Here is a 130,180-nt window from a genome sequence, read left to right as displayed (position 1 = left end):
TCCAAGACCAGCACCCCTTAGCCTGCACGGAGAGCTGCCCTTCCTAGGGTCACGCAGCAATCGGCAGGATAAGCCCTGATGTGAGCTTGCTTTTTAGGTTCAGGAGCTCCCCAGGCCTTAGTCATTTCTGTGCCCAGGATTTCCAATGGGAATGAGCCCTATGACTCCATGGGGAAGTGGCCAGTGACTCATTCTCTATGTGGTTCACCCAATCCCCAGAGCAAAGCAGAACAGAGTAGGAAGGAGATGGGCCAGTGAGGCATGTCCTTGGGAAGTCATTGAGCTACCTGGGTTCCTGTGGGGGACAAGAGGGCACCAGAAGCATCTTCCCTGACCTCCCTCCCCCACATGTTAGAGAGCTGAGTCAGTGGCAGGCACTACAGAGTACTATTGAAGGACGCCCTTCTGTTCCCAGATATTTGTACAGAACTTAGCAGGCAGGAGGGGGAAAGGAGAGAGAAAGATGAGGCTCTGGCCCAAGGGCAGATGGAACAATCTGAGGATGGAAAGGGGAGGGGGAGCAGACAGACACAGGCCTTTCATTCTGACCCTTGTGAGGCATGAACTGCCTGATTGTGCCTGTGTCCAGCGGGTTCAGTGGGGCCTGGAGGGAGAAGGGGGAGCCTGCTGCATCCCCCAGGCCCATCAAGAACAAGATCCCCACACATTCTGTTGCAGTCTGGCCAGGCTCAGACAGAAAGGGCCTCTTAGAGACAGTGGGCTGGGGCATGGCCCCAGGGCCTGCTCCCCCCAACTTCTTGCCCTGTTTCAGGGCCTGGAGGTTTATCCGTGTAGGAATTCTGGACTCTGGCATGGGGCAGAGGCAAGGAAGGAGGGTGTATGAGAGGATGTGTGTGATTATCCCTTAGCCTACAGCTGGGATACCCTCCTACCCTAGACAATTCCACATCAGCTCCCAACTGCTCCCTCTGCAGATGCCAAGTTGGGAAGTTCTTCTTGGTATCTAGCCTCTGTTTCCTCTTTCTTTCTTCCTTCCTTCCTTTCTTCCTTCCTTCCTTCCTTCCTTCCTTCCTCACAGCAACCTCAAATTCCTGGGTTCCAGTGATCCTCTTACCTCAGCCTCCTGAGTATCTGGGACTATAGGCACCTGTTACAACATCCAGCTATTTTTAGAGACATGGTCTCGCTCTTGCTCAGGCTGATCTCGAACTCCTGAGCTCAAGCAATCCACCCACCTCAGCCTCTCAGAGTGCTGGGATTACAGATGTGAGCCACTGGGCCCGGCCAGCCTCCGTTCTTTCTACTGCCACTTCAGTGCAATTACTGTCTGTTCTGCTATCTGGAGGTGATGGGCAGGAGGATTGGTGGGGCAGTATTAGGGATCCTCATGTCCTAGCCTCATGGTCTGATGTGGGAGCCTGAAGGCCTGGTCTACCTCTCCTGTCCATTCCCTGTCCACACAGACAGAGTGTGTGTGTGGTCTCTAAGAAAACTGATACCTTCCTGTGGCATCCCCACCACCCACCAGCAACAGGGACTTAGGCAGCTTAAAGGGCCTCCAAACAGACACAACAGATGCCATCAAGCCACACACCAAAGTGCAGACATTTCATAGGAGGGGGCCCTCTGCTCCTCACAATTCCTCCCATCTAGGTCAGCAGTTCACAGGCTCCTTTTGGGACTTTTTGTACACTTGGGACTTTTTTGTCCAGAGGATATCATGCAGAAACAGAGGAAAACAAACAAGAGAACAGCCAAGCTGCTATGACCCAAGAACAGCCAAACTGCTGTGGCAATCTTGGCAGGTGGGGGCAGGGAGACCTGCCTGCTCTGCTCCTCCTGCCTCCTGACACCATACCCTGGAGACTTTCGAGAGGTCCCTCAGGACTCCCAGTGCTTGGCGGGGACACAGAAAAACACAGATCTGTACCATCTAGTCTAGTTTCTTAAGTCCTGAAGTTGTCAATCAAAGGGAATGGGGTCTAATCGAGATAGGAGTATGACAGTCCCATGAGTACCAACTCAATGACAAGGGAAGAAGAGGTAGAATGATGCTGGAGAGACATGCAAATCTGAAGGCTCAGCTGGCTGGGGCCATTCTCTTTGCAGGAGACCTCCATCACTCCTCTAGAATCTTTTGGGGCTATACTGAATTACAGCACATGCTCAGAGTGGGGACTTGGGGTTTCAAGGGAAGGTCATGCTTGGTGGAAAGAAATCAGGTGAGAAGGCCAGGTCCAGTAGCTCATGCTTATAGTTGCAGCAATTCAGGAGGCCAAGGCAGGGGCATAGCTTGAGGCCAAGGCAGGGGGAATAGTAAGAGTCCAACCTGGGCAACAGAGCGAAACCCTTCTCTCCAAAAAAAATAGAAAAATTAGCCAGATGTGGTGGCACGCACCTGTAGCCCTGGATACTTGGGAGGCTGAGGTGGGCTTGATCTTGTCACTGCACTCCACCCTGGGGGACAGAGCAAGATCCCCATCTCTTTAAAATAAAACATCAGATGAGAAATTTGAGGAAGGCTGCCTTTCACAATGGTTAAAATACAAAAATGTAGAACAACATGGGTCCTCAAAGGTAAATCCTTAGTTCACTAAGTATGTTCATACACCCAGAGGGCTCATAGCCTTAAGGTCTTAAACAATGGTTCTTAACTGGGTTGATTTTGCCCCACCACCCATATTTGGCAATGTCTAGGGACATTTTGGTTGCCACAACTCAGGGCTTGTTATTGGCATCTAATGGGTAGAGCCCAGGGATGCAGGCAAACATCATATAGTGCTCTGGAAACCCCTCATAATAAAGAATAACCTGGTGCAAAGTATTAATACTGCTGAGGTTGAGAAAGCCTGGTCTAGATTCTAGACAATACTGGAGACTTTATTTCCCCCACTAGAGCGTATATTGCTAGAATTTAGAAATAATGAGTCTCCTACTTGTCTACTGCATCTGCCTCAGCACCTTTTCTGAATAGGTGCTTACAAGTATTTGTCAGATGAATGTCTGAATTAAGGACTCAACTTTAACACAGTAGGGAGTACTTCCCTCCCTATCCAGAGCCAAGTTTGCCTTGGGGGAGGCACATGCTACTTCTCAAGTTTAGTTAGTAAGCCCTGCAAGGGATCCTGACCCTGGACAACCCTGAGAGAAAGCTGGGGAGGGCTTGCCCAAAAGTGCCTGAGCTGTTGACTCAAAAATAGCAGATGCTCATTCCAGTGCAATTTACATCTCATTTGCATACTGCTTTGCATATGATTTGCATATTGCTCCTTTAAAGTCAAAAGGCACAGATCTCCTGGCCCTTGTCTTGCTTTTTCCACTTCTGTAGGTGCCTCTGTCTGTCCCTACACCTCCTTCTTTGCTCATGCTCTAGGGATACCCACCTGTTGGGCCCACATTGGCATAGATTCTTATGGCCTGGTACAAAAAACTTAGCAAACCCATTAATGGTGAGATGCACAAGGCAGGTAGGCCCCTTGAATTCCATCTTCCCCTTGTGGTTGAGATCATGGCTTTTGGTGCTGACGTTCCTGAGTTTTAATCCCCCTTTGCTGTTCCCCAAACTGTATGATCTTGAGCAAGCGATTTAATCTCTCTGTCCCTCAGCACCCTCATCTGTGAATTGGGGATAATGATAATTACTTTATGGAGTTACTATAATGATTCAACAAGGAAATCTGCTGAAGTGCCAAGCATTTGGTAGGCACTGAAGCAATGGTAACTGTTGTGCTTATTATTAAGTCTGGTTTCTCTGAAGTCACTATCACCGGGAGGAATTGTTCAGAACAATTCCTTTAACTAATCCCTCTTTCCTTCTCAAAACTCTCTTTTTTCTTGGTGTTGGCTGCCACCCTTTTCTGGATTTCTCTCATCTTGCTGGCCATGTCTTCTCAGTCTCCTTTACTGGTTCTTTCTCTTGTGAATTACCTCTAAATTTTGAGGGGGGTCCTAGAAGTTGGACCCAGGATCCTTCATCATTTTTCTCTAGCTGTTTATGCTTTAAACCCGAGCGCCATGCCAAGGATTCCAGTTTTTCTGGAGACTCATACCTTTTTTTTTTTTTTAATTGAGGCAGAGTCTTACTCTGTTGCCCAAGCTAGAGTGTCATGGGGTCAGCCTAGCTAACAGCAACCTCAAACTTGTGGGCTCAAGTGATTTTCCTGCTTCAGCCTCTCAAGTAGTTAGTACTACAGGTGCCCGCCAAAACAAGAGGCTAATTTTTCTATTATTTGTAAAGGGGGGGTCTCACTCTTGCTCAGGATGGTCTTAAACTCCTGAGCTCAAGCAATCCACCCACCTTGGCCTCCCAGAGCTCTAGGATTATAGGCATGAGCCATCATGCCCGGTCACTAATAGTTTGTTGATATCGCCACTTGGATGTCTAAAAGGTACCTTAGGCTTGGTGCCTGTAGCTCAGCAGCTAGGGCACCAGCCACATACACCAGAGCTGGTGGGTTCGAATCCAGCCTGGGGCTGCCAAACAACAATGACAACTATAACCAAAAAATAGCTGGGCATAGCCGGTTCCAGCTAATTGGGAGGCTGAGGCAAGAGAATCACTTAAGCCCAGGAGTTTGAGGTTGCTGTGAGCTGTGACACCACGGCACTCTACCCAGGGTGACAGCTTGAGACTCTGACTCAAAAAAAAACAAAAACAAAATAAACCCCTCAAAATCAATGTGGCCAAGGCTCGGTGCCTGTGGCTCAAGTGGCTAAGGTGCCAGCCATATACACCAGAGCTGGCGGGTTCGGATCCAGCCCAGGCCCGCCAAACAATGACAACTACAACCAAAAAATAGCCGGGCATTGTGGCAGGCACCTGTAGTCCCAGCTACTTGGGAGGCTGAGGCAAGAGATTCCCTTGAGTCCAGGGGTTGGAGGTTGCTGTGAGCTGTGATGCCACAGCACTCTACCCAGGATGACAGCTTGAGGCTATGTCTCTAAAAAAAATCAATGTGGCCAAATGGTATTGTGATTTCTTTTCTAACCCTTTTCCTCTCCCAGACTCCCCTACTTTAGTAAATGGTACTGTCATCTACCCAGTTGCTCAAGCACAAAAATCCAGGATAAGTCTCCTTCATCCTCTGTATTAGTTATTTTTTGCTGTATAACATATTGGCCCCCAGACTTAGCAGCTTAACGTAATAAACATTTATCATCTCATATAAAAAATGTTTCTTTGAGTCAGGATCAAGAAGTGACTTAGCTGGGCTCAGGGTCTCTGTGAATTTGCAGTCACTGTGTCAATTGGTGTGCAGTAATTTAGAAGCTTGCCTGGGCTGGAGGATCTGCTTTCAGGGGCCTCTCTCACAGGCTTGTTAAGTTAGTGCCACGAATCTCAGTTTCTTGCCGTGTGGACCTCTCCACAGACTGCTTAAGGGTCCTTATGATGTGGCGCTGGTTTCCCCAAAAATGAGTGATCTGAGAGAGAGAGAGCAAAGTGGAGCCGTGATCCCTTTTTTGACTTTGTCTTGAAAGTCACACAGCATTATTTCCACATATTCCATTGTATTCTATTTGTCAGAAATGAATCACTACATTCAGACACATTCAAGATGAAGTTCCATCCCTTGAAGGGAGGCATATCAAAGAATTTGTGGATGTACTTTAACTCCTCCCATTCAGTCCATCAGCAAATTCTTCAGGCTCCATTGTCTAACTCTGTCTAGAATTAGGTACTTCTCTCCGTCTCCCCTGCTCCCATCCCAATCCTGGCCACCCTCGTCACTCAACCTCATAACTGGCTTTCTTGCTTCTCTTCTTGCCTGTTTACAATCCATTCTCTATAAAGCAGCCAGAATGCCACTGGTCAATGTAAATCAGATGTGGGGCCTTCTAGTTAATGATGATGAATTGCACATACCTTTATCCCACTCCCTTTTAAAATCATATTAAAATGCTAATAAAGACCCATCGATCCACGAATGGATTAATAAATTGTGGTACATGTACACCATGGAATATTATGCAGCCTTAAAGAAAGATGGAGACTTTACCTCTTTCATGTTTACATGGATGGAGCTGGAACATATTCTTCTTAGTAAAGTATCTCAAGAATGGAAGAAAAAGTACCCAATGTACTCAGCCCTACTATGAAACTAATTTAGGGTTTTCACATGAAAGCTATAACCCAGTTACAACCTAAGAATAGGGGGAAGAGGGAAAGGGAGGGGAGGGCAGGGAGAGGTGGGTAGAGGGAAGGGGATTGGTGGGATTACACCAGCGGTGCATCTTACAAGGGTATATGTGAAACTTGGTAAACGGTCTGTGAAGCTAGTGAATGATGCCCATGATTATATCAATGTACACAGCTATGATTTAATAATAAATAAATAAATAAAAATAAAAATAAAATGCTAGTAAAGGGCAGCACCTGTGGCTCAATGGGTAGGGCACCAGCCCCATATACCGAAGGTGGCAGGTTCGAACCTGACCCCAGCCAAACTGCAATAAAAAAATTGCCAGGCATAGCCGGGCATTGTGGCGGGTGCCTATAGTCCCAGCTGCTTGGGAGGCTGAGGCAAGAGAATTGCTTAAGCCCAGGAGTTGGAGGTTGCTATGAGCTGTGTGATGCCATGGAACTCTACCAAGGGCCATAAAGTGAAACTCTATCTCTACAAAAAAAAAAAAAAAAAAAAATTGCCAGTCATTGTGGAGGGCGCCTGTGGTCCCAGGTACTCAGGAGGCTGAGGCAGGAGAATTGCCTAAGCCCAGGAGTTGGAGTTTGCTGTGAGCTGTGACGCCAGCACTCTACAGAGGGCGATCAAGTAAGACTCTGTCTCTTAAATAAATAAATAAATAAATAAATAAATAAATAAAATTGTAGTAAAGAAAGAAGGAAGGGGGCAGTGCCTGTGGCTCAAAGTGGTAGGGCGCCAGCCCCATATGCCGGAGGTGGCAGGTTCAAACCCAGCCCCGGCCAAAAACTGAAAAAAAAAAAAAAAAGAAAGAAGGAAGGTATAAATCCACAAAGACAAATAAAATGATATCTCAGCAGATAAAGGATTTCCTCAGTGTTTTGGAAGATCACAAGTGGATCAAGGAAGAGCTATAGACGTATTATCCTAAGTCTAAATCTAAGGATAGAGGGAGACAGACCATGAGAAGGGAAAGGGGATTTGGGGGCATCAGACTGGACAGAGGGGCAGGAGTGAGCAAAGGGTGGAAGAATAGTCAACCCCCTCCACCACTGCCCTGTTCAGAAAGGCAGAAACAACAATGTTCCTGCCTCCGGAGGAAGAGCAGAGTTTTCTCATCTGGAGGAACTGAAAGGCTCCAAAGAAAAATTCCATGTACCGACATTTGGAGAGTTCCCAATGAAATAGCTGGCTTTTTAACGCAATCACTAAAGAGCAAAATCCATCAGTAAAAAAAGCCTCCCTCATGCCTGCAGAACTTCCAATCTGCTTTTTAATGCTTTCCCCTTAAATAAAAATGGCTAACCAAGGATCACAAATGACAATTCCTGTGTCAGTTTGAGCACGCTGGCAAACAGATACCACACAGAGTTAGAAGTGCAAGAAATTTATTGGAGGTAATGCTCATGAGAAGTACAGAAAGGAGGGCGGAGGAGGAGGCAGACGAGAAGGTGCAGGACTGTGTGTGTATGAAAGAAGAGGAAGAAGGAAGGAGTGGGCGGGAAAAGTCTCAAACTATGGTTCTCAGAGAGTCCTAGGCAGAGCTGCAGAGCAGAGACTGCCCACCAGAAGAGACCCCACTGGGCAGAAATGTCCAGGCCAGAAGACCCCCCACTGTGCTTAGTAATTAATTGGCTGGAGTTGCCTGGGGAAAGTGTGTCCTCAGGTCAAATGCTGCACTTGATCCAGAAAGTGTTGCAGCTGGAGATTGTCAACTGACAGCACTCCTCATGGCAAATTCTCTCTTGAAGTGACATCTGGGTGGTGTAATTGTGTGGCTGCTGTACCCTGTATAAAAGAGGAAGACAAAGTAGAAAAGGAAAAAGAAAAGTTAAACAAACAGGAAAAAAAAAACCCTACAACTACTTACTACTTAAATACATTCCCCTGGGTAATAAATCTCCTCTAATAGTTATAAAAGAAAAGGATGTGAGAAAGGAGTCGTAAAGAATAAGACAGAGTTCCTGTAAATTAAATTAAATACACTATAGGAAGGTTGGAAATGAGGTAAAAATAAAAGGCCCCCTGAGAGTAGCGCAAGAAGACAGAGAAATGAAATTCCTTTAGTCATTTAAATATTTGTTGAGCACCATTTTATGCTAGGCACTGTCTAGTCCCTGAGGAGAAGCCAGCAGACAAACCTGATAAAGCCCTTTCCCTGAAGAGCCTTTGTAAAAGAGAAATAAGTGGAGGAAAGAGGCTAGAGACAGGTAGATCAGTCCAGGAGCTCCAATACGCGCTAATAGGAGTTTCTGAAAGAGAAGGCAGATGAGAGCAGGAAATTGACAATTAATACAAGAAAATCTTATAGAACTGAAGGGCATGAATCTCCAAAGGAAGGGCCTGAACTTCTGTTTCTAAGATGTAGTAACAGGGGATGGATTTATGCTCCCCCCTGAAACAACCAAAAAACCAAACAAAATATACAAAGCAAGAGGGGAGAATGGAGGAGGATTGGTGTGCTCTGACCCACCAGGCACAATGTGGGAGTACGTGGCACACCTGGGTGAAGGGCACAGCTACGGCTTGGACTCTACCTAACAAATGCAAACAATGTAACCTAATCACCTGCACCCTCATATTAACCTGAAATTAAAAAATATATATATACACACACACAAAACAAAGAAGTTCAGACAATGGCCATCAAGAAGCACAGGACTTTGGTCTCTGACAGATGAGAAACACAGCTATAGGTCCTACAACTGTCCACCGCTACTGCCTGAAGTGTTTTCAGTTACCGTACAGGAAGGGGTAACTAGGCAGAGCCTGACAATCCACCTGAGTTGAATAGATGGAGAAGGGAGAGACCCAGGAGTTCACAGGGACAGAGAAGGAGAATCCTGAAGATCTGCAGGGAATTCCCTGTGAGTCTTCAGCTGAGTTCCAATCGTTGCATGTGTGTGCGGAAACTACCTGGGGCCAGGTAAGGGCCTCCCCCAAAGAGGAGAGGGAACAATTTCCAGAGTTCACACGAGGCCAGGAATAGGTTGTATTCCCGCTAGCCAGAGGGGAAAAAATGATTGTGATTGGTAGGGCATCAGACAGCACTCAAAAGGGTATGGATTCAGTAGTAGGGCAAAATCAGCCCTAACGTCTACTCTGTTCTTGCCTACCAAAGCTTAAAAACAAGCCTCAAAGGGAATCAAACTATTGCAAAGTAACTTCATCACTGAACAAAGCTCAAGAATAGTTATTAGAAAATAAAACTATCTAGCATCTAACAGGGTAAAATTAATAATGTTTGGCATCCAATATAAAAGTAGCCAGCCTAGGGCGGTGCCTGTGGCTCAAAGGAGTAGAATGCCAGCCCCATATGCCGGAAGTGGTGGGTTCAAACCCAGCCCCGGCCTAAAAAAAAAAAAATGTAGCCAGCCTTAAAAAAAAAAAAAAAAAGGCAGGAAAATATGACCCATAATCAGGAAAATTAATCAAAGGAAATAGACTCACCTATGATGCAGATAATAGATTTAGTAGATAAGGAAATTAAAATGGTTATAACTAGGTCCCTATGTATTAAATCATGAAGAAGAATGCTTGAGCATGTTATGTAAAGATATGGAAGATATAAAGAAAAGACCCAAGATGAGTTTCTAAAGATGAAAATCACAATTTGTTTTCTTTCTTTTTTGAGACAGAATCTCACCCTGTTGCTCTGGGTAGAGTGCCGTGGCATCATCATAGTTCACAGCAACCTTAAACTCTTGGGCTCAAGAGCCTCAGCTTCCCAAGTAGCTGTGACTATAGTATACATCACCATGGCTGGCTATTTCTTCTATTTTTAGTAGAGATGGGGTCTCACTATTGCTCGGGGTGGTCTTGAACTCCTGAGCTCACCTCAGCCTCCCAGATTGCTAGAATTACAGGTGTAAGGAACTGAGCCTGCCCTAAAATCATAAGGTTTTAGATGAAAAAATACACTGCATGGATTTTTTTTTTTTTTTGAGACAGAGTGTCAAGCTGTCGCCCTGGGTAGTGTGCTGTGGTGTCACAGCTCACAGCAACCTCAAACTCTTGGGCTTAAGTGATTCTCTTGCCTCAGCCTCCCAAGTAGCTGGAACTACAGGTACCTGCCACAACGCCCGGCTATTTTTTGGTTGTAGTTGTCATTGTTGTTTGGCAGGCCCGGGCTGGATTCACACCCATCAGCTCTGGTGTATTTGGCTAGTGCCCTAGCTGCTTGAGCTACAGGCATCGAGTGCACTACATGGATTTTTTGTATTGGTTTTTTTTTTTTTTTTTTGTAGAGACAGAGTCTCACTGTACCGCCCTCGTTTTGTATTGGTTTTTATACCTGCATATGAATATTCAAAGAAATAATGGCTAAAACTTCTCTAAACTTTATGAAACTATAAATTTAAGAAAGCCCAAACATAAGAAACAATAAAAACTTTATCAACGTATAATTAAATTGCTCAAAGCCAGGGTAAATTCAGCAAATCTTAAAAGCAGTCATAGAAAAATTACACGTTACATGCTGAGGAAGTGTTAGATGACAGCAGACTTCCCACTGGATACAATGCAAGCCAGGCTAGAGTAGAACACTTTAAAGTATTGAAAGAAAGGAACTGTCAATTTAGAGTTTTATATACAGCAAAAATATCTTTCAAAAATGAAGGCAAAATAGTGTCAAGACTACAGAATGGGAAAAAGGCCAATCTCTTCAACAGATGGTGTTGGGAAAACTGGTTATCCATATACAAAAAAAATAAAGTTGAATTACAACTTTATACCATATACAAAAATCAACTCAGAATGGACTAAAGATCTAAATGTAAGGCCTAGGGTTGGACACAGTGGCTCATGCCTGTAATCCCAGCACTCTGGGAGGCTGAGGTGGGTAGACTGCTTGAGCTCAGGAGTTCGACATCAGTCTGAACAAGTTCAAGACCCCCATCTCTAAAAATAGCCAACCGTTGTGGTGGGTGCCCGTAGTCCCAGCTACTCCAGAGGCTGAGGCAAGAGGATCGTTTGAGCCTGAGAGTTTGAGGTTGCTGTAAGCTCTGATGCCACAGCACTCTAACCAGGGTGACAGAGTGAGAGTCTATCTTGAAAAGAGAGAGAAGGAAAGAAAAAAAGAAAGAAAAAAAGAGAGAAAGAAAGAGAGAGAGAAAGAGAGAGAAAGAAAGAAAGAAAAAAAAGAAAGGAAGGAAGGAAGGAAGGAAGGAAGGAAGGAAGGAAGGAAGGAAGGAAGGAAGGAAGGAAGGAAGGAAGGAAGGAAGGAAAGAAAGAAAGAAACTAAAATTTGCTTATTAGACTGGGGGAGAAGGGGAACTGGGAAATTACTGTGCAATGAATATAGAGTTTCAGTTTTGCAAGATGAAACAATTCTAGAAATCAGGTGCACAACAATGTATGTACAGTAACACTCTGTGCATGTGAAATGGTTAAGATGGTAGTTTTCTGTTATGTACTATTACCAATAAAAAAATGAAATTCTTCATTGGATCTGGAAACAGAAAAAGGACATTAAGGAAGAAACCGGTGAAATCACAATAATTTTTATTTATTTATTTATTTGTCTTTTTTAAAAGGCGGAAAAAGTGAAACAAAGAGAGCGGCGCCTGTGGTTCAGTCGGTAGGGCGCCGGCCCCATATACCGAGGGTGGCGGTTCAAACCCGGCCCCGGCCAAACTGCAACCAAAAAATAGCCGGGCGTTGTGGCGGACGCCTGTAGTCCCAGCTACTCCGGAGGCTGAGGCAAGAGAATCGCTTAAGCCCAGGAGTTGGAGGTTGCTGTGAGCTGTGTGAGGCCAGGAGTTGGAGGTTGCTGTGAGCTGTGTGAGGCCACGGCACTCTACTGAGGGCCATAAAGTGAGACTCTGTCTCTACAAAAAAAAAAATTAAAAAGTGGAACAAAGAACAGGTGAGAGAAATGAAAAATAGCAAGATGATAGATTTTTAAAAAACAGTTCAAATGATATTTAGTAAATTTATATAGTGGAATCATGATAATTTAAAACCCTATGTATCAGCTTGGCGCCTGTGGCTCAAGCGGCTAAGGTGCTAGCCACATACACCTGAGCTGGTGGGTTCAAATCCAGCCTGGGCTCGCCAAACAACAATGACGGCTGCAAGCAAAAAAAAAAAAAAAAATAGCCGGGCATTGTGGTGGGCGCCTGTAGTCCCAGCTACTTGGAGGTGGAAGCAGGAGAATCACTTGAGCCCAGGAGTTGGAGGTTGCTGTGAGCTGTGATGCCACAGCACTCTACCCAGGGTGACAGTTTGAGGCTCTGTCTCAAAAAAAAACAAAACCTATGTATCAATAATTACAATAGATATTCATAATCTAGACAACAAAATTTAAAAGCAGATGAAAAAGCAAGACATGCTGTCTACAAGAATCCCATTTTAGAAATAAAGACACAAGTAGGTAAAAAGTAGGGCCAGGCGAAGTGGCTCACACCTGTAATCCCAGCACACTGGAAGGCTGAGGCAGGTGTATCACTTGAGCTCAGGAGTTCAAGAGAAGCCTGAGGTAGAGTGAGACCCCTGTCTCTAAAAATAGCCTGGTGTTGTGGCTGGTGCTGATAGTCCCAGCTACTTGGGAGGCTGAGGCAAGAGGATCGCTTGAGCCCAGGACTTTGAAGCTGTTGTGAGCTATGATGCCATAGCACTCTATACAGGGAGACAAAGTGAGACTCTGTCTCAAAAAGAAAAAAAAATACATAAAAAAGTAAAAGAATATACCATTCTAACACTAATCAAAATAATGCTGGAGTAGCTATATTAATATTGGATATGCCATCTAACACCAATTAAAAGAACATATTAATAGACAAACTAGATTTCAGGGCAAAGATTTTTCCAAAGAATAAAGAAGGCCATTTCATAATAACAAAAGAGTTATTTCAACAAGAGCACTTAATTCTTTTTTTTTTTTGTAGAGACAGAGTCTCACTGTACCGCCCTCGGGTAGAGAGCCATGACATCACACGGCTCACAGCAACCTCTAACTCTTGGGCTTATGCGATTCTCTTGCCTCAGCCTCCCGAGCAGCTGGGACTACAGGTGCCCGCCCAATGCCCGGCTATTTTTTTGTTGCAGTTTGGCCAGGGCTGGGTTTGAACCTGCCACCCTCAGCATATGGGGCCGGCACCCTACTCACTGAGCCACAGGCGCCTCCGAAGAGCACTTAATTCTAAACATTTATTTACCTAATAAAAAAGCTTCAAAATATAAAGCAAAAATTATGATTTTCAAGAAGAATTAGACACTTTTACTAGTGTATTGAAATTTTTAATTAAAAAATTAATTTAATTTTTTAAATTAAAAATATAATTAAAAAATTTAATTGTCCATAATTGATAAAATGAGTAGAGAGAAAATAAGAGTATAGAAGGGTAAACAATTGTTTGAACAATACTATAATTTGACCTATATATACAATATCTATATATATTATATATTTTTTCTATTACTTAGTTATATTATCTGTTCACATATATTATCTGTGAATAATGATTATTTGTTTCTTTTTAATCCTTATAGCTTTTTAATCCTTATTTTTTGCTTTATTGCACTGACAAGAACTTCTAGTACAATGTCAAATAGTGTTGATGGGGGATATCTTTGTCTTGTTTTCTATCTTAGAAAAAAACTTTTTGACAATTTGGCATTTATTGGATTAAGAAAAATTTTCTTCCCTTCCTACTTTGCTGTGAGTTTTCTTATTAAAAAACTGTGATTATCAGTCAATATTTGCTGTAAGAAAAAGTAAAAAAAGAACAAAAAAAATCATGAATAGGTATTGAATTTTATCAAATTCTTCTTCTAAATCTATTGACATAATCACATGGATTTTGTACTTTATTCTGTTGAAGAGATGAATTACATTAATTTTCTAATTTTAAATCAAGTGTGTATTCCTGAATAAATCTGACTTGTAATTTTTAAAAAATATATTATTGCATTAATTTGCTACTATTTTGTTTAGATATTTTCCCCATTTCTTTTTTTTTTTTTTTGGCCAGAGCTGGGTTTGAACCCACCACCTCCGGCATATGGGACCGGCGCCCTACTCCTTGAGCCACAGGCGCCACCCTATTTTCCCCATTTCTTTTTGTTGTTGTCGTTGAGACAGAGTCTTGATCTGTCACCCTGACTAGAGTACAGTGGCGACATCAGAGTTCACTGCAACCTCAAGCTTCTGGGCTCAAGCCATTTGCTTCTTCAGCCTCCCAAATAGCTGGGACTATAGGCGTGTAACACTATGCCTGGTTAGTTTTTCTGTTTTTTTTTGTAGAGATGGGGGTCTTGCTCTTGGTCAGGCTGATCCCAAACTTCTGGCCTCAAGTGATTCCTCCCTACTTAACCTCTCAGAGTGCTGAGTAATTATAGGCATGAGCCATCATTCCCCGCCACTTTTTCTCATTTCTACTTATGAAAAAGAGACATGTAATTTATTTTCTTTGTAATGTCCTTATCTTCTCCTTATCTTGTTTGAATTTAAAGGTTATAATGGTCTCATAAATTGAGTTGGGAGGTGCTTCTTCTCTTTCTAATTTTCCATTTTGGGGGACTCACTCTGTTGTAATCACTCTGTTGATTACAGGATCTCACTCTGTTGCCCAGGCTGGAGTGCAGTGGTATGATTATAGCTTACTGTGTAGCCTCAAATTCTTGGGCTTAAGCAATCCTCTTGCCTGAGCCTCCCAAGTAGCTGGGACTATAGGTGCATGGCACCATGCCCAGTCAAGTTTTTTTTTTCTGAGACAGAGTCTCACTATGTTGCCCTCAGTAGAGTGCCTTAGTGTCACAGCTCACAGCTATCTTAAACTCTTGGGCTTACAATTTTTTACATTTTTTATGGAGAGGGGGTCTCACTATGTTGCCTAGGTCATTCCCAAACTTATGGTCTCCCATTTTCTTCTTTTTTTTTTTTTTTTTGAGACAGAGTCTCACTGAGTCGCCCTGGGTAGAGTTCTGTGGCATCACAGCTCAAAGCAACCTCAAACTCTTGAGCTCTAGTGATTCTCTTGTCTCAGGCTCACCAATAACTTAGACTACAGACGCCTGCCACAAGGCCCAGCTATTTTTTAGAGACAGGTCTCGCCCTTGCTCAGGCTGATCTTAAACTTAGCTCAGGCAATCCACCCACCTCGGCCTCCCAGAGTGTTAGGATTACAGGTGTGAGATTCTCCCATCTTCACCTCCCAAAGTGCTGGGATCAGAGCCTTGAGCCTGGACTCTTTCTAATCTTGAAAGAGTTTGTTGTATAAGTTTGATATCTCTTCCTTTAATATTTGGAAGAATTTACAGGTGAAGCCATTTGGGCCCAATGTTGTCTTTGTGACTGATTTATCTCCTTAATGAATATGGGACTAGTCAGACTTTCTATTTATTCTTGTGTCAATTTCGGTAAGTTTTGCTTTTTAAAGGATCAGCCTACATCTTCTAAATTTACAAATGTATTAGCATATAGTAATTCGTAATATCCTCTTGTCTTTTAAAAACTTTTTTATTGACCAGGCGCAGTGGTTCTCGCCTGTAACCCTAGCACTATGGGAGGCTGAGGCAGGAGGATCCCTGGAGCTCCAGAGTTGGAGACCAGCTCGCGCAAGAGCAAGACCTTGTCTCTACTAAAAATAGAAAAACTAGCTGGATGTAGTGGCAGGTGTCTATAGTCCCAGTTACTTGGGAGGCTGAGGCAAGTGGGGTCACTTCAGCCCAGGAGTTTGAGGTTGCTATGAGCTTTGACACCACAGCACTCTATCCAGGGTGACAGAGTGAGACTGTCCCAAAAATAAATTTAAAAAAATTTTTAAACCCTTTATATTAAGATATAACATGCTAAGTACACAAATCTTACATATGCAGGTTGATGGATTTTTCCACAGGTGCATGGTGTACCCATTCCAAGATCACGATCTACAACATTTCTGATCCTGAGAGTCTCCCCACCAAGCCTGTCTCCTCAAATAACAATATTTATGAGTTCTACCAGCATAGGGTTGTTTTGCTCATTTTTTTGTGGGGCGGCCTGTTATTTAGCTTCATAAAAATGGAATTATGTGGCCCATACTCTTACATCTGGTTTCTTTCACTCAATATTATGTCTGTGCCATTCATCTGTATTGTTGAATGTAGCTGTATTTCATTCATCTTCCTTGCCGTATAGAATGACTTTGTATTACTGTAACAGAATTTGTGTGTGCATGTGTGTGTGTTTTGGAAGTGGGTAGGATGTCTAACATAGTTTTTATCATATACACAATTGATTTAGCCATTGTTCTATTGGCAGACATTAGGTTTGTTTCAGTTTGGGGCTATATATATATATATATTTTTTTTTTTTTTTTTGCTAGAAATATATAGAAATATATTTCTTGTGTGTGTACCTTGGTGTGGAATTGCTAGATCATACGGTAGGGTTAGGTTTGCCTTTCATAGAAGCTGTCACACAGTTTCCATAATAATTATACCATTTTGGGCCAGGTGCAGTGGCTCACGCCTGCAGTCCTAGCACTCTGAGAGGCCGAGGTGGGTGGATTGCCTGAGATCAGGAGTTCAAGACCAGCCTGAGCAAGAGCGAGACCCTGTCTCTTCTAACAATAGAAAAAACAGCCTGGCATTGTGGTGGGTGCCTGTGGTACTTGGGAGGCTGAGGCAAGAGGATCTCTTCAGCCCAATAGTCTGAGGTTGCTGTTAGCTATGACGCCATGGCACTCTGTGAAGGGCAACAGAGTGAGACTGTCTCAAAAAAAAAAAAATTATTGGGTGGTGCCTATGGCTCAGTGAGAAGGGCGCCGGCCCCATATACCAATGTGGTGGGTTCGAACCCGGCCCTGGCCAAACTGCAACAACAACAGCAAAAAAATAAACAATAGAATTTCATTTAAAAAATTATTATTCTACTGTTTTATACTCCCATCACAAATTTTCAGTGTTTAGAATTTTAGCTGTACTTGTGGATGTGCAGTGGTATCTCATTGTGGCTGTAATTTGCATTTTTCTGATGCTTGATGATTTGAGCACTTTATATATATATGTATATATTTGTTGAAATTTGGACATCCTCTTTTGTAAAGTGTGTTCAAGTGTATTGCCTGTTTTTTCAAAAATCAGATTGCTTGAGTTTTTGTTTTTCATTTTTTTTTTGTAGAGACAGAGTCTCACTGTACCGCCCTCGGGTAGAGTGCCGTGGCGTCACACGGCTCACAGCAACCTCTAACTCTTGGGCTTACGTGATTCTCTTGCCTCAGCCTCCCAAGCAGCTGGGACTACAGGCGCCTGCCACAACGCCCGGCTATTTTTTTGTTGCAGTTTTGGCCGGGGCTGGGTTTGAACCCGCCACCCTCAGCATATGGGGCCGGCGCCCTACTCACTGAGCCACAGGCGCCGCCCGATTGCTTGAGTTTTTAAAATTAATTATTAGTTGTTTATGTATTCTGTGGTTTGCTTTTTCAACTTTCATTATGATGTCTTTTGATGAACAGAGGTTTTTTAATTTTAATGAAGTCAAATATATCAATCTTCTAATTTATAGTTAATGCTTCCTGCATCCTGATTAAGAAACCACTGTGATAAAAATGTGTCAAATGGTTTATGAAGTGAGTGTATGATGCCCCATAATCATATCATTGTATACAGTTATGATTTAATAAAAAAAAAAAAAAAAAAGAAATCTACCCCTAGGGCGGCGCCTGTGGCTCAGCGGGTAGGGCGCCGGTCCCATATGCCGGAGGTGGCGGGTTCAAACCCAGCCCCGGCCAAATTAAAAAAAAAAAAAATAAAGAAATCTACCCCAAGGCCATAAAAATATCCTTCTATAATTTCTTTTACAAGCTTTTTTTTTTTTATCTTTCACAATTAAGTCTATCATTCATCTAAAATTAATTTAGGCGTATATATGACCTAGGAGCCAAGACTCAGTATTTTTTCTGTGTGGATATTCAATTACTCTAGCACCGTTTATTGAAAAGAATATCATTTCCTCCACTGAATTTCAGTTGCATCTTTGTTGTAAATTAGGTGATGATTCTGTTTCTGTATTCTCTTCTGTATTTTGTACCAATGGCTTATTTGCCTATCCTGTGCAATGTCTCCTACTGTAATTATATACATGTATGTATATGTATATGAATTTTTTTCTTTTCTTTTCTCTATACATATACATGTGTTTATTTGGTTTCCACTTTTTGCCCTCACAAAATTAAAAAGGCTTAAAATTTAATAACAATAACAATATTTAAGATAAGGACTAGAAACAAAAACCTCGTAAAGAATGAACCAAGATAAATACATTCAGAAAAGAAATCAGACAATTGCTGCAATGAAATATTGAGTAATAATAATAATGCAAAAAAAGTAACATTCACATTGTCAGATAAGAGTATGTCTATCGGCCGTGAGGCCGACGGGCGCCATTGTGAGGCGTGCACGGGGACTTCACCCATTCCCGAGACAGACTGAGAGAGAGAAAAGTATGGCCTCCAGGCTTCCGACGACCTGGTCCTGTAACATCAGCTTTCCAAGCCAGATGTGGTATCTCAGTTAGAGGAAGCAGAAGAATTCTGGCCGTTGGAGAGAGGAATTACTCAAGATACCTTTCCAGAATATCTTGGGCCTCAGATCAAAATTCAACCGGATCCTCTTCCTGCTGAGAATCCCCTGATGAACATTGAGGTTTATGAGGTCCTTACACTGAACAGAGGTAGCTGGTGCCCTGAATGCCCAGATTCGCACTCTCTATGCTGAAGATGGGGTCCTGAGTCCTGACATTCTCAAGGAGCCAGTACAACAGCTGGGCAAGCATGCAGCTGATCCTCAGGCTGCTCGTCAGAAATTTTGGCAATTTCATTATGAGAATGTGGTAGGTCCCCGAGAAGCCCTCACCCAACTTCGTGAACTCTGTCAACAGTGGCTGGAGCCTGACATTCACTCCAAGGAGCAGATGCTGGAGCTGCTTGTGCTAGGGCAGTTCCTGGGTGTACTACCTGGGAAACTCCCGACGTGGGTGGAATCACAGCACCCAAAGGACTACCAAGAGGTGGCGGCCTTGGTGGAGGATGTGACTTGGATATCTGAGGAGGAAGAACCCTCCTGAGCAGACAACACATGTGACTTCACAGGAACCAGTGACTTTCCAGGATGTTGCTATGGACTTTACCCGGGAGGAGTGGGGGCAGCCGGGCCCAACACAAAGGACTGAGTACCATGATGTGATGCTGGAGACATTCGGGCACCTGGTCTCTGTGGGATGGGAGACTACACCAGAAAGTAAGCGGTTAACTCCAAATTCTGACATTCCTGAGGGAGAACCAGCCAAAGGCCTGAAAGTACAAGAATTCTCAAGGGATTGTGCCACATCTTCCATCTTGGGAGATGTCTTGCAGCATGTGGACCTAAACATCCCAGACCAAGTTCTGAAACAAGTGGGGTCTGCTCTGGAAAAAGTCCTCCCTCAGGTGGAGCCTTGTGAAAACCCCAAGTCCCAGGCAAACACTTGTCTTTTTTTTTTTTTGTAGAGACAGAGTCTCACTGTACTGCCCTCCGTAGAGTGCTGTGGCGTCACACGGCTCACAGCAACCTCTAACTCTTGGGCTTACGCAATTCTCTTGCCTCAGCCTCCCGAGCAGCTGGGACTACAGGCGCCCGCCACAACGCCCGGCTATTTTTTGTTGCAGTTTGGCCGGGGCTGGGTTTGAACCCGCCACCTTCGGCATATGGGGCCGGCGCCCTACTCACTGAGCCACAGGCGCCGCCCCAAACACTTGTCTTGACACAAGTCAGGTTTTGCTCCAGAAGGTGTCTCCTAAAAAATGTTTGCACGAACGTGGCTCACAGCTTAAGAACATCAAACATAATTCACATATAAAACATCAGAATCATTGTGGAAGACAAAAGGCCAAAGAAGGCAGTGGTTGTAGGAAAACCTTTAGCTGGAGTGCTAAGCAGATTACATTTATAAGAATTCACAAGGGGAGCCAAGTTTGCAGGTGCAGTGAATACGGTAAAATGTTTCGGAACCCAAGATACTTCTCTGTGCATAAGAAAATCTACACTGGGGAGAGCTGTATGTATGTGTGTCAGGACTGTGGGAAAGGATTTGTTCAGAGCTCTTCCCTTACACAGCATCAGAGAGTTCATTCTGGAGAGAGACCATTTGAATGTCAAGAGTGTGGGAGGATCTTCAATGATCACTCAGCCATCTCCCAGCACCTGAGAACTCACACTGGAGCTAAGCCCTACCCATGTCAGGACTGTGGAAAAGCCTTCCGCCAGAGCTCCCACCTCATTCGGCATCAGAGGACTCACACTGGGGAGTGCCCATATGTGTGCCACAAATGTGGAAAGGCAGTCACCTAGAGCTCACACCTTATTGGGCACCAGAAAACCCACAATAGGACAAAGTGGAAGATGAAATAGCCTACGTCATAGCTCTCAAGCCAGTTGAAGAGACAGTGCCATTTCAACTTGATTCTGCAATAGAACATGCACTTGGATGGTTGGGAATTGGAACTGAATGTGAAAGAAGCAGAGGGAGGACATTCCCCAAACCAAAGAACCACTGGGGACACCACCATTCTTTCAATTAGAGTAAAGAAAATGAGGAGTCGTCAATGTATTTGGGAAAAAAAGATTTAATTTTTCAATCAGTTGATGTGCTACTGTTTGCTCATTCATTTAGTCATTAAAAGTTATATTAGTGGCAAAAAAAAAAAAGAGTATGTCTATCATAGAATGCTTTGACTCTGAGGTTCAGTATGGGGTCATCAGTTAACTTCTTACTATTTTTTTTCCCAAAGTCTCAAAAAATAGACAACTAATATCTATAAATAAAAATAAAAGATAAGAGCAGTGCCTGTGGCTCAAGGAGTAGGGTGCTGGCCCCAAATGCTGGAGGTGGTGGGTTCAAACCCAGCCCCAGCCAAAAACGGCAACACACACAAAAAGAAACATAATAAAAAAAGAAATAAAAGGGCGGCGCCTGTGGCTCAGTCTGTAAGGCGCTGGCCCCATATACCGAGGGTGGCAGGTTCAAACCCGGCCCCAGCCAAACTGCAACCAAAAAATAGCCGGGTGTTGTGGCGGGCGCCTGTAGTCCCAGCTACTCGGGAGGCTGAGGCAAGAGAATCGCTTATGCCCAGGAGTTGGAGGTTGCTGTGAGCTGTGTGAGGCCACATCACTCTACTGAGGGCCATAAAGTGAGACTCTGTCTCTACAAAAAAAAAAAGAATTAAAAAAAAAAGAAAAGAAAAGATAATTTCAAAAAACAGATCATGCCAAATCTTATAGACAGCAGAAAAAGAAGAAATAGTTCAAAATCGTTCTACTTCATCTGGATACACCTGACATTAAAATTGGAAAAAATACATTATTATAAAGGGAAATTACAAACATATTTCACTTATAAATGAGGATGCAATATCCTAAACAACATATTAACAAGTTGAATTAAAAATTAATGTTCAGGGCGGCACCTGTGGCTCAATGGAGTAGGGCACCAGTCCCATATGCCGGAGGTGGTGGGTTCAAACACAGCCCTGGCCAAAAACCGCAAAAAAAAAAAAAAAAAATTAATGTTCAAGTAATGTACTTTGGTCAAAATTAAATCCAATTTATGTGAGAATTAGTCACTATTTTCTTTTCTTTGTTTTTCTTTTCCTTTCCCTCACCCCTCCCTCCTTCTCTCTCTGTCTGCTCTCCCCTTCCTCCATGCCCCAGAGTGTCATTAATTGTCATTAATTGTCCTCATATCAAAATTGAGTACATAGGATTCATGCTTCTCCATTCCTGTGATGCTTCACTAAGAATAATGTGTTCCACTTCCATCCAGGTTAATACAAATGCTGCAAAATCTCCATTTTTTTAAATGGCTGAATAGTATTACATGGTGTACATATACCACAGCTTGTTAATCCATTCCTGGGTTGAGGGACATTTAGGCTGTTTCCACATTTTAGCGATTGTACATTGAGCTGCGATAAACAGTCTGGTACAAGTGTCTTTATAATAAAAGGGTTTTTTTCCTTCTGGGTAGATGCCCAGTAATGGGATTGCAGGATCAAATGGGAGGTCTAGCTTGAGTGCTTTGAGGTTTCTCCATAATTCTTTCTAAAAAAGGTTGTATTAGTTTGCAGTCCCACCAGCAGTGTAAAAGTGTTCCTTTTTCTCCACATCCACGCCAGCATCTGTGGTTTTGAGATTTTGTGATATGGGCCATTCTCCCTGGGGTTAGATGGTGTCTCCTGGCAGTTTTAATTTGCATTTCTCTAACAAATGTTATTCACCGCATCAACAGAAGCAAAACCAAAGACCATATGATCCTCGTAATAGATGCAGAAAAAGCATTCAATAAAATTCAGCATCCTTTTCTAATTAGAACACTGAGGAGTGTGGGTATAGGTGGTACATTTCTTTTTTTTTTTTTTTGTAGAGACAGTCTCACTTTATGGCCCTCAGTAGCGTGCCGTGGCATCACACAGCTCACAGCAACCTCCAACTCCTGGGCTTAAGCGATTCTCTTGCCTCAGCCTCCCGAGTAGCTGGGACTACAGGCGCCCGCCACAACGCCCGGCTATTTTTTGGTTGCAGTTTGGCCGGGGCCGGGTTTGAACCCGCCACCCTCGGCACATGGGGCCAGCACCTTAACGACTGAGCCACAGGCACCGCCCGGTGGTACATTTCTTAAACTGATTGAAGCTATCTATGACAAACCCACAGCTAATATTTTACTGAATTGAGTAAAACTGAAAGCTTTTCCTCTTAGAACTGGAACCAGACAAGGTTGTCCTCTGTCCCCATTACTATTCAACGTAGTGCTGGAAGTTCTAGCCAATACAATTAGGCAAGACAAAAAAATAAAGGGCATCCAAATGGGAGCAGAGGAGGTCAAACTCTCCCTCTTTGCTGATGACATGATCTTATACTTAGAGAACCCTAAAGACTCAAATGTAAGACTCTTGGAAGTCATCAAACAATACGGTAATGCCTCAGGATATGAAATCAATGTCCACAAGTCAGTAGCCTTTGTATACGCCAACAATAGCCAAGATGAGAGGTTAATTAAAGACACAACTCCCTTCACCATAGCCCCAAAGAAAATGAAATACTTAGGAATATACCTAACAAAAGAGGTGAAGGACCTCTATAAAGAAAATTATGAAACCCTAAGAAAGGAAATAGCAGGGGACTTTAACAAATGGAAGAACATACCATGCTCGTGGCTGGGAAGAATCAACATTTTTTTTTTTTATTAAATCATAGCTGTGTACATTGATATGATCATGGGGCATCATACACTCGATTCATAGACCATTTGACACATTTTCATCACAATGGTTAACATAGCCTTCCTGGCATTATCTCAGCTACTGTGCCAAGACATTTACATTCTACATTAAAATGTCTATACTTCCCAGAGCAATTTAATAGGGATTCAACACCATCCCTGTTAAAATATCAACATCCTGGCGGCACCTGTGGCTCAGTGAGCAGGGCACCGGCCCCATATACCAAGGGTGGCGGGTTCAAACCCAGCCCTGGCCAAACTGCAACAAAAAAATAGCTGGGCGTTGTGGCGGGCGCCTGTAGTCCCTGCTACTCGGGAGGCTGAGGCAGGACAATTGCCTAAAGCCCAGGAGTTGGAGGTTGCTGTGAGCCGTGTGACGCCACGACACTCTACCAAGGGCAATAATGTGAAACTCTGTCTCTCCAAAAAAAAAAAAAAATCAACATCCTATTTTCAAGACTTGGAAAAAATGATTCTGTGTTTTGTATGGAACAAAAAAAAACCCCGTATAGCTAAGGCATTTTTTAGTAATAAAAACAAAGCCGGGGTATCACCATACCAGATTTTAGGCTGTACTACAAGGCCATAATGGTCAAGACAGCATGGTACTGGCACAAAAATAGAGACATAGACATTTGGAATTGAATAGAAAACCAGGAAATGAAACCAACAATTTACAACCACCTAATTTTTTTTTTTTTTTTTTGAGACAGAGCCTTAAGCTGTCACCCTGGGTAGAGTGCTAGGGCATCACAGCTCACAGCAACCTCCAACTCTTGGGCTCAAGCGATTCTCCTGCCTCTGCCTCTCAAGTAGCTGGGACTAAAGGTGCCTGCCACAACGCCTGGCTTTTTTTTGGTTGCAGCCATCATTGTTGTTTGGTGGGCCTGGGCTGGATTCGAGCCCGCCAGCTCAGGTGTATGTGGCTGGCGCCTTAGCCACTTGAGCCACAGGCGCTGAGCCAACCACCTAATTTTTTTATAAACCGAACGAGAACGTCCACTAGAGGAAAGACTCCCTATTCAATAAATGGTGCTGAGAGAACTGGATATCCACATGTAAAAGACTGAAACTGGACCCGCACCTTTCTCCACTCACAAAAATTGATTCAAGATGGATAAAGGGGGCAGCGCCTGTGGCTCAGTGAGTAGGGCGCCAGCCCCATATCCCAAGGGTGGTGGGTTCAAACCCGGCCCCAGCCAAACTGCAACAAAAAAAAAATAGCTGGGCATTGTGGCGGGCACCTGTAGTCCAGCTACTCGGGAGGCTGAGGCAAGAGAATCACCTAAGCCCGAGAGCTGGAGGTTGCTGTGAGCTGTGACGCCACAGCACTCTACTGAGGATGACCAAGTAAGACTCTGTCTCTAAAAAAAAAAAAAGATGGATAAAGGACCTCAATTTAAGGCATGAAACAATAAAAATCCTCAAAGAAAGAATAGGATAAACACTGGAAGACATAAGCCCGGGGAAAGACTTTATGAGGAAGACTGCCATTGCAATAGCAACAATAGCAATAATAAACAAATGGGATTAATTAAACTGAAAAGCTTCTGTACAGCCAAGGAGACAACAACCAAAACAAATAGACAACCTAGCCAATGGGAAAGGATATTTGCATATTTTGAATCAAACAAAAGCTTAATAATCAGGATCTATATAGAACTTCAATTAATCCACAAGAAAAAACCCAACAATCCCATACATCAGTGGGGAAGACAGATGAACAGAACCTTCTCTAAAGAAGACAGATGAATGGCCAGCAAACACATGAAAAAATGCTCATCATCCCTATTTTTTTTTTTTTTTTTGAGACAGAGCCTCACTTTGTCACCCTGGGGAGATTGCTGTGATGTCATAGCTTACAGCAACCTCAAACTCTTGGGCTCAAGTGATTCTCTTGTCTCAGCCTCCTGAGTAGCTAGAACTACAGGCACACACCACAATGCCCAGCTAATGTTAGAGACAGGGGTCTCACTTTTACTCGGGCTGGTTTCGAACTCCTGAGCTCAGGAGATTCACAGGCCTCAGTCTCCCCCAGTGCTAGGATTACAGGTATGAGCCACCGTATCCAGCCCTTGTATGTATATGTTTTATAGTAATTCTTTGCTTTCTGGTGGTGTAAATCTTTCAACTTTGCTCTTTAATGTTGTCTGGCTAATCTACAGGGTGTTCCTAAAGTCACCATACAAAGGGAAATTGAGAGTTGTAGCTAAATGTAATTTGATTTATAAAATATTCCTTACAGACCAGGCAAGGTAGTTCACACCTGCAATCCCAGCACTCTGGGAGGCTGAGGCAGGTGGATCACCTGAGCTCAGGAGTTGGAGACCAGCCTGAGCAAGAGTGAGACCCTGTCTCTACTAAAAATAGAAAAACTCCCAGCCTGAGCTACAGCGGAGCCACCATCTCTAAAAATAGTGGGGTATTGTGGCAGGTGCCTGTAGTCCCAGGCTGGGACTGGGAGGCTGAAGCAGGAGAATCACTTGAGCCCAAGAGTTTGAGGCTGCTGTGAGCTGTGACGCCACAGCATTCTACCCAGAGCAACAAAGTGAGACTCTGTCTCAAAAAAAACAAAAAACAAAAACTAGCTGGGTGTTCTGGCCAGTGTCTGTAGTCCCAGCTACTTTGGTGGCTGAGGCAAGAGAATGACTTAAACCCAAAAGTTTGAGGTTGCTGTGAGCTGCGATGATGCCACAGCACTCTAGCCAGGGCAACAGAGTGAGACTCTGTCTACAAAAACAAAAAACCCAAAATATTCACTACAAAATTTTACAAAAAATTTTATAAAATACCGTATTGCCGGGCGGTGCCTGTGGCTCAGTGAGTAGGGCGCTGGCCCCATGTGTCGAGGGTGGCGGGTTCAAGCCCAGCCCCGGCCAAACTGCAACAACAACAACAACAAAAAATAGCCGGGTGTTGTGGCGGGCGCCTGTAGTCCCAGCTGCTTGGGAGGCTGAGAGAAGAGAATCATGTAAGCCCAAGAGCTGGAAGTTGCTGTGAGCCATGTGATGCCACAGCACTCTACCAAGGGCAGTAAAATGAGACTCTGTCTCTACAAAAAAAAAAAAAAAAAAAAAATACCGTATTGCCCAAGCCCACTAGCTCACACCTGTAATCTTAGCACTTTAGGAGGTCTAGGTGGGAGGATCACTTGAGTTTAAGAGTTAGAGACCAGCCTAACCAAGATGGAGACTCCTATCTCTAACAAAAATAGAAAAAATAGCCAGGCGTTATGGGAGGCACCTGTAATCCCGGTTACCTGGGAGGCTGAGGCAGGAGGATCACTAGAGCCCAGGAGTTTGAAGTTGCTGTGAGCTCTGACACTACAGCACTCTAGCCTGGGCAATAGAGCAAGACTCTGTCTCAAAAAGTATATATGATAAAATAAAATGTAATATAAAATACAGTATTTACAAAATATTCTCTACATGTTGGCCACCTCTTTATAAAATTTTATATTTTGTAAGTAAAGTTACATTTCGTTAATTTCCCTCCCATTTTCCCTATGTATGGTGATTTTATGGGTGACTTTGGAACACCCTGTATTTCCTTTCTATTTCCATAATAATTTTAGAATTATTTTGTCAATTTCTGCAAAAATGCCTTCTAGAATTTTTATTTGTATTCATTGAATTGATGAAAAATAGGGAGAGAGTTGATATTATTTATTTTTATATATATATATTTTTTGAGGCAGAATCTCACTTTCTTGCCCTCTGTAGAGTGCTGTAGCATCATAGCTCACAGCAACCTCAAACTTTGGGCTTAAGCGATTCTCTTGCCTCAGGCTCCCAAGTAGCTGGGACTACAGGTGCCTTGCCACAACACCCGGCTATTTTTAGAGATGGGGTCTTGCTCTTGCTGGTCTTGAACTCCTGAGCTCAGGCAATCCATCTGCCTTGGCCTCCCAGAGTGCTAGGATTACAGGCATGAGCCGTCACACCTGGCCAGACTTGACATTTTTTAAACAGAATCTTGCTGTGTTGCTCAGGCTGGTCTGGAACTCCTGGCCTCAGGTGATTCTTCTGCCTGTGCCTCCCAAGGGACTAGGATTACAGGAATGAGTCACTGAGTCCAGGCCAGTATTGCTCTTCATTTATTTAGGCCTTTTTGAATTTCTCTCATAAATATCTCTCATTTTCAGTGTAGAAGTTTTGCATACTTTTTTTTTTTGAGATAGAGTGTGACTATGTCACCCTCAGTAAAGTGCCGTGGCGTCACAGTTCACAACAACCTCAAACTCATGGGCTTAAGTGATTCTCTTGCCTCAGCCTTCCATGTAGCTGGGACTATACGCGCCCACCACAACACCTGGCTATTTTTTAAATTTTTTTGTAGTTCTTATTGTTTAGCAGGCCTGGACCAGGTTTGAATGTGCCAGCCCTGGTGCCATAACCACTGAGCGACAGGTGCAAAGCCTGTGAGTAGTTTTTGTCCTAAGAAACCTTTTTCTACTCGATGAATCCTCTCCTCTGTTTTCTTCTAGAAGATTCATAGTTTTGGCTTTTTACATTTAGGCCTATGAGGGCTAACACTGAAGTTCGTGAACTTGCCATTGTGTACTTACGCTGGCAGCACTGTGCAAACAACTCTAAGATTTCATAATTTGGGGATGTCAGTGTCTCACACTTGTGGTTGTGTCAACATGTGGCAGTGTCTTGCTGAGTGGTGTCCATTATTGTCTTTGTGTGTTTTTGTGTGCCGCCTTCATAACAATGTTGGAGCTGGAATTGAAGCAAGGAACAAAGATTACATTTCTTGTTAAAGTTGGCAAGAGTGAATGTGCAATCAGGGACACGTTAGTCTGAGTTTATGGGGATAATACCATAAAGAAAACGGCAGTGTACACACGGATTAAACATTTTTCTGAGGAAAGAGAAAGCGTCACTGATGAAGATAGGTCAGGGCAGCCGGCAACAAGCAGAACTGATGAAAACATTGCAAAAAAATCATAGAATTGTGTGTCAGAATTGTCAGCTGACTGTGAGAAGCATAGAAGAACAAGTAAAAATTGAGATAGAATCAGTAGGAAAATCTTAACTGAAAATCTTGGCATGAGGAAGGTGTGTGCAAAATAGTGCCAAAGGAGCTCACCAGTGAACAAAAGCAAAGGGGAGTTGAAGTTTCCCAAGACCTTTTGGAGAGGCAAGATCATCTTTTGGGCCTTGTTATCACTGGTAATAAAACATGAGTGTACCAATCTGACCCCAAAACAAAGCATCAAAGTCAGAAATGGGAGCCAGCCAATTCTTCACAACCAAAAAAGTCCTGTCAGTCCAAATCAAGAGCCAAAACCAGCCCTTTTGGGAGGTTGAGGTGGGTGGATTGCTCAGGAGTTCGAGACCAGTCTAAGCAAGAGCGAGATCCTGTCTTTACTAAAAATAAAAAAACTAGCTGGATGTCATGCAGGCACCTATAGTCGGGAGGCTACTAGGGAGGCTGAGGCAAGAGAATCGCTTGAGCCCAGGAATTTGAGGTTGCTGGAAGCTATGATGCCACGACATTCTATCCAAGGTGATGGTGTTGGATCTATATCCAAGGTGACAGAGTGAGACTGTCTCAAAAAAAAATTATAGATAGGGCGGTGCCTGTGGCTCAGTGAGTAGGGCCCCGGCCCCATATGCCAAGGGTGGCAGGTTCAAACCCAGCCCCGACCAAACTGCAACAAAAAAATAGCCAGGCGTTGTGGAGGGTGCCTGTAGTCCCAGCTGCTCGGGAGGCTGAGGCAAGAGAATCGTGTAAGCCCAAGAGTTAGAGGTTGCTGTGAGCTGTGTGACGCCATGGCACTCTACCGAGGGCGGTACAGTGAGACTCTGTCTCTACAAAAAAAAAAAAATATATATATATATATATATAGATAGCATCATACTTAATGATAAAACACTGAATGTTCTTTGAGTTTAGGAAAACAAGAAAGTCCACTTTGACCGCTTTGACTGTTGCTAGCCTTTTATGATATCAGAAGGGTTATTCATTATGAATATGTCCATTATGAACTGGACAAACAGCTAACTGAGTTTACTATTTGGCAGTGCTGAAAAGGCCGCATGAAAAAGTTACATGAAGGGTGGTGCCTGTGGCTCAGTGAGTAGGGTGCCAGTCCCATATACCAAGGGTGGTGAGTTCAAACCTGGCCCCAGCCAAACTGCAACAACAAAAAAGTTAAAAAAGAAAAGAAAAAGTTACATGAAAGCAACTAGAACTTTTCACCAACTCATGGTTCTTACATCACAACAATGCACCACCTCACACAGCACTGTCTGTGAGGAAGGTTTTAGCCAGTAAACAATTAACTGCATTGGATCAGCCTCCCTACTCACCTGATCTGACCCCAATGTCTTTTTGCTTTACCTCAAGATAAAAGAAATATCAAAAGAAAGACTTCTTTTTTGTGTGGTTTTTGGCCAGGGCTGGGTTTGAACCTGCCACCTCCGGCATATAGGACCGGCACCCTACTCCTTGAGCCACAGGCACCGCCCAAAAGAAAGACATTTTGATGACATTTGGGACATCAAAGGTAATACGATGACAGCTTTGATGGCCATTCCAGAAAAATCATTCTAAAGTTGCATTGAAGGGTGGACTAGACTCTGGCATCAGTGCATTGCGCCCCAAGGGAGTACTTTGAAGATGACTATAGTGATATTTAGCAATGAGGTACATAGCACTTTTTCAAGAATGAGTTTGCGAACTTAATTATCTATCTTGTATGATCTGCCTTTAATTGATCTTTGTGTATGGCGTACAGTGAGAGTTGATGTCTATCCCATTGTTCTAGCCCAAAACTTTCATTTCCCTATTGAAGTACCTGAAACCTGTCAAAGATCGATTATGTAGGCTCGGCACCTGTGGCTCAAGTGGCTAAGGCGCCAACCACATACACCTGATCTGGCAGGTTCAAATCCAGTGTGACCTCAAAACAACAATGACGGCTGCAACCAAAAAATAGCCAGGTGTTGTGGTGGAGGCCTGTAGTCCCAGTTACTTGGGAGGTGGAGGCAGGAGAATCGCTTGAGCCCAGGAGTTGGAGGTTGCTATGAGCTGTGATGCCACAGCACTCTACCCAGGGCGACAGCTTGATGCTCTGTCTCAAAAAAAAAAAATCGATTATGTTTACATATATGTGGGTTTGTTCATGAACGTGATTTTTCACTGATTGATTTGTCCATCCTACACCAATACTACACTATGTTGATTGCTATAACTTTGTGGTAAATCTTAAAATTCCATACTGTAAGTTTTGCCAGTTTGTTCTTCGTTTTCAAGATGGTTTTGTGTACTATAAGTCTTTTGTATTTTCATATAAATGATAGAATCAGCTTGTCAATTTCTATTTAAAAATCCCGCTGAGATTTTGATTGTGATGGCATTGGATCTATAGAACACAGAGTGGCGTCTTAGCGATCCTGAACTTTAAGTTGCTTTTATTTCTTCAAGAAATGTTTTGTATTTTTAGTGTAGCAGTCTTACACAGCTTTCATGAAATTGGTCGTTGATGTTTCATGGTTTTTGATCTTGTCAGTGGTGTTTTTAAAAATTAACTTTTCGATTTTTGTTTCTGACATATATAAAGGCAATTGATTTTTTGGGATGTTGACAATGTTGTTGCTCATTTCATTCATCGGCTCTAATAGACTTTGTAGATGCTTTAGGATTTTATGTTTATATAACCAGTCATACAAATACAGATTTGCTTCTTTCTTTTTAATCTTTATGACTTTAAGTTGTTTCATGCCTTTATTGACCTAGCTGGGATTATGTTGAATAGACGAAATGAGAATAGACATCCTTATTTGTTCTCACTATTAGTGGGAAAGCACTTAATATTGCACTATTAAATATGATATCAATTGTGGGTTTTTTGAGACACCCTTTACCAAATTGAGGAAAGTGCCTTTTATTCTAGTTTTCTCAGAGTAAAAAAAAAAAAAACAGTCATGTGGGTATGAAATTTTCCCAAATGCTTTTTCAGCATCTATTGAAGTGGTTGTCTAGGGTTTTCTACTTTAGTTTGTTAATGTGATTAGTTACGTTGATTTTTTTTGGTATGTTACACTAACTTGGCATTACCAGATAAAACTACATTTGATCATTAATATGAAACTTTTTCTTGAATTGGCTTTTAAAAAATGTATTACTGAATTTGATGTGGGCCTTTTTGTGTGTGTAGGATTTTGTCTATGTACTCACGAGAGATACTGGCCTGTAACATTCCTTTCTTGTAATATCCTTGTCAGCAAAATGTATCACAGTTATGCAAGTCTCATAAAATGAATTAGGAAATGTTCCTTTTTTTTCTATTCTCAGAGCTTGTGTAAGGTGGTGTTATTTCTTCTTTAAGTATTTGGAAGAGTTCCCTCAGTGAAGCCACCTGGGCTGGAGTTTTTTCTGTGGGAAGGTTTTAAATTAAAAATTCAACTCTGGCCATGTATGGTGGCTCATGCCTGTAATCCCAGGACTCTGGGAGGCTAAGGTGGGAGGATCGCTTGAAGCCAAGAGTTCAAGACCAGCTGGGGCAAGATAGTGAGAAAAAAAAAATTAGTGGATGTAGTGTGCTACTGGGGAGGCTGAGGCAGGAGGATTGCTTGAGCTCAGGAGTTTGAGGCTGTAGTGCACTTTATCCTGACAGACAGAGTGAGATCTTGTCCTAAAAGAAAAAGACAAAGGGCGGTGCCTGTGGCTCAGTGAGTAGGGCGCCCACCCCATATACCGAGGGTGGTGGGTTCAAACCCAGCCCCGGCCAAACTGCAACATAAAATAGCTGGGTGTTGTGGCGAGCGCCTGTAGTCCCAGCTACTTGGGAGGCTGAGGCAAGAGAATCGCCTAAGCCCAGAAGCTGGAGGTTGCTGTGAGCTGTGTGACGCCATAGCACTCTAGTGAGGGCAATAAAGTGAGACTCTGTCTCTAAAAAAGAAAAAGACAAAAAACAAGAAATTTCAATAGGCACGGGCCTATTAAGATCTTAAAACTCTAGCCGGGCGTTGTGGCGGACGCCTGTAGTCCCAGCTACTCGGGAGGCTGAGGCAAGAGAATCGTCTAAGCCCAGGACTTGGAGGTTGCTGTGAGCTGTGTGACGCCACGGCACTCTACCCAGGGCAACAAAGTGAGACTCTGTCTCCACAAAAAAAAAAAAAAAAAAAAGATCTTAAAACTCAGAATTTTTTGTGACATTTTCAGATATTTTTATAACCTTTATTGGTAATTTGTGTTTTCTTTTAAGGAATTTAACCATTTAAATTTTCAAATGTTGACATGAAGTTGTTTGTAATAACCTCTTATTTGGAATATCCACTTATTCTTTTCTTTTTTTTTTCCCCTAGGACAGAGTCTCACTGTCACCCAGGCTAGACTGCAATGGCATCATCATAGCCCACTGAAACCTCAAATTCCTGGGCTCAAGCTGTCCTCCTCCCTAGTCTTGAGTAGCTGAGGCTACAGGTGTGCACCACCACAGATGGTTAATTTTTACTTTTTTGTGGGTGTGTAGAGATGGGGACAGGTCTCACTTGTTGCCCAGCTGGTCTTGAAGTGTAGCCTCAAGTGATTCCCCTGCCTTGGCCTCCCAGAGTGCTGGGATTACAAGTGTGAAGCCTCATGCCCAGCCTGCTATTCTTTTTAATACTTTAAATCGTTGCTTTAATTCATTGATTTTTATCCTTTCTTTTCATATAAATGTTAGGCTATAAATATATTTCTCTTTTAAGCATGGTTTGGCCTGTATACTGTTATCATTCAGTTCAAAATATTTTATAATTTCCATTGTGGTTTCTTCTTTGGTTCCCTGGCTTATTTAGAAGCTTATTACTTAATTTCTAAACATTTTGGGTGGGGGATTTTCTACTTATCTTTCAGTTATGAATTTCTAGCTCAACTTCACTGAGTCCAGTAACTACGCATGATTTCAGTAACTGAAAATATGTTAACACTTGCTTTATGGCCCAGCACATGGTCAGTTTTGTTAAGTGTCAAAATTGGTACTTGAGATGCTTGTGCCTTCTGTGGTTGTTGGTTTCCTCCTGTTTTTTTTTTTTTTTTAAACATAGTATTCTATAAATGTCAGGTAGGGAAATTTGTTTAAATGTATTGTTCAAATCCTTCCTACTTCTCTACTGATTTTTTAAGTCTGCTTGTTCTGTCTGTTACTGAGAGAGGTGTGATGAAAGTCTCCAACTCTGACAAAGGACTTGTCTATTTTTTCTTTAATTCTGTCAGTTTCTGCTGTGTATATTCTGACGTTACATTATCAGGTATATATAAATTTAGAACTGTTATGTCTTCCTGTTGGATTGACCCTTTTATCATCACGGAATGTCCCTCTTTGTTTTTAGTGACACTTCTTGCCCTGAAGTTTACTCTTTCTGATATGAATATAGCTACAGCAACTTTGGAGGGGGGGTAATGCTTACATTAGATCTTTTTTCATCTTTATATTTTAACCTTTCTCTGTTCTCGTATTTAAGATGTGTCTCTTGTAAACAGCATATAATTCGATTATTTAATACAGTGTGACAGCTTTCTCTTTTAATGTTTAGAGCATTTAGCCTCTTCCATTTCATGTAAATACTAATATAGTTGGGTTTAAATCTACTATATTCTTCTTGTTTCCTATTTGTTCCTAGATTTGCAAATGTCTCTGATTGCAGTGTGAAGATGTGACTGGAAGAACACATGCCCAGGAACAGGGAAACTGTTAAGAGATTGTAGCAGTTGTCCAGATGAGTAAAAATGTCACATTGGATTAGCTTCATGGTCACAAGGCCAGAGTGATGTGGACAACTTAGATATTTGGGAGCTAGGAAAAGCAGAACTTATAGATCGGCTTTAGAGTATAAGGTAAGGGAGAGTGAAGAATCAAGGAAGACTCTTTCATTTCTGGTTTAAGCTTGGTAGATATTAGTACCATTTATTTTTAAGATGCAGAGGAGAGCTGGGTGTGATGGCGCATGCCTATTGAATCCAGGAGTTTGAGGCTTCAGTAAGCCATGATGATGATGCTGCACTCCAGCCTGGGTGACAAAGTGAGACCCCCCCTCTTAAAAAAATTCCAGTTGGGCAGTGCCTGTGGCTCAAAGGAGTAGGGCTCCGGCCCCATATGCTGGAGGTGGTGGGTTCAAACCCATCCCTGGCCAAAAACCGCAAAAGGAAAAAAAAAAAAAATTCCAGAGGAGAACAAGATTAAAGGGAAAGATAACAAAATAAGTTTTGGACCAGTTGACAGCTATCAGAGAGAGGTCAGGTATGGGATTGAATACATAGGACTGGAACTTCTATGTGTATCTTAACCCAACTATATTAATGTGGGAACTGCTAGAATACAGGTGGCAATTAAGGCTGTGGAATTTAGGAAGTGAGGATAGACACAGGCCTAGTACAAAAAACCCTGAGGAACATTTAATGGTTGAGTTGAGCCACAGAGACTGAGAGAAAGTGATCAGAATTACCTCTCTGAGAGGAAAACCAGGAAAGTACAGTGTCCTAAAAACCAGGAGGAGAGTGCATTTTCAGAAGAGGAAAAGGTAGGCTGGGCATTGTGGCTCATGCCTATAATCCTAGCACTCTGGGAGGTAGAGGCTGGAGGATCCCTTGAGCTTAGGAGTTCCAGACCAGCTTGAGCAAGAGTGAGACCCCATCTCTACTAAAAATAGAAAAATTAGCCCAGTGTGGTGACAGGCACCTGTAGTTCCACCTACTGGGAGGCTAAGCCAGGAAGATCCCTTGAACCCAGGAATTTGAGGTTGCTGTGAGCTAGGCTGATGCCACAGCACTCTAGCCTGGGCAATAGAGTGAGACTCTGTCTAAAAAAATAAAAAATAAAAAAAAGAAGAGGAAAAGTTGTAACTAGTGTGTGCTGCTGGGAGAGCCCATTAAATAAGGACTAAAATCTTAGTTTAAGATGAAAAGCTGATATGCCAAGGTCTGAGGAAGCACAGGGTGGAGTAGGTGACAGACTGGGAGTCAGGGATGAAGAGAAGCTGGATAACTGGTCAGGATAGACTAGGTTTTCTCTGCCAATAAACAGACCCCCTGAATCTCAGCGAGTTGAAGCAGGAAATGGAAAAATTTTTCAGCTAGTAAATATTTCAGGCTTTGCCAATCAAAACTACAGTCACATGCTACCGAGATTATAATCTCTGTTGCAACTACTCAACCCTGCCATTGTAGGGCAGAAGTAGCCACAGATAAGAAGTAAGCTAAAGGGTGTGGCTAAGTTCCCACAGATGTTTGTTTATAAAAACAGGCAACAAGGTTGGATGTGGCCCAGGTTGACAGCCAGGTGGATTTGGGATGTAGTTTGCTGACACCTGGGTTAAAATAACTCTGGTGGTCCTTGAAATGGGCTGCTCAGGTTTCTTTGAAAATCAGTTGTCACATGGGGCATGGCTGAGGGGCAGTGTGCGCTGCCCTCTAGATGCAGCCTTCACTGTGTTTGTATCCAGGCCAGGTGTCCCTTGGGTTTCTCCTAGCCCATGTCTGAGCATGACATGGCTACTAGTGCTGGCCCATTTCTGTGGGACTCTGGACTCCTCTAATGGGCAATTTTGGCTTGGAGACTGTCCCCATCAGCCTATCCAAAAGTTTCTTAGAACTTCTTTGCAGTTTGAGACTCTTCCAGCCCAATTCTCCTTCACTCCTCCTCTCCTCCCACGGGTGTCAGCTTCCATTTTGGTCTGAAGGTACCGCCTCTCCTCTGCCTCTTTATCCTTCATAGATCTCTTGCACCTCAAAGCCTGTTTAGAACTCCGCTTTTCAGAAGTCCCACTCTACCATGGCATCAGCATTGTTTCCCGATTGGTCTGCATGGCCCTCGTGGGCTGACGTGAGGCTCTCTCCGTTCCACGTCACCCTCGCTCAGCTGCATTATCCATAGTTGCGTAACAGAGTATGGCCCGGGGAGGGAGGGTAAACATGATTATTGTCTCTTCAAAGCCTCCTTACCTTTTTTTTTTGAAAACTTACAGGCTGCCTCAGGCCAGTGGTCTAGAGGGACGGGGGAAATGTCTTGTTCCTTGTGCCACAGGAGATAGCTCAAGGGAAGCTCTGGGTGGAGGTCACAAGGTTGTTTGAACTGGAGATGGGATGAATCTGGGCAGAGACTCATGAGATTGTCTTAACCCAAAATGGGATTATGGGATAAATCAGAACCTTTAAAAGTTCTGTGCTTCTGTTCAGAAGGGGGATGCTGATATTTTTGAGACAGGAGTCTGCCAGCCTTCTCATTTGCTAGCATATTAATAAACTTCTCTTTCCTGCTCCTCAAACCCCCGACGCAGCTTCAGGGGATAAGTCCTGAAGTTTTGGTAACAATTGCTTCACCTGACAAATTGTGCATAGGTTTTTTTTTGTTGTTGTTTGTTTGTTTGTTTTGAGACAGAGCCTCAAGCTGTCACCCTGGGTAGAGTGCTGTGGCATCACAGCTCACAGCAACCTCCAACTCCTGGGTTAAGTGATTCTCCTGCCTCCACCTCCCAAGTAGCTGGGACTATAGGCACCCACTACAATGCCTGACTATTTTTTCATTGCAGCCATCATTGTTGTTTGGCAGGCTGGGCTGGATTCGAACCTGCCAGCTCAGGTGTATGTAGCTGGCGCCTTAGCTGCTTGAACCATAGACGCTGAGCCCAGGTTCTTTTTTTTTAATTTCAGGGTATTTTAATTTTAATGTGAGGAACAAACAATTAGGAAACAATGTTTGCATTTGTTAGGAAGAATCCCTCTTTGTAAAACCACCCCAGGAAGTATGCCATATACTCTTACATTGTGCCTATTAAGTGGAGCACACCCATCCCCCTTCCTCCTCCCCTCTCACCCTCCATCCGTCCTCCTCCCCCATCTTGAATTGGATTGAGTTTTTCTCTTGTGTGGGAGTGTATTAGATCATCTATTGGCTTCCTGTTAGTATTTAGTACATTGGATACTTGCTTTGTGCACCAGTTCTTTTTTTTTTTTTTTTTATTGTTGGGGATTCATTGAGGGTACAATAAGCCAGGTTACACTGATTGCAATTGTTAGGTAAAGTCCCTCTTGCAATCATGTCTTGCCCCCATAAAGTGTGTGCACCAGTTCTTAAAAGAATCCTCCTAGAAGTAACACACATCTCTTCTGTCTACCTTTCTTTCTTTCTTTTCTTTTTTGTGAGACAGAGTTTAATTTTGTCACCCTGAGTAGAGTGCCGTGACATCATAGCTCTCAGCAACCTCAAACTCCTGGGCTCAAGCAATTCTCTTGCCTCAGCCTCTAAGTAGCTGGGACTATAGGCACCCACCACAACGTCCCACTATTTTTTAGAGATGATGGTCTTGCCCTGGCTCGGGCTGGTCTTGAACTCGCTCAAGCAATTCACTTCCCTCAGTCTCCCAGAATGCTAGGTTGCAGGCATGGGCCACCGTGCCCAGCACTGTCCACCTTTCATTGACCAAAGCATGTCATGTGGCCATGGTTGACTTCAAGGGGACAAGGAAGTAACATCTTGCTGTATACCCGGAAGAGACACAGAATACCAATGAACTGTCCTAATATCAACTACAATTGCTCTCTTAGATAGTTTAAAGAAGGAGAATGGCATATATTGGAAGTTGTCACTTTTGGACAACAGGATTGTCAAGCCATGTTCAAGTTCTGTGTGCCCTGAAGGACCACCATTTTCTTTGGTCCCAGTCTTCTCAGCTGTGTGTTTTTTTCTAGTGATACTTTTACTGGATTCAGGCACAATGAAAGCCAAGAGTTGTAGTCATTGATTTTTAAAGTATTATTTTAAAAAATATTGATGCTTCCTCCACCGTGAAAGCAGGGATTTTGTCTGTTTTGTTTAATGGCGTGGCCCCAGCCTAGAAGAGCAATTAGTCAGAACAGGTGCTAAATATGTGTTGAATGAACAATTCAATGAATGCTCTTTGGGAAAATTCAAGTCATAGAGATGTGTCTAGGGTTAAAAGTGGATTCCCTTGGTTGCCCCTGTCACTTCCTTAGGGACAACGATTCCACACAGTGTGTGTGTGTCTTTCTAGCCCTTTAAAATGCATAGACATCCCCCTTACCCACAGTTTGAGTTTCCAGGATGTCAGTTACCCAAGGTCAACTGAGGTCCAAAAATATGTGAGTATAGTACAATAACTTATTTTGAGAGGAAGAGTTCACGTAACTTTTATTACAGCATATTGTTATAAATGTCCTTTTTTTTTTTTTTATTATTGTTGGGGATTCATTGACGGTGCAAGAAACCAGGTTACACTGATTGCATTTGTTAGGTAAAGTCCCTCTCACTATCGTGTCTTGCCCCCAAAAGGTGTGGCACACACCAAGACCCCACTTCCTCCCTCCTTCCCTCTCTCCGCTCTTCCTTTCCCCACCCCTCCCTAAATGTCCTATTTTGTTAATTGTTAGAAGGCTCTTACTGTGCCTAATTTATGAATTAAACTTTGTTGTAGGCATACATGTATAGGAGGAAAGATAGTTCACACAGAGTTTGGTACTATCTGCAGTTTCAGGCATCCTCTAGGGGTCTTGGACTCTATCCCCTCCTCCCCCAGATAGGATCTGACCACTGTGTATTTTAAAATTAAAAACACAGGAATATTTTAACATGGTTCTCTGAAGCTTTTCCCCTCAAGTAAATTTTTTTCCTTTTTTAGAGACAAGGTCTTGCTCTGTCACCCAAGCTGGAGTTCAGTAACAGCTCACTACAGCCTCAAACTCTTGGGCTCATGTCATCCTCGGGCCTCAGCCTGCTGAACAGCTGGGGGCCCCACCATGCCTGGCCTCAGGTAAGTATTTTAGGATATATCCAATACTAGTTAGGATTCCTTTGGTTTTCAAGTGACAGTAATGCAATTCAAATTAGTTTCAGTGGAAAAAAGTGGGGAGTGCTTTCTAGGCTCAAATAACTAAATTCCTAAGGGCAGTGACTTCAGGTATAGCTGATCCCCAGACTTTCTCTTTATAATCTCTCACCTGCACTTGGCTTCATTGTTTTGGCTTCATTGTCAAATCAACTCTTCCGAGTGGAGTCGGGAAGACCACACTCTATGTGCTCTTCTGAGATTGGAAAAGTCACAGGGCCTCTCTAATTTGGCCCTCATTTAGGTCACATGTCCTGCCATCAGCCAATCAATTTGCCTGAAGGGAAGATGATTCCAACTCCGGGAACCAAGAGGCAGAGCCAGCCCCCACCAAAATGTTTGCCAGAGAGTAGGAGAGAAGTGGTTCTGTAGACTGTGGGGTAAGGCGGGGGCAGTCGCTAAAAGAAGGGATAGGGTTGACAGGCAAATTATAACACAGATTTGCACGAAAATGGAATAGGTTTCATATTTTGGTGAGTACTGATAAATTGCCTCCCAAACTGTTGTACCATTTAGTATACTCGCCAACAATGTATTTGAATTTCCTTTTATCTACACTCACATGAACACTGAACACTATCAGTTGTATAATTCTTTTGCTAATTTGAAGGACAAAATGTATCTTGCTATTGTTTTAATTTGCATTTCCTTGACCCTTGGTGTGTGCAGCTTTTATTAACCCCTTCCATTTATTTTTTATTTATTATTATTTTTTTTTTGTAGAGACAGAGTCTCACTTTATGGCCCTCGTAGAGTGCCGTGGCATCACACTGCTCACAGCAACCTCCAACTCCTGGGCTTAAGCGATTCTCTTGCCTCAGCCTCCCGAGTAGCTGGGACTACAGGCACCCGCCACAACGCCCGGCTATTTTTTGGTTGCAGTTCATCCGGGGCCGGGTTTGAACCCGCCACCCTCGGTATATGGGGCTGGCGCCTTACCGACTGAGCCACAGGCACCGCCACCTCTTCCATTCATTTTATAAATTGTTTTTTCAATTGTCCTATTGAATTTTCTAATTTTTTCTTACTGATTTTGTAATAACAATCTTCATGTGTTAGGGTAGTAATTAACCCTCTCTGTGCTTTAAATACTGCAAAGCTCCCTGTTTAATATTTACTTTTTAACTTTGTGGTATCCTTCATTGTAATCAAATCTTTTGATATTTTTCTTTATAGTGTATGAATTTCATGTCTTATGAAAAATACTTTTCATCCCCAAATATATATATAATGTGTGTGTGTATAAATTCTCCTTCTGGCACTGTCTCTGAGGAAAAAAAATCCCTCTTTTATTTCTTCCTGGTGTTTTGTAGTTTAGCTCTTTATACTTAGATAGTTAATCCATCTGTAATTTATTTTTATGAACAGATCTAACTTAAGTATTTATTTTTCATGGGTGGATAGCCTCTTGTTCCAGCGCAATTTCCTTTCCTTGATGGTTTGAAATGCTGTTTTTATCATGTTCTGAATTCCCATGTAGTGGGAGGTGGAGATTGAGAGATATCTTAAGTAAAACTGAATGGGAGAGTGAGTGGGAGGCAGGGATCCAGGGTGGCTACTTTTCCTGGCGAAGTGATTGTGTGGACCTGTGAAGTAAAAAGAGGAACAAGGATAAGCACGTGGTTAGGTCAGTTTGGGGCATGTTGAATTTGAGGTGCTCATGGACATCCAGGGCATATTTGGTAGAAAGACACAATCAACTTTTATATTAAAATATCCACTGTATGAAAAAGGGTTTTGAGATTGTTTCTGGGCTATTCTATTGCTCTGGTTTTGCCTGTGACTTGGTTATTACACAAATGTTTGTGAAATACCTACTATCTGTGAAAAAGAAAAAAGAAATACCTACTATCTGTGAGGACAAAGTCTATTCTTATTGTAATGCCAACTGTTTTATGGCACATTTGGAGTAGTGGTAATGGAAGCAATAATCCCACCTGGCCCATTATCCTTAATTTTTTCTCTTCATACCCATTTATTCTTCTAGATGAATTTTAGAATTGTCTTTTCTAGTTTCAGTTAAAGGATCCCATTGGAATTTTCAACTGCAGTTGTACTGGATTTATAGACTAATCTGGAGAGAATTGACAGCTTTTCCAGAGCATTCTTCCATTTTGAGAAAATGCCATACATCTCTCCATTTATCCAGGTCGTCTGGTATGTGCTCAGTAAAGTTTATTCCTATGAATTTCAGGGCTTTAATTTTTTTCTAGCATTTTAAAATTGGTTTTTGTTGGTAAAAAGAAAGCTATTGCTTTTTGTATATTTTTCTTTTAACTGGCCATTTTGCTGAACTTGCTGATTATGATCTAAAAGGCTCGTTACATCTTTGACTTTTCTAAAGAGACAATAATGTAATCTTCATGTAGTGATGATTTTGTTCTTTTCCCCCAGTATTTATATCTCATTTCTTCCTTTGATTACCTCTTTTATCGATTCTTGCTTCTTTTTTATTTACTTTTTGTAGTGTTGAAGAATAATTGACAACACAATAAACTGCACATATTTAAAATATGCAACTTGATAAATTTTTACATATGCATACACTTGTGAAACCATCAAGTCAAGGTAATGAGCATATTCATCATCCTTCCCAAATTTCTTTGTGCACTTTGTAATCTCTTGCTTCCCCCACTCTTCACCCACCTCCCCTCATGGCTAGGCAACAAGTGATCTGTTTACTGTCAATATAGATTAGGTTGCACTTTCTAGATTTCATATATATGGAGTCATATGATAGATACTCTTTTTGTTTGTTTTTGTTTTCTGTTCTTTGTTTTTTGTTTTTTCCTGAGACAGAGTCTCACTCTGTTGCCCTGGGTAGAGTGCTGTGGCATCACAGCTCACAGCAACCTCAAACTCTTGGGCTTAAGAGATTCTCTTGCCTCAGCCTCCAAGCAGCTGGGACTACAGGCGCCCGCCACAACGCCTGGCTATTTTTTGTTGCAGTTGTCATTGTTTAGCTGTCCAGGGCCGGGTTCGAACCAGCCAGCCTGGTGTATGTGGCCGGCGCTGTAACCACTGTGCTACAGGTGCTGAGCCAAGATACTCTTTTTTGATTTGTTTTCTTTCACTCAGCATAATCATTTTGAGACTCATCTATGTTGTCACGTGTCTCGGTAGCTCATTGCTTTTTATTGCTGAGTAGTATTCCACTGTCTGGGTAGATATGTCACCATTTGTTTAAATACTCACCTGGTGGATATTTAAGTTGATTCCACTTTTTGGCTATTACAAACAAAGCTGCTACGAACATTTGCATACAAGTCTTTGTATGGTTTTATGTTTTCATTTCTCTTGAGTAAATAACTTGTTAGTGGTATTGCTGTCAAGAGGTAGGTAGGTATCTGTTTAACATTTTATTTATCTATTTATTTATTCAGACAGAGTCCCATTCTCTTGCCCAAGGCAGAGTGCTCTGGCATCATCAGAGCTCACAGCAACCTCCAATTCTTGGGCTCAAGAGATCCTCTTGCCTTGTGCTATTTAACATTTTAAAACACTGCCAACGGGGAAGCTGAGGCAGTAGAACCACTTGAGACTGGGAATTCTAGCCTGCAGTGAGCTGTGATCTGTGATCACACCACTGTACTCCAGCTTGGGCTACAGAGGGAGACCCTGCTTCTAGAAGAAAAATAAAAAACCCACTGCCAAACTGATTTCCAAAGTGGTGGTACCAGTGGTGGCATTCCCACCAGCAGCATATGAGAGTTTCATTTGCTCCGTATTCTCACCAGTACTTGGTATTGTCATTTTGTAAAAAAGGTAGCTATTCTAGTACTGATATCTCATTGTGAAACCATAATTTGCATTTTCCTAATGACTAATAATGAGTAGCTTTCCATATGCTTATTCACCATTTGTAGATCTTCTTTATTGAAGTGGCCAAATCCTGTACCTATTTTTAAAATTGAGTTGTTGGTTTTCTTATTATTGAGCTTTAAGAGTTCTTTATATATTTTGGATCAATGTTATTTATCACGTGCTTTGCAAATACTCTTTCCAGATCTATGGCTTATATTTTTTATTCTCCCTCTCTCTTTTTTTTTTTTTTTACAGTTTTTGGCTGGGGGCCAGGTTTGAACCCACCACTTCTGGTATATGGGGTCGGTGCCCTACTCCTTGAGCCACAGGTGCTGTCCTCTTTTTATTCTCTTAACAGTGTTTTCCACATGGGGGAAGTCCTCAAATATGAAGAAGTCTACTTTTTCAGTGTTTTCCTACTAAGAAATTTTTGTCTAACCCAGTGTCACAAAAATTTTCTCCTGTGTTTTCTTCTAGAATTTTTATACTTTTAGATTTGCGTTTGGGTCAATGATCCACTTTGAGTTAATTTTTGTATGTGGTGTGAGGTATTTTATTTTATTTTGTATATAGATAGATGTTCATTTGTTCCAGGACCATTTGTTGAAAAGACTGTCGCCACTAGATTGCCTTTGTGTCTTTGTATCATCCCCCAAATTTCTTTGCGCCACTTTGTGCCAATATGACATTGTCTTGATTGTGCTGTAGTTTTGTCATAATCTGGAAGTTAGGTAGTGTAAATCCTCTTATTCTAAGTCTCTTGGATTTTCATAAAAATTTTAGAATCAGCTTGTCAATTTCTACAAAACAAAGTCTGGGGTGGCACTTGTGGCTCAAAGGAGTAGGGCGCAGGCCCCATATGCCAGAGGTAGCAGGTTCAAACCCAGCCCCGGCCAAAAAAAAAAAATACTGCAAAAAAAACCCCAAAAAACAAAAAAACAAAGTCTGTTTGGAATTTGGGATTTTGTTCATTTTATGGATCCCTTTGGGAAGAATTGACATCTTAATAGTATTGAGTCTTTTGATCCATGAGCATGGCGTATTTTCCCATGTATTTAAGTCTTTAATTCCTTTAAGCAATATTTTATAGTTTTGGGTATATAGGTCTTGTGTATCCTTAGTTAGACATATTTTTCTTTTTTCGAGACAAGGTCTCACCCTGTTGCCCAGGTTAGAATGCAGTGGTGTCATCATAGCTCACTGCAACCTTGAACTCTTAGGCTCAAGTGATCCTCCTGCTTCAGCCTCCAGAGTCGCTGGGACTAAAGGTGCATGCCACCACATACAGCTAATTTTTGTATTTTTTGTAGAGACAAGATTTTTTTTTTTTTTTGAGACAGAGTCTCACTTTGTCACCCTAGGTAGCTGTGGTGTCATAGATCATAGCAACCTCAAACATACGTGTGACAGTACATGTCTTGAATCAGGGGTCCAGTGTTAGGATTTTGCCAGGCAAATATAACCCCAAAAAACAGAGGGTAGAGTTAAGATGATCTGATAAATCAGGGACTCTGGGTTGACCCAGGAAGAGTGTGGAGACAGTGGAGAAAGCATCTATCTCAGGGGAGATAGAAGAGCAGTTGTATGAGGGATTGTTGCACAAACGGAACAGAGGATACTCCAAAGAGGAGAGTGTGAGCACTTATGTGGTGACAATGTCCAGATGGGAATAAGATGTGATAAAAGGGAAAGTGATCAGACAAGGGGAGCTTGTAGAACTGAGGGGCTGGGACTTTGGAGTTACCCAGAATGCACTAGGAATTGGGATACCAAAAAGTTTCAACAAATAAGAGGCAGTGCTGGGATGTCTGTGGACAAGGCCACTGTGGGTGGCACAGATGGACCGAGCTGGGGATTTTGCAAGAAAGTGACAGAATGATGTTCTTGTTTTTTTTTTTGCAGTTTTTGGCCAGGGCTGGGTTTGAACCTGCCACCTCCGGCATATGGGGCCGACGCCCTACTCACTGAGCCACAGGCGCCACCCCAGAATGATGTTCTGAAAGCAGCAACAGGGAGCAAGGGAGGGCCTGACTTCACCTCCTGACTGGCCCCACTTCCTGACCCTGAGTTTGGGGGTAGGGTAGATGGGGCAGCTGCCCCTAGAAGGGATGGCAGGGGCAGCAGTGACCAAGGGAAGGTGCAAGATTCTCCAGTCCTGGGGCCCCGGGTTCCCCAACCTCTGGTTATACACGGCCTGGAAAGTTGGGCACAGGGACTGCAGGGCCAGGTGTGGCAGCAGCCGGAGACAGAAAAGAGCAGAAGCTTTGGGTCCCTTGGGCGAGTCATTTCACTTTTCTGAACCTCAGTTTTATCAACTGTAAAATGAGAGTTTATACACAAAGAGGATAAAAGAAAATAAAATGATATGCTAAGTGCTTAAGAATGGCCCCAACTATGATCATTTTGTTTCCAGAGCTATTTTATGTTCCTCCGTGAGGAGCTCCTTGATTCTGACTAGAAGCCCAGCTCAGCTCACCCGGACCCAGGCTAAGTCCACCCCACCCCTTGGGAGAGAAGAGCCGAGGCTGCTGCTCATGGCAGCATCAGGGCCTGGAAGATATCCCCTGAACACTAGCCACTTTTTTTTTTTTTGTGAGACAGAATATCACTCTGTCACCCTGGGTTGAGTGCCATGGGGTCATAGCTCACAGCAACCTCAAACTGCTAGGTTTGAGCAATCCTCTTGCCACAGCCTTCCAAGTAGCTGGGACTACAGGTGTTTGCCATGATGCCTGGCTAGTTTTTCTATTTTTAGTAGAGATGGGGTCTCGCTCTTGCTCAGGCTGGTCTCAAACTCCTGAGCTCAAGCAATCCATCTATCTTGACCTCCCAGAGTGCTAGGATTACAGGCATGAGCTACCATGCCCAGCCTGAACACCAGCTCTTATGGCCTCCAACAAGATGCTTGCATCAGATTCAGGGCTGGGCAGCTATCAGTCTGCAACAGGACAAGGAGCAGAGGCTGTGGGTCCTGGGAAGGGAGAGGACAGGAAGCAAAGTGTGCACCCATCATCAACTAGCCCAGTGCTGGTGCTGTCTGGACTAGACATGGCTGAAAATGGGTCAAGGGAGGACAGGGGTTTGCTGGTCTCACAGGGGTTGGAACTCACCAGGGAGGCTGGGCAGTGACAGTCACACCCAGTGAACACATCGTGCAGGGCATCTCCCTCTGCCTTCTCATTTTCTTTCTTTTTTTTTTTTTTTGTAGAGACAGAGTCTCACTTTACTGCCCTCGGTAGAGTGCCATGACATCACAGGACTCACAGCAACCTCCCGCTCTTAGGCTTATGCAATTCTCCTGTCTCAGCCTCCCGAGCAGCTGGGACTACAGGCGCCCACCACAAATCCCGGCTATTTTTTTATTGCAGTTTGGCCGAAGCTGGGTTTGAACCCGCCACCCTCGGTATATGGGGCCGGCGCCCTACTCACTGAGCCACAGGCGCCGCCCTCTTCTCATTTTCTAGATCCAGAAATGAGAACACCAGACTGACAGAGTGACTTGTCCAAGCTCCCACAGCCAGTAGGTGGGACTTAGCGAGAGGGTTTATGGAGCCCTTTCTCTGTGCCTCGGCCCATTCTCTTCTCAGACCAGGGGCTTGCTTTTGTTTCCAGTGGCATCCCAAGTCCTGAAAGGTGGTCCTGCTCCTCATAAGTGTCCAATAGTTATTTGTTGAATGCTGAGCGAATGTCAGGCGCTGTGGCAAATGCCTTGTGTCTATGCACGCTCACTGATCCTCCCTAACTGATTCTACAGATGCAGAAACTGGGGACCAGAGAGGCTAAGTGCTTGGGGGAAAGAAGGCAGACTGGTTAGCTGTGAGAAGAGATCTGGGTCTGAATGCTACCACCAATTAACTTTGTGTCCTGGGGCAAGTCACTTGACTCTTCTGCTCCTCACTTTCTGCATCCGAGTGCTGAGTGCTGCTGAGTGCTGTAATCTTATGGGATTGCCAATGGGCCCTGGAGGCCTGGGCCTGAGTGAGGATAGTGGGAGAAGGATGAAGGTTGGATCCCTCATTTGGAAGAAGCTGTGGGTCTTATTATTGGGGCGGTAGTGAGGGATGAAGGGAATGGGCTGGGCTCTGGGGACACATACACCTAAATTCTTACTCCTCTTATAAGCTGTGGGACCTTGGAGGTGGAACTTGGACTTCCAGAGCTTCTGTTTCCACATCAATGAAAAGCATATGTACCTCTCAGACGTGTAAAGATTAACTGGGGCCATGTTGCAAACTGCCCAAAGGAGGTGCTTAGCAAACATAACTATCCAGGTGCCCCCTCCACCAACCTTTCCAGGAGACTCTCTTGAAAGGCAGCTCCCACACTGGGCTCCAGTCAAGAGAGGGTTCCTTGCCAGCAAACGGGAGAAGACATGGTTTAGGTGTCTGGAAGAGACAGTCCTTCACCCCCTGCATCCCCACTCCTTCCCATAGCCTCATGTTCTTTCACTTAGAAGCCCCTACGGGCACCTGCCGAGAGCACCTGAAGCTCCTGAGCTGGGCATTCACCATTCACAGGGCCTCCAACACCATCCCACCCCCGCCCAGTCTCTCCTGCCGCCGCTCCCTGGCCATCTCCCTATCCCCCAGCCGCACGGTTTCCAGCACAGCCCAAGCTGGCCCTGCCTTTTGGAGCATTCTCCCTAGGCCAGGAGCACCCTCCTCTTTTCCACTCAGCGAAATCCTGCCCTGCTTTCAGGGCCCAATTCAAATATCAGTCACTTCTCCCACAAAGCTTCTCCAGATCCCTCTCCCTGACCACTGACTGTTCCTTCCTCTGTGCTCTACCCTGGGGCTAGCTGAGAACACTGTCACAGGGCAGTGGGTGGTATCCACAGGTGCCAGCTGTTCTGTTCCCGCCTCCTTGGGAAGAGGACAGACACAGCTGGTCTCCTGTCCCACCCTGTCCAGGCTGCTGGGTACTTCGCCTCCCAGAGTCCTCTGTGCACATCCCCAGCCCCCATCTGGGCTCTGAGCCCCAGAGGTAGCAGGTGTATCCTTCATCCGGCAGGAAGCCTCCGGCTCCACCCCACTAGGCTGTGCACGAAGCTTTAGTACAGATGGGGTTGTCGAAAATATCCGTGACATATTCCAAACTGGCCTACATTCCTATCACGAGAGTCTGAGATGGAGACGGGTGAGGACAAGTGAGATGGGAGTTTGGGACCTGTTCCCACCTACTTCCTCCCTCAGTTCAGTTGTTAGACAGGAGAGGGATTTGCAGCCGCTCCCAGCAGTCTCCGCCCTGCTCTGGGCTGAGTGTTTGGGGTATGGGTGGTGAGGGAGCCTAGGGAGTGGGGGGTGCAGCCAAGGAAGGAGGGTCCTATCTGGGACGCTTCTGGCCCTGGGAGTCAGGGCAGTGGGGATCATCTCACTAGACTTGAGGACTGAGGCCTGGCTTAGGTCCTGGCTCACCTGTGAGGCCGTGGGCAACTTCTCTGGGCTTCAGTTTTCTCATCGGCAAAATGGGCTGCTCATAGTTCCGGCTTACTCTCCTCAGAGGCTTGATTATGGGTTTGCTCTGAAGACCGTCAGCTCTGGACCCTGCCTTATTAATCCGGTTTGGCTTTTTCCCCTCAGCGAGGCTTCATGGCAGCTTAAATGGTCACCTGCTCCAGCCCTTGGCCTCCCAGCAGGCCTGGCTGGGCCTCCACCCTTAATCCTAGTTTAATGATCTCTGAGTAGGGAGTCACCTAGGGTCCTTCTCCCAGGTGCCAGGCCTTTATCACCCCTACTAAGCTGCCAAGAAGTTCACATTCAGAGCTAATTTCAGTTTCTTTTGCTGACACAAAGCCCCTTGGGTGTTCTCTGGCTGGTCTCCTCCTTCACCCACGAGGTGATCATTATTTTACTTTCTCCCTTTCCAGGCTAAACATTTCTGTTTCTAAAGGTGGGCAGGATCCTTGGAGCATTTTTCCTGCTTTCAGGCCCTTTGCCCAACTTTGGATTCTACAGAGGCCTTTCTCTGCCTCAGTTTCCCCAGATGGCACACAAACAGAAGAATAAATGGCCAAATAGGGAAAGACTGGTTGCTATGGATGCGCTAATCAAGATAAAAACAGAAATAACGATTCACATTTAAAACATAGATTATGCACATACCCTTTATCCAGCTGTTCCAGGAATTTATTCCACGGCTATGCTCAGGGTATATGAAATACATTAACTCCTGTGCTGGAAATAGTCTAGAGATCCATCAACAGGGCACCTTTCTATGTGCTGATGCAGCACAAGCTCCAGGTCACATTGTTGAGTATATCCAGCTCGTGGCATTTGAGTAAGAGGACACAAAGGAAATGCTGTAGTCACACAGGCAAGCGTTACGGGAGCCCCAGGACCTGGGAATGGCAGTTACTTACGGGGCAAGGCCTGAGCAGCCGGAGCTGGGGCAGTGGTGTAGGAACTAACTTTCTTCTGTCTTCCTTTTTGTACCTTTTGAATTTGTGCCACGCATCATGGGCAAATAGCATTTCCTATTCAAAAAATAAGTCCTTAACACCACAAGATGTTTTTGATTTTGGGGCCCAGTCATATACCAGCATGACTGGGAGGAGAGGAAAGTGAAGTCAGGGGTGGGTGGGGAGTAGTGAGGCTTCATTGAGGGGGGCTGGAAGATGGGTGGGCACAGAGGAGCAACCACAGGAGAGCCCAGGAGGGGGTGAGTCAGGACAGTACCATGCACAGTACAGCGCTGGACACTCAGGAGGGGACAACAGGCACCAAGAAGACCAAATCTCTACCCCATTTAGGAGGAGACAGATGCCACAGATAATGCCACATGCATGCCACAAAGGCCCAGGGGAGAGGAAATTTCAGACAGAGAGAGCTGAGAGAGAGAGAGAGAGAAAGTGTGTGTGTGAGAGAGAGAGAGAGAGAAAGTGTGTGTGTGAGAGAGAGAAAGAGAGAGAGAGAGGGGAGGGAGGGGTGGAGTTTGAGAAGGCTTTATGGAGGAAATGGCATTGAGCTGGGCTTTGAAGTGAGAATCAGGTGTCAACAGGTGCAGAGGAAGAAAAGGACAGCCCTATATTGGGGAACAGTATCAGAGGGTGAAGGGAAAGTACAATGTGTATTTGTGAGTGTGTGTGTGCCTGTGTGGTGTTACAGGAGCTAGAAAGAGATGATGCTAGAGGGAGGCGCCTGTGGCTCAAGGAGTAGGGTGCCGGCCCCATATACTGGAGGTGGCGGGTTCAAACCTGGCCCGACCAAGGAAAGATTAGAGGACAGGGTCATGGCGGGCCTGGAATGCCGGGGTAAGTTTATTCAGCAGGCAGATATTCTTCCCTGAGGTGACTGTATCTTTAGGGTAGTGCTTCTTAAACTGTGATGGAAGACTTAAAAAAAAAAAAATCCAGTTAATTGTGTACCCATGTTCTTATAAATACAGTAAAACATAATCATGTGTTCAGATGTTGTGGCAATGTCAAATTGCTATAAAGGTCTTCCGATGCTTACTCTCCATTTCTGTACTCTGAGTGTGAACTGATGGCTGGCACTGGTCCGTGGACCATACTTTGAGTAGCTCTGCTCTAAAGGAGTCCTTGGATGGGCTGCAGAGGTCAGGGAGGCCCATGCATTTCTTATAGGTAGGCACATATGTTCATTTGTCTAGGGAGAGAGTGCAAAACTTTTGTTAGGACCTCAAAGGATTTAGAGTCTTATAATCCCCTGATGTAAGGAGTGGGGAGCCACTGGACGTCTTTGAGTGGAAGCATCTATCAGAAGCTTTAGAGCAGGGAGGAGCAGTGAAGGGCCTGATTCATCCTGGAACACCTCCCCAATGCCTGCATCCTAAGCAGCCAGCCCGGGAGGGGTTTGGGAAGGAATGTGAGATTTCAGAGAGCAGGATGTCCACTTATGGAGTGTTTAAATAATCTGTGGTCTGCTCAGTGCCTGTAGCTCAGCAGCTAGGGCGCCGGCCACATACACCGGGGTTGGCGGGTTCAAACCTGGCCCGGGGCTGGGGCCTGCCAAATAACAATGATGACAACTACTAGAACAACAACAAAAATAATAATCGGTGGTAGGGAAAACCAGAGGGCTTTTCTGCTGTGGTAGATGGCAGGATGTTAGCTGAAGATGGGAAGTGGAGCTTACAGATCCACAGATCGCAGACTGTGTCTGCCACCTGCTTGGGAACCTGAAAAGGGAGCTCCCATGGAGAGTGACCCAGGTACATGAGGAGCCTTGTGGGGACAGCTTCCTGGGGCTAGAAACAGCTTCCTGGGGGCACTTCCACCTTCTGAGAGTCTTCAGAGCTGGCGCCCTAGGGCATTGGGAAAGGCTGGGATTCGTGTGGGCACAAGCTCATTTCCAAAGAAGGGAGAGTGAGATTTTCAGATGGGTCAACTCAGCGAACTCCCTGGAAAACTCCTACTTTCCGTACTACTTTTTTTTTTTTTTAATTAAAGTACAATTGATGTAACATAAAACCATTAAGAAGCGAACAAGTCAGTGGCATTTAGTGCTTCCACGACGTTGTGGAACCACCATCTAGTTCCAAAACATTTTCTTACCCCAAAAGGAAGTCCCAAACTCATTAAGCAGTTATTCTCCATCCCCTCCCCACCTGCAGGCAAATCTCTATGGATTTCCCTAGTCTGGATATCTCATACAAGTGAAATCTTATACTATGTGACTTTTCATGACTGGCTTCTTTCACTTTAGCATGATATTTCCGAGGTTGGTCAAAGTTTAAGCAGGAATTAGCACTTTATTCCTTTTTTATGGATGAATAGTATTCCATTGTAGGAATATGCTTCAATTTGTTTATCTGTTCATACACTGAAGGACATTTGGGCTTCATATGGCAATTCTGTGTTTAAGGAACTGCTAAACTGTTTGGATCATATGGTAATTCTGTGTTTGAATCATATGGTAATTCTGTGTTTAAGAAACTGCCAAACTGTTTTCCATAGCTGCTGAACCATTCTACATTCCAACCAGCACTGTATGAGGGTTCCACCTGTTTTCGTTATTAAACAGGGAATTGTTGTGACCTTGGAAGGCAAAGAGATGGTTACCAGGTGCTAGCAGGGGTAAAATAGATCAAGACATCTGCTCTGTTCCCACACGGCCCACCGCAGGTTTACAAGGCTGTTTGGCAGGCCCTGGAAGGCAGCTGGCTGGGGTGGGGAGGACTGAGTTTTTCCTTTTTCACCAAGACGTGGATCAGATGGTAAAATCTAGGGCTTCAAAGCCAAGCTGGGTGTGTGGTCCTGCAGGAGTTGGGCTTGTGGTCCACCTGGGCCACCGCAGCTCATAATATGTTCTCTTGAGGATAGATATAGACTGCCTTCCATCTCCTCCCTGCTCTGGTCCGCTTGCCTTTCTTTTCTTTCCTTTTCCTCTCTTAGACCTCCCCTCTCTCACTCTCTCCATCTCTCCCTACATCTCCTTCCCTCTCTCCCTCCCTCTTCTTCTCTGTCTGCTGCTCTCCCTCCCTCCTGCTATCTCTCTTCTTTCCCTTTCTCCTCTGTTTTTCTCACTCTCTCACCTGCTCTTCATCCTGTCTCTTCACTATGTCTGCCCCCGTCCCCTCCCCTTCCATCCCTGTATTCCTGCTCCAATCTCCTCTCACCCTCTTCCCCCCTCCTCCCCCAGTAGAGCATTAAGGTTGCAGTTCACTCTCCCACTGAGGCAATTCTTACACCTAGGGGACCGAGTGGGAAGGGAGGAGTGGCATGCACATGGTTCCCAACTATAACTACAAGTCCCTTTTCCCACGTAGTCCCCAGGAGGTCACCCCAGAGTGAAGTAGGGTGCTGGGAAGCTTCACCTTCAACATTATTCTTCCCTAGCATCTCAGTACTGAGCCTAGACCTGGCGTACAGCAGGGGATCAGGGAATCCAGTCCTGGTCATCTTTGTCCCTCAGTATCAAAGGGAAGGAGGAAATTGCCAGGGATGCTTATGAAGGTGGAACCAGCCTTGGTGATTTGAGAAAAGAAAGGAGAGGCACACTCATCCATGCCAGTGTTCCCCTGGACACTCCGTGGGCAGGGACTTGCCAGCAGAGCCACCTTTGGGGGCAAAGCCCTAAGCTGGGAAAGCAAGGAGATGGTCCCTACCCCACCAGTTCTCCTATAATGGTCTCAGGCCAGTGACCAGTGGCAAAGGCGATAGCACCTCTTGGACACTTGTTAGAAATGCAGATTCTCAGGCCTCTCCTCACACTTACTGAATTGGGGGCTGCGGGGGTGGGTAGCACTCCCACGTTTCACAAGCCCCTGGGTAACTGGGCTTTCCCATTTAGTTAAGAGCCTCTGCCCTGGGCAGCGCCTGTGGCTCAAAGGGATAGGGCACCAGTCCCATATGCTGGAGGTGGTGGGTTCAAACCCAGCCTCGGCCAAAAACCACAAAAAAAAAAAAAAAAAAAAAAAAGAGCCTCTGCCCAATGGTGAAGCTGAGCCCTAGTTTAGCAGGGAGACTCTGGTGTCTGCCTCAAGGAGCTCCTGGTCTGACTCTGATGGAAGTGATGGGACGGACAGACCCCCACCATCGGAGAGAAAATTCCCACTCAGAGGGGGACACCTAGGCTTTTCACTGCAAAGTCCCTATGTGAGATCCCTCCCTGCCAGAAGCACTGGGATAAAGTTATTTGGGGGAGGCTGGCTGCAGTTCCAACCCCAGAGAACCCTCCTCTCCTTTCTCCGCTCTTCGGAAAGTGGGTTTGATGTGCTAATGAGGGCATCAATTAGGGAGGGTTATTAGCATTCATTATAATAACAAGGGGGGAGGGGTGACCACTGGGAATGAGGGAGGGTCTTTAAAAATTTACTGCCACTCATTCCTCTCCTACACGGTGGGAGGATGAACTCCAGAGCTCTGAATGCGAGAGGAGAGACGTAGGGGCCCTTGGGCCCTTGGAGAAAACTCTGGATGCAGGCCTGGGTCAGAGAGAGGCACCTTCTTCCCCCTCAGCTCTCGGCCCCAGCTGCCTCCATGACTCTCCCCAGGACAGAACCAGACCTCAAGCCCTCTTTTCCCTTAGGCCGCCCTTGGTGGAGTGTGGATAGTTTCTTGGGGGCTCACAAAATGCCCTGGCCAGGCAATTGCCCCACTGATAGGGGGCTTTCTCAAGAATACTGGGGGGAGGGAGTGCTTCAAGGGGGCAGAGTGAGCTGTTCAGGGAGGGTGTCCCAGCCATCATTTGCACATCACGCCTCCCACCCCTTTGTCTTCCCCAGAGACCCACATGCCCATCTCTGCCCACACCAAGCCTCATCTCCCTCTTCTGGCCCATGTGCAACCCGTGTCCCTGCTGCATATTGGGGAAGGAGAGCAAGGCCAACATTCTCCCCACGAGGTGCACCCCCATTCTTGCCTACTGAAGGCTTCCAGGTGAGGACTGAGTGGAGTGTTTGAGAGCAGCAAGGTGAGTGGCTAGGATCTGCTGTTCAATCCCCTAACATGCCAGCTGCCCCTTCCCCACCAAGTGCACTGCCAGAGACATACAGGAGGAAGGCCAAAGGGAGGTTACCTGTGCAGGAATGAGAGTGGGGTGGGGTAGCACCTGAGGCATCTCAGGTGGAGGCAGCTGGCACACTGCTTGTGTCTGGGCACCATGCCAGCAGACAGGAGCAATTCTCATCTCTTTCTCTCATCTCTCTTGGCTGGAGAAGTAAAACCTGTGTTGCTCTCACCTTGATCAGTGGAGATGGCATCTCCAGCCTTCTCCCTACAATAGAAGACCCTCCTTTTGCGATCTGATGGGGGGAAGGCAGTGAAGCAGGTGGGGTCAAGGAGGGGTGACAGTGATGGTACAGGCTATCTGCTTGTGGCTCAACTTGGAAGCTTGTGGTCTTTGCTCCTATTAAGGGGCTGTATCCCTTTTTAACCCTCCGTGGGACCCATGAACTGAGTTGTCCTGGGTGGGGTGAATGTGGATGAAACATCTTTGGAGAATTGAACAGAAGTGGGGGTCAAATGAGCTCACAACTATGAAAATGATTTAAAAAAATGTTAAGGATGCATCATTAAAAAGTGAGCTACACCTGTAGTCCCAGTTACTCGGGAGGCTGAGGCAGGGGATCACTTAAGGCCAAAAGTTTAAGGTTGCTAGGATGCCATAGCACTCTACCCAGGGCACAGAGTGAGACTCTGTCTCAAAAACAAAACAAACAAACAAAAAAAACACAAAAAAACAACAAAGAAAAAAGTGAGCAAGAAAGCGACACAAATAAAAAATATTACCTAAGTCTGATTTAAACTCCTCCCCATGGAGGGTCCCTCACAATGAGGGAGCTCACCTTAGGGTGGGGGAAAATGGGTGCTTTATTCTGCTGAAACCTTTGGAATTGTTTTCAATCCTTAAGCCTGATTCACAGAACTCGTCCCACCCAGTCCCAAGCCAGTGGCTTCTTAGCATCTGGGGTAAAGGCGGAAAGATTGCCATGTGAGGGGAAGCATCTTTCTGATTGTCATTGTCATCTAGGGAATAATAACCCTTTATCTTTATTATTGACACAATTGTATATCTTAACTCTCAGTCATATACTGGATCCCAGATCTCTTCTAGATGTATGGTTATGAGACTTTGTATGAGATGGTGGTAGTGCCAGAAAAGAATTTGGGAGCTTGGATTCAGGCACATTTGGGTTTGAGTTTCACTTTTGCTACTCTTAGGTTGGGTGGTTGGCTATACCTCTCTGAGCCCAATTCTTTTGTCTCTGATATAGGCTTGAACGTGCCCATTTCTGTAGGGTTGTTAAAATGGTTAAATTTACAATTATGTGTAAAGCACCTGCTGATTCCTTTCCTCTTAGAGGGGCACAAAGTGAGGGAAAGAGGGCATCATGTCCCTTGGGGGAATCTGAGTTGAGGAGAAGTGAAGGATAGGAGTCCTGTGTAGTTGAGCAGGAAACCAGCGTGTGCCCAAGCTCTGAGCTCCTGGAGGCTTGGGAGGTGGTGTCCATTATGAGGGGAAACTACCCCTACCCACTCTGAGCTCTCCCCTGCACAGGGCCTGCAGCCTCCCATGCCCTACCTGGGCACACAGCCAGGCAGGGAGCTGGATGTGTGCCCACTGTGTGCTCAGAGGCCAAAAAATGGGCACCATCCAGTTGGCAGAAGGAGAGACAGCTGGCCCAGGAGGGGAGAAATCAGGGTGCTGACTGCTGGGGTCGTGTGCCCAGACGGTGTGTCCAGAACACAGCTCTTGGCTGCCCTTTTCAACCCTCCGGCTGGAGCTAGGAAGGGCCCCCTCCTCCTCTTACTTTGGCCCTGTCACTTGAATTACTACAACTGGAGATTGATCTCTAAAGAGACATCTGGGATCTTGCCCCTACCTGGGCATGTGGCTGGCTCAGGGGCAGGTCTGGGGGGTGGACAGGAAAGTGGGAGAGCCCAGATTAAGGCTGCAACTGAGTAGACCAGGAAGTAGAGAAACCGGTTTGTCATTAAGGCCACTTGGGGTGAGGTCTTCTCTCCTGCTCTCTGCCTGCCACTCTGCCTGGTGGCCCATGGCCAAAGAGATGTACTGCGCCTCTCTCTTGTTCATCTAAATCGGTTTTGGAGGGCCAGAAGTAAATAGAAGGGGTCGGGGATTCATCCCACCTTCCTCTTCCCAAGAAAGGCGTGGGAGAGAAAGCACTGGCCAAAAAACCTGAGGCAGAAAGGGAGGAAGCAACTGGAGCACAAGCTGGGGTCAGAGCGGGTCTGGGTCTGAGTTGGAGAAGTCTTCGGAGCCAACAAGCAAGCCAATCAAGGTGGGACTGGGAGCGGTGGGGATAAGGCTGGGGTGTGGCAGAAGCTGTCGCTCTGCTGGCCGCGGTGGAGGTGGCAATGGCTTCGCCAACTGAGGCATGAGAATGGACAATAGCTGGAGGGTCCTATTTGGAATCTCACTTGGCGGATGTGCATATACATGACCCTCACTCCCAGTAGGCACCCCTGCAGTTCCCGCTCACGCCTGCAGGAGGGGCCACAACCCGAAGTGGGGACGAGGAAGTAGTCCAGCAGGGGGAGCCGGGGAACCCGGTCCCGCTCCAGCAGAGCAGTGTGTAAGGAGAGACCGACGGGCGAGGGGGATGAAGGGTCGCGCCGGCAGAAGCGGAGGAGGGTCCAGACACTTAGGACAGCTGTTGGTTTCTGAGGTCACCTTGGCTGAAAAGTGGTCCCTGTCTTGCTGCTCCTCCCTGCCCCGAGTGCTTTTCCACCTCAAGGCACGCTCGGGCTTGGAGGCCCTGGACTCTCCGACCCTCGAGGTGTCCCTCTGCCTCCAGGGGCCTCCTATGAGGCCGGTCCTAGGTCAGTGTATTTGACCCTGTCGTGGCGCGAAGACCCTTTGGGGTGAGAGAAGCAGGTGGAGTGAGGAGAAGCTCAGGAGCGCGCCCTGCACCGCTGTCCGCGGGTGCCCGGCGGAGCCGCTGGAGGGCGCGAGAAGGCGCAGTACCCCCTCTCCTCCTCCGCTCCCCTCCACCCCGGGCGGCCCTTTGTACGTTCCGGCCACACGCTCGTGCCCGAGCCGCGCGCGCTCCCGCCCTCAGTGACACACCCGCGGTGGTGCGCGCGCGCGCTCACACACACACACACTCGCTCTCGCACACTCGGTGACACGCCCGCGCGCGCGCGCACACACGCCCGGCCGCCGGCGCCCTCCCAGCTGGTCCACCCCGCCGGGGCCCGCGCCCCCGGCCCGCCCGCCTGGCACCGCGCCCCGGGGCTGGGGCAGAGCGAGGAGCCCGCGAGGCGGCGAGAGGGCGAGCGCCAGGCAGGCCCGCCCGGGGCCCCCGCCCCCCGAGCCCCCGCCCGATGGGGAACGCTCCGTCCCAAGGCATGTCCCTGTCTCTCTCCTCCCTAATGTGCCTCCATGCTTAAGTGGAAGGTATTTCTGTTTTCTTTGTGTGTTTTCCCCTCGGCCGGGGGCGGGGGCGGGGGCGGCGGCCGGGCCAGGGAGGCTGTGGCCGGCGGGACGAGGGATGCTCCGGGTGCAGGTGTGTGTGGGGTAGGGGATCGCTGTGCTCCGGGATAGAGAGAAGGACCCGGACGAGAGGAGTGCTGGGACAAGCGAGGGGGTCAGGGACGGCAAGGCTGAGGCAGGGTGGGGAGGGCCTTCGTGTCCGCGGGAGGGGGGCTAGGGGCTAAACTGGAAAGAGGTTTGTGTGGAGGGGGAGGGGTAGAGAGAAGAAGGGAGATGGATAGTGAGAGTGGGGGAGGGGAGTGGTCCCTCCGAGGTGGAGGAAGAGGAAGATGGAGGGGGAGGGGAATGGGATGGAGAAGTGAGGGGCACACCAAAGGCCTCTTTCCTCCAGCTCCCAGATGGGGTGCAGGCTCAGGGATGGTGGTGGGCTCTTTGCGCTGGCCCCAGGAGGGAAGGGATGAGTGCATTCTAGGGTTGGCTTTGTTGCCAGGATACAAGCCTGTTTTCCACCCCCACCCCTACCCCGCACCTCCAGGCCCTAGCCCTGGAGACCTCTGAGCCTAAGCAGCAGTTGCAGAAACTGGGGACCTGCTCCCCGCTTGTCTGGCGGGTAGGGAAGGCCCACAAGAGGGAGGGATTTGGGGAGGGACTATTTGATCTTAAACCCTCCCCCTCCCGAGGCCAGAGGGCTGGGGAGGGCGCCCCCAACTGGAAAGGGCGCCCCCAACTGGGGAGGGCATCTAGGGGGCGTGAGGAGGTAGGGATGGCAGGAGGCTGAGGGGTAGAGGGTGGGGCTGGGAAGGGGACGCACCGTGGCCCCCCCTCCCCTCCCACGCACCCCCATGCTACGTCAGAAGCTCCTGGGCCAGCTCCCGAGTCCTGTCGGTGGGGGCAGCAGGATGCTGGTGGAAGCAGAGGGGACCGGCCGGGTGCCTCTGCAGCTCGGCTGGAAGGGCCCGGCGGGGCGTGTGCGGCTGCTAGTGAGCGCCCCCCAGCCCCACGCCTCCCCATGCAGCCCTGGCAGTGCCTCCGGCGTTTCGCCCTGGCCTGGTGGGAGAGGACAGCCGAGGGCAGAGCCCGCTCTCCCAGGGAGGAGGCTGGACCGAGGGACCCTGGGGGCCGCGGGGAGCCAGGTGAGCAGATAGGGGGATGTATGTATGCAAGGAGGGGATCCTGGACTGTCTTTCCCAGCCCCTCTCCTCAAATACCATGGGACCAGGAGGCCCTGCAGCCCCCCAACTTTAGGGGAAGTGGGTTTCCTGGAGTTGGGGGTTTTGGCTGAACCTTTTCAAAAGGAGATGCAGGACCTACTGTCTGTTTTGGGGAAGGGGAAACAGATGAGGGTTGGGAGTTGGGGGAAGCTGGGCAGACTTCTATGTTTGTGGGCCTGAATGTTCCTTTGGGTGAGGTTTGAGCACTTTTGAGGGTGGTTAGCGTACCGGTTAGCATACCTTCTTCCCCACTCTGGGTATCTCAGTCTGGGGTCTGCGTGACCTTGAACCAACCGCTTTGCTGTCTAACTCTGTGCCTCAGTTTCTCACATTCCCTTCCCTAATCCTCTTACTGGTCCTAAAAAAAACTGATGATGCATGTGATGGAGACTATCTCTGTGAAAATGTGAGCTCTGTCATCACTGGTGGCATCTGTGATGGTGGCAGTTTTTGGTGTGGTTGTGTGTGTGTACATGTGAGGAGCAGTTATGGTGTACATGAGGGGTTTGCTGGTGTTGGTTGGTTTGGGGCCACTCCGGGCAAGTGTCAGGGACTGGCATTCACAAAGGAAGGCATGCTCCAGGCAAGTTGAGAGTTGTTGGGGCAGAGACTTAGCTGGTGGCCTGGTGTAGAAGCAAGGGATGGGAGTGAGGGATTGAGCATAAGGGAAGGGGGTCCAAGAATAAGATGCCCCCAGATCCCCACTCAGACTGCCTGGCACCCAGGCACCATTGGCAGCAAGTGCAAAGGCTTTGCCCTGGCTTCCTGCCATCCTGCCTTGGGGACAAGAGGGTCTTTGTCCAGTGCCTCCCCACAATCCCTGCTCCTTCCGCCCTTTCCACTATGGCTGGTTCTCTGTGATGACCCTCAGGGGTGAGGGTCCCTTTTCTGGCTCCCATTGTCTATGCCTTGGAGATCTAACTGTGGTCCTCAGGCAGCATTGAAGTGGAGAGGGGAAGCATCACTAGAGGAAGGGTCTCAGAATGAGCCCTTCAGAAGGCTTACCTGCACCCCAGGCTTTCACCATACCCCTCTACTTGTCTTCTTACCTAATGCTGGGGGCTCTAGGGTCTTCATGGCTGATTTCGGCTGTGCTCCAGGCTTCTTAAAGATGTGCAGGGTTGGACACTGGGATTTAGGGCCTCTCTGATGCTTTCTTTCTCTCTCTCTCTTCCTCTTTTTCTCTCTGTGTCCCTCTCTCTCTCTCTAGGGATCCACCCTGGAAAAAGAGTTTAATTAAAACCATTGATTCCTTCTTTGGCTGTGGGCATCGATCTCCACGGTGTGGTCAGAGCTGGGGATGGGGGTGGCACGGCTGTTGTCTGCCCAGTGCCAACCTTGGCATTCTCTGCCAAAACCCCAGCCCTGGAAGAGTCTGGGAGGGAGAGGCCTGGGCTCTTTGAAGTACCAGGTCTGTTTAGCCTCTGACCTCCCAATCCCAGGTTAGGTTTTGGGAAAGGAAGGGAGACAGGGTTGAAAATTCGAAGGAGGGAGCTGTATTTGGGGAGGCACAGGAAGAGGCAACTGTGGTTGGGAGGCTCTTTCAAAGGGGAGTCAGGAGACATCTGAGGGGACTGTAGGGCAGGTAGAGAGTTCAGGGGAAGGATCTAGGGCTTGCTATAAAAGCTTCTCTTTCGAGGAATCCTAAACACTTATCTAAGCTCTGGCAGGGAGATCTGTTTTCTTTCTTCATTTATGTCCTCCAGGCCCAGAAAGGGACAGAGATTGCCTTAGAGGCCCAGCAGGCCTAGGTCTAGCTTTAAGCCTGGCTTCCTGACCTGGAGACCCCTGCCTGGGCAGGAGGAGGTGATGGTGAGTCTCCTGGCAGCCTAGGCTCTGGTCTTCAGGGATGGTGGGGTGCCAGGGGCAGGCTGTGCCTTCCAAGCCCCTGCTGCCTGCCTTGGGTGGGCTGGTGCAGATGCAGGCTTCAATGAGGCACTCAGACGCTCTTTGAAGAATCCCTCCTTGGCTTCCTAGGGCCCATTTGAGCAAAGATAATAAAAATCTGGCCGTCAGCGGGTTTGAGGGTTGAACTGGCTTCCCCTTCTTTCATTCCAAGCTCTGAAAAGCTGAGATGAAGGCTTTGGATTTGGCTGGGAAGCAGTGCCTGCCCCGGAGGGAGGGAAGGAGGGAGGGAGTGAAAGAGGAGGGAGGACTCATTTCCTGGCAGCCAGGGCAGTTGCTGGGGAGGTGGGCAGAGGTGCAGGGGCATATCCCCAATTCCTAGGGCAGCCTAGAACCTCAGTGTCTGGACTCCTGCCCACTACGCCTGGGTTCTTGCATTGTCCTCTATGCCTTGGGGGCTCCAGAGTGCTCTGTTCTCTGCTCCTCAGTTTTCTCCCTTTCCCCAGCCAGACTCCCCCATTTCTTCCCCCCTCCCTGCCCCTCAGTTCCTCCTTCTCTGCCCTTCTTGCTCCCTCTACCTGCTCTATCTAACCCCTGCCTCTGTCTTTGTCACTTGCATCCTTTCTCTCTCTGACTGCCCCTCCCATCTGTGTCTTCCCTTCTTTTCCCCAACACTGCTCCTGCTTTCTAGGACTGTCTGGAAGGTTAAGAAGCCAAGTTAGGGGAAGGATGACTATTTCCCTCGGAAAGGATGACTATTATGGCTTGTCAGGTGCTATGGTTATCAGAGTCCAGGCAGGAGGGGGCTGCTGAGCACTTAGGGGTGTGTGTGTGTGCGCGTGCATGTGTGGTAAGGGCGTCATCCCTTCCCTGCACCACAGCGGGCACCTTGCCCTGACATTGGGCTCTTCCTCCCCTGCCTCAGACACTCCAGCTTCTCTGCTCACTTCCACTGTAGAGCAGATTTCTTCTTGCCTGATGCCTCCAGCTTCTGTCCCTCCACCCTCTGCCCTGGCCTTATGCTGCCCTCACGCACTGTCCCCCCACAGCCACCAGGCAGTTTCCAGGATCAGAGGTGGGAAGGGAGGGATCCAAGAAGCCTCTCAGCTCCATATCTCACCATGGCCTGCCTGGACCCCCAACTCGGCCCTGGACCCCAGGCCCCCTTTGGCATGTTGTAACCCTCCCCACACCACGATCGTGGCAGAAAGAGCACTGGACTGAGTGAGGAGACCTTGTTCTCATCCTTCCTCAGTGCCCAAATGCCTGCATGACCTTCAGCAAGTCCCTTCCCAGCACGGGCCTCTTTCCTCACCTGTGAAATAAGGGGGCATGGGCTGGATGATCTCCAAGGTCTCTTCTGACATTCCAGCGATGTTGTGTCTCTCTTCTGGGTGATTTGCATATGCTTTGCATATATTAATGGTGCCTGCTTGAAGAGGGGGGAGGGTGCCGCCCACACCAGGCCTGGAGTCCCACCTCCCCTTGCCCATTGGCCCATGCTTCCACTGCTGGAATTTCCCAGAGGGGTGAAAGCTGTGGCCTGAACAATTGGGGGAGGCGAGTCTAGACCCTATATTCCAGCCGTGCTGGGGGTTAGTGGGAACGTGACCCTAGTGGAGGGGACCCCTGCCTTCATTACTCTGACCAAGTAGTAGTGAATTCACCAAAGTTGCCCACAGCTAAGATGGGGTGGGCAAAAACCCGCTGAGGCCTGACCCTGTAGCCGGCAGAGGAGCCTGTGGCTAAGCACCCTTGAGATGCCAGGAGCTTAGCAGGTGTAGGAGTTCCTCTTCTGGCTTCAGCTCCCACCCTCAGTCCTTGGCGGTCCTGCCATCTTGTGGCCCTGTCTACTTCTGCCTAGGCCTCCGGGCTCTGGGCTGAAAGGGCTCTGGGCTGAAACTTGGGCCTCAGAGATGGTCACAGAGAGAGGACTAGGGGGACTAGGGGATTAGGTCATTCATTTCTCTTCTGGGCCTTACCACTTACACACACAGAAGGTGGGGCCCCAGACCCCCTCCCTCAGCCCAGCGTGATTTTGTGGGGACCTCTCCAGAGCCTCCTTCCCTCTACCTGGTGTGTGTTTGGTGTCCAGCACAGGGCAGTGCCCTGGATCTTAGCCCTCAGTCCTGCCTTGGTTCCTTTTATGCACATATTGCCGGTCACATGGTACAAGGCTGAGGTAAAGGTTGGTACCACTGAGTAATGATGATAGTCTCTGAAGACAGGAACAAAAATGCCCTCCACCACCAAGGAGGCCTGGGCCAGAGGAAATGCAGCAAGAGATTAATGTTAGACTTAGTGTTAGGGAAGGACTGTCCCAGGGGCACATTAGTTTTTGATCATGGAATTGTTGTGAAGATTAAATGAAATAACAGATGAAAATTTCCAGCACAGTGCCTGACACATAATAAACAGTCACTAAATGGTATGGGGGAGGGGATAGATGCCTCTGAACTCGGAGAAGACCCACCTCTAACCTTGAGACTTAGGATTTTGCAGAGGATGAGGAGTTAAAGGGACAATTCCTAGAAGAGCTATTTCTCCCATTCCACCCTTCACACCCCACGCATGCACTGGGCTCACGGCCCAGCCACCCTGGGACACACTGCCCTCATCCTCTCTGCTGGGGGTGAGCAAACAGAAGGGTGTGGAGGCTGGAAACCTGCTCTTCTCCCTCTTCCCCCATATCTGCACAGGACATCTTGAAAGGAAACAGGCCCACGCTGCAGTAAGAGGAATTGAGGTTAGATAGGAAGAAAAACCTTCCAGTGTGTGGCCAGCCCCTTGCAGGTAGGGAGCTCCGGTGCCATTTTGCACCTTTCACCTCAGTGATAGGAATCTGTGAGCACTAGCAGGCTAATGTTGTACACAGCGACAGGGACTAGTTAGCATGACCTTTCAGATGATGTTTTGACAACCTGAGGAATTGGCTAGTATCGGTGGCAGAGTGCAAGGTGTTATGCTGGGGAAGGGTCCAATGTTGCCATTGGAGAGGAGGCAGGGAAGCTGCTCTCCCATCCCCCAGGGTAGAGTGGAGAAACATAGTGTAAAAAACTGGTGTCAGGTTGCCTGTCTCCCCAACTGCTGTGTGACCTTGGCAATTTAGATGCCCCCTCTGGTCTTCAGTGTCCTTGGTCTAAGAAGAGAGAGTGGGACTAGAGGATCTTTAAGCTCCCTTCCAGCTGTGGCAGGTTCTATGTACCTGCTCTCCACTGAGATAATACATACTTTGCCATATGGAGGGTGGAAAGAGTATTCCCCAGCTTCAGCTAACCCAGGAAAAATGGGGATTTGGCCTAAGAGACTATTGGACACATGTACACATGTGCCTTACAGACGGCACCTCCTGCTCACAAGGCATGCCTTCCCTCAACCTGCCCTCCCAGGCCAGGGGATGGAAAAGGGAGTGGCTAGAGGATTCAGCTATCCTCTAAATCCTAAACTGTTTTTCTCCTTCCACCCCAACAGAACTGGCTTTGCCACACTCCATTCCATCTAAGGACTATAATCCAGTCCATGTTTTCTGCCACAGGCACTTCCAACTGGTGGCTCAGCCCTCCCCACAACCTCATCCTGGCTCCCAGTAGCTTGGCCACCTGACTTAGTTGCTTGCATGACCTGGTATGGAGTAATCTAAGACTGGAAAGGAGTTGGGTTTTCTCATGCCTGCTTTCCTCACCTCTGCAAGCATCCTCACCCCAGGGCACACTGGCTTCTTTTCTACCCCAGCCACAGAGCATACTGGAGACCTAGACCTAAAGGCCTACTGAGGGGTTCCCAGACTCAAAGACCCCACAGAAGGAGTCTGGTTAGTGGGGTTTGTGCAGAGAAGGAGAGGTGGGAGGTATCCTGCAGTCTTCCTCTCCCTCCCCCGGGTGTATGATAATTGCAGATGCAGCTGGTGTCACCCCAAGTACAAGCATCCAGCTCACTGGGGAAGAATTAAGGATCCCAGCTCCTTGGGCAGCCATTCCATGATTCATTGATCCTCACAGACACACCCTGGCCTCCTCTTCTGGGTGGTCCCCTGCCCACCCCCACCAAGTGGTCAGGCTGGCCTGAGGAGATCCCCATTCTTGTCCCCAGGCTCCTTGTAAATTGAGAGTTAGGGCTCTGAGGAAAAGAGAACTGTTAGGACTGCCACAGACCCTCACTTCATTGACACCTGACCTCTAGGCTCTCCTCAAGCCTGGGGACTCTTGGTAAAATAAGAAGGGACCTTTGTGGGCCTTCCTGGAGCTTCCTCTATGATGGAAAAGGGAGAGGCAGGAAAGGGGCTTCTGGAGAGACAGAAGTCACCTAAAGGAAATCCTGGAACCCCTCTCTCCTTCATCCTCCTCTCCTGTTCATCTGGCGGCCTGGGGTTAGGACAATCTGCTTCCCACCTGTAGGATAAGCCAGAAAGATACTGAAGAGAAATCTCTTCCACATTCTTGCTCTTAGGAAATAGTTTATGCTGGAGCATGCAGTGGAAAGAAGTTAGACTTCAGGCAGAACTTCCCAGAGGGCATTACATGGGGTATAGCCAAATGGGGAAGATAAACAGGAGACAGTTTGGCTCAGGAGTCAAGAGCTCAGGGGATGCAGGGATGTCCAACTTGCAGGCCCATGGGCCACATGCAGATGATGTGAGGATCGTTTTGCTTATCTGTGATGCCAGTTATTGGGGAAATTATGCGCAGACCCTTTTTTTGGTCATCAGCTTTCATTAGTGTTTTTGTATTTAATGTGTGGACCAAGCCAACTCTTCTCCCAAGTGTAAAGTAGGGAAGAAAAAAGGTTGGACATCAGAGAGATTTGGGCTGCAGTCCCAGCCCTGACATTCATTCACTGTGTGATTTTGGGCAAGTTGCTTCACCTCTCTGAAGCTCAGTTTCCCCATCTGAAAATATAGGGTATTAACAGTGGCTTCCTCACAGAGTTAAATGAAGTGATTTAGGCAGAGTTCCTGACACATTATAGACATTCAAAAAATAGTAATTTTTGTCTTCCTTCTCTTCTTGTTTGATTGAATGAGGGTCCACCTGCCATTGCAGAAAGAGCATACATGACAAAACCTGCTTAGATTTTTCTTTTCTTTCTTTCTTTTTTTTTTTTTTGTGGTTTTTGGCCAGGGCTGGGTTTGAACCCGCCACCTCCGGCATATGGGACTGGCGCCCTACTCCTTTGAGCCACAGGCGCCGCCCAGCCTGCTTAGATTTTTCTAAAACTCAGATCCTCAACTCAGCCTATCTCAAGCAAGTGAGCTAAAAGGAGCTAGAGCTTCTGAGCCTTCACCTCTCCTACCCTGTCTCCTGGGTCCCTCTGCCCCTCTCACCTCCCACTCCCAAGCCCCACTGACTCATCCAGGAAGCCCTCTAGGGCTGGACATGTTCATGAGCATTCTTGATATTTTCCACTGTCAGTGCCCCAGCAGCTGTTTCTCCCTGGGATGTCCACGTTTTGGGTAATCAGTGGGAAAATTGGAACCATGAGATTGGCAGGGGGCTCTGAGAATGCTTGCAGACAGACGTGATGTGGGTGTGGATGGGTCTGAGCCAGCCGAGTGAGGGCTGCGTCCAAGTGGGTACCCAGGGCACAGTGTCTTCAAGCAGGAAGGGTCTCAATGCTGCATACCCCAAGGAAGAAGGCAATAGATAGGTATTGTAGCGTGAGGGAGATAGAACAGATTTAGGGAGGACTTCCCTGCAGGGTGAGAGGAGAACATGATGGCCAACTGCGGGAGACCCTGCTGTGGCAGTGTGAGGATCGGGGATGTGGAGGCTGGAGCTAGGTGAAGGGCTTCAGGCAGGTCTGGGCAGGGTGTCATTTTCCTGCACAGCCCCTAGCACACTGTAAGTGCCGTCCTGTGGGAAATGCCTATTTCCTCTGTTGCTGGCAGGGGAAGGAGGCCTTCCCCCAGCATGAGGGGTGAGTGGATGGGGATCTCTTAGGCAGAGGAGAGGGTTGTTACCAGAGCAATGATGGCAGGCCCATCTGACCCTGGACTTACCCACCTTCTAGAATAGCATGACCTTGGATGGGAAGGCAGATAGGCTCTCGAAGGTGCTATCATTTGGAATCTTGTGTGGGCACCCCAGTAAACAGTTTGTCCCTGTTTTGGGGAGGAGAACCAAGCCTGGCTTATTGGCTGTCTGTCCTGGGAACCCCATTCTGAGGATCCTATGTTTTCTGTGTTGTCCTGCTGTCTGTCTTCCTGTCTGTCTCCCACCAATGTCTCTGTCCCCCAGTTGCTGCTCTTCTTCCAACACCCAGTCTCTATCTTGTCTGCCTCCCACACCCTGGTGACCCCCAAAGGGACAGCTCCTAAGGCTCGGCCTTGCTCTGTCCCCATGTCCCCCCCACGGCCTCTGCTGCCCCTGCCCCAGACCCTCCTCTCTCCAGCTCCCTCCCTCCCTGTCTGGGCATTCATTCACGACTTTCCTCCTTTCCTGTCCCTCACCCAGGGCTCCAGCGTGCAGCGGGAGGGAAGCCTCCAGGACTCTGTTCCCTCTGTTTAAAGTCTCCAGGTTAGTAAGCCAGGAGGGAGGCCTCCCCCGCCATCCCACCTCCCACCATGTCCTTAGTCAGATGCCCCTCTCTGGCCTGGAAGGCCAGAAATGGGAGGGGGCTATCCCCATGGGCCCAGGCCTTTGCCAGGGGAGGTCACCTTACCTGACAGAGAATGTGTCTGTATGTGTCTGTGTGTGCATGTCAGAGTGTGTGTGCAAGCACGTGGCATGTCATGTGTGTGCAGACCACAAAGCCTCCATGTAGTCTGGGGCTGGTGGCGGGGGGAGCAGCAGGAGTCCTCTGCTGAGGGGCTGCCAGCTGGGGAGAGGGGTTAAAAGCAAGGGTCTCCTCTTGTCGGTGGGGGGAGGAAGAGCCCATGTTCCAGCTATGATCAGAGGGTGGGGGAAGGGAGAAGATGGGATAGTTTTGTCTAGTTTGTAGCACTTGAAAACTTGTGGTCTTATTTCATTTCTTCAATCATACTCATTCATTCATCCATTTACTCCGTTAAGACTTGTTAAACACCTTCTCTGTGCCAGGCACTGGGCTAGGCTTGGAGTCCAACAATGACCAAGACAGATAAGGCTCCTGCTCTCCTTGTTTAAGTGGTGAGCAAACAGAGGTTGAGGAGTTGGCTAAATTCCCCAGTTGTTGGGGGCTCAGGCTGCAGCCTGGCCTGCTGACTGCAGGGGACATGCCTCCATCTCAGGGAAATGACTTCCTGCCCTCTGATGCCCCATCTGTCCCTGCTTGCCCCGTTGGCAGCTCCTTTGTAACTTTATGTCCCTACAGAGTATCTCCTGACCCGATGGTGCTTTTGTCATAGTGTAATCCCACCAAGCAAGCAGTGACTCAGCCTCCAAGTCCCTGGTGACTTGGAGCTGGGCGGCACTGCTAGACATTTCTTTTTTTTTTTTTTTGAGACAGAGTTTGATTATGTTGCCCTCAGTAGAGTGCCGTGGTGTCACAACTTACAGCAACCACAAACTCTTGGGCTTAAGCTAGTGTCTTGCCTCAGCCTCCCAAATAGCTGGGACTACAGGCTCCCACCACAATACCCAGCTATTTTTTGGTTGTAGTTGTCATTGTTGTTTGGCAGGCCTGGGCTGGATTCAAACCTGCCAGCTTCGGTGTATGTGGCTGGCGCCCTAGCCACTGAGCTACAGGTGCCAAGCCATAGCGCTGTTAAGACACTACTAAGGCCACTTCAGAGAGCATTCAGAAGCCCTGTCAGGAGGAAGGATTATGGACAGGGGAGTCCACGCTGGACTCCTGGGCCCAGGACCAGGACCTGGAGTATTGGACTTGAGAGTCAGCCTGACCGCAGTTCAAATTCTCATGTAAGCCATTTCCTAGCTGTTGACCTTGGGCAAATCACTTTGACTCTCAGAGCCTCAGTGTTTTTGCCTATAAAATGGTGCAAGAATACCTACCAGATTGAGAAAGAAAAGAGAAAACAATGGCAGGTTCAAACCTGGCTGACACAGGGGCTGCCCATTCCCTTTCTGTCCCCACCTTTGCCTGTGGCTGGGCAAGCTGAGCCCTAGGTACTGTCCCACCTCCTCCTCAGGAGAGAGGCTGCAGAATCCCTGTCTAGGGGACTCCACATCCTCTGCTCTTTTCCACTCTCTGAATCAGTGTTCAGTCCCAGTCCGGGTGGGCAGCTGGGGGAGGCAGCATTCCTTGCCACTGTGGCTGCCACCGCCTTGATGGCTTTTTAATAACTTTGCTCAGAGACGATCTGCAGAGCACTCATTTGTCTGCCTCTTAATTAAAATTACCCTTTTCCTAAAAGAGTAACGACGACATTGCTCCCTGCTCCCCTCCCTCCCCCATCCTAGGCCTCTGTCAGGAGAAACTGGGAGTGACTTGAAACTGAAGCCCTTTCCTTTGGGGCCCCTCCTGGCCAAGAGGGACTGAGGCTCAGCCTTGGGGTGGGCTCAGGGAAGGTGGAGGGGACCTGGGCAAAGTAAAGGCCTGAATACTCTTCTCCTTTACCCACCCTTTCTGGAATAACCCCAGCGATGGGGAGCTTAGTGCCTCATCAGCCATACTTTCTACCTCTGTAAAAAGTGGAGCAACCCTGTTCTGTTTTATCAGCCAGACTGGAATAAGATGTGGATGGGTTTTGGCAGAATTCTGTGAAGGATTATTGGAAGGCCTAGAGTGAGTGTGCGGGTGGGAGCTGGGGGCAAAGACTGCCATGGTAGTGGATGCTGGAGTCAGCCCCTCAGTGTTGACTCTGGCTTTGGTTAGAAGAGACCTTGCTTCCTTTGTGGGCTTTGAGAAAGCAGGATGTGGAGGGCTGGCAAGGAGTGTTTTTGTGTAGCTGAGTTTTGAAAAAAAAAAAAAATCATCACTGGTAATAATGGAAATGCTAATGACCAGGATTTGTTGGGTACTTACCAGGGGCCCCTGGGTTAAGCGCCATACATGCCTTAGTTCAGTTCATTCACACAACTGCCCTGTGAGCTTGATGCTGTTGTCTCTGTTTTATAGGGGAAGAGACAGAGCAGAGTGGCTAAGGCCTATGCCTGAGGTCAGACAGACAATCCCAGTCTTCACAGGCAGCCTCAGCCCACAGCCTCTCCTGCCTGCCACCTGCAGCTTTGCCCAGGTCTAGTGCCAGCCCCTCATGCCATGTGTAGAGTGCACCTTCGTCTCACTTTCTGTGTTCCTGCAAGTAGGGTTCCTCCGTGGTTCATGTCATTGAAACTTGATTCTGAGGTCCATCTCCACCTTCCTCCCCCAACTCCATTCATTCCTCCTGAGAAGTCTGCTGCCAGATGGGGCTTCACCAACTCCCGTAGGCCTGGCCTCCCCCTCTGTGAGCTTTTGCTTCTCTTCCTGGAACGCTGTCTCTTTGTCACCTCCTATTTCTGCCCCTCCCTAAAGTGCCCTTCCCTGACTACCTCTAGGCTCACCACTGAACTCCCAGAGCCCTCTCATGCTCTTAACGTGATCTCTCTTGAACTGTCACCGGCTCTGTATATAACTGAGCTTCCTAGTCTACTTTTTGCTTTTGGTGGCAGCAAACTGCATGCCCTTAGGGGCAGGAAATGAGTGAAGTAGTGGAGAAGGACAATAGGGAATGGTGGGGACTATGGTGAGGAGAGTGGCACCTGTGCTCTTTAGGGGCATTAAACTTCAGAGAAACAAAATACCACCAGCCAAACTAAATGCTCATGCCCTAGTGGCTGCAGTGTGATCCTTACTAATCCATGCTTAACTTACCTTGGCATCCCCACATTGCCTAGTACATGCCTAGCACATGGGGACTATGAACTAATTGTGTGCTGAGTGAATACATGACCACAAATATGCTGCACTCTTTATACAGTTTATTTCTTCCCATATTCCCAATGTAGGCACTATTTTCCTCACTTTGCCTTTGGGTTAACTGAGGTCTGGAGAAGTGAAATGACTTTGGGAAGTGCGCAAGGAGAGATTTGAGCCTTGGCTTCCTATGTCCTTCTACCTTTGGTCATGGATGTGCATACATATCCATATTTGACACCTGCCTCAGCTAACAGAGAGCACTTGTATGCTGGTGGCCACAAAATTGACATGCATTGCTCACCTGTGGGATGTAGGATTGGGAGGCAAGGGCTACAGAGTCAGGAAGGGAGCAGACACCCCTGGCCCCAGTGCCCCTCCTCCCTCAGCTTCCGGTCCCATCCCGGCAGCCTGGGGATGGCGGCGTGGTGACAGGTGCCGAGCTGCAGAGATGACAGCACTGCTGATTCCCCCATAATTACTGTCTGATGAGACACCAGAATTAGCCACTGCGCAAGCATGGGACACAGACATGGGCACATGCAGGAAGCAGTTGGGGGTGGGGAGCCTCTCCTTCTCAGTCTGCAGCCTTCTGACTGCAGGACAGGGTCAGCATGGGGAGGAGGAAGTAGGTTAGCAAAGAGGAAGCACCATGTGGTTCATATACCTCCGATTTTCTCATGTGGGCTTGTGGTTTTCCAGTCCTCAGAGTGAGTGGCTGCCGGACAGGGCATCCAGGGCCTCAGGCCACTAGTCAGAGAATTTCGGGCAGAACCAGCTGCCCACTCAGACTCCTGGGCACACCCTTTGGTGTCTGGAGCTGGGACTGTTGGGGGCATAGTTGCTGGGAGGAGCCAAGACTTGGAACAGACCCCTCAAGTCACATTAGCAAGGCCAGACTGTAGAGGGCAGATGGAAGAGCCTGGAAGGAGTAGGCAGTTTTTCAGCTGACTGGATCGGGAACGTCATCCACCCCAAGCAGAAGGAGTCAAGTTGACCCCTGAGGTTCAAGGTCAGGGGAGGCAACAGGAGGCAAGGAAGGTATGTTCTGGCCCTGGAGAGGGCTGCATATTCCTGGGCATTTGTTCTTCCTGGCATATGTGCTGGGGGCAGGAAGGGCACTGGTGAAGGCATTTTAGTAACAGAAGGACGGAGGGTCATCTGGCTGCTCAGACCATTGGAGCAGTTCTGAAGGCCACCACCCAGAAGGAATGGTGACAGCATGGACCTTACCCGACAAAGGGCATTGCAGATGGCCAAGGGCCTGGAAGCTGGGACACTCAGGAAGGACCTGAGATGTTGGAAAGTTTGGGTCAGGCACCTCCATCCTGCTCCGAAGGGAGAGGTCATGACCTTCCCCTGGGTGCCATGGGCACAGACTCTGGCTCATTTTAAGGAAGGAGGATGTAAGGAGTTCTCCATTTCTGGAAGTATCCAAGCCCCAGCTGGCTGGAGCTCCTGAAACAGGGAGGAGATGCGATATGTCTCCACACAGCCTGTGGCAGGGAATGGGAGGGCTTTGTACCCAGCTCAGGTACAAGGGGGCTGAGAAAAAAGGTATGGAAAAGAGGGTCCCCTAGAAGCTCTTTAGGACCTGGGGATCCCCCCTTCTAATCTGGCCTGCTGTGGTCTTGCTGACCCTCCTCCCACCCTGTGATCTCCATACCTCTCCCCCAGCCCTGGGGGACAGATTGCCTAAGAGGACAAAGTCCCTGTGCCTAGCTAGGAAGGAGGGTTGCTTGTGTTCCCTTCCTAGGGAGTTGGACAGAAAGAGGGGAGATGTGAGGCTCTGGCCCAATGACTTGGATGATGACTCAGCGATGACTTGATGGCAAATCTGGATTTTCCTCAGGGGCAGTAGAGTGTAGAGGAACAAAGGGGGGGAGGCTGAGCTCTTCCTTGCTGTTGAGGTCAGGTTGCTCTATTTTACAGGTGATGAAACTGAGGCTGCAAAAAATCTTGTCCTGGGAGTCTACAAATTTGGAAGCAGGGAAAAAAACCCAGACATCAGATGTTTTTCTCTTTTAGAAGGTAGTACCATATCAATTATGCAAAGAGAAACACAGATGGCTCAGCTTTTGTGGGTGCTGTGGTTAGGACCAAGGCAGCCCCACCCTGGATCAGACCACAGCATGGCCTCAGCTATTTTCCTGAGGATTGCATTCCTAGAGGGAAGGGGCCCTGGATTCCTCCCCAGGGTCTTTAGCATGCCTGGTAGTTTTTGGCTTTGTCTAGAGGTCTCTGTGGAGCCTCAGTGTCCTCACCTGTAAAATAGGGAGCCTCACAAGTTGGCTCAGAGAATGATGTGAGTAATGGCTGGAAGAGCCCTTCGTAGCCCATTGTGAATGTGAGCAGGGGTGGGGGGTGGTGGGGAGGGTGGGGTGGCTCTCACTGCATAGCTGCTCCCTATTTCCCATGGCATCCAGCAAGCCTGGTGCTGATTTTAAACCTCTTTCCACAGGATGGATGTGTGGATTTGAGAAAAGAAGGTCAGCAGCTTTACCAAAATAAATGGAAAGACCATTTATTTTGCCCCTGCCTTCCAGCCTATGCTCTTCCTTCTTAGATTCTGCTCTGATGGGAGGGTTCAGGTTAGACAACAGAGAGAACTTCTGCAAGATGCCCCTGGTATCTGACCAGGCCCTGACTTCCCAGGTCTGCCCGCAGGCAGCAGCCAGACTTTGGGAGACTTGCTGAGTCTCATCCTGCCTTCTCTGAACTCTGGGCTCCCCTCCTCCACTCCCACCCGTAACCCAGTCTCTCAGGATACTAACTAACCTTAGTGTCCCTAGGGAGAGAAAATAATGGGATGCAGATTGGGCTGTTTGCTTGCATTTGGCTGGCAGAGTAATTAACCCTGAGGTGAGGGCTCAGCCAGGAGCCCCAGCTCTGTCCTCCTTCAGCAGAACTGGAAGCTGGGACAAAGGTCTGCCAGCCCTGTGGACCTGGTGGAAAGGGCTGAAGTCTGTAGTCTGTAGAGGTGACTCCACGGCCGGAGGTGCCGGATCTGAGAGGAGAGGAGAGCTTCGGTCGTTGGCATAGCCTCGTTTGTTAAGCCTTGGTCAGAGTGGAGTGGCCTTGAGGTCCTTGGGCCCATCCTTCTATTTCTTTTTTTTTTTTCCATCCCTGTATTTCAAGACAGAATGTACACACTGCAGCTAAGAAACCCTGAACCTGGCAAAGGAGGAGAGGGAGCCCGGGAAGTTGTCTCCATGAGGAGGTGTAGCTGATCTCAGGATAGGCCAGTGGGAGTCCCCTCCAGCTTTTACCCCAAGCTGGAGATGCATCGACCTGGCACTTCAGGGAGTCCCAAATGCACTGCAGTCTCTCTGGGGGTCTCAAATGTGCACAGTGTGTGTACATAAGCATGATGCACTGTCTATCCATATGGCACCTAAGGTGGCAGGGTGGTGAGTCAGGGTATGTCTGTGGAGTGCCTAGCCTAGCTAGGTCCTCATGTGCCCCCTACATGTAGATGCCTGAGGTAGGTGCAGGGGAGGCAGGCTATGTCCAGGTATAGGTGTGAGGGTAGAAGCTTGAGTGAGCAGATGTGCGTTCCTGAGAACCTGAGTGTGGGCTGGGAACCTGGAGGAACCCCAGTGGCGCTGGTGGCTGAGGGAGCTATGTGGGTGCTGGGGCCCCAGGGAGGCCCTGAAGGGTGGTGATATTTCTGAGGAAGATCAAAAGGAGTCTAGGCTCCATGCCTGTGGCTCAAGCCGCTAACGCACCAGCCACATACTGGTGGGTTCAAATCCAGCCCGGGCCCACCAAACAACAATAATGGCTGCAACCAAAAAATAGCCGGGCGTTGTGGCGGGCGCCTGTAGTCCCACCTCCTTGGGAGGCTGAGGCAAGAGAATCACTTAAGCCCAAGAGTTTGAGGTTGCTGTGAGCTGTAACGCCACAGCACTCTACCCAGGGTGATAGCTTGAGGCTCTGCCTCAAAAAAAAAAAGGAGTCTAGATGAAGCCACCCTTCTGCCCAGAGTTCATGAGGCCCTCAGTGAATACTTGTAATCAACAACTTCCCTGTGGGGAGCACTGTGGTGGATGGGCCTCTGCCCCTCACCTCCATCAGATTGGAATCTCCCCCCTCCACAAATAACATGCTTGCCTCTGGGCAGGCCTTCAGCCAGAGGCATCTTTAAGAGTGTGGTGAATGCTGGGTGGCGTTCAGAGCTCAGTGGTTAGGGCGCTGGCCACCTACACCGAGAGGCTGGCGGGTTCGAACCCAGCTGGGCCAGCTAAAGCAACAATGACAACTGCAACAACAGCAACAAAATAGCCGGGAGTTGTGTCGGGCGCCTATAGTCCCAGCTATGTGGGAGGGTGAGGCAAGAGAATCGCTTAAGCCCAAGAGTTTGAGGTTGCTGTGAGCTGTGATGCCACAGCACTCTACCCAGGGGGACCATTTGAGACTGTCTCAAAAAAAAAGACTGTGGCGAAGGTCCCTTTGCGCATGCATAGGGGCACAGCACTCTGAGGTCCGTGTGCCTCTAGTGGAGAGGGTGCTGTGGCAGCCTCCTGGGTGTGGCTGCAGAGCTGGGAGGACAGGTGCCTACCTCCTTCTGTCCCACCCTTGAGTGTTCTCTCCTTCCCTCCCTCCTGGCCTGTGTTCCTGCCTCTCCAAGGAGATGTGGAGCTGACAGGACACCTTCCCTGGGCGCATGAGCGGTGGTGATGCCACGCAGGAGTTATCTTGTTAACACAGAGCCGTGTGGGCACAGCCAGGGCTGTTTCCAGTTTTTCCATCTCTGGCTTCAGACTGGGGTGACATGGTCCCCTCCACATCTCTACCCCCTCCCTGCCCAGGGAAGCCAATTAACCAGATCTTCATTAGAAGCTAAAACTCACAGTCCCACAGTCCTGGGTTTGATAAAACTCTTGACAGTGGAGTCAGAGGAAACCAGGCTAGGGGTAGATCAGAAGGGAACATATCTGCCTGGTATTAGCTTTTTTTTTTTTTTAAAGCAAATGAGAGGACTGAGGCTCAGAGAGGCCCCTGACCTGCTCAAGTTCACATAACTAGTCAGTGGCAGCGCTGGGTTTGGACAGATCTGTCTCATCCTCAAATGCAGATTTTTTTTTTTTTTTTTAGTAATGTCACAGCTTTGCCTGCTGCATGTAGGGAGTGGGGGTGGGGAGAAGAGGGAGTGTGTAGATCTGAAATTTTGGGCAAAGGGGCAGGCCTGTTGGCACTTTTGAAAGGAAGGTGAGTCTTTTCTGAGTGTGGGGTTGGGATGCCCTGGAGGACCCTGGTTTCTGTGTGGTAAGCACCCCTCAGGGAGAGGGTAGACACCTGGGTGTGTCACTGGGCTATGACCCCCAGCTATTCTCTCTTCTGAGCTCAGGCTGTTGCAGCGTGTTTTCTGCCTCACTGCTGATCCCTCCTAAGGAGGTTGTTAGTCTGTGTCCTCCTGGGGCCTGTGGCCTAGAGAGGGGCTCCCCTGGCAGCTGCTTTCTGGGAAGTGGCATAGTGGAATGGAAAAATCCTTGGCCCTGAGGACCAGGATGCCTGGGTTCCGTTCCTGGCTCTGCTTCCAGCTCCTGCCTGACCGGGTCAGGTTTGCTCGCTGAGCCTCAGTTTCCTTCCTACAAAAGGCATTTGGCTGGAGAGAGAGAGCCATGGTTTTCCAGTCACAGGCAAAGGGATGGCAGGGGAACAGTCTGGTGATGTCACTTCTTTGTGCATAACAGATGAGAGCTGAGAGGGGGAGGTCTCCCTTGGCCGGGCTGGAGAGCTGCTGTGCTTGTGTTATGGCCTGGGGCCCTGGGGAGGGGGAGCAGCAGGCAGAAGGAAGAAAGAAACCCATAGCCACCAAGTCAGGGCAGCTAGTGGAGGTGGCGTGGAGGCCAAGCCTGGCATCTCCTATGTCCCCAGGTGTCCACCCAACTCCCAAGATGGTTTATGGGTTTTCTCACTCCACCCAGTTCTGTTCTTTGAGACCACCTGATCTCGGTGGAATGACCCCTGTGCCATTTGAGAGGCTGGGTTTGAGGGAGGAGATGAGGGCCTTGGCCTGAGGAAAGCCCCCGTCTGATGAGGTAAACACAGACCCTACCCATTCCCTATCAGCACTGAGGCAGAGGTGCTGCCCTAGGGCAGCGCCAGGCCTGAGGAAGGAGGCTAGTGTTGTCCAAGGTGAGGCCTGAGTCTGATGGGGGAGATGTGGATCTGCTCCAGGGGTTCACCCAGTGTAAGGGGGGGCTGTGGGCCTTACCCCAGGGGTGCTCCTAATCAGAGCAGTTGGACAGAGTCAGCCTAGCGGTGGATGAGAAGGAGTCTGGCAGGTAGGGAGTGGGGGTGGGGAAGTATCTGGCCACAGCAGTGCCCCCACCCAGGGGGCCTGACACTCTTGAATCAAGTCCGCTCTCCCTGTGGAAAGTCCCAGAAGCTCTCTTGAGAGCAGCCAGGGTCCAGGCCCTCACCCTCGGAGCTTCTGCTAGGCAGGTGAGTGCTCCTCCCCCCAGCGGTGATGAGGTCCTTTAATTAGATTCTGACTCGTTTACCAACTAAGTGGCCTTCGGTGGGTTTTAAATCTGCACAAATTGGTTTGTATTTTTCTGCCTGTGTGAAGCTGTGAGTGGCAGTGCCCTGCACCTCCCCGCCTCACTCAGCACGCCTTCCGCTCTGGCTCCTTCCAGGGTGAGGTCGCTCCCCTGTCCCACCCCAGTCTGGATGCCTACCTTCCCTAGAGCTGGGGGCAGCAGAACTCCCTGGGCATGGGGAGAGAAGGGACCACAAAGTCACCGGCCAGAGGCTACCCCCTGACCCTGGGGGAGGGAATCCATTTGCTGACTCAGGTTAACTCCCTCACTCTCGCTGGCCCTCAGGGTCCTTTGCTGTACTATAAGGACAGTCAGCCTGCTCCAGACCCTTTTCCAAGGTGGCGCCGTAGAACAGTGGGGGTAGGGAGGAACAACAGGTGTGTTACCCAGCAAGAACTACCTGATACCCTCTTGCCTTTCCCGCTTTCCCCCACCACTGCAGTGCTCAGGGAGTGGACAAGGTTCATGCTGGGGATAAGGACTATGCTTGGCCTCTTTTCTCTCCTCTTTCCTCCCTCTCACACCTGGCAGGGAGGAAAGCTGGCCTGCCTCGGAGACCCCATGATGACAGCTTACCTGGCATGTCCTTAGTGCCTCTGCCCCCAGTCACCAGATTTGTCAGTCACTTTATTGTCTAACCATCTGCCCCATGTTTTCAAGTCAGCTCCTCTTCCTCCCAGGTCCTCCCTCCCATGGGCTCCTTTCCCCTTTCCTGTCTGTCTTCCTTCCCAGCCCAGACAGGCTCTCCTGAAGTGGTTTGACATTCAGGGGGTGGTGCTGGGCTGGCGGAATGGGGAAGCATGGTGGCAGGTGTGGGGTTTCTGCGCCCCCCGCCCCATGTCAGGAGTTGGATACCAACCTCTTTCCAGTCTGTAGGCTGCCTCCTCCCCTCCAGCAGACTGCCCTTCCCCCGCCACACACCCCCCCCCCCCCGACTTCTGAGGCTCTTGTTGGAGTGACAAGGACACTCAACAGGGTGCTGGGCATTAGCAATTTGGGGGGATATTACACAGGAATGTTTACAGAAAGGCAATTGCCCGGAAAATGACTTTGGTTGCTGTTGTATGGGGCGGAAAAGATGGTTTTAGAAAACAGACACAGATGGGCTTCTGCTCCAAGGACCCACAGACAGCAGAGACTGAGGGGCCTGGGCACATGAGAAAGCAGAGCCAGGGGCACCCAAAGACAGAGAGGATGATTCCTTTACAGGGGGACAAAGGATCCCCTCACCTGATTGAGGTTCCCAGAGCCTCTGCCAACCTTGAGACACCTCTGGTCCTGGTTAACCTCTGTCCTCTGACCTCCAACCTGCAAACACAGTGTGCTTCCTGACTGCAGCAGGCACCCAGCAGGATGGAGCTGTTAGGCCCAATTGACAGTGCCAGTGCCTCAGGGTTCCTCCTGGATGACTTGGGCTCCTCTTGCTTTGGCTGCAGAGATGGACTGGGGCGGCTTCATGATGTGTGTGTGGGCATGCACAAGCACTTTGGGGTCTGAGGCAGGCCCTCTGCCCTTCCAGCAATCTTCATACAACCTTACCCTTGCCCTGCCTAGCCCTGGGGCCCTGTGGGATCCTGAGCTGGTATGCTCACCCTGAGCATTTCTTTTTCTTTTATTTATTTATTTTTGAGACAGAGCCTCAAGCTGTCGCCCTGGGTAGAGTGCTATGACATCACAGCTCACAGCAATCTCCAACTCCTGGGCTCAAGTGATTCTCCTGCCTCTGCCTCCCAAGTAGCTGGGACTACAGGCACCTGCCACAACTCCCGGCTAATTTTGGGTTGCAGCCATCATTGTTGTTTGGCTGGCCTGGGCTGGATTCAAACCCGCCAGCTCAGGTGTATGTGGCTGGCGCCTTAGCTGCTTGAGCCACAGGCGCGGAGCCACCCTGAGCATTTCTTGCTCTCCCTTCCAGCCAGAGCTGCAGCTCAGCCCTTACCTCTGCTCAGGCAAGGGTCAAGTGCACACATGCGACAGCCCCTCAGGTCCCCAAAGGAAGGATCATGCCCAGCCTCCTGATCTCTGCAGAGAGGGAGACAGGTCCTGAGCTTGGCATTTCAGAGGCCCGGAGAGTCCCTTTCTCTCTTTTCTGTAGCTTGTAGCTTTGCTCTTCCCTCACTTTCTCCCTTTGTCTCTTTTTCCTTCTCCCTCCTCCTCTTCTCCCCGTTCTTTTTCTGTACAGATGATGTCATGTGTGAATATTGCCCAGTGATAGCCAGAGGACAGAGTAGATAGTGACATCTGGGGTAGAGACATCAGGTAGGGACAGGCTTGATGGTGTATGAGATGGTGTCACTAAGATGTAGGGATCTTAATTCTCATAATGAGTTACAGTGAGCTCATGAAAAAGAATCCGGTGAGTATAAAAATAAATGAGGCTCATAATAAACGTGGAATTTGGAATTGGCCTAACAAATAACAATGTCATTCTTCTTCCCAATACCTGCGCCTTTATCCTTAGCCGGCCACTTGGGGGCACCCACCACATCCTGATCACCCCAACCTTAGGCCACTTTCACCTTCTCCATTTCCTAGGCTGGGAAAGCTGAGCCCAGCGTGACAGAGGCCCCCTTCTCTGCCCTTCCTGTCCCCTCATTCTGATTCTGGGTTTCACTAGGCCCTGGCATCTTTCCTGTAGATGACTCTGACTCAGAATGTATAGTCAGTCTTGCACATATAGGGTCCTTGGAGAGAAGGGAAACCCAAGCCCCTTCTTTACATCTCTGGCTCCCCCAACCCCACCCTTAGGGAGTCCTTAGCCCTAATGCCCCACCCCAGTATACCCTAGCTCTGCTTCTCCTTCCCCCAGAGTTCTCTGCCTCCATCTCTCTACCTCAGGGTCCTTCAAGCTCCCATCTCTTCCCCCAGGAGACCTCAACCTGGGGCCTTCATGGCCCTCGCTGCCTTGGAACAGGCAGCATTGATCTGCTCAGGGCTGGCAGTGCATGGATCCTGCTGCCTGCTTGATTGGAATCGATCTCCGGATTTTTGCTGGGCTGCTCAGTCCAGGGAGGGTCCAGCTGCCAAAAGCACTTGCTGGTGGCTGGAATAGGCTTAGGGGAAACAAGGAGGTCATGCTGCTAGGGCCCACCTTGCCCATAGCTTAGCAATGTCTTTAGTGGAAAACACTGAACTTTCTCCTCCATTGTCCTGCCAGCTTGTCCCTGGGAGGTCCAGAGACAGGGGTTACTATCCCCATTTCACAGGTTAAGCCCTCAGGCTCAGTGGGGAAAGAGACTTGTTGATTGAATGAGTAACCAATGAATGGCCTGGGGTCCCTCAGGAAGGCCCCAGTTTTGTTTCCCCCAGTGCTGGGACTCAAGGGTCTTCTGGCTCAGAGAGATGACATCTTGCCAGAGTCTTTAGAGCCCCTCAGGAGGCCAGTCACAGGATGGCCCCCAAGCAGAGGCCCAGGCTGGTCTTCCCAGTTGAGGGGCAGTGTTCCTGCAGAAAGAAGTTAAATAGTAAGAGCAGGAAGCCTGGACAGCTGAATTACCAGGTGCTCCCCTTTCCTGAGCCTCAACTTCCTTTGTTGTTAAATAAAGACAAGGATCTCAAAGGTTCTTAAACAGATTCTAAAGCTTTTCAAATCAAAGTCCCTCCTTGCTTGCCACCTACCCTGGAAGACAGGATTATTTCTCCTGCTGCCTCCCCCCACCCCCTCTGCTATCTAGTGTCAAGCTCCTATGCCCCTGTCCCAGTACCTGGACAGCTTCGGGATGAGTCCTGACTTTGAGGAGGCAGTGAGGGGTTAGTCCCTGCTCCCCTCCCTGTTCAAGCCTGCTCAGCAGCCCTCTCCACCACCAACCATGTGTGACTTGTGAGACTGCAGTCCTAAAGTCCCCTTTGCTCCAGTAGCTGGCACCTCCTTCTGACATATCTGCCTGGGAGGGCTGGGTGACCAGGGGACACCCTCACAGTCACTGCCCATCTCAAGGTACATTGTTTGCTCTACCTCAGACATACTGACATGCCCCTGGAAGATTAGGAAGGATGTGCTGGCATGGAGCAAGGTTGGTGGGGGAGGAGCTCCTTGGGATCCAGGAGGACCAGGAGGACCAGGGGGGAAGCAGCTAGAAGGTGAAAATTGGAGACCTGTCCAATGGCACCTGTGGGTGCCCAGAGCCCTAGGAGGCCAGACAAACCTGGCTGTTGGCACAAAGAGAAGGGTCCTTCTGGCTCAGGCAGGGCTAGGGCTGGACTTTGGAGCTGGGTTCCAGCAGTGAGGCCATGGCTGGAAGCTGCAAGGCCTGGGCCAAGGGAAGGCTAGGGCATTTGAACATGGACAGGGTTTCCTCCTGCTCACTTGTGCTAGATGGGCTACAAACCTCCAGCTGGTGGTGAGGGTGAGTGGAGGAGGAAGGAGGTCAAGGGTCACAGGAGGCAGCCTCTGACTTTTGATTGGGGCTATTGCTCCAATGTCCAGAGACCCCTAGCCTTCTCCTGGATGTATTATTCGGGGGCACTCCCTCTCAGTCACATTTCTGGCCACCCTGGGTTGCCATAGTCTCTTCAAGGGCAGAGACTGGACCGTCTGGAAGACAGTCCCAGAGTTACAGCCAGTCTGGCCTGTTTTCACAAATTTCCTCCATGTCTGGGAACCATTTGCACTGTACTAACACAACATATATATTTTTGTTAACTCACTTTGAACTTAAATAAATTTACATAAAAGGAAACTTTATCTCACTACCATCCCAATGAGCAATGTGTCTGCAGTTTGAGCTTCTAGTTGAGTTTTTTTTTTTTCTTTTCTAAAAGCAGAGTCTTATTTTGTCCCCCTCGGTAGAGTACCATGGTGTCATAGCTCACAGCAACCTCAAACTCTTGGGCTCAGGCGATTCTCTTGCCTCATTCTCCCAAGTAGTTGGGACCACAGGTGCCTGCTGCAATGCCCAGCTATTTTTACAGACGGGGTCTCACTCTTGCTCAGGGTGGTCTTGAACCCATGAGCTCAGGCAGTTAACCCGCCTTGACCTCCCAGAGTGCTAGGATTACAGGCGTGAGCCACGGCACCCAGCCTGAGGTTTTCTTTCTAATCCTTATGAAAATAAAGGTATAACCATTAAAGTAGAAGACAGTGTTCCACCCCAGGTCATCTCCTCATGTGCAGTGTATCTGGAACTCACTTCGGGAAGCACAACAGAGGATGGTCACTGTGGTGAACGGGAGGACCCCAGAGATGAGGAGGAAGTCCGCACAGTGTGTTACGGTGCTGTCAGCACTCACTAATAACAATTGTCATTTGCTGAGGAAAGTGGTGGCATAAGCCTGATATCAGGATCAACTCAGGCTCTACCACCCACGGTGACTTTGGGCTTGTCACTGGACTTGGACTTCTCTGAGTCCTGGTAACCACCTCTGAAATGGGGACTACAATAACACCCGCCTGGCAGGTGCTGGGGGTGCATTAGGTCATGATGATGGCAGTCAGGTTTTTATAAGCTGTGGATTTCTGTGCCCATGGGAGCCCTTTTTCCCTTGGTTTGGGTGGAAGGTACTGGGTCCTCTCTGGCTTTCTGTTCCCATGTACACGTCTTAACTATAGCCGAGGGAGGAGTATGTGTGCACATGTGTGTGTGCTGGGGCAGGTGCCTTTTCCTGAATTGTGGCTCAATCTCCTCTTCCCTCCTGTGCTTGGGTAGGGGTGAGTGAGGCTTGGCAGTGGGCCTCCTGAGCAGTGAATATGTGGAGGGAGAAGGGGTGGACAAGCCCGGCTTGGTCCTAGCATTCCCAGGCCTGTCCCCTAGGATGCCCCAGTCCTAGGTGATGTTGGGGGTGTGTTACTTGGGGCCCATGGATCATGGGCATGGGGTGTGCAGGGGAGATGGTGCTTGTCTCCCAGTGGGGGTGACTCCTGGGGGAAGAGGGACAAAATCTATATTTAATGGCCAGGAATATGGTTGAGGTAGGCTCCCAGCAACTCCTCCCACTTTTAAGAGGCATGGGTGACCTCTGGAACTCCTGGCCACTGGTCATTGAGTCTGGAGGGTGGGGAGTAGCAGGGCCTAGGGAGGCGGGGAACTCAGGGCTGGTGGGTGTTTGGGAAAGGGATTCAGAGTTCTGGATGGGGCCTCAACCCCCGGCCTTCTCTTTTTTTCTGCCTCTGTACTGTCCTTTGTCCCCTGTGCATTTCTTATGGGCTTGTGTGTATTTGGGGAGGAGAGATGGCAGAAGGGGAGGGGAGAGGTGAGGGAAGGTTCCCAGGTGTGGGGCTTGAGCTGTTTTGTCTGCTTTCTTTCTCTTTTAAGTTCGTCCCAAATCCATCTTTCACTGTCCTCTCTGTGCCCAGCCTCTCCTGTTTGTCCACGTGTCTGTCTCTAGGGAGGGAGGGGAAAGAGGGTCCCACTGCCCCACACTCTGGGCCACCATCTCCTTGGGAAATTCCATTTGCCTTCATTACCCCGCCTAGCCTATCCTAGTCCTGGCCCCTCTTCCAGCCAGCCTACAGCCTTGAGGATAAATATGTCCTGGACAGCTAGTCAGAGGGAGGAGGTAGAACATGCCTCCATGCCCTTGGGAGGAAGACAGTGCAAGCTTCTTTTTACATTTTTTGGGAAACATCTAAAAGGCAAACCCCCCATTCTGTCCAGCACACCATCTACCCCCTTCTTCCAACCCCACCTGTCCTCAAAGCCCTGCACCTCCCGCTGTCATTATTACCCCAAACCCATGGAGAAGAGCAAAAAGTCTTATGTTGCCCTATTCCCCACCCGCCCCTGGGGCTGAAGGCGCACTTTGCACTCCACGTACCCTTCTGCCACCTTCCCCTCCCTAGTGGGAGCTGGGTAACCCTTGCTTCACTCCAGTTGCCTCTCGGCACCCTTAGGCCCAGCCCCCACCCCTGCGTAGGGAACGCCCCCACGGGGGATGGGCAGTCCCGAGCAGGGCGCACCATGACCGCTGGTGCCCCTCTCTGCCTCTCCCAGATCCTGAGCGGAGCAGCCCCCCCATGCTGTCTGCGGACGATGCCGAATACCCGCGAGAGTACCGGACCCTGGGGGGCGGGGGCGGCGGGGGCAGTGGGGGCCGGCGCTTCTCCAATGTGGGGCTGGTGCACACATCGGAGCGGCGGCACACGGTGATCGCTGCCCAGAGCCTGGAGGCGCTCAGCGGGCTCCAGAAGGCGGATGCCGACCGTAAGCGAGATGCCTTTATGGACCACCTGAAGAGCAAGTACCCCCAGCACGCCCTGGCCCTGCGAGGCCAGCAAGACAGGATGCGAGAGCAGGTGAGTGCGCCCAGCTGCCTGCGAGTTGGGGCTAGGGGCTGCGGCCAGCGGGCGGGGGAGGGGCCCCGCCTCGTGATCACTCTGCTCCCCAGGCTCTTTCCAACTCTGGGAGCCTTCTGGGCAGAGGGGGCTGTCTCTCTAGGCAGTGGCCCTGGTTGGCCTTTCCTGCAGCAGAGGGAGGAAAGGGCTGGAGGTGCGCCCTCCAGACCTCTGGTTGCAGTCCTGGGAATTGAGAGCATGTGATTGGGTAGAAAGAACTCAGCCTCTTTAACTGAGGTTGTTTGGGCAGAAGGGCGGGAAGAATGTGCTCTGGAGGCCAAGAACACGGTAGGGAGGAGAGGGGGCAGCCCTGGAGATTGATGTTATGCGCGTGAGGGTCCATCCAGCCTGCAACTGAGTTGCTGCGATTTGGACTAAGGGAAGGTTAGGCTCTGGAGGCCTCAGTAGCCTGGGTCTGATATGTCCTCAGTCCCTGCAAGAAGGGAGCCTGGGACTGGGCCAGGGCCTTTTACTTCCTTCCTCCCTGGTCCGCTTCTCCCACCCCCAAGACTTGCTTTGTGACTTTGGGCCAGAGGCCTCCTCTCTCTGTGCCTCAGTTTCTCTCCTGTCACCAGTAAGGCTTAGAGAGGAGTCTTGGCCTCTGCCTCTGGACCAGGACCTGTCTCCTTCTATATAGAGTGGGATGTTTCCCTTTTAAATCTTCTCCTGAGTCCAGAGCAGTGGCACACACCTGTGGTACTAGCTGCTCAGGAGGATCGCTTGAGCACAGGAATTCAAGGCCACAGTGAGCTGTGAGCTCTGAGCTCTAAGCCACTGCACTCTGAACTAAGTGACAGAGTGAGACACATCATCTCTTTTTAAAAAGGGAAAAAAAGCCCATCCCCTAAATCCTTGTGTTCCTGAATGTATCTCTGTACCCAAGTATAAGTCCTGTCTGCAAGACAGCCCTTTCTGGAACTAGTCTTCTGCTTATGGCCCTGAATTGGTGAGGTGCCCTGATGATTGCTGCATATTGGCTGCTGAGACTCAGGCATTGTACCCTCTGGAAGGAGGGACTGAGGGGAGGGAGGTATGTCTTATCAGCATCCTTCAGTCAAGCCGTGGGGTATTAGTCCCTGCTCCCACACCTGTCTTGCTCTGTCTCCCTTTTCCAGGTACTACGGGGTATGCCTTAGGATGTGGGGGAGTGTCCTCACCTCTACCTTCACTGCATGGAACAAGGACACACAGGCACATTTCTGGTACCTTCTGTCCATTGATGGCACCTCCAGTTCTGTCTGGCTTATGCCTTTTTCCAGCTTCAGAGTCCTCTTGAAAGCAGGGTCCAGATGGGGATAAGGGAGAGCTGCAGGTGAAGACATGGCCCTCACCTTCAGGGAGCCCCTCTCAGAGGTTCCCCTTGTGTATTCTGGCTTGAAGGGAAGGGGAAGAGGCATTTGTTTTCTTGCTTGGAAGGGGCTTTAAAAAAGAGGAGATCAGGTGGGCAGGCCCGATCAAGGAAGGCTTCCTGGAGGAGGAGGTGCCTAAACTAGGCTTAGAAGGATGAAAAGGGTTTATGTAGGCATAGAGGAAGAGAATGTTGTTTGGGGAGGTGGTGAGAGTGAAGTGAACATATTTTGAGTTGGTCCACCTGGCTGGTACAGAAGGCTCATGGTGTAAGGCAGTGGCAGACTCTGAAAAAGTGGGGCCAGGTGATGATTGGTGCCAAGGGCTGTGGTTGCTTTGGGATGGTAAATAGGAAGGGACAAAAAGCAGGCTGGGGAGGCAAGGAAAAGAGATGAGAAAGAATTTATCTAGAATGACGAAGAAGAAGGGATGAATGGACGAGGCTTGGAAAGGAGACTAAAGCAAGTGTTGTTTGCTGACTGGGTGGAGGAGGCAATGCCAGAAAGACCTGGGGCACTGGGAGATGCTGGTGCCTTGGAGAGAAGCAAGAGAGTTCTGGGAAATGTTTGAGGGGTTGGGGGAGGGAATGTGAGGAGATGAGTTTGGGGTGTAGGTTGGGCATTCACATGTGTGGCTCAAGACTCCAAAGGGGCCACAGCTTTAGGAGGAGAGTTGAGCATGGTCATGGGAGATACAAAGTAGGACCTGGGACATTAGGGTATGGGAGTGGCTATCAAGGCAGAATGGAAGTTCAGCGCCTGTAGCTCAGCAGTTTGGGCACTGGCCATATGCACTGGGGCTGGTGGGTTCAAACCTGGCTTGAGTCCTGCTAAACAACAATGACGACAACAACAACAAAAATAGCTGGTCATTGTGGCTGGTGCCTTTAGTCCCAGCTACGTGGGGGGCTAAGGCAAGAGAATCACTTAAGCCCAAGAGTTTGAGGTTGCTGTGAGCTGTGACGCCACAGCACTCTACCGAGGATGACAAAGTGAGATTCCATTTAAAAAAAAAAAAGGCAAAATGGAATCTGAGAAGGGAGAACTCCCATGATGGTTGGGGGTATGTGGATAAAGCAGCAGGATGACCTGTACCTCAGAAGTCCAAAGGGATGAGGAGAGAGAAACAGCCATTGGGACTGGCCAGGATCCATGGCTCTAGAGAGCTCAGGACTCATGGTATGGTGAAGTAATGGCTAATTTCAGGGGGTTGGGAGATTGGGGGTGGTGAGGGACGAGGAGGTTTGACCACACACCTGTCTGGGAAGGTTTGGCCAGAAAAGATAAAAATTGCTGAAGTGGCAGCTGCAAGGGGCAGCAGGCCTGGGAGAGAAGAGGTGGGTGTGTCTGCAGGCCTCTTACACATCTGGCAGGCTCACAGCTACAGAGCAGGCACTCAGTAAATACTTAGGAAGTGAATCAAAGCGCAGCCACTCACAAGTTCCCGCCTTTCTTCTGTCACTCACCTGTTCCCCCTCTTAGAATGTGAAGTGGGCAGGATCCATGGCCCTTTCACTTGCCATCAAGTGCTGGCTGCCCAAGCCCAGTGCTGGCTCAAGTGCATGCCTGTGGAATGAAGGACTGAATGAAAGAGGAATGAATTCGAGGATGCAGAAGGGGAAGAGAGCCAAGGAAATAACAAGTCTTGGGGAAATCTGGAGAGATGGACTTCAAGCCTTAGGCGTGGGGTGGCCCTGGGTAGCAGAAGAAAGTTGCTCCCACTGAGATGCAGAAAGGAAAGATGTGCTGTTGGGACAGAGATAACTGGGGTGAGACCACTCCTGCCCAGTGGTTCCCATATCTGTGAGGTAGGTGGTGAGATCCTCAGGGGCTGAGAGCTGGAGGAGGGAAAGGCTAGGAGCAGCTGGGTACAGGGATGCTGGAGGCCGTCAGGGATTGAGATAGTCTTTCAGTACTATCTGATAGGGAAGGCTCTGCCCTGGGCTCAGGGAAACCCTGGTCCAATAGGAAAGAGAAACATCCAGAAACAGACTCAGGGCTCTACTTAGAGAGACGTAATGGACTTGCCAACATTGTTAGGTCCTCTGCAGGGGAGCTCTGTGCCCTATTCCAAGGCTGGCCCCAGAATGTCCCTCCCTGCCCCATCACAGTCCTCCCAGCGGCTCCTGCCCGCTCCCCCTAATGGGGTGTCCCCCGCTTCACACACACAGGTTGGCAGCTGGACGGTGGACCCGGTGTGCCTCCTCAGCTCCCTCTGCTCCCACCTTCATGGCGACTCCGCCCCCTCCGGGGCTGGCCAGCCGGCCCAGGTGAGTCACCCACCTCCACCCCAGCCCCCAAACCCATGGCAGAGTTTGGCTTTGGGGAGGATTAACTTTTGGAGGGGGGAAATTCAGGATTTTTATTTTGTATCCCTTTCTTTTTTAGGTAGGAGCCCCCATTTTCAGGAGAATTCTCATCTCCCCTGATTGTCTAATTTTCTGCCACTACCACCCCAAACCTGGTTGGCTTTGGGGAAGGAATTTTTTGAGGGAGGATACTCAGGATTGCAAAACAATTTTTTTGTATCCCTTGCTCTTTTAAACAAGAGTACCCTCGCCTTGCTCCATGGGTTTCTAGAGTCTCTTAAGCCCCACCCCTACTGAAGATTATCTTATTTCCCCATCCATGCCCTACTTTTCCATTTCCAAGCAGACCTAAACTTCTCTGTGATGTCTTACCATTGGGAAGTTCTGCATGATGTCTCTCTCCGACCCCTCTTGCTATGATCAAGGCTTGGTCTCAAATTTTTAAGAGGACTTGGGCATCTAGCCATTTGTTTTGAACATGGGCCCCTCTTCCTCATCAATCAAGCCTCAGTGTACCTGATGGGAAGATGGCTCTCAGCTTAGACAGGGCACACTTAGACAGGCTCCCAGAGGGCTGGGGTTCCAGCTAGGCCTTGACATTGCCCTGGGAGAAAGGTAGGCTCCTGAGGCTCAAACAGGGAGGAGAATCAAAGTTGCAATGGAGAGAGGCTTGGACTTGAGGATGTTCCCTGGAGGAGAAGGAAGAGGACAGTGGCAGGGAATCTGGTGGGTGGCGCATGTACACACCCCGCTCCCCCTAGAGAAGGACAAGGATTGACTTTTTCAAGGGTAATTAAGAGGAAAAGAAATTGTGACTGCCCAGGAAATGACAAGCCTTTAGAGTGTAGATGTTTTAGCTGAGCGTAACTCAAGTCTAGCAACAGATTGGCCCACTTGGCATCACTCACAGGGCGTTCCGCCCAATTCCTTTCCCAGCTCTCAGTCCCATCTTGGCTGAACTTTGGGGAACAAGCATGTGTCTGCCCCCAAGGTTAAATGGCAAGTAGGACAGGATTGTCCTGAGTGACCAAGTGCATGGTGGAGGCCACAGTAGGTCTGGGACAGAAGACAGGTGCAATGGAGGATCTTGAGGCTGTGATAGGGCTGGGGTGATAGAGAGGAGTGAGGCCCACCTTGATGAGCTCAGTTGTCCCCACTCATGGGATTCTAGGTCTGTCCACATCTGGAATCTGCTCTTATAGATGAAGGAGGAGAGCTTGAGCAGACCTTTGCCCTGAGGCTTTCTAATTACTGAGGAGAGTGGCTGTGCTGGGATCTTGTCATCACCAGATACTTAGATCTTATGACACTCCCTGTCCCCAGCACTGAGTCTGAGTTTCTTTTTTTGTAAAGTTCAAGACCAGAGACATTCAGCAAAAGCCAGAGTCACACAGCAGGGCAAGATAAGAGGTCATCAAGGAAACATAGGTATCCTTGGCCTTCCACACTTGACTAGAGATTGAGTCCTGAGAGAGTTAGAAAAGGCAAAGGTGCACGATGAGACGGGGTAGGGAGAAGCTGAGGGCTCTGACCAGTGGCAGAGCTGGAGGTAGGACTCTGTCCAGGCCTTTAGGGATGGGAGCAGTACAGAGGACCCTGGGAGGGGACCAGAGATTAGACTCCACGCCACAGCCCCTCCCCCGCTTCCACCAGGCTGTCTAACCTCCCTCCCTCCAGCTGCAACCCGAGTCCCGGGCGGCGGGCCGGCATATCGGGTGACCGCGGCGACGCAGCCACCAGCCTCCGCCGCTCCTTGGCGGGGCTGCGCCGGCGGGGCCGCGCCGGGGAGGGGGCCGAGAGAGGGGTTGTGCTCGGCGGCGCGCCGCGCTGCGCCAGGTGGAGTCGCGGTTACCGGGGCGACCGGGGCCCGGGCCGGCTCGGCAGCAGCGGCGGCGGCGGCGCTCGCATTGCAGTAAAGGGCACCGGCGGTGGCGACGGCTGAGGAGGCGGCCGGGGGAGGGGAGAGCCCGGGCGGGTGGGAGCAGGGGGCTGTCCTCCCTCCCCCGCTAGACGCAGGACCTGGGGCTGGGGGCCCCGCGGGTGCACCTGTGGCCGCAGGTAAGGGGGAGAAGCTGTGGGGGTTGGGATCACCACCTGGGGTTCGGCAGGGGGCGGGGACCTGGAGATGCGGGAAGCCGCTCCTCTGCACCCAGAGCCATCCAGGGCTGGGGGACGCTCGGGCCATTGCGGGTTCCTTATCTCTGAGAAACGCCTCCTCCCCTCCCCCACCGCATTAGGTGCCTTCCGCGTGGGCCAAGCCCCCACTTGAAAATGCTGCGGTTCTCCCTCCCCCAACCTCGGGAAGTCATGACCTTCCTGGGGTGTACCGTGTCCCCCAGCTCAGATCCCACAACAATCTCTCCTTCCCCCGCAAACACACGTACTCTGCATTGAGAAGGGGTAGGAGGTGAGGTGTCGATCCGCACACCTGGAGGGGAGGGGAGTGCATGTGTGGCGCGGTGGGTGGCTGGCGCCCGAGGAGGCGGTCGTTTAGCCCCAGCCTGGGGGACGGGTGTTTGCTGGAGTTGAGAGGTGGGCGGTGCGCTGCTGCAAGCTGAGCTGGGGGATTAAGGAGCCAAGTGCAGACCCCTTGGTTGTCCTTCTTTGGAGGATGCGTTGTCGTCAGTTGTCAGGGCTCGAGGTCAAGGAGGAATCATGCGCTCACCTAGCTTGCAGAGATGTCTGCCCAGGGGTGGAGAGACCTCAGCTGGATAGTGGAAGACTCCCAAGGGACACAGCCCAGCCCCTTCCATCAAGCAGGGGTTTGGGGAAAAGGATCAGCCGCAGGGGAATGAGGGACCCCACCATCAGGGCTAGAGTTGGGAGGCAGAGAGGGAGTTTACTCCTCAGGCCCAGAGGGAAGAAGCTGTTTCCTCTTCTCACAAAGAAGTTGGAGGACTCCCTGGCCTTGCTTCCTAGAGTCTTGGGAGAAGTTTCCACTTCCCCATTTCTGAAAGCCCCGTGGCTAGACACGGCTGGCTAACATCTTACCCTATTAGAATATCTCTCATTGTGCCCACCTCCTGTAAGATTTTTCCCTACAAGGGAAGGGTCTCTCCTACTCACCCCTTTCTTTATTTCCTCTTTCATTGTCTTCTGGGCAGGTGAGAAACCTCCCTGAGCATAGGGGAAGAAGGCAGCTTTGCCTTGGTATTGGAGGATTTTGTTTGAAGTGGGGAGCCAGATCTCTTCTGGGCCCTTCCTGCCCTCTGCCCTCCTTCCAGGGGAGTTTCTGGTGCTGGGAGGTTCCTCAGGAAGAGGCCTGGAACGCTAAGCAGTGCCGGGCACTGGGAGATGGAGGGAATGGTGCCAGACAAGAGTATTTTGAGACAACCCTCTCTTTCCAGGGGCTGGTCATATTTTATTTGCATTCACTCATTGTCACATATTTGTTGAGCACCTGCTATATATCAGGCCCTGTGTTGGGCACAGCAGGAAGAACAGATGACCAGGAAAAGGGTGCTGGAAGTTGGAAGGGGAGTGGCTGGAAGCATCCTCCCTTAGAGAACAGGGAAGGAGCCCTTTGCTGTCAGCCTCCTAAGGCTGTCCCATGGGTTAAAACCCTGGAAAGAGACAGAGACAGAGGATGGATGGTTTCCCCAGAGGCCTCTCCCCACTACGATTTCCCCTGCTAAGGACAGGGTTGCCAGGAGACTATGTGTCTCATTCCTGGTGGGGCTGATATGAAAGAGGACCGTTCTTCCCACTTTCCTGAGGGAGGTCAGAAGATGGAAGGGGAGGATTCAGACACATGTTCTACAGATCAGAGCCCAAAGTCCCAGCATTTTGATCTTAGTGTCGTTCATACCTCCAAGTGACCTAAGCACAAACACAGATCCTCAACTATCTTTACTGTTTAGTAGGGCTCGGCTGCCCTTTACTATGTCACTGATGCCACACAGCCTCCTCCCTTGGCTACTGCTAGTGACCTGTCCCTTCCAGGTGACTGCACCATGGATACTGACAACTTTGGACCCTGGACCAGGCCCATGTTGATGCCATAGTCAGTGGCTGTAGCCAGTTCCTGTCCCTGTCTCCCTCTTGGGGACAATGTGTTGACATTGGTGACAGGGTGGGGAGTAGAGCATCTTCTGACCCTTTTGAACCAAGAGATCACCTCTTTGACACATAATGACATGAGACAGTGGCCAAGGTGGCCAGAGGCACACTGACCTGGCTAGCTGGGGGAAGAAGGGGTGGGTTTCTCTCTGTGGATGGCTCTGAGGCCACAGACATGTATTGTGTGTTTCTATAGCCTGCGTGTGTGCGTCTCTATGTGAGTGGGGTGGGTATCTGTCTCTGTGTTTCTGTGACTCTGTGGGGTGCTTGTGAGAGTGTACAGCCCTGAGGGGAGGGTCACCTGCATGTATGGGGGGGCTGTCTCCCAGTTTATTTGTTTTTGGGCTCTTTCTGACAGAGGAGGGTTTCTGTTTAAGCGCTTGTGGGCCTTGGTAGGTGTGTGTGTGTGTGTTTTGTTTTTGTTGTGCTGGGTGTTTGTGGAAATGTCCTTACCTAAGGATGTGTCTGAGAATCTGAGGTGGCTCTGTGGGGGGCGATCTGTGGGTGGCCCGTGTGTACACTTCTGTGCCTGGTGTGAGGGTGGTGGTGGGTGAGGGGAACAAGGCTTCTTCTGCAGAGCTGTCCATCACTGCTGGGTGTGCGGACATGACTCTCATCATAAACCTCCTGGTGCCCTCTGCCTGGCTCTGCCTGCCCCCACATGTCCACTCCCTCCGCTACTCCCCACCTTCCCAAGGCTGTAGGCAGCTGTAGCTATGGCCTGTTACTTCAGCCTCTTGCCTCCCTTCCCCTTGGCATCTGTGGGCACGATGGCACCCCCAGGGGTGGCCTGTGTCCATAGATCATACCAGGCATTGTCTAGGGCACAGACTTCAGTGTCACCTTTCTGTTTGGCATGCAACCATTTTTCATCTTTTGGAGCTAGTGCTGGGGGGATTGTCGCTCAGATGGGGGTTGTCCTGGCAAATGAACCTCTTCCTCCCAGCCTTAGCCCTGTGTCACCTCACCCCAAAGGTCTATCTCAGGTAAAGCTTCCATCCGTCAGTGCCCCTCAACTCCTCCCTGCCATGAAAGCATTCAGGTCCCCCAGGACAACCTGGCATGGTGTCCTTCCCCTATGGGGGACTCTCGATGTCCCTGTCCTCTGCCAGTGGCTCTGAGGCCAGGGCAATCTTGTCTGCTTGTGCCAGGCACCCCAGGGCCAGGCCATCTGCTGCCTCTGTCTTCCTGCTGAGGCTGGCACCGGTCAGCAGGGTGCCCTCATCTTTGCCAAGAACCAACCCAGCCTCAGGGCTGCTCCTTCCTTGTCCTAAGCCATCTGGAAGGGCCTTCTGGTCTCAAGGGAAAGCAGGGTAGCTCTGGGTGGCTGTGAGGAGGAATCTCAGGCTCCACATTCTGGGGATGTAGGAGGGGTACAAAGAACATCCTCTATCACCCAGCCAGCCACAGGACATTGCCAGGCCCACTGTCTCCCCCAGCCACCCATCCATCACCCCGTGTGGGAGGCTACTGGCATCTGTAATCCAGGTCCCTCATGGGCTTGGCCTCCCTGCTCTGGCCTCAGCCTCCAGCCTCACTCCTGCACTCCTGCCCCAACATCCCTGCTGGGATCTAGTTCTCATCCCACTCTGCTGCACTCAGCTCCTCCTGTTTGTCCACCCAGTTAAGTCTAATACTTTCTTTCAGCAACTAAGGCCACTCATCATCTAGCCTCAGCCCCCTTGACCGCTCACCCTTTGCAACAGACTATCTGCTTTCCCACTTTCTCAGGCTGCTCCCTAGCCAAGGTGGACTGTTGAGTATTCCATTGACCTACTCTCCACTTGCTTGTGCCTGGACACTGGCCCGCACAGTCCTCTCCCCTCAACATGCCTTTCTTCTGTTTCCAGCTGCTCATTTTTTAAAACCCAGCTCAAATGCCACCTCTTCCAGGAAATTTCTCCTGGCCTGCCACAACCACATGCCATTTCTCTGAATCCACAGCTCAGCTTTATCTCCACTCCTCCTTTGACTGTGTCTCATGGGTTCCCTATATCATGGTCATGGTCCTCTGTACCTTTTTTCTACCTGTAACTGAGGGCACTTACTATGTCTGGAATGTGTGGCCTGTGAATTTCTCTACTGGTTCTCCCCTTCCCCCACCAGCAAGCATGGAACCTGCTCAGGGCCAACCTGATGGGTGCATCATGGTGTTGGTGCACCATGGTGTTCAGGTCTCAGCAGAGAATAAGACCAGCCATGACTTCCTTCCTGCTCCTGGGAGGGTAGAGGGGCAATGTCCCAGGGCTAAGCACTAGGCTCCCGGGGTCTCTAACTCCCCCTTGACCTGCCTTCACCCTCTCAGCCCCCTCATAACCATCTCTTCTCTTATTTCCATCAGCAGCCAAACTACTGGAGTTTCAAGGTCAGTGTGTGATATTTCTGCTTCATGACAACTGCATGTGCTGTCCCTCCCTTGCCCTGCTCCTCCCTCGCACATGCTTTGCACTGGGGTGTGTGTCTGCACGGGCACCTCCTGGTGTGGGCAGTGGTCGTTGGCGCTATAGGCTGTGACTGCTGCTTGGGAAAGTCTGAGTTTGCCTGCCAGGGCATGTGGATCCAGAGTGGGAGTTTGGGCCATCCCTGCTGGGGATTTGGGCTGATGATGCTCAGTCCCCAGGTTTCCTTAGCCCACAAGAGGCATTTTGGAATGAAGAAGACTGGCTGACATTGCCACAGCCTGGAGAAATGGCTGGCTCTGAGTTAGGGACCTAGACCCCATGATCTTGTTGAAGGCCCTGTTTTCTGAATTCAGATTTCACCTCCCAGAGAGGCCCCGTGACTATAATGAGTCCCTTATTCTTTTCTTACTCCCCATGGAAGCTGGTCAGTGCCAGGGCAAGATTCACAGCCCTGCACCCCTAAACCTGTTGTTTATATGGAGGCCTAAGTTATGGAATGGATGTCTGTCTGCCTCCTTTAGAAAGTCTGGAATCTCCTGAGCTGGATAGCTGTCTGCTCCCTCCAAGGCATCCTGCTGACCCCTGGGGAACACCCTCAGGTCCCTCCTCCATCTTTCCTGGTACCCAGGCCCAGAGCAGAGTGAACCAAATGAGATGCCACTTGTTTACTGGAGTCTGTGGCCCTTCAAGTCCTAGGCATCATGGCAAGGCCTAGGAAGGATCCATCCCACACTTCTCAAGTGTTTTATTTGCAAGCATTCTGTCCAGCACTACCAGAATCTTTAAATCAGAGAATCCAGGAACCATAGAATGATGGTGTCAAGCTCAGCTTTTTTTTTTTTTTATTAAATCATAGCTGTGTACATTAATGCAATCATGGGGTACCATACACTGGTTTTATATACCATTTGACATATTTTCATCACAATGGTTAACATAGCCTTCCTGGCATTTTCTTAGTTATTGTGTTAAGGCATTTATATTCTACATTTAGTAAGTTTCACCTGTACCCTGGTAAGATGCACCATAGGTGTGATCCCACCAATCACCCTCAAGTTCAGCTTCTTTAGAGGAGGCAGAAGAGGGCAGTGGTTAAATGCATGGATCTGAGAGCCAGGATACTTGGTAGTGAACTCCAGTCTTCTGGCAAGTTACATAATCTTCTCAGCCTTAGTTTGTCCTCTGTAAAGTGGAACAACATCTATATCACTGAGTTGTTGTAAAGATAGAAAAACAGAAGTAATATACATCCTAGACACAGTGTGTGGCCGTTATCAAGCCTTCCAAGGTAGCCAACATCATCAGCCAGCAGAATTATGGATGCTGACTTGATTCCCAAACCTCAAAATCAGAATTACCATTGAACTTGTCAAAAATCTTAAACCCAAGGCCCCAATGCCAGAGATTCTGATTTAGTAAATGTGGGGGTCCTGGGAAGAGTGTTTTTAAAAGCTCCCAAGTGACTCTTTCCCCATCTATGGACAGCCTCTGGGAACCTCAGATCCTAGTCTGACCACCCCCTCTGTCTGACCTCTGATCAGGAAGAACACCTCCAGTGACAAGTGCTTATTACTATAATACCGAGCAGCAGCTCCTTTCCTTTCTTTGCTTGAATCACTGTGTATTCTCTTGCTATCTTCTTCATGGTTGGGAAGTCCTTTGGATGTGTCTCACTTTCCTCTGCTTGTTGCCTCAGCCCAAGGATGGAGGGAAGTGCTGACAGGTTTTCCTGCTTCTCAAGGGGGTTTTCTACAAAGGCTGTGAGAATGGAATGGTGTCCTCCATTAGACAGGAGCTGGGGCAGCAGGGGGTGTGAGTATCTCTTCTTCCAGGGTTCCTGCCTTCTTGGCAGTCAGCAACCCCCAGGATTCCTGCCCTGCCCCCCTTCATTCTGGCCCCTGTTCCATCTTCTCACTGGCACCTCATTGGTGCCCCCCTGGCACGGTGGCAACCCCCTACTCTTCATCCTTGCTAGCTGCCTCATTCTGCCTGAATTCTGCAGTCCCTGATCCACACCAGCCTGGCAACCACTGACCTTTTAGTTGCCAGGCAACCCAATGGCCACCAGACCAGATCTGGTTCCCCATACTGCTGCAGAGCTCCTCGCCCTCCAGCTGGGGCTAAAGGTGAGAGAGAGGGACATAGGCTGGTACTGGTGGTCAGCATAGAGCTGAGTCATAGCATCTAAAGTCTGGGCACAAATATCCCACCCAAGCGAGTCCAGTTCCTGTGCTGCCTTCCTCTTCCCAAGACCCATGTCCACCCACTGGTCAAGGCATTGTGCTTGAGGCTAGAAGCCCTGTGATGTCCCTTCCATGTTCCCAGTGAGGGTGGGGAACCTATGGCCTTAAGGCCACATTGTGGCCTTCTAGGTCCTTAAATGCGGCCTTTTGACTGAATCCAAATATTACAGAAAAAATCATTTTATTAAAAGGGGTGCAGCAGAGAAAGGTGAAGCTTTTCTTGCCTCCTTTAGTGTTTAAAAAAGAACAATCTTGAAAACACAAGGCCGCAGATTCCCCACCCCCTGCCCTAAGTCCTCAAGGCCACCTTGGGGACAGTGGGACACACTGACCATCCGAGGAAGATGTTCTCTCTTTTGGAGAGTGCTATTCCAACTGGAACATTAAATCAACTTAAATATAAGATGGAGATTAATTAGGGTTGATGAGGATTTGGGGAAAGAGGGAGCTGAAAAGAAGAATAAATGATTCCTTTTTAGAGATACTTTTATTGTTGTCTTTTTAAATTATTAAAGTAATATATTGTGATTGCGCAAAATTTATACAGGGAAATTTATGTAGGGAAATCCATAAAGGAAAACAGAGCTCTCTCTGAATGTTGAGATAACCAAAGTTAATGGTTTTGAGTGATTTGTTGTTAGAATAGACCATTTATCTTACAGAAAAATACAACCAGGCAGCAAGGTTTTTCTTGATAGTGTATGTATATATAATACATATATGTTATAACAGACATGACATGGAATGATGTAGATCTGATCCACTATCTTATTCCCTTAAATAAATGAGTTTCTGCATAGCAACCAGGTTTGAGGGGAGGGACTAGGGTAGAATGGGAGAGGCTGTGGCCCTGAGTGACAGCCCCAGCCTTCAGCCAAAAGTAGGCTCTCGAAGTACAATTGAAGTAATCTTGTGACTCCTCTCCCCTCAAGGCAAGAGAGCAAATCAAGCTGTCCTGTCTCATCCTTCCCTGCTGCCCATCCAGATACCAGCCTCAGCCTCAGCTTCAAGGGAGAGGTTGTGGCCACGGCAGCTGGTGCCTTGCAGGAGGGGCTTAGGCTAAGCAGGCTTAGCATGTACAGTGTGTGCACTAGGCGGAGAGTCTGTTTGGAACTGGGGTCCAACTGGCTTTGAAGGATGTGGGATAGTTTTCCTAGTTACCCTAAATCAAAGACATTGGTTTAGATGATGGATCCACCTCCTACCGCTGGAGTCCTGCGGTCCTAGCTCTCTTTGCTTACTGGCCCCACCCCCACCCTTTGAACTCGAAGAATAAATTTGCCGTTCACAAACCTGCCACTTAATTAATGTCTGGAACTAATGCCCCGATTTGTTCAATGATTCTGCTGCTCACCTCGGTGACAAATTTGTGTTGTTGTTCTTTGGAAGCTTAAAATAGCAGATGTGCCCATGGCTTCTGCTCAGCTGGTTTCTCGTCTGCTTTTCCAGGGTGCTTGAGTCCTTTGCCCACTCCTTCCCTGCTTCCTTCCAAGGCTCCAGAGAGGTTGGGGAATGCTCTTGTAGACACACAGCAAGTCTGGAATGTGTGCTAGTGTCTCTGGCTGGCCAACCTCCCCAGGGGCTGGGTGGGGACAGCAGCCAGCGAAGAGGGGCTCATGCTTGGTTCCTCTCACCCTGCCATGCTCCTGTAGACCCGCAGCTCGCGCCACACTCAGGGAACCCAGCCGGGGCTGGCAGACCAGGCGGCTAAGCTGTCGTACGCCTCGGCTGAGTCGCTGGAGACCATGTCGGAGGCTGAGCTGCCCCTGGGCTTCAGCAGGATGAACCGCTTCCGACAGAGCCTGCCCCTCTCGCGCTCTGCCAGCCAGACCAAGCTGCGCTCGCCAGGTACTGCTTACCCGGTCCACCCTCCCGCCCAGCCACAGGCTCCTCCCTCCTCTTCTTCGCCCCGCCCCCAACTCTCCCCGTCCTTACACCACTTGTCTCTTTTCTGGCTCTGCCTCCCCTTCCTGCCCTGTCTGCTCCCACAAATTCCGTCCTTACTCTCCTCCTCTACCCCCTTCCTCCCTCCCTCAGCACCCCCAGCCCGGTTGCCTTCTCTACAAGGCTCCTCTCTCCCTCAGCTTCCTTTTCTCTCCCTGGGTAGTCCCCTCTTTTCTTCGTCCCCGTTTCTTCCCTTCTCCCCTCTCTTTGGTCTCTAACTCTCTCCAACCGCTCGCTCTCTTTCTAATCTCGACTCCTTCTCAACTTCTGCCCCACCCCCACCCCTCTCCTACCCCAATTCCATTTCCTTGTCTGGGCTCCTACTGCCTGGGGTCCAGTGGGCAAGTGGAGAGGCTGGAAGCCTGGCCTGGCGCCCCCACGAGCAGTATGAGGAGTGCCTGGGTGCACCTGCACTCGGGGGCGGCGTCGGGCCTCAGACCCTGCCGCTGCGGGGCCAGCGCAGCTCCGGAAAGCTCCCCTCGCTCTCCCGACGGGCAGCGTTGTGACGGCGGCAGTGACAGGGGGGGCGGCCTCTCCTTCGCAGGGGTGCTGTTCCTGCAGTTTGGGGAGGAGACTCGACGCGTGCACATCACGCACGAGGTCAGCAGCCTGGACACGCTGCACGCGCTCATCGCGCACATGTTCCCGCAGAAGCTCACCATGGGCATGCTTAAGTCGCCCAACACCGCCATCCTCATCAAAGACGAAGCTCGCAACGTCTTCTACGAGCTGGAGGACGTCCGGTGGGCGCGGCCCCGGGGGCTGGGTGGGCTTCCCCACACTCCTCCTCTGAGGGGCTCTCAACCCCTCAGGCCCTTCCAAAGCCCCTTCCCAGCTCAACCTCGGCCGCTCCCTCCTCCCAGAGCCCTACCACCCCAACCCCTTCCTCCATCCTCCCAGCCCCACATCCCTCTTCCCTAAATCATGCACCCTAGCTGGTACCTTGGTTTGTAACCTGAAAATGGTGCCTGAGGCTGAGGAAATGGATGGGTTGGAGGCGCTGGGTATATGTGTTGGCAGCTGGAGGCACAGATCCATTGGGAGAAGATTTAGGCAGGGGTTGGGGCTACGGGTGCTTCTTGCCACTCCTCTTCTCTCTGCCTGAAGTAGCCTACTCATTGTGCATGGCTAAGGGATGGAGTGTGACCCTCTGCTCCTTGCCCCCTTTTCCTCCCAGGGATATCCAGGACCGCAGTATTATCAAGATTTATAGGAAGGAGCCACTCTATGCTGCTTTCCCTGGCTCACACCTCACCAACGGGGACCTCCGGGTATGGCTGAAGATGTCCGGGTCATTGGGGAGGCTAGGAGAATAGGGGTCCAGGCCAGCAGAGTCTGGGCAGTTGTCACTGGGACCAGAGCCGGCTTTGGAGACGGGAACATAGGGGCTGAGGTGGAGGATAGCTTACATTAATTGTGGGATAACGGAAGAGCTCCTCCCCCCATCTGTCACTTTCCCCTCCATTCTGGGCCTGTCTACTCAGGGTTTCTCTAACATGCCTCTGGATATTCTCAGCCTTTTCCCCTTCTACATCTCCATCCTTTACCACAGCATGGGCTGAAGGTTACACCTCTGGTGCCTCTCCCATCTGCCACTTTTCCCTCCATGCTTGGAGCCCTGATGGGAAAGGGACCCTAGATACAGCAGGATAGAGGGAAGGCAGAGAACAGAAGGGACTTCCTAAGCGTCAGGGAGGAGATGCTGGGTCCTCTAGCAAAGGGCAGTGGTCTCCTTTGTGACCAGCCCTCTTGGGGTCTGGGGCTGTTATCTGCGCAGAGAGAGATGGTGTACGCGTCGCGGGAGTCATCGCCCACACGACGCCTCAACAACCTGTCACCAGCGCCACATCTGGCTTCCGGCTCGCCGCCGCCCGGGCTACCGTCGGGGCTGCCCTCTGGCTCGCCATCGCGCTCACGTCTCTCATACGCTGGGGCGCGCCCGCCCTCATATGCTGGCAGCCCAGTGCATCACGCTGCAGAACGACTGGGAGGCACCCCGGCCTCCCAGGGCGTCAGTCCCAGCCCCAGTGCCATCCTGGAGCGGCGCGACGTGAAGCCGGACGAGGACCTGGCGGGCAAGGCGGGCGGCATGGTGCTGGTGAAGGGCGAGGGCCTCTACGCCGACCCCTATGGGCTACTGCATGAGGGCCGTCTGAGTTTGGCGGCGGCCGCAGGCGACCCGTTCGCCTACCCCGGGGCCGGCGGCCTCTACAAGCGTGGCTCGGTACGCTCGCTCAGCACCTACTCGGCCGCCGCGCTGCAGTCCGACCTGGAGGACTCGCTGTACAAGGCCGCAGGTGGCGGCCCGCTCTATGGCGACGGCTACGGCTTTCGTCTGCCGCCCTCCTCGCCCCAGAAGCTGACCGACGTGGCGGCGCCCCCCGGAGGCCCCCCGCCGCCGCACAGCCCCTACTCAGGGCCGCCCAGCCGGGGCTCGCCAGTGCGCCAGTCCTTCCGCAAAGACTCGGGGTCCTCTTCTGTCTTCGCCGAGAGTCCTGGAGGCAAGACCCGCAGCACGGGCAGCACTTCGACGGCTGGAGCACCCCCCTCCGAGCTCTTCCCCGGGCCTGGGGAGCGTTCGCTTGTTGGGTTTGGGCCGCCAGTGCCAGCCAAGGACACGGAGACCAGGTGAGGGACACTTGCTAGGCCTGGGGAATGTGGGAGTGGGGAGGAGGAATGGCAGTCTTTGGCAGGTGTGTGTCCTGGACTCAGAGATCCCAGAGTTCTTTGTAGACCCTTCATAGTCTTTAGAGGTTGCCAGAGCATATTGGAGTGGCAGGGCGGCCTTTTCCTGCCGTCTTCAACACCTGAAGGGGTGGGGAAGGGGTACCCAGAGGAAAATTGCCTTAGCATCTGTTTACTGAGCCTCCGTTTCTCCAACTGTGAAACTGAGGGGCTGAATCAGCCCTTTTAATGCCTTTCTAGCTGGGACATAGAGTCTGCAGCCTTGAGAGCTGTCCAGCACAGGGCCAGCTGAAGTCCACTGGGGAGGAGGGTGCTGGTAAGAAATAGGATGGCTGCAAGAGCAGCGTATTCTGTTACCTGGCCTCCAGGATAGGGAACCCTTCCCCAGCAATCAGTCCCCTCTGAAGGGTGCAGGGCTGGAGGAGGTAACTCTGCCCTTGGGCAGCACTGCTGAGAGGAGAAACCATTGGCCTTCACACAGCCAGGGTGGGCAAAGCTATTTCTGCCCTGGTCTAGTGAGGCAAAACCATAAAAAATACTTGCACTTCCCTTGGGTGGTGTAGGAGGAGGGCTCCTGGGGCTTACTGGAGCCTTCAGGCCAGCTTCAGAAAGGAGGGTGGGAGAAAGGCATGGCAGGCAGGGGAAGTAGGAAGTACGTACCAAGGCTTGGAGAGGTCAGGGTGGACCTTAGGGAGGCAGTGGTGAGGGATGAGAGGGGTACTGTGGGATGGACCTTTAGGCTTTGGGACCCTTTCAACTGTCTTTGTGCTGGCTACCAGCGAGGGAATGGTGCTTCTTCTGGTTATCAATCTTAGCAATGGGGAACTGGTCAGGAGGGATCCAATTGTCAAAGGAAAGGTTGCTCTGAGCTACCTTCCCCCCCTCCCACCCTAGGGAGCGCATGGAGGCCATGGAGAAGCAAATAGCCAGCCTCACAGGCCTGGTGCAAAGTGCTCTACTGCGAGGCTCAGAGCCTGAGACCCCCAGGTGAGACCCCTCTCCCAATAGGGCTGGGCGTTGGGGCAGAAGAAAGGAGAGATTGAACCCTGGGCTCAACTCTGCCAGTGTCTCACTGGGTGACCCTGGGTGGGTCTCTTCCCTGCTCTGAGATAAGAGAACTGCGGATTACCTCTAAGATCCTACCCAGCTCTGACAGTCTGGGTCCAGCCTGCCCACCCTGATGGCTGTTTGTTTTCCCCTGTGCCACAGTGAGAAGATTGAAGGCTCCAATGGAGCAGCCACCCCCTCAGCACGTGAGTGACCTTCCTCCAACAAGTTCTTACCCTCTCAGAGCCTTAGTTTTCTAATGTGTAAGTGGGGTTTAAACAATAGCTACATTGGGCTTTCAATGAATAAATGAGTAGTCACCTTAGGCCAAGATGTCTTTGCCCTGGCACTTTGCTCCCTACAGTTAGGACTGACCACCACTCGGGACAGGCAGTCAGAGTCATGAGCTTCTCGGACCTGTGGGATCAGGGAGTGGGTGGGATCTTGGTCAGCCCCTCCCAGACTCATGATTTGTTCCCTTTTTCGGATTTTCACGGTTTTTCTCTGCAGCTGGAGGGTTGGGAAGCCGGAGCAGCGGGGCTACCCCGGTGTCTGGCCCTCCCCCGCCCTCAGCCAGCAGCGCCCCTGCGGGGCAGCCCACTGCGGTCAGCCGTCTGCAGATGCAGTTGCACCTGCGAGGCTTACAGAACAGTGCCAGCGACCTGCGCGGGCAGCTTCAGCAGTTGCGCAAGCTTCAGGTAGACCTCCTCCCGTCCCTGCCCCACCCACCCGCATACTTGCCGAAACCCCTTCCCACAAGTCGCGCCCCATTCCCTCCTCCTTCATTCCCCACAGAGCCGTCCCCGGCTGCTTACTGGCCCCTGTCCGAACCCTTTCTCCTCCCCTTCCTCGAGCACCGCTTCCCGCTCTGTCGTTGAATCTTCCCTCCCTTACCAAGCCCCTGCTCCTGGCCCAATCTCCTTACTGAGCCTTTCTTCCCCTTCTTTGGGTCCCCACCGCCCTCCACGAGCCCCAGTCCACCCACTAAGCCCCCCTCCCCCGTCAATATCCCTTGGGGGTCAGTTCCAGTACTTTCCAGCCCTGCTTTCCTTTTTCCCCCATTGAGGCAGGAGCTCTTCCCCCAAGTGCCCTCAACTCCCCCTTACTGAACCGGGACAGTTTCCTTCGCCCCGCCTGACAGATGGTCCCACCTGTCAGGAACCTGGCATCAATGCACCCGCTCCTCAAGCGGGCCCAGGGCCCGTCAGGTGAGAATAATGAGCTGAGACAGGCTGGGAATGGGGCAGAGAATTGCCATCTGGGCAATTTGGTAAGCTCTCGCCCATCCGCGCCATTAGGCTTGGAACTGCGTTGGATTTATCGTTAACTTAGTCTCCCTGTCCCAGTCACAGAAACTTATCAAACCTCAGCGCTTGAGTCCTTCATTCTAGTCCCGTCCCATTCAGGGTTGCTCAAGGCACAGCCATGCAGCCACACAGTACTCAGCGCCCCACATAGGGCCACCTGGTTTCTCAAATGTTCCCATCCCCTTCTGCTTCTATATTTCCCTAGAATTTAACCTTGTCTTCCGCCACTCCCCCCTTCTCACCCCTTTGCGGCCACAGCTTTGCAGCCTCACCTTCTGCAGGGCCCAGTTTAGCATTCCTCCCTCCACAATCCCCATCCGTTCTCCTGCCTCAGTGCTTCCTTGGAACTTAGCCCTTGGCCTCTGCCGCCCATCCCCATCCCACCCCTTCACTGCGACTCTGGGCCAAGCCAAGCAGCCGCATTTTCGCGGAGCCCCGCCCTGCATTGGCCTGTCCCGGCCCTTTCCCGCTTCACGCCTCCTCTCCCTCCCACCCGGGTCCATCGGTCCATCCGCGCGTCCCGCAGCTGCAGAACCAGGAGTCGGTGCGCGCGCTGCTGAAGCGCACGGAGGCGGAGCTGAGCATGCGCGTGTCGGAGGCGGCGCGGCGGCAGGAGGACCCGCTGCAGCGGCAGCGCACCCTGGTGGAGGAGGAGAGGCTGCGCTATCTCAATGATGAGGAGCTCATCACCCAGCAGCTCAAGTGAGGCGGGGCTCTCTGAGGAGGGAGGGCTGGGGGTGCGGCAGCGGTGACCTGCAAGCTGGTTTCGCTGGGAGGCAGAACACCCTTCCTTTTGTGCCATAGGTGGCGTTGGTCTGTTCTGAACCCTTATTTCATTCTCTGGCCCGATTTCTCTGTGACCCACAGATCTTTGTCCGTCTGTCATTATTCCTGATTTTTTTTTTTTTTTCTGAATTGATGCCTGCTTTTGTTTTATGGGCTTGCTTCCTAAATGGTCCACAGTCTGGCTTCTTGTGACCTGCAGCTTCACTCTCACGTGGCCAGCTGTGTGATTTCTTTCTGCCCTCTGCCTGCTTTTATTCTGGCCTGTGATCTGTGCAAACTGACCCTCAGGTAGGGCACTCAGGTAGAGTGTCAGGTGTTGCCAGCCGTCCAGCTCAGTGATTACCAGCCACCACTGGAGATCTCATCCCCTGATCTCTGAGACCAGCTATAGCCAAGGAAACCACTCTGTCTTCTCAGTGCAGCCGAAGCAGGGATCTTCTAGTCTTTAATAGAGAACACCCTGCTGCCAAATGCTTAGACATGGAGGGGTTAACAGAAGATTGTCTTCTGATCCAAATTTAGCAAATGGCTGTCTGGCCATGATTCCATTGTCTGGCACCTTTGAAGGGAGAAGCTGCCTTTCACCGTCCATTCAGAGAGTGAGCACCCCCACCTCACTGCAGCTTTCCTTTCTGAGTTACTGCTCCTTCCTGCAGCCCCCCGATCTTGGTGGCAGAGGGCACTAAGGGAGTTGAAGTCCAGATCCAGCACTAAGGGTCTATGTTACTGGGGCATTTCCTATCCCCTCTCTGTGCCCCAGCATCCTCATTTGTGCCCAATATTAAGATTTTTGTGCTTATTTTCAGAAAGGGGTTGGGGTGTACTGGCCAGTGACTCAGGGAGCCAGGAGAGACTGTCCAGCTTCCTCATTAAGTCATAAATGAACCTCTTGTAAGAGGCTCCTTGAGAAGGGTCACTGCTCCTCAGCCCAGGGCCCACACAACCTGATGGTACATGTGCATTTCAGTAAGGCTCTAAGGTAAAGATTCCCATGATACCATGTGGCTGAAATGAAGTAAGGGGCCACCTCATTTGGAAATAAGAGGCCACAGCCACCCTATCACTCTAGGTGTGATAGCTTAATGACAACTCCAGCCAGATCTCCAAGCAGACTGACAGCTGCCATCCCCCTCACCCAGGAAATTTCATTTAACTGACTTTCCCCTTTCCTTGTTGCTTCCCATGGGTCAGAATTTTCAAAAGGAACTTTACTAAGACATTAAAGGGAAATTAAAGGAAATGTAAAAGCACAAAGGCAGAAGACATGAAAGAACAAATTTATGCTACTATCATTATGAGTGTCTGGTCCTTGGCTCCTGGGGGCCTTGGTTCTCCAGGAACACACACCGCACCCCCCCCCCACCTCCCTCTGCCACGTGCCTGTTATAAAACCTGTTATTCAGACTGCTCACTTGAGAGCTTGGGACCTGCATTACTGCTTCTGGAATGTGGCTTCTGCCTCTTTGGGGTGGGGCAGGGCCCAGGGTGCCTACAGGCCCTAGTATATCTCTGGCCTGGCCATGAAGCACCCCACCCCCACCTACCCCCAGCTCCCATAGGCTCCTCAAGCGTTAACCCCGAAGTCCCTCCATCCACAGTCCCACAGCTGCAGAACCAGGAGTCTTGCAAGGGCTGCCTAAGCCCCTACATGCTGACTCTTGTTCCACTGTGCCAGCTCCTTCCCCTTTCCTGGCATCTTGCTGGAGGTTAAGCCTAGTTCATTCTTCTTGGCTCACTCACCTGTTCATTCAGCCCAGGACTTAAGCTCTATCTGGACATCGCCTGAAGGGTCAGCCTTGGCTAACCCAGCGCAAGCTTTGAGGGCATGTGATCTGTGCAGTCACCTGGGGCTCATACTCAGAAGGGCCCCATGCTTGGTTTAATGCTCTTCTTTCACTGTCTTGAATTCTTACTGTTTTTTGAACTAGGGGTACAACTTTCATTTTGCATTGGGCCTTGAAAATTATTTAGCTAGTTCCATACTGACCCTCCTGTCTTGACCCCTCCAGGACTAGGCCCAGTCACTCTCTGATCCAGTGCCTAAACCAGCTGGCCTGGGACTCATTTGCAGTCCAGTTAGGGGCCCTCAAACTTTAGTATATCGGATGGTTAGAAAATCAAGGCACTAATTGAATCTAAGCAGGGGCCTGGTTCCTTCCACCTGATGATTGCAATGTTGCTTCATCCTAAAGGCTTATCTGAGCCTCCTTTAAATGAGGGCTGCCTCATCTACCTTAAAGTGATGTTGGAGAGTGACCATTTTACAAAAACAGCACAGCCTGGGTCAGTCTGGCGCAAGCAGAAAAGAGTTGTTCTTTCTCATGTGGTGGAGCGGATGGGAATAGGACAGGGTGGGGTGTGTGAGTGATGTTGATCCAGTGTGGAAGTGAGATTCAGCAGAATGAATGGCAGAAGTCAGATGTGAGTAGATCTTGTTTGCCACAAAATGGTTGCATGATCTTGGACTAGTTAATGTTCTGAGGCTCTTTTAGTCTTTTTCTTTTTAAATGCCAAAGCCTTAGTTAGAGTAGCTAATGAATTAGTTAGGGTTAAATGCTATAACAAATAAGCTCCCAAATTGTATAATGGTTCAGAAGTAACAGACATATCTTTCTTTCACATCAGACAGTATTGGGTGGATTAACAGGTTGGCTTTCCTCCATGTAGTCATTCCGGGACGTAGGCTGATGGAGGTCTGCAATCTTCAAAATGTGCTCTCCAAGATCACCCAGAGAATTTCCAGCTTACCAGAAGGAGAAGTGAGCATGGAGGAGCTTAGTGGAAGGTTTTTATGGGCCACATCTGGAAGTGGCATGTACCCCATCCACTCATATTCCATAGGTTAGAGCTCAGTTGAATGGCCATTTATGCAAAGGAGGCTGGGAAATGCAGTCTGGTGTCCATGTGTAAACAGGAGGTAATAACTGTTCCCACCTACAGGATTTACTTTAAGGATTAATTAAGGTAATGAACGTCAAGGGCTGAGTGTAGCAGCTGGCGTGCAGTAAATGCTTAATACAAGATAGCTCTTTAACTGGTAGTGCTGAGTCACAAGGATTTTGCCCTTGACTCCAACTTGGTCTGTCTTTTCTCCTGCTAGTTGGATGAAGATGTATAAGGCATGCTGATAAGATTTACTGATGACACAGAGCTTTAAGGGAGAGCAAATCTGTTGGATGGTAGAACTGCGATTCAGAAGTTGTTCGAACCTGGATTGAACTGAAATCCAACAGATGGGATTTGACAGGAATGTATGTAACATCCTGCATGTGGGTCAGGGATGTCAGTGACTCAGGCACAGAATTGAAATGGCCTACCTGGGCAGCAGGTCCTTCTTTCACTTGCTCATTCACTCCATAATTATTTACCAGACATCTACTCTGCACCAGGCATCATGCCAGGTGCTGGGAATTGGAAATAAATCTGGAGGACATGGTGCTTCCCTGCCTGGGGCTAGTGATCCACAAATGGAAGCTTCAAGGATTGGGGGGAGTAGGAGACAGATCCCCAACTCCAAATGAGTGACTAGAGGGGAGCTTCCTGAGGACGAGTGGAAATTAGCCCGTGGTGTGTGTGTGTGTGTGTGCGTGTGCACATATGTGCAGGTATGAATGGAATATTCTAGTCTGAAAGAACAGCTTTATAAAGGGCCTGAGAGGGCAGCATATACACGGACTTCAGGGAAGTTCCAAATGGGTGTCAACAGTAGCAGTCCAGGTCAGGGGCATAGGGTTTGCAGCTCAGTAGAGAACAAGCTCCAGCAACTGAGCCTTTGTCACCTGCTTTCCCATCTTCATTAGTTTATTTCATCCTCCTAATGGCCCCATGAATGAGGAACTCTTACCATCCCCAGTTTTGAGACAAGGAAATTGAGGCCCAGAGATATTAGGTGACTTACTTGCCTGAGATCTCTCTTCTGGGAAAGCAGAGCTGGGACTGGAGCTTGTATCTATCTGACTCCAGAGCCAAAATTTTTAAATTTATTTATTTATTTTTTGCAGTTTTTTTGGTTGGGGCTGGGTTTGAACCCACCACCTCTGGTATATGAGGCCGGCACCCTACTCTGTTGAGCCACAGGTGCCGCCCCAGAGCCAAATTTTCAACTGTGACTCTCAGGCCCTTCTTTAGCTGTATTGAAGAGTTTGGATTTTAGCCCCAGGATGATGGGATCCATTTAGGGTTCAATGGAAGGGGTGGCAACCTGGTCTGATTAAGATGTGGGGTCTTAAATGACACAAGCTCAGCAGAAATCAATGAAAATCGAAAGCAGCTTTGGCCTAAAGAAAAAGAGGCTAAATGGCTAGATTATTTGAGAAAAGGCAGGTGGATAGCGTCCCCTCAGACAAGAGACCCCTTAGGGGAATGTGTCGCTGCTTCCAGTTCTCTGAAAGACTTCCAAGTTCTCTGCTGCTTCCTTGGCAGAATGAGAATCAGGGGCTGCAAGTTATAGGGAGGGATATTTGAACTGATGTTGTGGAAGAGCAGAATTTTCAAGGGGAGGTCAGAGTACCTCTCAGCAAGCTCTTCTAAGGCCTCCTTCCCTCTGAGGCTTGGTATTGCTGATTTCACTTGGGCATGTGCCCTGTATGTAGCTGGCTTTTAATTTTGGTCTAATTGGTGGCCTGGTTTCTTTCCAGCTGCCCAATTTCAGGGGGCTGGGCTGGGGCCAGAGGGGCTGAGAGGGTCTCTCTGTGGCTGCAGTGACCTGGAGAAATCAGTGGAGAAGATTCAGAGGGACATGACCCACAATCACCGGCTGGTACCTGGCCCCGAGCTGGAGGAGAAGGCGCTGGTGCTGAAGCAGCTTGGGGAGACGCTGACGGAGCTCAAGGGTGGGTCTGGGGCCAGCAAGCATGGCACATGGTCCAGGATGGGAGTCCCTCTAACGCTCTTGCCACCACCCCTATCCTTCTAGTCCTCAGTGCTCTCTCTGGCCCCAGCTCACCCCTTCCTGTCCCCTCAGCTCACTTCCCAGGCCTGCAGAGCAAGATGCGGGTTGTGCTGCGTGTGGAGGTAGAGGCAGTGAAGTTCCTGAAGGAAGAGCCCCAGCGTCTGGATGGGCTCCTCAAGCGCTGCCGTGGAGTCACAGAGACGCTGGCCCAGATCCGAAGGTCATTCTGTCCCTGACTTCTGATTTCCCTTGGGGTCACATACCTGGCCCAGATCCATAAGTCAACCTGAGCCCTTATCCCGACTCCCGGAAAGGTTGGTCTACTCTGACCTGTGACCCCTTGCATGCCATAGGCTCAGCTTTCCCTTATGCTGGGATCAGTCACTCCTACCCTGGCTCTCCCACCTCTCCTGCAAGATCCCAGAGCCCATCTCATACCCCACTTCCCTCAGGCCAACCCCCCCTAAGGGGGGGCCACCACCCTGCTGGCCTCACAGCTGCTCCTAACTCTCCCAACACTAGGCAAGTGGACGAGGGTGTGTGGCCACCCCCCAACAACCTTCTGAATCAATCCCCTAAGAAGGTGATGGCTGAGACTGACTTCAACAAGAGCTTGGACTTTGAAATGCCACCCCCCAGTCCCCCGCTGAACCTCCATGAGCTGAGTGGGCCAACTGAGGGAGCCCCACTCACCCCCAAGGGGGGCAACCCTACCAAAGGCCTAGACACTCCTGGCAAGAGAAATGTGGACAAGGCTGTGTCCGTTGAGGTGCTGGGGCCTGGGATTGAGGGTGGGGTCTGGTTCATAGGTTCTTACCACCACTCTAGGGTGGGGCATGCCAAACTTGTAGGTCCTTTCTCTTGTAGGAGGAGGGTCAGTTCCCTAATGGAAGTCTAAGAAGCATAATGAGGGTGACATTAGTCCTGCTAGACAGAAAGCATATTCTAAAGCTATAATAATCAAATCAGTGTGGTGTTAGCACCAGAACAGACTGTGGTCAATGAAACAGAACAGAATGTCCAGAAACAGGTCTAAGTATATCAAGAATACTTGAAGTGGCATTTCTGACCCATGGGGATAGTGTGGAATACCCCTGGAGAAGTCAGAGGGTGCTGGGCGGGGGCTGGATCAAATGTGAGCCTTCCTTTTCTATTCCTTGCGTGTGACTGGGGGGAAGAAGTGAGGCCCCAGAGATACCTAAGCAGGCTAACCGCCCCAGTCCTGACTCTCAGCCCCCACTCCCACAAGGCTGCAGAGCGAGACTGGGAGGAGAAGAGGGCAGCTCTGACCCAGTACAGCGCCAAGGACATCAACCGGCTATTGGAGGAGACCCAGGCAGAGCTGCTCAAGGCCATACCTGACCTGGACTGTGCAAGCAAGGCACCCCCGGGCCCAGCCCCCACCCCAGACCATAAGCCTCCCAAGGCCCCCCACGGCCAGAAGGCAGCTCCTCGAACGGAGCCCAGTGGAAGAAGGGGTTCAGGTATGAGGGTAGCAGGGACTGGAGAAGAGTCCAGAGTGGGTGGCCCCCATCTGCAGGTGCTGTCAGGATGACAGGGGTGGGGAGCATTGGGAAATAGGAATCGCTGTGGTTGGGCTGCCAGAGGAGGGCGGCTCTAGGGCATCAGCCACCTTCTAAGGGAAGACTGAGACCCAGAAGTACTGGTGAGTGGGCTCTGCCTAGGGCTTTTCCCGCTACCCTGAGAGCTGCCAAGAGCACCACTCTGGGGGGATGTGCAGATCCAGGCAGAGCCATCCACCTACACATCTTGACTGAGCATGTGCCACCAACCAGGTTGTGCTGGGGGCACATGACAGCACTGCTATTGATGCTGACACAGTTCTCGGGCTCCTCAGCCTATCAGCGAGCTCACCAAGAGGCAGAAATCTGGACCAGAAGTGGCAGTCATCATGCATTTATTTATTCTTTCCTCCAACACCTATTTGTTAAGTACTTACTGTGTGCTAGGTGCTGGGGATATAGAAATAAGGCAGGGTTTGATTTTAAGGAGCTCAAAATTTAGTGAGAGATGGCTGTGTGGGGTGGCTCATGCCTGTAATCTTAGCACTCTGAGCGGCTGAGGTGAGAGGATCGCTTGAGGTCAGAAGTTTAAGACCAGCCTAAGCAAGAGCAAGACCCATTTCTACAAAAAATAGAGAAAATTAGCTGGGTGTGGTGGGTGTTTTCTATAGTCCCAGCTATTTGGGAAGCTGAGGCAGGAGGATGGCTTGAACCCAGGCACGTGAGGTTGCTATGAGTTACAGCAACATCACTGCACTCTGGTTTGGGAGCCAGAGCAAGACCCTGTCTCAGAAAAATAAAAAATAAAAAAGAAGAAGTTGTGAAGGAAATAATACTAACATTTCTGTTTGTTGTGCACTTACTATCCAATAAGAACTCTTCCAAATGGCTTCCATGTATTAATCCTTATAATTTTACAACAACCCCAGGAGGCAGATATGGTAATTATTTCCATGTTACCCATGAGGACACTAAGGCTCAAAATGGTTAAGTAATCTATCCCAAGCCATACCTGGTGTATAAACCAGAAATAGAATGTGGGTGCCAAGTACAATGGCAGAGGTGAGCCCTGGTGCTGTGCAGCCCTAGAGGAGGCCCCAGGAGGGCAGGAGAGCTTCCTAGAGGAGTACTTTCCACTGGAGTTTTCAAAATAAGTAATCACGGGCGGTGTCTGTGGTTCAAGGAGTAGGGCCCTGGCCCCATATACCAGAGGTGGTGGGTTCAAACCCAGCCCCAGCCAAAAACTGCAAAAAAAGGGCGGTGCCTGTGGCTCAAGGAGTAGGGCGCCAGTCCCATATGCCGGAGGTAGCGGGTTCAAACCCAGCCCCGGCCAAAAACCACAAAAAAAAAAGATAGTCAAAAACTGCAAAAAAAAAAAAAAAGAAGAAAATAAGTAATCACTTCCCTGGCCAGTGAGAGAGGGCATTCCAAGGAGAGGGACTGACAAGTGCAGAGAATGCTGGGCTGAGGAGTTTGGATGGGGTTGGGGTGATGGGGAGCCACTGGAGGATCAAAACGGGGCAGAGTCACGCTGAGCAAATTGCCCTGGGAACAAGACTGGAGAGGGCACTGGGTTAGGGAGAGCCCAGTAGGCAGGGCAGGGTTCAATGTGGAAAAGCAACAGAGCTGGGCAGAGGACAGAGAGGCAGATGAAGAAGCTGGTGAGGGTAGCACCTCTTCAGCTGTGCGCAGGGATCACCAGGTCTCTTAAACTGCGAATTCCTGTTTAAGGGGTGGTGGGGTGGGGAGCACCTGAGCTGCCTGCATTTCTAATGAGCTCCCAAGATGGGGCATGCCAAACTTGTAGGTCCTTTGTCTTGTAGGAGGAGGGTCAGTTCCCTGGCCCAGGGACCACACTTTGTGTAGAGAGGGGTTGGCATGCTCTAAGAGGAAGAGGGGTAGAACTCAGGGCTGATGGCAGGGGAGGTGAGAGAAGGAGGGGCCCTGTCCTTGCCCCTGAGTTTTTCTTTCTCCTCCTCCTGGTCCTCCCTGGAGGAAGGAGTGAGTTTTATCCCTGGGAGGCAGAGGTAGTGTGTTGGCTCCAGGGTTGTGGATCCCCTGACTCCCAGCCCCTTGGCTGACTGCAGATGAGCTGACAGTGCCCAGATACCGCACGGAGAAGCCTTCCAAGTCGCCCCCACCGCCCCCTCCCCGCCGAAGCTTCCCTTCCTCCCACGGCCTGACCACCACGCGCACTGGAGAGGTGGTGGTCACCAGCAAGAAAGACTCAGCCTTCATCAAGGTACCGCTCCCACCCTGGGCAGGGGACCAGCAGATTGAGTTAGGGTGAAGCCTGAGATGACATCTGGAGACCTCTGGGCTGGGAGAGAGGACCCCTTTCTCAGAGGAAGTGGAAGGTGGTGACTGTCGTTCTAGCTTGGGATCCTGGGTATGTGTATTTGCCCCAAGTCCACCCAGGGCCCTGCCTACTGGGGGACACCTGGCAGGGGACGGCAGACATGGCAGATGAGAGCTGGGATAGGTGGGAGATGGTGCTGAGGGTGAGCTGGGGTTGGAGGGGGCTAGAGCCTGAGCTTGACAGTGGTCCTGGGTCTTATAGAAGGCTGAGTCTGAGGAGCTGGAGGTGCAGAAACCCCAGGTGAAGCTGCGCCGGGCTGTTTCTGAGGTGGCCCGCCCGGCCTCCACCCCACCTATCATGGCTTCTGCCATCAAGGACGAGGACGATGAGGATCGCATCATTGCAGAACTGGAGGTGGGTCAGCGCATGCCTGGCCCCACCAGGCCTCAGTGTGCCCCCTTTCCTGTGGGGCTGCCCCAAGGCCAAGTAGCAGGACTTGGCAGCTAGACAGATGCTGGGGCCCTCCCTGCTGAGTGCTGGCTGTAGAGGACCCCCTCCTTCTTGCCCCCATTTCTTCTCCACTATAAATTGGGAGGGGGTCTAAAGTCTTTCCTTGCAGGTTTGAGTTTTTTGATTGTAGTCACTGAGACTCCCCCCAAATGTCCCCAGACTCCCTGTACTCTGAAAGTCCCACACCTGGGTGTTCTGAAATCACTGAGATCCTATCACTGAGCATGCTGAGAACAGCTAGAACTCGAGACACCTACCCTTGAGTATTCTGAGGACAGTGGCCAGAGACCCTCATTCCCAAGTGCCTTGACTCACCCAGTGCTGAAGGTCACCATGCTCAGTGTCCTCAGCACCCGCCCCAGCCCTGGTGCCAGGAGCAGGTGGACTGCTGGGGCTCCTGTGGGAGGTGAGAAAATGGGAGCAGGCTGGGCCAGCGGCCATGGCAAAGAGGTGAGGCTAGGGGCCCAGCACCATCCAGGCCACCCCACTCTTGGGTTTCTGTACCCCCATTCTCCCTGGTGCCCCTCCTCCAAACCTGCCCCCACCTTCTGCTCCCCAGGTGTTTGAGAGAAGCTCAGTGTCTTCCCTCCCCCCCACGCCCCGTCGCCAGCTGATCCCCACCTTGCTGTCCCCCCAGGACCTGGGGCCCCCCAGGGGCTCAGCCCTGGGTCCCACACGGAAGGTAACGGGACTGCCCACCTCTCACAGCTCTCTCTGCCTGTGCCTCCACTGCTTCCTCTCCTCACCTCTCACGCTGACCTGCTAAAACACCAGCCACAGTCCCAGTCCTGCCACTGCCACAGTGTCACACATGTGGACTCACTACCCCGCTGGACAGGCGCATAACCTTCTTCCCTCCTGCCTCCTAGGTGGGGATTTCCCGGAGACTCCAGCAGCCTGGAGACCCAGGCTGGGTCTATGTGACCCCTTGAGTCTGTGTTTTATGCAGGCTTGGTTCTGAGTCTTCCTCCTGGTGGCCTGGCTCTTTCATCCCAGTCTGCAGCCTGAGTCTAGGTCTAGCCTGAAGCCTGACTGTTGTCTTGGGCCAAGATTGGAGGTTGGATCTTGCTCACAAGATAACTTTGGATCCAACTCAAAATCTGACCCTGTCTTGAGCCCTTGCCTGGTCCCCACCTCTGTCTCCACTGCTCTGCAGCCTGTGCCAGGTGATGGGCTCTGTTTTACCCCCTGTGCCTTACACTGGGGGCCAGGACATCCAGGAAAGGCTCATCTGCAGCCTCCTCCCTGCCACGGCCCACCTTGACCCCCTGGTCAGGGGCCTAGGAGTGGAAGAAACCCATTCCGTTTCTTGGCTGCTGGTTCTGTCTTTCAGCATTGGGAAGTTCTTCCTTCTCTCTAACTTCAGTCCTTGCTGCTGTCCTGCTGCACTTATTTCCTCTTTATTCTTTTTATGGGAATTCGGGACACCTGTTTTCTGCACTTCCTCCTTTAGGACTATGCTGTGCTTGTGGGATGGGTGGGGGAAAGTTCTGAGAATCTCTCCCTCTGCCTGGTCAGGTGCGGCTGGGAGAACCCTCTACTCTGTGGAGGGACAGCCTCCCCTGCACACACACTCTCACCTTTCCTGTCTCGTTCTTCTGGCCCATAGTGGGCCGGCCCCATGCTGGCCACCACCTGATGTCTGGCCTGGTCGGTGGCCTGTTGGTACTTTGTTCTCTTGGTGGAGGGAGCAGACAGGCATCAGCTGGGTGAATAGTGCTATCTGCTGGGCAGGGGATGGGCACAGAGCAGCCCGCAGAACCGTCTAAGATGAGCAGTGTGGGTGCGGCAGCCCCAGGGGCACTGTGCCTTCGGTACTTTGCCCCCTGCTCCCCACACCTGCCCCTTGCTAGTTCTGGGAGCCAATCCTAAGGGGGCCCAATGGGCAAGGCCCCTCCCCTGGCCTTATGAGCCTGTCTGACCCTCTACATCCTATGGCGCCATCGGGCAGTGGAGCTGGGCAAGTGTGAGGTCATACTCTCTGCCTTCCCCGTCTACATCCCCTGCTCCCAGGTAAGCAGGTGACAAGGCTGGGTGGGTCACCATGACGGGGTGGCTGGAGTCCCTGATGCACCCCCCACCATGGCTCCTTTTAGTTGAAAGAGCACTGGACTTGGAGTCAGACCATCTGAGTTCAAATCCTGGCTCTGCCTCTAACTAACTGTGGGTTGGTGACCTTGGGCAAATCACATAACCTTCCTCATTTGAGGAGTGGGGTAATGAGAGCAAGAACCATTTCACGGGTCACAATAGGCATTAAAGTGAGGACAGATGTTACAGCACCTGGCATACAACTGGTGCTCAGAATTAGAGCAGGAGCCCCTCAAATCGGGGGTGGGGGGGACACTTGGGGCCTCTCTCTGTGCTCCCACCGAGGCCAAGGCCAGGGCTGCTCACACGGAAGCAGGTGCCCAAGGGAGTGCTGCCCGAGTGTGTGTGCAGTAGAGGACCTTGGGAAAGTCTGAGTCCAGCCCCTTCTGCAGTGGAGCCCTAGGGAGAGCTCACAAAGCGGCAAGGGGACCAAGGGTCTCTGGCTTAAGATGCAAATGATAGCCCCATCCTCAGAGGACAGAGGCTGGCAGGTCTCTGCCCACACAGGGCTAGAGGTCTGGGTCATTCATTTCAGATAGCCACTTTTCACAGCACCCTTGTAATGTGTACATGTGAGCTTACTTAATTCTCCACCCACGCCATGTAGTGTCACCCCATCATAGAAATGGACAAAATCATGAGAGTACCCTGGAGTCCTGCTCCCTGAGTTTAATATGGGCAATGTGAAATAGACATGTATCCGTGCTTCCGTGTAAATTGGCATCTTTCTTAGAAAGCAGGAAGCTATGGGGTATAGTGGAAAGTGACCTGAGTTCTAGTCTCAGTTTTTCCTCTTACTGGGTAATCTCAGTCAGGTCCCCCTACCTCAGGTTCCCCACCTATGAAAGGAAGGGATAGGTTCAGTTAACTCTAAGCCCCCCATCCCAGCTCAGTTGGGTTTGTAGGGATCTTATTCTTCCTCATCTTCCTTCTCCTTCCAGGCTGTGACAGATCCCAGGGCTTTCTGCGTCCCACGGATCATCTTGTCGGAGTGTGCCCCCAGCCCTCCCTCCCTGTCAGAGGCCAGGCTTGAGGAGCCAGGTCCAAGGACAGCTCCCACCCCAAGACCCCGGACCCTGGCTGGCAACAGGAGGGGCTGGGATGGCCCAAAGGCCCTGTCAGGGGTAGTGACTGAGACTTCCTGGCCTGGGAGCAGCTTGATGCTTGAAAAAGGAAAGACAGCTCTCAAGAGACTGGGTGCAGGAGGCTGCAACACCAAAGATGGAGGAGCCGGGGTCCCCTGTTCTCAGGGAGCAGGGCCAGATGAGATTCAGAAGACTTCTGTTGCTGAGACACACCCAGAGAAGACTCCCAAGGACTCTGGATGTGATGCCCAGACCTGCAGCGGGGAGCAGTGGAGCCAGCCCACCACTAGCCCAAGCCGCACAATGCAAGACGCTGCCACCCCACGGATGGACAGCCTGGAGGAGACGCTCTGGGAGCTGGAAGCCACCCTCAGCGAGATGGGCATGGCCCCCACTGCTGAGTCCCCAGGCAGCCCCTCACCCCTGCCCCCCAACCCCCAGGTGGTTGTCTCCTCCCCTGTCCTACCCCCTCTGTCTTCATGCTCCAGACTGTCTGTCTTCAGGGCCAGAGGGAGTGGGGAGTGGCAGGGGAGCCTGGCCACTCTGGTCTTCTCTTAGCTCCTGCTACTCTCTTGAGAGCCTGGCGCCAGGCAGGGGTTTACAGGCAGAGCCCAAGGGAGGCTGGGAAGCTGGCCTACCCAGGGGTCGGCCCCCCCCCAATCTTGGCAACAACCAGATTGTCTCCCCTCCTGCTCTGTATCTGTAAACCGGCAAATAAAGTTCTCCCCTCTCCGCCCACCATGTTCCCCTCCCCTTCTCCTGTCTCTGACTCTCTCTGTCTCTGTTATTTCTCTGCTCGCGCCTCAGGGTGCCCAGCACCCCTCTGTTTAGACCCAACATGAGGGATGGTTCAAGGGGTCCAGGCTTTCCCGTCTCTACCATGACTCTACTTCCAACCTCCTATTAAGAGAAAAATTTGGCCTGGGGCTGCCAATCTGCAATATCTGTCATTGTAGAGAAGCCCTCAGCCCCAAATCTCAGCCATGCAGCCCAGGTCCAGGATGGTGTTCCTGGAGTGGGGTGTTGCTGGTGATCCTCACTTTGGAAGCAGCTCCCCCAGGAAGGCATCAGCTACCTCTGAGCTGCTCATGGAAACCACCACAGAGTTCTCACTCAGGAGACCTGGGACTTGGGTGGGGGCCCTGCTCCTCTCCTGCAAGGAGGCCTTAGACCTGGGCTCAGACAAGGGTCTGGGGCCAGGACTGGGATGTCGAGCAGGGAGGATCTCCAGGTCTCAAAAAGCCCCACAGAAGAGGTCCCAGCTCCAGAGACCCCACCCAGTGCCTAGGGTTTCTGTCTAACTCCACCCCCTCACAGAACCCTCCAATGCCAACCTTGTTTCTCTTCCTGCAGAGTGGCAGTGGCAGTGTGCCACCCATGAAGGTGGTGACTCCAGGAGCCTCTCGGCTGAAGGCAGCCCAAGGCCAGGCTGGCAGCCCCGACAAAAGCAAACACGGCAAGCAGAGGGCAGAATACATGAGGATCCAGGCCCAGCAGCAGGTGAGGGTGGGGATGGGGGGGCGGCCCCCTCAGTGCTGTGCGCTGAGCTCCCACTGTGTGCTAGATGTCTCCTGCCACAACCCCCAGGACCAGCCTCCCTGCCAGCTGCCCAGAGAGGCCCTGCCAGGACTACTCCACCCTTCCTGAACCACTGTCCTCCTCGTCCCGATCCTAGTGCTTCACATCTGGTTTAGAACATGAGTTCTCAACCATGCCCCTTACTTCTCAGGAGCACCCTTTCTCAGGGGCAGAGAAGACCCTGTCCCCAGCTGCACATCCCTGGCTCCTAGAGGAGGGCAAGCAGACTCCCCCCACCATGTGTGGGTCCCTTCTAAGGCCCAGCCGATTCTGGAGTGCACAAGGGGGAATTTTGTGCCTTTCATCTTCCTACCTTTCCGTTCCTCTCATCTGCTTCCTTCTGGTTCTTGGGCCTCCCCTACTCTTTGGGGCTCCCACTCTTGTCTCAGCCTCCCTCTTAGCTGTTGAGCCAGCCCCGAGCTGAGGGAGAAACAAGTTTTGCATCTGCTTTTCAGGCTTGTGTTGGAGTTGCAGTGGGTTCACCTCTGATCTTTGTAAGGTGGATAGGGTGGGGACGGGAGAGGTATTGAAGCCCCCAGCATGGCTCAGTGCCTGTAGCATAGTGGTTATGGTGCCAGCCACATACACTGAGGCTGGCAGGTTTGAGCCCAGCACGGGCCAGCTAACCAACAATGACAATGGCAGCAAAAAAAAAATAGCTGGGCACCTGTAGTCCCAGCTACTTGGGAGGCTAAGGCAAGAGAATTGCTTAAGCTCAAGAGTTTGAGGTTGCTGTGAGCTGTAACAGCACAGCACTCTACCAAGGGTGACATAATGAGACTCTGTCTCAAAAAATAATAATAAATAAATAAAATAAAACAAATAAAAGGGGGAGGGGCATGGTAGGAGTTGCAGGGGCACTACAGCCTCTTTCAGATTTACCAGTGGGCTTGGGTGGCATACAGAGTAGACATACCTTGCCCATGAGTGATGCTGCCCCATCTCTGGCCTGCCCCTGTGGCCCGGTCATCACTGGGCCTAGATGTGAGAGACCTTTAGTATGCTCATTTGATTCAGTAAATATTTCTGAGCAGCTCCTGTATGCTACAGCCAGCCTGGATGGAAGGGAGGGTGGTGGCTGTGGTAAGTCCAGGTGCTCCTACCTAAAGAAGGTTCTAAGGTCAGAGGCAGGAGGCTAGAGATTGATGAGACCAGTCACCAGCTTGACAGATGAGGGGACAGCTCAGAGAAGGAAAGGGACTTCCCAAAGGTGCACAGCAAGGTGGCCTCAGAGTCAGGAATAGGACCCAGGTATTCCAAAGTCCTTCCTACCACATGGCACTGTGACAGTCCTGGGCACACAAGGCCCTGCTGGCCAGCTCCCAGGAGAATCTATTGCAGATTGGCCTTTCAGGCTTCCCCTCAGCTTCTTACTAGTTCCACACCTTTCTCCTTATGGTCCCTAGATACCCTGAAAATGCCACCCCTAGCTCTTTTTCCTGCCACCACTGCAGCCAAGTTCCCCTCGGCCTGCCTCCTTGGTGCCCAGAAGAGCAGCTGCCACTTAAAGGAGGTTCACTTTTGCCAGGCACATACATGATCTCATCTTGCACTGGCCATTCTAGTCATAAGGAGGTAGGTCCTTATTGTCCCCGTGTGAGAGGCTGTCACATAGCTGGCAAGTGGGAGAGCGGGTTTCAGGCCACACTGCTGCCCCTCCTGGATCCACAAGGTGCTTTGGCCTCCCCGCAGGCCCCTCCCTCAGCTGTCTCCCCTCAACCCCTGTCTCCCCAGAGCCAGCCATAGTTTGTTCCTCAGCCTGCTCTGGTCCTCCCTCCACTTCGTGCTGGGCTCACATTCGGCTCACAAGGTCTCTAGTGGCCTTCAGATGGGCTCTCCCCCACTCTGTCCTCCTCTTTACAGCATGTGCTGTGCAGAACCCCCAGTCTCAGCATGCTCTCGTCAACCCTGTCCCTGCCCTTCTGGTTCCTCTCCCACCTTTTCTCTTCTCTGTCCCTTTTCTTCTCACAAGTCACCCTCCCCTCCTGGGGCATCGCTCAATCTCTGTCCCCACCCAGGTCTCCATTCTGAGCTCTAGCCGCCTACGCCCTCCTCCCCCAGGTGTCCCCAGGCACCTTGCATGGGTGTGTCTAGACATGATGCCTCCTCCCCACCCAGCCTCTGCTGCCCCAGCTGCTGTCCCCTGGGGAAGGGTCACACAATCCCCAACCCCTCCTCCCCTCAAACTTCTCCCCTCTCGAGCAGACACAAGCTGAGCTCTCTTTCTGCCCTGCCCCACGCTAGCTATGCTTCTCTCACTCCCACTGCTCCAGTAGGCTTTCTTAAAAATATTCCTTCTTCCTGATAAAGTAGTGTATGTTTCTTGTGGAAATTTTTAAAAGTAAAGTATAAAGAAGTGGGGGGAACCATCTGTGTCTCACTATGTACGTGCACGGTTTTCTAAGGTCTCCTTGGGATTCTGTCACCTCTACCCTATTTTCCAAGACCTACAGAAAAGCCTGAATCCCTTCTGGTGCTGCCTAGGCCCTTCAGCTAAGCAGCCCCTTCCCCTCCGACCTTATTCCCCACCAAGCTTTGCTCTCCTTCAGCTCCATGCCCCTCCAGCCCCTCCCCCTCTGCCTTCCTCCAGCTCTCCCTCCTTCTGGCCTTCCTCCCTTTCCAGCCCATGCTCACCATATGCTCCAGCTGCCTGAGTCCCTTGGGCTAGAACAGCTCCATCCAGCTTAGTCTGTGGCCTTGGTCAAAGTCCTCTGTCTTCTCAGGCTCTTTCCTCATCAGTACAATGGGGACAAGGACAAAAATACCCAGCAGGGTTCTGAGATTACATTATGCCTGACGTAGGAAAGAGCTTTGGAAACTAGATAGTGCTGTGCAGTGGAAGGATCCCGCCATCGACCTCAATGGGGTTGTACATTTGCCCAGGACAAGGCTGGTACCCGGACCTTAGAGAGTGATTCCCTGGGAGTCTGGCCCCCACCCCGCCCTTGGGATCTTGAGTGCAACATTCAAGGGCTTTTTGGCAGTCATCTCCTCTGACTTTTCTGTAACATCAGGCTCTGTTGCAAAGCACCCCCATCTGGGAACTTTCTTCCTCCAATTTCTGTGTCTCTGAGCTCAAAACTGTCTTTCTCAATGGTGAGACGGATGGTGTCCTAGTCCAGTCACGTAGGTGTAAAGGAAATATATGAGGCTGGGTAATTTATAAAGAATAGAGGTTTGGGGAGGAGGTCAGATTGAGGGAGGGTGAATGGTGGGATGACACCTGTGGTGCATAATGCAAGGGTACATGTTGGATCTATTAGTACAGAGTATAAATGTCTTAACACAGTAAGTAACGAGACGAGGTATATATTAACCAGTGTGATGTAACCGTTCCTAATTCTATATGAAGTCAGCACATTGTACCCCATAAATGCATTAATGTAAAAAAAAAAAAAAGAATAGAAGTTTATGTGCCTCACGGTTCTGCAGGCTGTACAGGAAGCACAGTGCCAGCATCTGCTTCTGGTGAGGGCTTCAGGGAGCTTCCAGTCATGGCAGAAGGTGAAGGGGAGCAGAGGTGTCACCTGGTTAGAGGGAGCAAGAGACAGAGGAGAAGATGCAAGGCATTTTTCATCAGAATGGTGCCAAGCTGTTCCCGAGGGAGCCACCTTATGGCCCAAACACATCCCACCAGCCCCCACCTCCAACATTGGGGATCAAATTTCAACATGAGATTTGGAGAGAAAAATATCCAAACTATAGCAGAGGGGAGTGGAAATGGCAGGATCAGAGACAAAGAAATTAGAGGAAGAAAGTTCTGAGATGGGGGTGCTTTGCAACAGATCCTGATGCTACAGAGAAGTCAGAGGAGATGATTGCAAAAAAAGCCCTTGAATGTTGCGCTCAAGATAGAAGGGTGGGGTGGGAGTCAGACTCCCAGGGAAGTCAGTCTTGGTGAAGACCTCTTCTATTAGAGCTAAGAAATCTGTTGACTACCTGCTATATCTTCTCAAGTGGCTCAAATGAAGGGACTCTAATGGAGGGACCACACCAGAGGGTGGAGGGAACAGACGGGAATGTTGAGGCACAGGGAAGGGCAGGAGGGCACAGTGTCTAGTGTGCCCCAGAGAGTTGGAGCAGTAGGAGCTACAGCAATGGAGGGCACAGCCCCTGCCTGCAACACGGCTCCCAGGAGAGAGGGAATAGGAAAGGAACTTTGCCCCACCTCCCTTTCTTTCTACCCTGCCATGAGCTCCATTGACTAAACCCAAGCAGAGGACAATTAACAAAGAGATGGCAGGGATCAACTCCAGGGCACAGAGCAGGGCAGAAATTGATTCTAGGCGGTGGGAGGCAGATGTGAGACAGCCAGCACTCCTGCTAGGTACCATGCCAATGTGTCTTCTTTAGTCCTAACAACTTCACATCTTAAAAGTAATGTGTTATCACAGTGGCATCCCACAGCACCTAGAATAGTGCTTGGCATATACAGGCACTCAGTAAATATTCGTTTGGGTGAGTGAATGATTGAATGAGTTTGTCACTGATTGGATGGAAATAGACAAAGCAAACCTGAGAGGTTAAAATAATAATCATAATCATGGCTACCATTCAGTGCACGTGTACTGAGCGTCAGGCACTACGCCTCACTCTTGGCATCACCTCATGTGCACCTGTTGCCGTAGGGGCGGTTATCCCTGCAGGTGAGGACATGAAGGCCCAGAGAGATGTCTGCTTAAGGACACATAGTTAAAAAGTAGCAGAACTCAGGGTGGTGCCTGTGGCTCAAAGGAGTAGGGCGCTCGTCCCATATGCTGGAGGTGGTGGGTTCAAACCCAGCCCCGGCCAAAAAAAAAAAGTAGCAGAACTCAGATTTAAACCCAGATCCACCCAATGCAAATCCTCCTGTCTTCATGCTGGATTCTGTTGCTTTGCCAGGGAGCATAATGTTATGGGTGTCAGCAAGCCTTGGTGAGATCACACCCGTAACAGGAATACTAGAAGGCAATACCTTAAATAAAAGGGGGGTTTCAATAGAGCAATAGGGGAGTGACACTGGCCTCAGTGTATCAGTTAGACTGTGTTTAGCTGTAAGTAACAATTAAAAATGGCTTAACCAAAAGAGAAAGGTATTAGCTAACCAAACAAGGAGTCTGGGAGCAGAGAGATCTCAAATTGGGGAATTTAGCAGCTCAGGGACATCAGGACCCAAGTTCCTTATGCATTGCTGGTCTCGTCATCATCCAGCTGCCCTCCCCCACAGGGCTGACTTCATTGCAGAGGTCCTGGACACACAACTCTTTTTAGAAGCAGGAGACTCTTTCCCAGAAGCCCCCAATAGGCCTCCCCTGTCTTCTCATTGCCTATTCCTAAATCAGTCACTGGCAAGGAGAAAGGAATTACTCTAATTGCCATAGATTTATCATGATCTTCACCTGCCCTGCCCCCACCTTGGACTGGGGAAAAAACCCAGCTCCTCCTGGCAGTCCATGTAGGATAATATTTAGACCGATCACGCAACAGTCCAACACCTAATACAGGCAGGATTTATTCCGTGAAAGAACCCACACCTAGGGAAATGTATGCGTCGGAGCGGAGTGTGGGGGGACAGGGTGGCGTGCTCGGCACAGAGAGCAGGTGGTAGACTCTGATCCACAGTCGAGAGGGAGGTAAGTGGGGTTCAGCGCACAGGGCTGGGGTAAGGATCCTACGTCTCCCCCAGCTGAAAGCTGAATTTCGGTAAGGTTTCCACCTTGCCACAAAGATGACTAGGTTCTGCTTCTCTGGATGTAATTGAGACCAACCTGGGAGGACTGGTAGGGGAAATGGAAGTGACAGGAACCTTCAGAGACAGCAACTGTGTCGCCTGAGAGCAGCACAGGAGTGGGTCGCTGGGCACAGCGGGCTGAGCTCCCTAACCTTCCAGAGAGTGGATTTGGAATCCTGCAGAGTCTCCTGAGAGGGACAATGGTCTGAGAGGACTTTACAAAGCAAGTGCTTGCAGAGAGACTGTCAGTGGTCCCCATGAAGAAGTGTCAGAAACTGGTATAGTTGGTTGTCAAAGGGCTGGCACTGGCTGTGGGAGAGAGAAGGGGTACCTCTCCCAGGTAAGGACATATCACTGCATGAATACAGGAGTCAGATGGTGGCACCAGCCGGAAGGTAGGTTCCAAAGACCAAAGCTTGGAATAGAAGGGGGCTCTCAAAAAATGCTAAAGGGGAGGAACAGAAAAAGCTTTTAAGTAGAAAGATCTACTCAGAACAAAGAAGACAGCCAGCAGGGAATGGACACCTTGCTTGGGGACACGGTGAGATGTTAAGAGACACCAGAGAGAATTCTATTGGTGTCTTCTTCCACTTGGCTTTGGGGGAAAGAACTTTAAATGGGAAAGGCTAGTGTGGGGGAAGGGTGGGACTGAGCCCAAGATAAGTGATAAGTGGTAAGAGACCACTTGGTTGCCTCTAAGTGAGTTTGCCTCTGGGCTCAGGTCCTGGGAGACCTGTGAAGGCAAGCGCCAGACCTGACTCATGCACAGGACTATGGGACTCCAGTGACCCATGGCTGTGGTCCTAGAGGCCGGTGGAGTAATGGATGTGCAGCCTCATTAAGGGGAAGGGGAGAGGGATTAGAGAGAAGACTGCCTACCTTGATTTTCATAAAGAGGAAATACAGACTGCAGACTACAGAGTGGTGAGCAAAACCCAGGTGAATGTGAACCAGCCACTGGTGTGCCTTGGAAGAAGAAATGGTGATGACCACGAGGGCGGGTTCTGAGCCTGCCAGACCTAGAGGTGGGGCTAACTTAGACACTAGCCTTCCTGTGCCTGCCAGAGCCTCCCCAGGACTGGGCAAGAAGATAGGTGGGAATTGGATGACCCTGCAGACCTGACCTCAGATCAGTCTCTGGCAGTGTCCCACAGGACACTGTGTTCCACTTTGGCCTTTGGGTCTTTTTTTATCAAGACTAATCAGTTCTCAAACTAGTAGCTGAGTGAGGCCAAAAGGACAGTGAATACAATTGCAGGGAGAAACCTGATCTGCGTAGCACTCACTGGCCCGTGGATCTCAAAGGTGAGTGTGCAGCCGAACCACCTGGGCCACCTGCTTAAAATGCACAGTCCTGAGCTGCACCAGAGGTGATTCTGGAGGGGGCCCAGGAATCTGCATTTTCAGTGCCTGCTACACGTTGTCCCCTTGAGATGATGCAGGTAGCTCCACACTTTGGAGACTACAGCTCCAGAGGATGTCTGCAGGTCCTGGACGTCTCCAGGACCAACGGAGGCAGTCTGCTGGAGGTGGGGAGGGGGGCGAGGGGCTAGTCTGCCAGAGCCAACCAGTGAGTACAGGACTTGTCCTCAGGGAGTGGCCGCCCATTGCTAACTCAGAGCTGGAGGAAGATTTGCATGGGTGCAGTGGGGTTTCCTGTGCTGGGCGGGAGTTGTAGTGAGCACCTTCTCCACACATTCCCAGGTTGGGGTTTCTTGAAATGCTCCCCAGGGAGAACCAGCTCCTTCCTCTGTTGCCACAGCACTGGGGCCAGAAAGGACTGCTTTGTTGACCAGATGGGACTAAGACACCCCCCCATGCACCCCTGCCTGTAGCTAACCTTTCACTTCTTCTTCTTCCCCTCCCCCCCTTTCCCCTGCCCCGCATCCCTGTCTGCCTGTCCTGGGCACGGACTCTTTTCTGTGCTGCTCTGGTCTCTCTCTGCCACCTTCTCTCTCTCCTGTCAGTAACTATGGGCCTGGCCCCCACTTCCAGTTTCCCAGGCCCTCGCCACACCTCCTTTCTGCCCCTGCAGTCCTCCTCCCCATTCAGGGGACCACTGTCTCCAGGTGCCCCGCCTGGTTTCTTCCTGGCGGGGAAGTTAATTTTCTCTTGGATTTGTAGAGGTTTCCATTTTTTAAAACGTTAACTGGGGGCCAGCATGAAGGCGCTCCCTCCTCTCTCTGACCCCTGACCCCTGTTTTTGTTCCAGGCCACTAAACCATCTAAAGAGATGAGCGGGTCAAATGAGACCTCCAGCCCTGTCTCAGAAAAGCCCTCGGCTTCCAGAACCTCTATCCCTGTATTGACTTCCTTTGGGGCAAGGAATTCTTCCATCTCCTTCTAGAAGCCCCCTCACATCTCCACCCTCTGCCTCCCCCCATCTGCCATTTCTTTCTCTTCCCTTCATCTCCACCCACCCCCACCCTGCTCTCCAGACCTCCTGAGGGGTTTGCCTTTCAGAGGAGGGGGTGGCCCTCTTCAGCTCCCTACACCCATCTTGTGTTGGTGTTTTTGGTTTTTTTAATGATTCACTTTTAATTATCTTTTTTTAAACGGTAAAACTAAAAACCAAACACACCATTTCCCCTTGGTTTCCTGTTCCCAGAGGGCCTCTAATGGGCCCACCACCTGTCACATCTCTCCCTTTTCTTTTTCACCACTCTTCCTCCTAAGTCCATCCTGCACCTTCCCCTCCCGCCTGCCCCCCTCCCAACTTCCCAAGAATATTCCGAACAAACTCTGAGCCACGGAGACCTGGAGCAGCAGAAAGCCTCTCCCCTCCCTCGGTACCTCCTGGAGGAATGCATGGACATTGGACCAACCCCAACATCAGGCCGGAGAATGCAACACTGGGAGATGGGGCCCTGGAGACACCCCACTCCCTATCCAACCTCACACAAGACTGACCTCTGCTGCTGCTCTGCTCCCTTCCACTCATACCCCAGTGGGCCTGAAGTCTAGATGAACGGGCTGGAAACAGAAGCCAGGGTCTGGGAGGCCACAGGGTGGGGTGAGGCCTGGAGTCTCTGTCCTGTGGGAGCAGCTGGCCTCACTGTCCTGTGGGGAGTGGAAGGAGGCCATTCGGACTATTGGCTATGGGGGTACATTATGCAGATGGCCTGACACTGGGGACACTGCCTGGGGAGAGGGCAGCCCTGGAAGGGGCATTTGGTACTTTTAGTTTCCTAATTTAGCACTTTAAATGATATTAACTTATTTAATGGGGGTGGGGTGGGTAAGAATGAAGGGCCCAGAAATTAGGTTTTGAGGCCTGGAGGTGGGTAAGGGTTTGGTTGTTAGGGAATGGGGAGCGTAGGGAGGGTTGGATGGGGGCAGTGGAAGACAGCTCTGGCCCCATAAGTGGGGTGACTTGACCTTCAATCACCCTCTTTACGACTTGAGGGTTTTCAGGGAAGGGGTGAGATGTGGTTTTACATGGGGATCTGGTGACCCTGATGAGATAGCAGAAGGTCCCCAAGGCCTGACCAGCCAGTCTGTGGCCGGTGGGTGTCCTGCTTCCTCCACAGAGGCTATTGGAAGTTGGCTGGGTCCTGGAGAGGGGGAGAGAGACCAAATTTGGTTGTCGCTCCTGGCCCCCCAGAGGGCACAGGGAGGGGCCAGAGGGAGATTGTGAGAGTGGAGGAGGAGAAGGATGATGGAGTGGGGATCCCCAGGCAGAGGATCCCCATTTGGAGCACAAAGTGGTGTAAGCACAGGGAGGGGAATTGGAATTAGTTCCCCCATTAAGCACAGAAAGGGGGGGCCGCTGCTGAAGGCTTGAGCAGGGAGGGAAACTGGGTTGTGTCTCTTCATTCCGTTTTTGTTCTGGCTTCTGTTGGTTCATCCTTGTTTTCTAGCTTTGGATCATTTTTGTACCAAGGCGAGCAAGCCTTTTTGAAAAATAACAAAAGAAGAGGAAAAAAAAATCCCTCCAGAAAAAAAAAAAACCCGGAAAAATAAGAAACAACAAAAAAAAAGGACCTCATAAATGATGCAATTACTTTTAATTGCAGGCAACTCTTTACATTTAAGTGAAGTGTCTTAACATTTTATATTGTTTTAAAAATATATTTACATATTATATATATATAATATACGTAATATAAATATATATAAATATTTAAAAAAGAAAAAAAGAAAACCACAGCACTCTCTCCCTTGCCGCTGTTTTGGCAGGGGAGGGGGTCTTGGGGATGGGCACATCGGCCTGGCTTCCGTGGTCCAGTAAATGGTTGGGTTGATTTGGCTGTACAGAGACCCCTGACTTGGGAGGGGCGGGGGGAGTGGTGCCCCCTCCTCCCTGCACTCCATGCCTCTTCGCTTGCTACCCTGCTCACCCCACCTCCCACCCTCCACCCTGTGACCGGAACATGTGCCCCACTGTCATTGTCCTGAGTTGAATGTCCCTTGGTGGGAGGAGGGGGTGAGGGGTCAGTGTCCCCCCAGGAAGGGGCAGATGGAGGGAGTCGCATGCCCCGCCCCCCACCCAAGTAGAGTCCTGTGGGATTTGCCTCTTTCTTTCACTTTGGTTCCTGCGCATTTGTGGGCTGGGAGGCATCTGCGTGGAACCGTGTGCAGCCTGTGTGTGTGTGTTTGCGTGTGTGTGCACATGTGTGCAGGCACAAGCCCACCCAGCCATGTGTGAGACACATGGGACACTCTTCCACAGGCATGGCCTGTCATGTGGGGGCAGGCGTGTACGCTGTGGGCATCGGCATGTGCCTACCTGCATGTTAGAGTGAGAGGAGCTTTGCAGGTGAGAACAGTGTGATGTGTGTGCAGATGTGCCTGGCTTCGAGAGCCTTCTTAGCGCGGTGGCCACGTGTGTGTGGACAGAGGTGTGTACATGCAAGTATGAGTGACCTGTGTCTGCGGGGGCGGGGGGAAGTGAGCCCAGGCATGTGCTGGCGCAGACCCAGGGTGTGGGCCTGCCTGTGTGTGTGTGTGAGTGCAAGCACGCACGTGTGTGTTCCATCATCCCTGCACCACTCGCTCCGGCTACCCTCCTCAGCCCCCATCCCCACTGGCCCTCTCACAGCCCGCCGCCCGCCAGTGCCCCCAGCTGCATGCGCCTCGCTGCTCTGTCCATCAGTGTGTGCTTGACCAAGAGCAAACTAAGGGACCCCTGTACCTGGTCCCCCAGCCCCCACCCACTGTGCTGTGTTACTCGCATGGGGGGTTTCTCTCCCACCCCTTCCACAATATGCTGTTTCCCCAGGAGCCTCAGGCCTGAGGCTCTGAGTGGGGTCCCCGTGGGCCCCTCGGGCGAGCCCCAGCCCCACACCTGCCCCGTCCACCCTGTAGGGCCCGTGTTGGTGTAGCAGTGATGGCTTCTGTGGGTATTCTGTGACCTCTGTTGGTGTAACTTGACAATTTCTAAATGGAAAAGGGTTGCTGTGTTTTCTCTGTCTCTCTTTTTTAATGTCCTTTTTTCTTCTCTCCACCTCCCTGCTCTCTCCTTTTTGGTTTTTCTAGCCAAGTGTTTGGGGCTTTAATAAAACTTGTTTCTTTTTCCTCTCCTGATTGCCTTCCTGTAGGCTGCTGTCTCATTATTTCTCAGCTTCACACTTGAGGGCCTGAAGGTGCTGGGATGGATGGGGCTAAGGGTGGGGAACCCCTGAAAGCTCCTGGCTCTAACCCTGCAATGGGCAGGGTACAAGAAGGGGATAAAACAGGCTCCTGTGGCTGGTGCTGCTCCTGAGCACCCATAGGAAACAACAACACTGAACAGCAACACCATGGACCCTTCACAGGCCAGCTCTCAGCTTGGCACTCCAAGAGATGTCCTGTCTAATCCTCCTGACCTTCAGTGAGGCAGCCATGGACATCACTTACACCTGCAAGTGACAAAGAGGCTCAGAAACACTGGGCATCGTGCCCAGAGT

The 130,180-nt window shown here is 50.0% G+C and overlaps 1 protein-coding gene and 1 pseudogene across 18 annotated transcripts; both read left to right on the top strand.

The window, feature by feature from the left end:
• Positions 1-18,698: 18,698 nt before the first annotated feature.
• On the top strand, positions 18,699-20,480 carry LOC128570651 (neurotrophin receptor-interacting factor homolog; annotated as a pseudogene).
• A 37,086-nt stretch (positions 20,481-57,566) lies between these two features.
• On the top strand, positions 57,567-129,810 carry SRCIN1 (SRC kinase signaling inhibitor 1). 18 transcript variants are annotated; one of them, XM_053569655.1, is made up of 22 exons: positions 58,714-58,965; positions 67,338-67,400; positions 84,137-84,438; positions 87,995-88,093; positions 94,533-94,556; positions 98,489-98,684; positions 99,325-99,523; positions 99,958-100,051; positions 100,558-101,408; positions 102,360-102,452; positions 102,675-102,718; positions 103,023-103,210; positions 104,346-104,521; positions 109,307-109,437; positions 109,569-109,716; positions 110,019-110,265; positions 110,746-110,980; positions 113,107-113,261; positions 113,580-113,732; positions 114,388-114,510; positions 118,358-118,504; positions 126,505-129,810. In XM_053569655.1, the coding sequence occupies exons 1-22, from the start codon at positions 58,842-58,844 to the stop codon at positions 126,637-126,639; spliced, it is 3,927 nt and encodes a 1,308-aa protein (XP_053425630.1). In that variant the 5' UTR covers positions 58,714-58,841; the 3' UTR covers positions 126,640-129,810. The 18 variants fall into 18 exon arrangements, with proteins under 18 accessions (XP_053425628.1, XP_053425629.1, XP_053425619.1 ...); XM_053569658.1 differs by having other exon boundaries at positions 126,260-126,645; XM_053569644.1 differs by lacking the exons at positions 118,358-118,504; positions 126,505-129,810 and adding an exon at positions 116,861-118,337 and having other exon boundaries at positions 58,686-58,965.
• Positions 129,811-130,180: the final 370 nt, after the last annotated feature.

This window comes from Nycticebus coucang, chromosome 18 (genome assembly GCF_027406575.1).
Source record: "Nycticebus coucang isolate mNycCou1 chromosome 18, mNycCou1.pri, whole genome shotgun sequence".
In the NCBI taxonomy this organism is placed as follows: domain Eukaryota; kingdom Metazoa; phylum Chordata; class Mammalia; order Primates; family Lorisidae; genus Nycticebus; species Nycticebus coucang.
The sequence above is the reverse complement of the archived record's forward strand: the minus strand, read 5'-3'. Positions and strand labels throughout refer to the sequence as shown.

What these genes read in the sequence shown, in the direction of transcription:
- SRCIN1 (XM_053569644.1), top strand. Translation starts at nt 58,842, where the DNA reads ATGCAGCCCTGGCAGTGCCTCCGGCGTTTCGCCCTGGCCTGGTGGGAG. An exon ending in CAGTGGAAGAAGGGGTTCAG is followed by an intron (nt 110,981 to 113,106) that starts GTATGAGGGTAG and finishes GGCTGACTGCAG; the next exon opens with ATGAGCTGACAGTGCCCAGA. An exon ending in GCATCATTGCAGAACTGGAG is followed by an intron (nt 113,733 to 114,387) that starts GTGGGTCAGCGC and finishes TCTGCTCCCCAG; the next exon opens with GTGTTTGAGAGAAGCTCAGT.